General features: G+C 43.3%; 3 protein-coding genes across 7 annotated transcripts; 2 read left to right on the top strand and 1 right to left on the bottom strand.

Annotated features, from left to right (window-relative positions):
- Nucleotides 1-44,566: 44,566 nt before the first annotated feature.
- On the bottom strand, nucleotides 44,567-68,942 carry TTL (tubulin tyrosine ligase). Its single transcript, XM_075596344.1, has 7 exons — nucleotides 68,454-68,942; nucleotides 64,004-64,082; nucleotides 60,314-60,543; nucleotides 56,794-56,929; nucleotides 55,058-55,327; nucleotides 54,425-54,568; nucleotides 44,567-52,160 (listed from the first exon to the last, which is right to left on the bottom strand). The coding sequence occupies exons 1-7, from the start codon at nucleotides 68,608-68,610 to the stop codon at nucleotides 52,046-52,048; spliced, it is 1,131 nt and encodes a 376-aa protein (XP_075452459.1). The 5' UTR covers nucleotides 68,611-68,942; the 3' UTR covers nucleotides 44,567-52,045.
- Nucleotides 68,943-75,903: 6,961 nt separating this feature from the next.
- On the top strand, nucleotides 75,904-97,685 carry POLR1B (RNA polymerase I subunit B). The gene is made up of 15 exons (XM_075596343.1): nucleotides 75,904-76,164; nucleotides 76,965-77,132; nucleotides 78,431-78,577; nucleotides 79,049-79,181; nucleotides 81,031-81,167; nucleotides 83,022-83,245; nucleotides 84,200-84,371; nucleotides 84,474-84,645; nucleotides 87,061-87,342; nucleotides 88,516-88,649; nucleotides 89,496-89,666; nucleotides 92,901-93,057; nucleotides 93,727-93,923; nucleotides 95,652-95,905; nucleotides 96,592-97,685. Exons 1-15 carry the CDS (start codon nucleotides 75,988-75,990, stop codon nucleotides 97,472-97,474), a joined length of 3,408 nt encoding a protein of 1,135 aa, XP_075452458.1. The 5' UTR covers nucleotides 75,904-75,987; the 3' UTR covers nucleotides 97,475-97,685.
- Nucleotides 97,686-103,643: 5,958 nt separating this feature from the next.
- Nucleotides 103,644-117,749, top strand: NANP (N-acetylneuraminic acid phosphatase). 5 transcript variants are annotated; one of them, XM_075596340.1, is made up of 4 exons: nucleotides 103,644-103,782; nucleotides 105,981-106,123; nucleotides 115,056-115,242; nucleotides 116,165-117,749. In XM_075596340.1, exons 3-4 carry the CDS (start codon nucleotides 115,153-115,155, stop codon nucleotides 116,798-116,800), a joined length of 726 nt encoding a protein of 241 aa, XP_075452455.1. In that variant the 5' UTR covers nucleotides 103,644-103,782; nucleotides 105,981-106,123; nucleotides 115,056-115,152; the 3' UTR covers nucleotides 116,801-117,749. The 5 variants fall into 5 exon arrangements, with proteins under 5 accessions (XP_075452455.1, XP_075452454.1, XP_075452453.1 ...); XM_075596339.1 differs by having other exon boundaries at nucleotides 105,592-106,123; XM_075596338.1 differs by lacking the exon at nucleotides 105,981-106,123.
- Nucleotides 117,750-144,179: the final 26,430 nt, after the last annotated feature.

The following is a 144,179-nucleotide window of genomic DNA, read 5'->3' as shown; positions in this document are numbered from 1 at the left end:
GAGTCAGCAGTGCGGAAGCCAGATTGTAGAGGGTCTAGGAGAGAATAGGTGTTGAGAAAATAGAGCAAGCGAGAGAATACAAGACGTTCAAGGAGTTTAGAGGCAAAAGGCAGGAGGGAGACAGGTCGATAGTTAGAAAGACAGTTGGGTCAAGCTTGCTGTTTTTGAGTAATGGTATGACTGTTGCATGTTTGAAGGAGGATGGAAAGGTTCCAGAGCAGAGGGAGGAGTTAAAACTGTGTGTGAGCATAGGGATTGGAAATGCATTTATTTATTTATTTTTTGCAATATGTGCAAGAAAGATGTACAGGGAGGAGTTAATTAAACTGTGATCATGGTGATTTGGGCTGTATTGCAGAGAAACTTCTTGTTTGACTTAATGAATAAATAATGCTGATTCACAAACCAGGTAAGCTGTAAATGTATAATATACATATATATCAGAATGTTTTTACCCAATTAGAAACTCCTACTGCAATGCTATATTAAAGATATCATAAACTATGTGACACAGTAAGAGAAAGTACCCATAACTCCTTCCTATTGTTCAAAACCAGAGTCTCAGTTCTTGAACCATGAGAACCTACGTTTATCCCTTCTTTCATTAAGCAGTGGTTGCTACTGTATGTTTCTCTGTTCCATTTTCAAAGACTTTAATACTTATTGTTTAGTGTAGTACGGTAGCTGGATTGTAACAGCTGCTTTGTGATCTCATTCATCATCACCATAAAGGTATCTGTTTTGATGCATCGAGAAACTATTGCCATTCAGGGGTGGGAAATGTATTAATAATGTTGATTTTATTTTTCATGTATTTGGTGGAATTCCTCTATTTGAAGTTAAGAATTCAATTACCAAAAAAGAGGAGAAAGGCTTCCATATACACACAAATGTCACCGACTATAGGGCTTTCTGTGAAAATTGCAGCTATGGACATTTTCATTATTTCAAAATAAATGGCTGGGATCATTTCACGTTTTATGCCTAATTTTAATCATGGGAAGACGTATGGCCTATAGAACAATGGCATCTCAATTGCACCATGTAGCAAATATAAGACAAGAATGAACTGTGCAACAAAAGCTCAGCAAAATATGCTGCCACACTACTGGTCTGGGATTTCAATTTCCATTTCCATTTTATGCTATGCTTTTTAATCACATTTACTGTAGATATGTCCAACACAACTGTAATGTTGTCTTGGTTATATCCTCAGAACAATACCTGTATTGGTCCTTTCCCATTTAGATACTTTGTCATGTAAGACAGCTGTGTTGCCTTTCTCTTGTGATTTGTACCGCTGCAATGCTCTCACCCTCCCACATCTCCACCTCTTCTGCCAGGGGACACGTAGCCAACCTGCACGTCTGCCCACTCGATTGAAAGTCTTGGTGATATGTGCACTTTATCTGTTGGTTATGAAAAAAGAAAAGGATTTGCAATATTTTACTTAATAGTGAATAATTATCACTGTCAATTTACTTATGAGGTATCAGTAGAGGTGGGCAAAACTGTGAACATGTGAGAGCGAGCGCTTTCTAATTTTATATTTTTGTATATATATCCCCTCCCTCAAGCGTCCCTCCAAATAAATTAGGGAGACATGCCTTTGGTGAAAAAGGAGCACACATAAGCAGTATACTAATGGCTATGCAAAGTATATTTAAATTAGTCCTTTCCCACGCTTCCTAAAAGGGTTTCCATACCAAGTATATAGAGTTGATAATAAGCCTAAGGCACCAACCTAATGACTGGAATCATGTAATATCCAACAGGGCTAGAACCCACAACCACTGCTTCTCTAGGTCACAGCTCTAGCAGTGTGAGCTAAACCTGTTGATAGACAGGTTTACTGTCACGTTCTACTTTTGAACGGCTCACATGTAACTAATCTAGCTATTAGCTTATCTAAGGTGTGCTCCAGAAGGAGCATTAAACTGTCAACCAGGAAGTGGAAGTGGTCTTGATACGGGTCCACACAAGAGGTTAGTGCACAAAATAAAGGAAATTGGACTCAGTAAAAATATTTTCACCTCGATTGAAAATATCTGTATTAAACCTCACCTGCCATCTACCTGCCCAAGGTGCTATTATCTGTCTATTGTATGTGTCTTATGCACAGAACCTTCATGTATGGAGCACTCTCATTGGTTCAGACAATTGTTGGGGATACATACAAAAGTGCAGTCCCAAATAGGACCAAACGGAACAAGTGGCAATTATCTAATGATTAGATGCAGCACAGAAGTGAACAGGAATAATTTATATAGATGGCATTAGACAGTCTGCAAAAATTCTATATTTTAAAATTAAGTCTCAGGATCTGCACCTTTAACTTGGCTCCCTACTCAACTGCTCCTTGAACTCAAAGGGGTTAATAAGCCATAAAACATTCTACCTTAATTTGGAAAGCAGGCTTATCATCATTTGTACATCTCTTGTTTGGTGACAATGGAGATCTGGGTCTAAGTGACCAGTACGGTAGGCCGATCAATGATTAGATGCCGTGCTCCTTGTCACTCAAAAAAGTGTAACAAAAATTGTGTAAAGAAAATCCTCCCACAATTGCCCAGCTAAAAAAGTGAGCCGTTCTTTATCATGCCAAAGGAGAGATTTAATGTGATGCTAGATATGAAGAAAAAGTCAGGAAAATTCTACCTTAAATGGGAAAAGTTTATCTTAAGCTTAGACATGCAGAAAAGAAACATAATCTTGGAGGTCCTTTCGGGGATGGCATGGTATATATACTACAGCAAATTAGAGAAGGGGGGGGGGAGAATTTAGCGGATTAAGAGAACATATGATGCAAGTCAAAGTTTCACTCTTTCATATTTGATATTTTGTTCGGTTTTGTTTCAGCTGTTCATTTTTTATTATGCTTTTTCTTATGATTAATGTTCTTTGTGTTTTGTATACAGGCATACTCCGCATTAACGTACGCAATGGGACCGGAGCATGTATGTAAAGCGAAAATGTACTTAAAGTGAAGCACTACCTTTTTCCCACTTAACAATGCATGTACTGTACTGCAATCACCATATACGTGCATAACTGATGTAAATAACGCATTCGTAACAGGTTCTATAGTCTCCCCGCTTGTGCACGGCTTCGGTACAGGTAGGGAAGCTGGTATTGCTATTCAGGACGTGCTGACAGGCGCATGCGCCAGCTGCCGTTTGCCTATTGGGCAATATGTTCTTACTCGCAAGTGTACTTAAAGTGAGTGTCCTTAAAGCGGGGTATGTCTGTATTGCTTTTATGTAATTTTAGTGTCAATGTTAGAATTACCAATATAGTTGTAATTGCAAAATAGATCTATTGTCTTTTTCTGCCTCAAGTTATAGAGGCAGAAATAATGTTCAGAAGAGTTTTCTTTGTTACGTTATATGTACTATGTTAACTTATATGTATTATGTGGATTCTCTTCTGAAGAACACTTGTTTGTATCTTTAATGCTTTGGAAATGAAAATAATAAAAGATAGATAAAAATGTCTACGTTACAATTTAATGTCAAAACACTACTACTGGACAGTTTGACTAGTACCTGCTGAAATCCGTGACTTCTAATGCAAATCTAATATAATCATTAAGCTACAGGAATCTTATTTATTATAACAAAATATAGACTGATATCTATCAGTTTCAACTGTTTTAGGAAAGGCAAAGAATTTTACCAATGGAGACATATTCTACAAAAATGTTAATAAATGGCAGTATATAAAGGGTCACATGATCTTGCACATTGACTTAAATGCTCTATATTTTTTGTGTGCACAGCTCTCAGGTCTTTGCATAAGTTTACCCCCCAAAACAGCACATTTTGCCTGATTCGTCAATGTAAACAAATTATTTGCACATTTCAAACCCGAAGGTCCGGATGTGCGATATTATTTTAATATTTGAGTACTGTGATATTTCACAGAAAAACTAAAGGAATTCTAATATACGAAATAAATTAAAAACTAAATATTTGATTTTCTGTGTTTTGGGGGAACATTGAGGAACTTCGATTTTTTTTATTCTAAGGAGAAGACATGGCTTAGAAATGAATCAATATTAATGCTTGTTCATTTTCACTAGGTGTGCTGTCCTGGAACAGGATTGTCTAATTCCTGTGCCCCTTTGCAGCTCATAGGATTTGTCTCCCTAGTTTAGATGCCTGTAATTTCCCCTGTTCCAGCAGCTAGCTGCATGTGTAAAAGGCAACATTTTTATACTTATGTTCTTTACATAGCCCTAGTCAGTGTTGGTTGCCTTAGCCAACCTCCTATTCTCCAAAGCTGAGAGTGGGCTATTCCACCCCCCCCCCCTTGTCTTTGTTCTCAGTTAGTCTGATCCTGAGACTATTCCTGTTTCCCAGATTCCCTTACACTTCCTTTCTAACCTAGCTGACTGAGTAAGTACATCTCATGCTATTCACCTCCTGGCAAGGATTACCGTTTTTTACCTTTCCCTACTATCAAGCACCCTCACTATGGAGAAGCTCTCTCTCACTACACTATCATCTACAAGTGCCTTTGTGTGTATGCTTTCCCCAATAAAGTGAAGAAAAGACAAAGAACTTGTGCTTGCAAAAGGAACGAGTTAAGCTATCTGGCCATACTTTTACCCAGCGTATACCCTGTGGCTCCAGAATATGTGCTATTAGTTCCCACGAAATATACAGTACTGATTTAAGTTAGGCCAATATATACATCAAGGATAAAGGCAGAAAAGGAGGTTGTAACAGGGGACTTATCCCTGTTCAAAATGTGCCTCTAATCCAGCAGTGTGGTGGTTAACTGCTGGTAGACAATTAACCAACACGACCTGGCTGATTACAGGTGTCAGAAAAAGCCTGCCTCTGAGACAGGAAAGTAGATTCTTCCTGAGCTCACACGTGAGCTGAGGTGAGCTGAGCTGACCCAGGAAGCAGAAAGAGAGAGTTCCCTAGTCCACAACGGGGCTGACCTGTGGAACAAACCGATGTCTTGAGTTGCACGCTGACAACAAGACAAAAGGGACAAGATTCTAAACCTGGATCCTGACATTACCTTAGCACACAAGGGTGTGGACACCAGGAGAACAGATAAGCCTTCCCCTACAGCTACCAGAGAAACAGATAAGCTTTACTTTCTAAAACTGTTGTATATCTGCACATATCCAAATATATGTTTGGGGCTGGGAAACATGCTATCTAAATGGAGTTCTGGACTGCATATGTTTACCTAGAAATACTCCCAAGTGGAGCAGAAGCTTTGTTTAACCCCTTATTTGCATACGTTTGATGATTTTCATGTGTTTAAGAAACAGGCGCAATAAAAGCCTTATTTTTGTTCACCTTAAAACCAGTCTCTATTGCGTACCTCTGCACACGTCTCTTACAGAGGGTTTACCCAGATTCCGAGTGTATCACTGTACGTTTGTGACAAGTAGAGATGAGCAAACCTATCCCAGTTTTAAGAGTTTTCTGAATTCATGAAATGTTGGAGTGAAGGCTGTTTGTTTATTTATATTTTAAAATAAGAACTTCTCAGTTTATTTCTGTTAATATTTGCAAAATCTACAGATTTATTCTAAAATCAGCAAAAACGTTAGTGTTACGGTGCTCAACGTTTTTTACACATGTCTAAAAGTCTTACTATTTGAGAACTTGCACACAGGTTTTGCCCATCTCTAGGAAGCTTATTCTTAACAACTTATGAAAGCAGAACAAAAAAAACAATGTTTCTTCGCTGAACCCTGGCTGTTATCGTAAAGTTTAAATATGTGAGTCAATGATTTGTGCACGATCACTCTGGACCGTACACTAGGCAGGAGAATATCCACATCATAATGTCATGCTCTTTGTATGTTACTCCCTCTTTGCCTATTCCTATCTCCCAAAAAGAAAAGAAAAACATCACTACACCTGTTGCTGTTCCACATTTGTTTCCTCTTGATAATTTCCTTTAGCGGCTTCTTGCTCTTCCTCACTGGATGCGAATAGGGGTTTCTCACTGGCTGCCTCCTGCAGATTCTCATTAAGGGGTACACGTGTTATCTCATCGGCTGATTTCTGTTGCTCTCCATTGGTTGTCGTCTGTGTTTTCTGATTGGCAGATTCCTGCTGGTCTCCATTGGGAAATACCTGAGATTTCTCACTGGTTGTTTCCTGTTGTTCCCTTGTGGTTTTCGCCTCTACCAGTTTCTCATTGTATGTTTCCTGGTGTTGCTTAGTATCTCCCTTTTGTTGTTCCTTATTGACAGTATTTTTTGATATCCCTAATGTTGCCCTTTGCTCATTTTCTTCCTTCTGTTGTATCCATTTGACTGCCTTTTGATGTTTCTCAATTGATTTCTTTTTCTGATTAGCATTGGCTACATTGTGGTAATTTTCTTCACTTTCCTGCTCAATGTAAGCTGCCTTTTGGTCAATAATTGCATTTTTTTTATCCCCATTAAGGGCTTTTGGATTATCCTCTATGGAGTCTTTTTTCTCATTCTCCATGGCTGCTGGTTGTTTATTTACATTTATATCAATTTCATCTGTTGATTTACTTTTTAGTTTTGAGCAATGTACATTGTCCACTTTTTTGCCTTCCATTGACTGGTCAGTAATTTGAGTGTCTGGTGGTTTACTCATTTGTAAGAACTGTTTGATGAGCTCCAAGCTTGGAACATCTATCTCTGTAACAGACTGAAGGTCTAAAATAAATTGGTAAGATTTTGCTGACCAATTCAGTGACATAGTTTCTAGCATAAAAATCTCCCGCTGGTGCGGATTCTCCAGAAATGTCCTTGCTCTTGTTACAACCTCATCTGCAAGAAGAATCAGATGTTCAGCCAAGAATATGAGGTCAACATGCTCTCTAAAAGGAAGAGCATATTGTAGTGTTTCTCTTGCTAAGTGGATGTTATCAACCAGTAAACTTGCGTCCTTTTCAAAGGTGGTTTTTATAGCGATCTTGTCATTACTACTAGCAGCTGACAATACAAGGTTTACCACGTTTTGCACAGAGCCTTGGTATTCCTTGTAGATATTTTTATGTGGTACACAAGTAGTTTCACCTTCACAGTAAGCTCCCTTTGAAGAAGCACACAGTCCACTGTTAGGTATGATGCAGGTAGAGTCTTGTGTAGGTGATCTCCTACCTTTATTATTGCCTCTGTCAGTAATGCAATCTCTTCCTTCAGCAGTACAATTTTATTCTGCACATTCTCTTCAGTGCAAAGGGGAATGGATAATGCTGCTGCCTCTTGCAGACATAAGGATGTTTCACACAGAGGAGCAAAGCTCTTGCTGTTACAAATGTTTTGCTTTGGAAAGAACATCGATTCAGGAAAAGGCAAGGTATCTATTTCTATGAATTCATCTACAGATCTTAATAGTTGTTGGACACTAATTGACCAGAGAATACAAGTTTCTTCCAAATTTACTTTGTCAGACTGCAAGCTGTGAGAAGAAACTGCTTTGGTAAGCAGATGATGTGCAGTAATGTGGGACTTGGTCAATTTAATATGAATGTTAACGAGTGTCTCTTGCTTTATAGGAAACACTGTAAATTCTTTGTCACCATGAGAAGTATTAGAACCTTCAGTTATAAAGTGAATGATTGCTGATAAACTCTGCATGTCCCTGTTGAAGATATGAGCATTGCTGGCAACATCAGCATGCGTTGCAGCACAGAATAATTGGTAAGAAAAACTATACCAATAATCTCCCAAAGATATAAGACACTTTTTGATTTCTTCTATACGATGAGAAAGAAAAATAGCTGGTTGAATAAGCCGATTCATGCTAAAAGTTGAGTCAATTACTTCTTCCCTACTAAACCGAACAAGACATGAAGCTAACGTCTCCATCGCTTTGTATTTTATAATGGTGTCAGATTTAGCAACTTCTACAAAAGAGAAGGACTCTTTAGCTGCTTCAATACAAGTGTTGGCAATTTCGAGTAAAGAAGAACAGCAGTTGTGAACCTCTTTTGGGTCATGTTTCTTGGTTGCGATTATAAGTTTACTTATCATTGGCTGTAAACCTGCAAAGCATTTGGTCTGTACCGTATGTAAGCTACTGGTTCTTGCATTCCCTGCCCAAGCAAGGGGTTTGCTTAAATACCCATCATATGATAAGTATTTGTTATATTCCAGATGGTTGCTAGCCATCATGCCTTCTTGTATTGGTTCCTCAGATCCATTGAAGTCAATAATAACTGGCTTGTGATCAACTGGATGAGCTTTTTCCCTTAATGGACTCAGTAGGTCTGGATGTTTATAACCATTTATTCCATCTCGAACATTATTTACTGAGTTGGATAAACATTTTATTTTTGCCAAAAGTAATTGCCGGATCAGCACAGATGAAATTGCTTCTCTACAATTAATTATTACCGTTCTCACGTCAATGACTGAGCTTTCCAACTCCCTGACTAAGACCCGAAGCCCATTTCTGAAAATGGGGTCCTTGCTTTGATCTACATATCTATTAACAACCTGAAAAACACGCTCTGCAAGACCACACAGGTCAGCAGCCTGCTGGTGAAAGGTTTCAGATTCCTGAATCGTCAGTGACCATTCACAGTTTTGCCTGTTCTCTTCAATCTCCTTAATAGACAGGTCTAAGAACTCATGTACAGTTACCATGCCATCAAAACTTATCAGTAAGCTTTCTGTAGCCTGAACCCATCGTTGATATATGGACTGTGCATTTTCAAGGATTCTAGTTTTACAATGTGCTTTGCTGGTGTCTACAAGAAGGGCAACCACTGTATCCTGTATCCTGGACAAGCCATCAGTTGAACTCCGTATTTCTTCAATGGTTCTGACTTGGGGACATTTTGCCAAGATGATAGTTGCAACCTTCAACATCTGGTCAGTGTGGTCTTGAAATGTTTGGAGAAGAGGCTGGAGGACTTTTGAAGGAGAAGGATTTTGAGGATAAAAGCCAAGTATTTTGTTAGATTTGAGTGCAGTTTTCAGCAACCTCTTTAAGGGATCATTGGCATAAGTGAAAATATCTAAAATCTTATAAAATATAGCAGAGACCAGAATCTGATTGAGGTTATCCAACTCTACTTTAACGCAGATACACTTCTGCTCGAGTTCACATTGCATTTGTCTCGTGGATGGACATTGATGCATCTCATTTAAATGGTCAAATAGCTTTTTCCGAAGTTCTAAAAGATGGTGACAATGCTTCACCAGCTTCAGCCTTATCTTCGATCTCGAATAATCGGCTACAAAGATGCAGTAGAAAAGTATAGCTCCCACAAGGAAGTCAAAGTCACTACTCTGTAGCTCAACAGGTCTGGGATTCGAGAGTATTGCAAGTAAATGACACATCTGCTGAAAAAATTACCCTCCTCTCTTTAGAGGCTTTTCTTTGACTGTCTCATTGGTCAACAAAGACTTCAGTCCCTGTATGGTTTTTGCTGCCAGGTCAAATATGTACCAGTTTGAAGCACTGATTTGCTCATTCTGTGGATGTTCTATGTTGCTCTGTGCTGCTGTGTATAACATGGGAACACACTTTTTGAGAATTTCCAATGTTTGGGACAAATGTTGTTGGTGTATGGGATCCTTGAGATCATGAATTCGCTTTTCTGTGGATCTATTCACCAAATGTAATGCCTCTGAAAACTCCTGGAAATGTGTTTGCAGACATGACATGTCTGCTGCTGTCTGCAGATACATTAAGCAATCCAGAAGCCAATCCGCAGTTTGCAGGATCTTCTTTACTGCTGCATCATCTTCTAGTCGGAGGATCTATTGAAAACATTATTTAGTAAGGCGTTCTTTTTTATCTTACAAAAGTGAGCTAGAGGGTAGTACAGTACACTTTAGTGTGTTGATACTTAATTATGATAATCCTATCTTATTTTTACTTCTACAAGCCACTATTATGTTGGCCCCTTTCTGATCTCACATTTACCATCAATATGTATTAACTACACTACACAATTTCTCCTAAGCTGGCCTTCTCTTCCTCATATTACTTTCTCCCAACATTTTAGACAGACATTCACATTGCGGTGACCATTCTATTTTGTAGGTGTAAAAGTGTGTACCGAACTTTACGATTCTTAAAGATCTCTGCCCATATGTGTACATATGAATAATAAACTTGTGAATGGTCTGTATATACCCGTTTTGTCCGATTATAAGGAGAGTTTTTTTTTTCAATAAAGTTACGTTGAAAACTATATACTCGCCTTATAATTGGGCCCCACCGACTTTGAGAGCCAATCAGCAGTCGGATGTATGAGGTAGGAAGGTAAAACGGAGGAAGCTCCACCATGGGGGTCTGAAGCAGCCATGTTGCTTGTGGCAGGAAGCTCAATCCAAGAGAGACAGAGACAGTGACAGCGAGAGACAGACAGAGAGATAGATACAGAGAGAGAGACAGAGTGTGTGTGTATCTATATATATATATCTATGTGTCTGTCTGTGTGTGTCTGTGTGTGTCTGTGTGTGTCTGTGTGTCTGTGTGTGTGTAAACTCTTTTCTTTCCAACTACTACTGAAATTAGGGTGTCGCCCTATGATCGGGCAAATACAGTATTAATATATTTATGGAAAACTCTACATTAAAAAGGTGGTTGCCAACAGATAATAGCAGCAATGGTACGGGGGAACAAGAGCTATATGTACTGTGACATAGTCCAAAGATGTTAGGCAGCTTTCTGCCCCATTTTAGAGCAGAAAGTGCAGGAATAGTTACAAATGATCCGTTCCACAGCTTCCCATTACCTCAGGCAGCTGGATGGAAAATCCAGACCACAGATTACAATGGCTCTAGTTCTCCCTCACCTGCTCTTCTAATCACATGCACAGGTATTTAGAGCAGAGAGGTTTTGCATTTCACTCTCTCTCCTTAGAGCCTGGGGGCTGGGGGTGTCGCTATTCTCCTGCATCCAGTATCGAGGTTGACGGCCTCTCCACGTATGACTGTACCAGAGGATTTGCCTGGACCCCACGAACAGATAAGACAAAACAAATGATTACTGCTATTGCTAAAAGACTGTACTGTATCTTGTGACCCTAAATGAGAGAGCATTGTTTTAAGCTGGGGAACCAGTTTAGTTGGCCAGCAGCTGTTAGAGAGACTGATTCTGATGTGTAGTTAGATCCCTGAAAGGGATAGGATTTGCTTATATGATTTTGGTTTTATTTCTTGAAATAACAGTGTGGGAAATATTATAACACTGAAATGTGTGAACTGCTGAATGAAAGTATCTGAGTACCTCTAACCTACACATGTTAAAGCTGCAGTACCTTACTTGGATGAAAATAAAGCAGGCAGAAGCCTGAGTTAAGCAGCATAATACTTTGCATGATCCTGTTTGTTGTATAATTAACCCTAGAAGACTGTGTCGGGAAGAACCCAGACAGACGTCAGCACTACAAAAGAGGGGCGTTTGTCACATATGGTGGAGAATGCGGGCAGACACTAAAAAGTCTGTGGGTTTGCAAATAAATGCGGGGGTTTAAAATGGCCGCCGAGCTGAACTAAAGTACAGATGCTATGAGTGAAGTCTGTCCCAATGTGTATATCAGTTGTGCTTCTAGCATACACAGAGAATGTGCGAAGTGTGGATGCAATAGCACCCTGAACCCAAACAGAAAACCAAAATGGTTCGGTGGAGATAAAAAAAAAAATTTTTTTTGCATCTAGCAAGTGCTGTTTGTAAAGCTAATGCCTTTTTGCTGAAGTGAGTGAATTTGCAGCTAGCAAGTGCTGTATGTAAGTTGCTGAAGTGAGTGAAATTACAGCTAGCAAATTGTCTCTGCCGGGTTTATAAAATGGCCGACATGGAATGTTTGTTTTGCAATGCACGTAATCTTGAAAAACAGTGTCCCTTCAGGCCATACGATGATGATGACGACAACTCGTATGTGGCCACTGGAGGAGAGCCGTACCCACAGATGAATTTAGTATGCTGGGCCTGTCATGAAGTAGGTCACATGGAAGATGTGTGTCCCAAAATTTTCAAAGACAAACAGCTGCAAAAGCAAGCAATGCCCTGTGAGTGCAAGCAAGATGTGGAAGCTGATACCAGTGAGTGTGTGCCCAGTACCACTGAAAAAAGATAAGGTGCAAAACAGCGCTAATAATATTGATTGAAATTAAATAAATGTTCAGGCAGCCAGGTGGATGACTGGTAGTACAACCAGTCAGGGAAGCAAATGAGAAAAAAGGTTAAACCGGCGCCAAAGGGGGGTAAATACCAGACCAGTGGAGGGTGTGACAGTCCAAATACAGTCCTTGGGATGCTGAATAGTGATGATTTTCAACTCAGCAGTGCATATGTGGAAAAAGAAAAGAAAAGAAAAAGATAATGGTGCAGTAAATCAACACAGGGGGGGGGGGGGGGAAATGCACAGATAATTCACAGATAATGACAATCAACAAACTGGACATACAAACATGAAACAATAGCACGGCCTAAATATTAATAAAAAGCAATTTATTTGTGTGGAAAGTGCATGAACCGCATCCGGAGGGGTAAAATTACAACCCTACTCACAGAATGCTGGAAGGGTACAGGCAATGATCTGGTGCGTGCAGCTGGGCTCTCAAGATGGCGACCGGAGCACTTGGGCTGGCGTCTACACGTGACTGGGATGCCAGGCTGGTGACTCAGATGACGGGACCTCTGGGCGGACGTGACGTCACCTCCGTTGTAATTTCTCCACCGGCTCACAGGTCTCCAGTCCGCCAGTCCTCCTCAGCAGCCGCAATGTCGCCGCACCTCGGTTTAAAACACTTTTCAGGGACTGCAGATTTCTCCTTAGGAACTGCAGACTTCTTCCACACAGTGAAACACTCTAAAAAACTTGGAACTTCCCAACGCGTTTCGTACGCATGCGTGACATCCCTTGAAAAAGTACGCGCATGCGTACGAAACGCGTTGGGAAGTTCCAAGTTTTTTAGAGTGTTTCACTGTGTGGAAGAAGTCTGCAGTTCCTAAGGAGAAATCTGCAGTCCCTGAAAAGTGTTTTAAACCGAGGTGCGGCGACATTGCGGCTGCTGAGGAGGACTGGCGGACTGGAGACCTGTGAGCCGGTGGAGAAATTACAACGGAGGTGACGTCACGTCCGCCCAGAGGTCCCGTCATCTGAGTCACCAGCCTGGCATCCCAGTCACGTGTAGACGCCAGCCCAAGTGCTCCGGTCGCCATCTTGAGAGCCCAGCTGCACGCACCAGATCATTGCCTGTACCCTTCCAGCATTCTGTGAGTAGGGTTGTAATTTTACCCCTCCGGATGCGGTTCATGCACTTTCCACACAAATAAATTGCTTTTTATTAATATTTAGGCCGTGCTATTGTTTCATGTTTGTATGTCCAGTTTGTTGATTGTCATTATCTGTGAATTATCTGTGCATTTCCCCCCCCCCCCCCTGTGTTGATTTACTGCACCATTATCTTTTTCTTTTCTTTTCTTTTTCCACATATGCACTGCTGAGTTGAAAATCATCACTATTCAGCATCCCAAGGACTGTATTTGGACTGTCACACCCTCCACTGGTCTGGTATTTACCCCCCTTTGGCGCCGGTTTAACCTTTTTTCTCATTTGCCCAGTACCACTGATATCTCTGGAGCTAATAAAGCAAAAAGAAAGAAGAAGAAAAAGAAAACGGTTCCTCAAGTCACAGGGGAAGTGACCGAGCCACTTGAACCTGCGCTGTCAGCACATGCGTCAGAAAGGCGCCGAGATGTGCTGCATACCGGAGTGACCAGCAGAATTGTCACGGGAACAGTGGCAAAGGAAAAGGAGGAGCAAAGGGAAGCTGAATCCTTGAACCAGGATAAAGAGGCTTTGGTTTCTGCACTCCAAGCTGCCCGCCATGATTATGAAGTCCTGCGGCAGGGATTGATGAAAGAGCGAGAATCGAACGCCGAATTACAGAGGTGTATACTTCCAGCTTTACAGGAGTACGAGGCTTTGAAGAAAACAGAGTCTCTCTTACGGAGTGAGCTGGAAGAGGTGACGACTAGTCTGGAAAAGGCCAACACCGTAATTGCTATCCTAAAACAGAAATACGGGAAGGCTCTACAAGAGGTTCACGCGCTCAGCACAGAGGTGCAAAACTCACGCCTGGAGGGCCACGGTCTGAACACAGAGCTGGGAATGTTGAAGCAAACCCATGAGATTGCCCTGACTGAGTTAGAGACTGTAAAGCAAGAAAACGAGACTCTGAAATTGGAAAATTCAGATTTGACTGACCAAGCAGAAAAAGTAAAGAAACAGTTGACTCAGGAAAAATTAGAAGTGCAGGAAGCACTACAGAATGCATTGATGCACACTCAGAGCCAGCACCAGGAAGAAATGGACGCTCTGAGAACAGAATTGCGACATGTATGCACAAAACAGAATTCTCTCGCGGAGGAACTTAACGTTTTGAAAAAGGAGAAAAGCATTAGAATAATTCAGAAGCACTGCAAAGCTCTTATCCAAGGAAGAAGGGAAAGAGAAAATTATCGGCATAAACGCGCCGCAACTATCATCCTACAGGCTGCCTACAGAGGGATGAAAATTCGTCAGTTTAATCGCCGGAATAAAGCAGCCTGTGTTCTTCAATCATTCTACCGTGCCCGCATGGTACGAAACAGGTTCCTCATTATGAAAGGAGCAACTATAAAAATCCAGTCTCTGACTAGGATGACACAGAACAGGATTCGCTATCAAACCCTGAGAAATGCGTCACTGGTTATCCAGCGGTACTTCCGCCTGAATAAATGTAGACCTCAGGAAAGAGAGGTCCAAGACTACATGCCTGCCGGCTGCAAAGGTAAAATGCCACAGGGTACAGCCAGAGTTAGTGAGAGCCCCATCAAGGTGAAGGTGCTCCAGGTAATCAGTGCTTCATCTTCTAAATACCATATAATTGCCCCAAAGGAAAAATCCCAAATCTCTGTGAGTGATGGTCATGAGAAAATACATGGCAGTAAGAAGTACCATAAAGGTTCAAAGGTCGCAAATCAAAAGCGACGAAGGTCAACGCTGGCCTTGAATTTTTCCGGATCTCGCCACTCTGGGCCACAATATAAAGACAAAGACTATCCGGGCCCAGAGTTCCGTCAGAAGCTAAAGAAACAGTCCAGTCATTTGCAGTTTGCAGCGGCCTATGAAATAAAGTCAGGAAATGTAATGGACTGGAAGTCAAAGAAAAAAAAAAAAAAAGTGTTTGGGGAATTGACCGATATTTTTTTTGTTATTACACGTGTGGACTATGTCACGGACACTTAACTATGCAAATAAGCTATTGTAGTTAAGGTATATTAGGCCTCTAGAATAAGCATTTTGTCAAGGGTACAGTGTTATATTGGTTCTCTGTGTTGAAAATGTAGCTAAACTACAAATTAATATACAGGGTTGATGGCCCTTTCAGTTGGTAAATTATATAATGAAGTTCATATTCGTGTCATGTGAATACTTAATGTTGTACTGAGGAGTTAGCTCGAGTATTTCAGGTAGGACGCTCACCCCAGTGAGGTCCATGGCCGCTCACCCCAGTAGGTGTGAGCTGGGGAGGGGGATATGTGACATAGTCCAAAGATGTTAGGCAGCTTTCTGCCCCATTTTAGAGCAGAAAGTGCAGGAATAGTTACAAATGATCCGTTCCACAGCTTCCCATTACCTCAGGCAGCTGGATGGAAAATCCAGACCACAGATTACAATGGCTCTAGTTCTCCCTCACCTGCTCTTCTAATCACATGCACAGGTATTTAGAGCAGAGAGGTTTTGCATTTCACTCTCTCTCCTTAGAGCCTGGGGGCTGGGGGTGTCGCTACTCTCCTGCATCCAGTATCGAGGTTGACGGCCTCTCCACGTATGACAGTACCAGAGGATTTGCCTGGACCCCACGAACAGATAAGACAAAACAAATGATTACTGCTATTGCTAAAAGACTGTACTGTATCTTGTGACCCTAAATGAGAGAGCATTGTTTTAAGCTGGGGAACCAGTTTAGTTGGCCAGCAGCTGTTAGAGAGACTGATTCTGATGTGTAGTTAGATCCCTGAAAGGGATAGGATTTGCTTATATGATTTTGGTTTTATTTCTTGAAATAACAGTGTGGGAAATATTATAACACTGAAATGTGTGAACTGCTGAATGAAAGTATCTGAGTACCTCTAACCTACACATGTTAAAGCTGCAGTACCTTACTTGGATGAAAATAAAGCAGGCAGAAGCCTGAGTTAAGCAGCATAATACTTTGCATGATCCTGTTTGTTGTATAATTAACCCTAGAAGACTGTGTCGGGAAGAACCCAGACAGACGTCAGCACTACAAAAGAGGGGCGTTTGTCACAGTACATACATACAAATCTCTCTGCTGGTTCCCATAAGACATCCCTCTGCCCTTTTTCCACTGGTTCTTTGTTCCTATAGCCATGATACAAGGCTCATCTTCTTTTGTCTTACTTTCCGTCTAACCTCTAAAAACATTATTACATATTTCTCCACAATTTTGCACCTCCCTTTCTATTGCTGTCACACATCTTTTATACCCATTTTTAAGTTGTAACACCTCAAGAAAATATTCGATCCATTTTCCATAGGCCCTTTTCTCTGCCAGTGATGGATTTAAAACCTACATATTATAACTATTACACTTGCCTCTTCACCAATATCACTTACTATCCTTACTTACAAATATTTGATCATTTATAGTCCCTCTGAAGTGCTGTCACTTTCTTGGATACTGTGCAAACTAAACGTACTCATATTATCCTGTTTAACATGACACTTTACACAGGTTATGTAGGCTCCTCAGGGCATGCAGTCCCATCTTATCCTGTTTGTAATTGTGTCGGAGACCTACGTAACGCATATATTTCATATGTATACATACATTTTGTTTAAATCAGCATGTATATTTTTCAGCACTTTATATCATTAAAATTATTAACATGTCCATAATGCTATCATTCAGGCTTTACTTCACTGTCACACCTTCAGGGTCCCCAGTAAAATGCCCTGTGCTGAACTCATTAACTCTTCCTGGTGCTTCTGAATAATAGGTTGAATGTTCAGTTTCTGGGCAGCTACTAAGATGTTATTCCCAGTTGTAAGAAGAGTCTGTGCTGCTTGGCCCAGTTCTTGTTTCAGAATTTCATCACCGCACTCGGCAGCCAACCTGTGAGAATAAACAACACAGATACAATTCCTGACATCAGCAAACCATACAGCTATAAGGAGCAGAAATTCCTTAACGTGAAAAAAAGATTGAAATGTCTTGGTTTCGTGTACTAATCACTTTTAGTTCCTGGTTTTGGAATATATGCTGACGGTCAGATACATATATAACAACACAGATACAATTCCTGACATCAGCAAACCATACAGCTATAAGGAGCAGAAATTCCTTAACGTGAAAAAAAGATTGAAATGTCTTGGTTTCGTGTACTAATCACTTTTAGTTCCTGGTTTTGGAATATATGCTGACGGTCAGATACACGTCCAAACACCAAGATGCATAAAGGGATGGGGGGGAGGAGGGGTGGAATACTTTATTAGATGTTAGATTGAGATATACTGCATGCCTCTTGGTCAGTTCCTGTATCCTTTTAAAGCAGTGATTTTCAACCCTAGAGGAACCCCAGACACACCCCATTTTAGGAACAACCAATGAGTTGACAAACAGGAGAATGTACGTAATCTAAATAAACTGACAAAAGAACACTGCTTTAAACATTCAGTTGTCTTTAAAGCGACTTTAAAGCTGGATTTTACCTTTTGAGTTTTTCTATAATGAATGTTTCAGCAGGAACACCAGTTTGCCACTTTAGTTATTATTCTATTAGCTCCATATCCTTGTGACCTTAAGCAATTTACTATCTCCCTGTGCTAAGCTCTCTGAGACCCTCACTGTGTCCTGCAAAAATTCTGTGTACATTGTAAATTATATGTAGCCAGGTCCCCTATGGCTCCCCGGTTCTCCTGTTTCCACCCCTTCGCCTCCGCTGCCATGGGGGATGTTGTGGGTGGCGACGGGCTCGCCGGTGGCTCCCTCTGCAGGGCGCTACCATGTTGGTAGTGTGAGCGCATCGCAGAGGTTCGCGCATTCACAGAAAGAGTCACAGCGGCTATTACAGTTCGCGCATGCGCAGTCCCCTAGGCGCATGTGGCGGCTGGTAGGGATAGGCTCCGCGGGGGCTACAAGCCCCATAATGCTAAGGGGCAGAGTCATTTGGTTGAGCACAGCCAATAGGGCTGCGAAGACCTCCTGCTGCAGAGAGAGATACATTTAGCATGCTGGGGATCACAGGGCAGTCAGAGCTGGGACACAGATAGGGTAGGTTGTATGTGCAGGGCGTCTGTGGCCCCTGCACTAGGCCAGAGACCCCCTAATAGGCCCCAGCTAGGCCCCGACTCCCATATTAAGATTGTGGCTGCTACAGGGACAGGCCCTTAGGCAGGGACACTGCCCCATTAGCTGCTTGAGTTCAGGGACACAGCTGCAACGCTGCGCAACCCTGAAGATTGTGGTCTGGGACCAGATCACCCTGCAAGGTATATAGAGACTATCTGTATGTGGGACCCTCCAGCTGGATACCACCCACGCGGAGGAGGACCCATCACAGAGGCAGACGCCATCACTGGATCAGCGGATCCTGTACAGCTACCAAGAAAAAAAGCACAAGTGCGCACCAAGGTAAGAGTATGATAGTATAATATAACAACAATAATGTAAAAACTTACATATGAGTAAAACTTAATTCATGTCCAGGTCTAAGCGATATCTTCATCCTTTAGGCTTCACCATAGATCAGGCAAGGGGGCGATGTCCAATTCTTTTCAGGTAACAGTCCCGTGCACTGGGGCTGTCTCCGTGGCAGTCACTGCAGTAACACCTCCGCGTGTGTCGGCATGGTGTGTAGCGCAAGTGCGCATGCGTGGAAATGAGCCCCCTATAGCCGTCCACAGATGCCAGTTCGTTTGAGGGATCGCGACCGGAATGAATACTTGGTGTATGCCAGCCAGCAGAGTTAAGGTAAGCTGGTTACACAATTCGCGACGCGGAACTGTTACCCGAAAATAATTGGACATTGTCAAGAGAGAGGGGATTTGGCCTGGGATTAAAGGGGTTACACCCCATTTGGCCACCCTCTACTCTCACCTGGGAAGCAAGGGGTTAACTGGACTGGGGTCCAGTAATGTGGTTTTGCCTTGCTTCAGCCATCCAACTGTTTATTCCCCTGTAAAAATGTATTGCTTCTGTTCCAGTGACTGCACCACACAAACACTGGGATCCATCCGGGAGGGCAAAGGTTAATAGTTGAATAGTGATTCTAGCCCTTTGTTTAAGTTACCCTCAAAGATGCCTGCCTACTAAAGAATGCGACCAAATGTTTAGGAAGCTGGAGTGGTTTGTGAGTGTTAAAACTCACACTTACAAACCATAGTATCCTGCCAGACACTCCATTTGGTAGACTGGCCAAACGCCCCTGATTTAGGAGTGGGGCTACAGAATGAGTGACCTTATTAAATATAAGAATATTATGAGATGTCCTCGGCTGAACGTGCTAAAAGCTACATATGTGTATTCGTGGGACTGATTCGCACATAAGGATTACAGACAAATGATGTTTAGCAAGTACTAAAAGCCAGATATTAATATCTCTCTTAATTTTAGTATTACACGGTAGTATTTAGTCTCATTGGGAGCGTCATGCGTGACGGAATATATTAATATGTCTCACGTGCTAGTAAGTACTACTGAACTGAAGTTATGAAGTTATTTAGATAGGAAAAGCAGTTTTTAAACGTCCTTGGGTGGGAGGAGTTTTACTCTGAGGAAAATTGTCAACCTCACCACTGATTTATGAGAGGGGCTGGGATTAGGTTGTGTTAAATGGGGAATAATTGTATAAGAACCAGGCTCAGCCTATGGCTATTGTTCTTCATGGGTCTTCATGTGTCTTCATGTATGATCTTCATGTATTGCTGTGATGTCAACATCTGAAACTGAATTATGGAAGAAATGGCCCATCCTGTATCCTGATGGTTTTCTTGTCCTAACCTTGTTTGTATATCTCGTGTGTTCACCTTTATCAAGGAATAAATTATATTTTATCTTTTCTAAGTCTTGTCCAGTTCAACCCAGTTATATTTGGTGTGTATTATTATAGCCTGTCTCAAAGCTACCGTCACAGACATCGCCCCCTTGCCTGATCTATGGTGAAGCCTAAAGGATGAGGATATCGCTCAGACCTGGACATTAATTAAGTTTTACTCATATGTAAGTTTTTACATTATTGTTGTTATATTATACTATCATACTCTGACCTTGGTGCGCACTTGTGCTTTTTTTCCATAAATGATCTAAAAATCAAAATCCTCAATGGAATGTTTAAAAGCACCCAAGAACGGAAAACATTTGAACTCAGAATGATAAGATTCTTTGACACCAAAACCAAAGGACTTAATGCGGACATGGGTTTTCTCACACCCTATCAAAATTGTTTGTAATTATCCTGCTTGCCTCAATTCTTATCCACACTTTCTCTCCCCCCCAGCATCCCTCCCCCTCCTCACCGTTCTTTGACACTGTCCCCTGGCTTCAAACACTTTTAACACCCTACCTTATCTACAGTAAATATCTGTTTTGTTTTTTTCCCTCTCTCTACACTGTTTTAGCCATTGAATCCTTTGTATATCAGTATTGCCGACCTGAAGAAGAGAGGATAACTCTCGAAAGCTTGCCCTATGACATAAATTGTTAGTCCAATAAAAAAGGTATCACCTAATACTGAAGAACTCATTTATTCTGATATATATATGTTCCTAAGTAAAGGTTATTGTTATGGTATACTGTGTGTGTGTGTATCAGTATTGTCATTCCTGTGAGGGGCTCCTACCACTACGTTGGGATCCCTCCCAGGTGGAGGCGCTGCACCAAGATTGTGTTGTTATATCACCCAGGGCTCCCCGTGGCGGAGGCTTGGGACCTCCGTGAGCCAACAGGTAATTTCAGCATCAGCAGACTTTTTACACTAGGGATAAAGAGGGCTACATACTGTATATATAAAAAGAATGTTAATATAAGTGTAGCCTAGTGCCCCTGGCTACTTATTTCTCTGGATCCAACACTGTAAGTCCTGGTAAGGAGCAGGCTGTGTTGCGGTTAAGTACCTCATAACATGAGTCATCCTGTGTGTTCACCATGAGGTTGTTAATTTGTTACGGTCTGCAGGTGCTAGCTGGGACTGTTGGAGCATGTGGCCCCTCTTACCGGGTCTATGGAATGGGACCCTCCCTTGGGGTATATAACATGGCTTCCTGCTAAATTTAGTTATTTTATGTGGAGTTCCAGATAGTCTCTCCTTAGGGAGTGGGTGAATACCCCTTACCACATCAGGGGGTAAGGGAGCAAAGGATAGGTTCTTCGGGCCTCAAGCTCCTTGGGCTGATTCCAGGGAGGGGTCCCGCAAGCTAGGCTCTGACACAGAAAGATTTATGAACAAAAAAGGAAAATTAAATGACATACTGCGCTCAACTAATAATGGAAAGGGTGGTGATAGTATACCCACACCTAACTGTGATGATTAAATATAAATGTGATAACAATCCCCACCCAATCTCTTGGGACAAGGGGATGGCAGCCTGGAATCGTGAACAACAAGTCTACCCCGTGACTTGCTAAGTGATATAGAACAAGAGAATGATGACCTGGCGCAACAATCACACAATGCAAATATACAGAATTGTACATAAAAATTAGTCCAATGATAGGAATAATACCAATCCTCCTTGGACCATGGGAGAATAGGAGAAAGAGAGTCCAAGGCAGTCCTAGTCTCGTTGACACTTCTTTCCTGTGTGTTTTTTTCTTATTACATCATGCTGGCAAGTTTCTGAAAGCATAGAAGACAGAACACCATTGTGCAGTATCTTCTCAGTATAAGAATTATACCTCCCCCGGCTGCTAACTACTTACAGCAATTAGACCAAAAATGGGTGTTGATTGGTATCTTTAGTCTTCTACTAGGGTTGCTACAGCTGACGCTGAGTCTTTCCTCACTCAGCGTTGTTCCCAGATCTCTCCTTCAACGCTTAGTGTCAATTCACCCAAGGGGTAAGTAGAATAGACATAGTGCCAAATACCAGTTAAACAATTTATTAAAAACAAGAACACAATAAAACACCACACGGTGTTACACTCATATTTGTGTAGTGATGACCATATGGCTTACAACATGCCGTCCGCTGACTGTGTACCGGAAGCTGCACCCATGAGCAGCTGGGGTTGGGTCAACTCCTCCCTCCTATTCGCGGCCGCGACTCAACTTGAGACCTCCCCCTGATGTTACTGCTGTGACGCTCGCTTCCTTCCACAGCCTTGGATCACGTTCACCAATAAGCTCCACCCTAATCATCCATCCATCCATCAATAATCCTACGCGTTTCATAGCACAAGGCTACTTCTTCAGGGATTCTATAGCCTTGTGCTATGAAACGCGTAGGATTATTGATGCACGATTGATCCCCCACTATCCACGGGTATCTGTAGTCAATCTAGTCACCCCTCGAGGCGTAGCGGGCTCCGATTGCCACCACGAGTGGCGCTGCAACAGCTGACGGCCATCACTGCTTGGCGGCTTGCCGCAAAACCTTGTGGAGCAACTGGAATACAAGCGAGACTGTGGCTCTGTACTTCTTCTACATCGAAATCACCTATTATACAAACCAGTCACCAGATGAAAGCCTTGTAACATCAGAGGGAAGCTCCTTGATGACGACCTGAGAGAAGTTATACAAGCACAGTAACTCTACCCCGAGGTTCCAGTCCAATACCATCAGAGGGTGTCGTCTGCGAGACTGTTCCTGATATCCTCGGCGTGCGGTGTCTGGTAACACATGTCACAGCACGTGATATGCCTATTTTGAGTTAATCTGATGTACGCAGATATATTACCTTAATACTATAAATTTTATGTATTGAACTTACTTCACTATATGCGTTTTGCGCTGTTTTTTCTTCTGTTTCACCATTCTATAGGGGTGCTGAGCTACTCCAATACTAGCAGCTGCAGACGCCATATCACCCAAATAGAGGTTGTTGTTATTTATGTTTATCACAGAGGTGTATAATTTCAAGGGTGGCTAATTCTGTCACATTCACAATAGGGGCACACTATAGTAGCGCACTTTAACATTTTTCTTTGTTCTCCCTGGACACTACCTGCTCTTCAGAGGTACCTCTTCCGACTGGCGTGGCTTGCAGTGCGTGTGTATCTTTCTTGTTGCAGGGGATTCTGGCAGCCTCATTGGTTGTTGTGCACCCCGTGATGTCCGTTCCTAAGGCTCATGGGACATGTAGTCCCTGACAAAATGAGCCTTCCCCTATTTGCCTCTGCTTGCCCTTTCCTGCGCATGCGCGAAGCTCCTCTCTGGCCGCCGCACTCAGGGCATATATGCGCATGTGCACACATAGCAAGATGGCAGCCCCCGCTAGCCGGGTGCGCTACGGACCTGCGGCGACCCGGTCGCTTTGCCTGACAGCCTGCAATTCTCTTCATCACTACTGGCGCTCGCCAGGTGCACACGCACTCCTCTGCTGGCAGCCGCCGCCCCCGAAGGTAAGGGGACAAACGGGGACCCAGGGCTACATACATATAATGAGATATATGAAATTCTGTGTCTGACTGTGTCACGTTTTTCCTTTTTATGTGCGTCAAATGTCTGGAGCAAATCAGATTTGGTGTCAACTACTCTGACTAAAGATCTCCATCAAAAGTAAGGTCCCGCTGTTTAAGAAGTTCTTCACATTTGGCACAGACACAGGAAAGACAAACATTTTTTTTTGGGGGGGGGGGGGTTCTGTGCATGGTTATACATTTACATTATTGCTATTGTGACAGAAACCAGGGGATGGTAATAAATTCCGTATATAGGGCTCCCAGGATACTAGACAGTTTCTATCCTGTTTGGCCTGGGAGTGCAGCCTTATAATACATACACTCCATCCCACAGTTTGGCAAGCGCTGGAACTGAGGGATGAGAGATCCAGACCAGAGTTTGTCTGCTGCCTGATTTCTGTCACCTGTCATGCTAATTAGGAATCAGGTATGAAAGACTGATTTCCTGTTTGCTCTGGTCTCCCCACAAGAGCCAGGAGGCTGGAAGGCTGCTGAACTACAGAGGGGAGAAGCCTCTTCCCCAAACAGGTTCAATCTTTCTGTTCATTTGTGTAAGACTGCAAAAGTACCGTGTTTTGATGTTGGAAGTGGAAAAGCCACTTCCAACCCTGAGTCAGGGATATCTAAGTTAAGTTATCGCTCAGGTGAGCAGCTTTTGTTTTGATCTGTTTTCTGTTGTATGCACTGTGGCAGTCTCAGTGCCTGGGACTGAATAAACCAGGCATAGCCTGTTTAAAGGAACAGTACGTGACGCCTCATCATTTAACCTACCCTAAAAGACCGTGTTCTAAACAGTCCCGGACAAACGACGGAGCCCCGGAGTAAGCCGTTTGTCACATATGGTGGAGAATGCGGGCAGAGCACTAGGGGGTCTGCGGGTTGAAGAACTTTGAAAAAAAAAAAAAAAAAAAGTTTTTTTTCATCCTCTGCAAACAAGATGGAAGACGTGGTGGGTGCGCTGGTACGCAATGTCGCTGCCCAGAAAGACGCGAATGAAACCCAGCAACAGCTGTTAATAGCCCAGCAAGAAACTAATGCAAGCCAGCAGCAGACGAATGCAGCCCAGCAACAGCTGCTAATAGCCCAGCAAGAGATTAATGCCAACCAGCAACAGGCGAATGCCAACCAGCAACAGGCGAATGCAAACCAGCAACAGACGAATGAAGCCCTGCAAAACGCGAATGCAAACCAGCAAGAGACAAACCGCTTGCTGAGAGAGGAGCAACAGCGGTTCGCTCAGGGCTTACAGCAGGAACTCGAGATCCTGAGGGGGACTATCAGTAACCTTCCACTGGCAGCGGCAGCCCCAGTACCGAAAATGACCAGGGCAAGCCACTACCTTCAGAAGATGGGACCCTCGGATGATGTGGAAGCCTATCTTCTCACGTTTGAACGCACGGCACAGAGAGAGGGATGGCCAGAAGCTGAGTGGGCTGGTCTAATCGCACCCTTCCTAAGCGGCGAACCCCAGAAGGCTTACTTTGATCTAGAGCCAGCCGAAGCTAACGTCTATGCAAAATTGAAGTTCGAGATCCTCGCCCGCCTCGGCGTAACCACGGCTGTTCGCGCCCAAAGGTTTCACGCATGGTCCTTCACGATGGATAAAGCCACCCGAAGCCAGATGTATGACCTCATCCACCTCGCCCGGAAGTGGCTACAACCCGAGATCAACTCAGCCAGCCACATCGTGGAACGGTTGGTCATGGACCAGTTCTTGAGGAAACTTCCCTCTGCCTTACGCCGTTGGGTCAGTCGGAGTGACCCCCACAATGCGGATGAGCTTGTGGCCCTCGTAGAAAGGTACAATGCAGCAGAAGAGCACCCGCAACCCACAGTCGTGGAGCAACCCCACTACCCGAGGTTCCAGGACTCTTCCAGAGACGGTAAAAGGGTACCGGGGTTAAGGGGCGCTGAAGAGCGGCGACCACCTTCACGCAGCACCAGCAACAGTGGTTCGCACACTAAGGGCAATAGCCAACATGGGGAGCCGGGAAAAGGCTCTAAGTGGGACACAGACTATGTACCTAAATGTGTAAATTGTCATGAGAGGGGCCACACAGCAAAAATCTGCCCACTAAATGATGAGCCCATGCAATGCAACAGCGTGGAACCTTATTCGCTGTTGTCCCAATGTATGGGCCCTAGCCCAGAGGACCCCTTGAATAACCATCTGTGGGCATTTGTAAAGGTTAATGGTAAGAGGGTTCGGGCACTTCTTGACTCTGGGAGCATGGTCACACTAGTGTCCGAATACCTCTTGCCCATTAAGAAGAAACAGGGAAACAGTTCACAAAGAGTGGCAATTTGTTGTATACATGGGGATAATCATGAATATTCCACTGTTGATGTTTTTTTTGAAACAGAGTTTGGTTCTTTAGATTTCAAGGTGGGTATTGTACCCAAACTGGCACATGATGTGTTAATAGGGACCGATTTTCCCCATTTTCTAAAAATGTGGTCCCCCGCTCAGAATAGCGCCCAGAGTTCAATAGCGGACCATAACGAAGTATTAGAAGAAACAAATCCTTTCCCTTTTTCAGAAATGGAGGTTGACGAGGGCCCAAATAAGAAGGGGGAAAAGGAGGAGTGCTGTAAAATTCCCTTCCCCATCACTACTTTGGTAGGGAATACCCCAAATCAAGATGTTGAGCAGACACTTACCACCCCAGAACCGGATAAGACCCTCGCTGACCTAGAGGTCAGTCCTGGGAGTTTTAAGAAGGCCCAGTGGGAGGACCCCACATTAGCGGTAGCAAGGGGAAATATACGGGACCAGAATAGTACTCCTGGCCAACCAGATAGGTCACTTGCTTACCCCTACTTCGAGGTAGAGAACGACCTAGTATATCGGGTTGATAAAAGGAAATCAGTTACAACTAAACAATTGTTGGTACCACGGACATTCCGTAATGTAGTGTTACACCTCGCACATAGTCATCCATTGGGGGGACACCTAGGGGTGGAAAAGACAAAAGAAAAGGTTCTCCGAAGCTTTTATTGGCCTGGGGTTCTGGCAGAAATTACAAACTATTGTTCCTCATGCCCAGAATGTCAGATCACCGCCCCGTTCAAAGCATACCGCAGCCCATTGGTACCCCTTCCCATAATAGAGGTACCATTTGACCGGATTGCTATGGATCTAGTAGGACCCCTAATAAAGTCTGCTAGGGGACATCAGCATATATTGGTAATATTAGATTATGCCACCCGATATCCGGAGGCAGTTCCCCTACATAGCACCTCAGCTAAAAACATAGCAAAAGAGTTAGTAGTTCTGTTTTCCCGGGTCGGGATTCCTAAAGAGATTCTATCTGACCAGGGAACACCATTTATGTCCCAAGTAACGAAAGAGCTATGTAAACTCCTAAAAATCAAGCATCTCAGAACCTCAGTCTATCATCCACAAACAGATGGTTTAGTGGAAAGGTTCAATAAAACCTTAAAGAGCATGTTACGGCGGGCGGTTGATAAAGATGGGAAAAACTGGGATTGTTTGTTACCGTACCTGTTATTTGCCATTAGGGAAGTTCCCCAATCATCCACTGGCTTCTCCCCGTTTGAACTATTGTATGGCCGACACCCAAGGGGCTTACTGGATATAGCCAAAGAGACTTGGGAACACGAGGTTACCCCTTACAGAAGTGTAATAGAGCATGTTGCCCAGATGCAGGACCGCATTGCTGCAGTCCTACCCATAGTGAGGGAACACATGGAGAAAGCTCAAGAAGCACAGAGGAATACATATAATAAGGGTGCTAGGGTCAGAATTTTTTCTCCAGGTGATAGGGTACTAGTTCTGGTTCCCACCGTGGAGAGTAAATTCCTTGCTAAATGGCATGGGCCATATGAGGTCTTGGAAAGAGTGGGAGAAGTAAATTATAAGGTAAGACAGCCAGGTAGGAGGAAACCTGAGCAAATTTACCATATAAACCTACTCAAGCCCTGGAAAGATAGAGAAGTCTTGTTAACCCTAGTACCCCCAGGTCTGTCAGAGAATCAAGAAACTGACCCAGAGGTTAGCATAGCTGAAACCCTGTCTGTTCATCAGAAACGAGAGGTTCAGAATTTAGTGAAAAGAAACAAAGAAATCTTCTCTATACGGCCAGGTAGAACTAGCGTAATTGAACATGACCTAGTCTCTGAACCGGGGGTCCGAGTTAACCTTAAACCGTACCGAATCCCAGAGGCCAAAAGAAAGGCTATAAGTTTAGAGGTTAAAAAAATGCTAAAACTAGGTGTAATTGAGGAATCCCAAAGTGGGTGGAACAGCCCTATAGTCTTAGTCCCAAAGCCAGATGGTACAACAAGGTTTTGTAATGACTACCGGAAACTAAACGCGGTGTCAAAATTTGATACTTATCCTATGCCCAGGGTAGATGAACTTGTAGAGAGACTGGGCAAAGCCCGATATCTCACAACCCTAGACCTAACAAAAGGGTACTGGCAGGTTCCCCTCACAGAAAGGGCAAAAGAAAAGACAGCCTTCTCAACCCCAGACGGCCTCTTTCAGTATAAGGTGTTGCCTTTTGGCTTACATGGAGCTCCCGCCACATTCCAAAGAATGATGGATAAAATTTTAAAACCACATGCTCGGTATGCTGCCGCCTACCTGGATGATGTGGTAATCCATAGTGAAGATTGGCAATCCCACCTTCCAAAGGTCCAAGCTGTGCTTGACGCAGTCCGGTCTGCTGGACTAACTGCTAACCCCGCTAAATGCACTATTGGTCTGGAGGAGGCCAAGTATCTGGGATATTCTATTGGCAGAGGTTTACTCAAACCCCAAACACTCAAAGTGGAGGCGATACAAAATTGGCCAAGGCCAGTTACAAAAAAACAAGTAAGGACCTTTTTGGGCTTAATTGGGTACTATAGAAGGTTTATTCCCAATTTTGCAACTAAGGCAACCCCACTAACTGACCTCACAAAAGCAAGAGGACCGCTAATGGTAAAGTGGTCCCCCGAAACCGAACAGGCCTTTAGAAGCCTGAAAGAAGCTCTCTGTGCCCAACCAGTGTTGGTCACACCTGACTTCTCCAAAGAGTTCGTAGTCCAAACCGACGCATCTGAGGTAGGGCTGGGGGCGGTACTCTCCCAGGAGTCTCAAGGTGAGGAGCACCCCATCCTTTATTTAAGTAGGAAACTAAATCCCCAGGAGAAAAATTACTCCATAGTAGAGAAAGAGTGTCTCGCAATAAAGTGGGCTGTAGAGACGCTCAAATACTACCTGTTGGGGAGAAAATTCCGGTTGGTCACAGATCATGCACCCCTTACCTGGATGTGTCAAAACAGGGAAAAGAATGCTAGAGTGACCAGGTGGTTCCTAAGCCTACAACCCTTTAAATTTTCTGTGGAACACAGGTCAGGGCACAAACATGGCAATGCTGATGGGTTGTCAAGGATGCACTCCCTAATATCCATGGTCGCTCATCCCTCGAGGTCTGAGCTGGGGGGGAGGATATGTGACAGAAACCAGGGGATGGTAATAAATTCCGTATATAGGGCTCCCAGGATACTAGACAGTTTCTATCCTGTTTGGCCTGGGAGTGCAGCCTTATAATACATACACTCCATCCCACAGTTTGGCAAGCGCTGGAACTGAGGGATGAGAGATCCAGACCAGAGTTTGTCTGCTGCCTGATTTCTGTCACCTGTCATGCTAATTAGGAATCAGGTATGAAAGACTGATTTCCTGTTTGCTCTGGTCTCCCCACAAGAGCCAGGAGGCTGGAAGGCTGCTGAACTACAGAGGGGAGAAGCCTCTTCCCCAAACAGGTTCAATCTTTCTGTTCATTTGTGTAAGACTGCAAAAGTACCGTGTTTTGATGTTGGAAGTGGAAAAGCCACTTCCAACCCTGAGTCAGGGATATCTAAGTTAAGTTATCGCTCAGGTGAGCAGCTTTTGTTTTGATCTGTTTTCTGTTGTATGCACTGTGGCAGTCTCAGTGCCTGGGACTGAATAAACCAGGCATAGCCTGTTTAAAGGAACAGTACGTGACGCCTCATCATTTAACCTACCCTAAAAGACCGTGTTCTAAACAGTCCCGGACAAACGACGGAGCCCCGGAGTAAGCCGTTTGTCACACTATATATAGCCCCAATTGCGTCTTCAGATATCCAAATGAACTAATTGGAATGACCTATTGAGATGGTTGTATTAAATCAACTTAAATCAGGTAAGATTCTTTAGTAAGTATTTTTTTTTTTTTTAATAAATGATCAGTTGGAGAATGATTGATTGCAAAATGTAGGATCTTCAGATGAATGATTTATCCCTAATTTTAGGGCCGCCAACAGGGAGGGAGCAGCGGCTCTCAAAGGTCCAGCCAAGTCTATACCGTTGGACCCAACTTCTGTATTCAGCCACCCAGCTGAGCACTCCTGCACTTCCAGACTGGACGCACGGCCTCCCCCACCGCTGAATGCCGCAGGTAATTAGGACCCCACGCCAACAATCATTCAGCACCACGACCCACCAACACGACCTACAACCTGGGGTCCAGGTCAATACTCAAATGTATTGTTTCCCCTACAATCTCTCTGCTGAGCACTGGCACTATTTCCACAAAATTACAATTAAACCCAAAGTTTTAAATACAAAAAATGATACAATTATTAAAAGCAAATGTAAACAAAAACAAACGTTACATTGATGTATTTTTAACAAACGGTACCTGATAGTTGTGTTGGCAAAATGTTCTGTCGCTTTGGGTAAGTCCTCTGCAATCTGCACCAAATCTGTACTTATTCCAGTGTATCTGGCGCCATCACATTCCATGGAGATGATTAAATGACAAAGCTGGACCGCCATGGGTGAAATTATTCTGTCTATTGTTTTGGTTAGAAACACTGAGCTGGTGTCACAATAGGAAAAAGACTCCATTGTATCCTGGGTAACATTGTAGAAAAATAATATATTTTTAACAGGTATTATCAACAATCACAGGTTGGAAACAATAGGAATAGGAAATGGTGTTGACAGGTAAAAACCACTGTACGAATAGTTAAAGAGCTTTTAAAACAGCAATCCATCAATTATTTTCCTTTTTTTTTATCTTTTGCATTATCTGAGGAGATTTCCACATCTTTACCTACTTCACCAACAAAGCCTGTCGTGGCTGGAAACATCGTATGGTGGACCAGGGGAGCTCAATTTCAGTTCTCAAGCACCCCCCAACAGGCCAGGTTTTCAGGATATCCCAGCTTCAGCACAGGTGGCACAATCAGAGGCTCAGTGAAAGACTGAGCCTCTGATTGAGCCAACTGTACTGAAGCAGGGACTGATTGAGCCACCAGTGCTGAAGCAGGGACCGATTGAGCCACTTGTGCTGAAGCAGGGACTGATTGAGCCACCGGTGCTGAAGCAGATACTGACTGAATCTGTAGTCTGAAAACCTGACCTGTTGAGGGGGGGGGGTTGAGGACTGCAGTTGAACTCCCCTGTGGTAGACTACGCGCATGCGTATTTTTGTACGTCTCACTAGGATATCTACATATTAACGTATGGGCAGACATTTTAAATTCCCTAGAAGCTCGAAATGTAAAAACTAAATGGCTTGAAAAATGGGGATCTCCCAGAGGAAAGAACAGGTCTTTATACTTCATGGGAGACCCCTGGAGTTAGGTAACTTGCAAAACAAAATGTTAACAGTTGCCTTGATTTGCCAAAAACATGTAGATGGCATTTCACTAAAATAGATTCACCTGCAAATAAATGTAATTTTCTTATGGACCATTATACTGTAGGTCATTACTTAATGATCAAAAATAAAAATCACTCATTAACATTATTTAAACCCTAGCTTGGATAGATGCTGGGCTGTAATTACGAAGTGCTTCTAAGTTGTAAGGCACCTTCTTTTGAATGGCCAACCAGGTGCATTTCAGCTTAGCAGTGCTTAACAAATATTGCCCATAGTGCATTAATATCACTTCCCATCATCTCACTATAGTAACTGGTGTTCTACTACACTACTAGCTTATGCTCAAGATACAAGCACGTATTGCAAATATTTGGGGTAGATCATCGTAAATGTGTACCCCGAAGAACCAAAACCTACATGTTTGTTCTTAGGAATTCTAGGTACAGAAAAATAACTTTACCTGCCGCGTATTATACAGGTAAGTGTATGCAGGGATAAGTCAAAATGCCTACTAAATCCAAAAACAGAAAATCCCTTTAAGAACTGCACCCTATACCTACAAGTAGATTGATTGATTGATTTTTGTAGGTATAGAGTGCAGTTGTTCTTCCGTTTTTTGCATTTAGCAGACACTGTTTCGGGATACTTGGTCACTTTGACAATTCTTCAATAGTAGGAAGGCAGCAGGAGAAATATGTATGTTCAACAGAGAAACCTTTTCTTCCACGCCACGGGTGCCCGCTGCTGCCTTCCTACTATTGAACTCATTCACACATTGGGATCTAGCACAGGATCGTCACACCCCTGACAGCATGTGATGCATCGTAAAAAAATAAATAAAAAAAACGTTTTTTTTCTAAATTACTACTCTTTAAAAACATGATATTACAAAAGAAAATGGCAGCCAGAACGTTTCAACATCATGTCTAAGCCGGCAAAGGCAGACGAGTCCAGGCTTTCTGCAGGGTGTTTAAAGTGGTACAGTATGCTACTAGGAAACATGGTGGTCTGAAATAAACAGCCAAACATTACATGGCACTGAGACGAATGTTGCACACCGGGGTTATTAAAAAAAAATAGAAGGCCGACTATAATGTACCACGTTAAGACAAATATAAAAATGGGAACAATATGTTCTTACCGTGTTGTTTGCTTGATTCCTTCGTCCAGTTCAGTAAACGTAATTCATTTATAAATTATGCTTACTTGCCTCGCAAATGAACTGAAGCAACCCTCGCAAATGGTTTCATAGCAACTGCCAGTTGCTTCATGAGATGACATTACTGCTGGGTTCTATAACTGGAAAAGCACAATGGTTTATTCATTACCCATCTGAAGCTGCAGTGTCACATTTTATCGAAGCCGCACCACAGTTCATTTACTGCTGAAGGCAGAGTTTCACTAGGCCCCGATAAGGGATATCAGCGTTTGATTCCGAGCATGGCAATTAATGCAGGTTCGAGCGCCAACACTTAGGCTTTGTCCATAGTAGGGCAGCCCGCCCTCCTCGACGCTGACGCTGAGGCTCACCTGCTCAATCAGGAGCGATTTCATGGACTAGCAGGTGAGCCAGCGTGCGTGATCGGGAGGCGGAGCTATGATGTCACGGTGTCAACAGGGGTCAAAGCGCCAACTTCAACGTCACGGCACCGACGTCCAACGTCACGCTTCTTCACCCTGATTGGATGTTGGCAGCCACGTGACGTCCTCAGTGCGCTCTGAAAACATTTTCTCCTGTCGGATGAAAATTCCTCCGCCTCAGCACGCCTGCGGACGCTCACGGAAGCCCCATTTCAAGACATCCTCATTGAGGATGACGGGGGCTCATCGCAGAGCTTTCGCACTGCTCAGCGCTGTCGGTCCTTCTATGGACTCAGCCTTATGGCACCTTAGTAAGTCTGCCCGTAACTACTGAGTTTCGAGAACGTGCACATTTGATTTCACGGTAGATGAGCAGATTTTCATGAAAACTGGAAGAGTTAAAACGTATGTTCCTATTTCGGGTTGTTGGGAAGTAAATGGGCTTCAGGTCATTTAACATTTGGAAGATATTTAACACTAAGGCCAGGATTCGGCATGTTGTGATGCGGGGTATCGCAACCAAATCCTGTCGTAATTGCACGTCAATGTTACTGCCGGATTGGTACCCTGCATCGCGACATGATGATGCTCTTGTTAAAGTGATCGGCACAGTGTTGTGCTCAGTGTTATGGCAGCCATGTTGGGTTTCCTTTAAAGTGATGGGTTTCAGTAATGCATGCGGCTTTTACAATGTTATTGTGCCAATTCCACTTGATTCCTTCTTCCTTTTTTGTGAGTACGTTTACAGGCCATGCACTTCTTAAATCCAGGCTGTGATCAAAACGTCGTGTAATATGGCAAGCATAAGCTTACAGGGATCCATGTTAAAATGAGCAAGAAGCATAGAGTGGCATACTGTGAGTGCTGATTTGCATGTTATTACCCAGAATCCCTGGCTACAATGGAAACATGGTATGCTAAGAGATAATGGGGAAGGGTAAGGTTGTGGACCTGTCTGAGACATGCGAGTGTGCTCACAAGTGGTATTTTTATTTGCTGCTTCCTTTTTTAAAGCAAAATCAACTCCTTTCGCCAGGTCCCCAGTGGTCGCTGCGGCGCGCGCTATGGCGTGCTTGCCGCACACAAGGCATGGCCCTCTATGGGGCAGGCCCCAGTCGGCATGTGTGCATGCACGCACATGCCGCGATGCGCCACCGCCGCGCCCTTGCCATGCTTCCCCCCCACCCCCACATCGGATCGCCTGCTTTCCTCTCCAACCACAGCCGCAGACCACAGGTCGCGGCTGAAACAGGTGCACGCACCACCAGACGCTCCAACGCACGTGCAGACGTGACCACTGGTCCCAGCCCTTACCCTGGTGACAAACATCTTAAAAGATTGGGCTCAAGGGGGGACCACAGTGAGAACATTCTAATTCAATGTATAACAATTGTGCAAAGATATTTTAATCTACTGAGTTCTATGTGCGATATACCAACATGTATTAGCGTTACATTCCAGTAACAATGCTTAGCTGTTTTAACCTCCCATTACATTTCTAATGTTTGTTTCATCATTTAAAGTAGCAATCCCTCCTAAATAACTCACCTTTTTTTTACAGAATTAAACCGGGGAGGGGGGGAATAGGGAGGGCGTAGGAGTGGGGTTAGGGGTGGGGGGGGAAGTAGAGGTGGGGTAAGGGGGAGTAGGGGTGGGGATAGGGGTGGGGTTAAGGGTGTTTCTCCAGAGCTGAACTGTGCTATTATCAAATCCGGGGATCCCATGCTTGGCGAGTACTTACCAGTGACGTTACTGTTATTAGTTCCTGACTTTTAACTGGGTTTTAAATTGCCTTCCAAGAGGAAGTCGCAACTGATAATGTTGCAGCTTCCTATTGGCCTGAGAGTAGGTAGCCATTTTGTTTTCCCTAGAGCGAGATTTAAACCAGCTAGCTTCACCTGTAAGTGTCTCAGTAATCAGGGAATCCCCAGAGCTGCAAATAGTGTTGTTCAGTTCTGAAGGACCATATACTGCTGAAAAAAAAACAAAAAAACAAAGGATAATGGGGATTGCTGCTTCAAAAATTGTAAATTTGTAATGATCGGGTTAGACTTACAAATTAGAAATGAGCAGAGATGGCCTATCACACAAATGTGTGATTAAATAGTCAACAGGAATAGAAAAAGACTCCATTAAATACCTCGGTATTGTTACTCCACATAAACCTCTCAAAACCCTATATGTTTAACTTTTAACCTGTCATTAACCTCCCTTTATTTGACAGGATTGCCTTATTAAAAATGAACTCTTTCCCTAGGTTTAATCTATCCGTTACAGATGCTTCCTCTATTAATAAAGCATAAGCATATCTCTTATTAATAAGATCTTTTCAGACTTCGTTTGGAGAGAAAAAGAAGCACAGGCTCAAGATGGATAACTCTGGGCAGATAAGGACATGGGAGGGACCAGCTTCCCTAATATAGAAGATTTCAATTTCGCCTGTTTAGTTCGATATGTAAGAGATTGAAATATTGAATAACCAATCTCTTCAAATAACAGTCTTGAGTCTGCAATGTCATGGGTGCGCAAACTTGCCCCCCTGCAACCCCCTGCCTGTTCTCCCCCCCTGCTCGTGCCCCCCTCCTTACCTTGTCTTTGGCGTCAAATGCGCCGCGGGGTCACGCCATCCCCTGGCATTTACTTTAAATGCCTAAGGGAAGAGAGCACGGCCTCTGCAATTTTATTTATTTATTTATAAAATATTTAACCAGGAAGTAATACATTGAGAGTTACCTCTCATTTTCACGTATGTCCTGGGCACAGAGTAAAACAAAATAATACATGGTTACAAATACAGTTACATAAATGAACAAGGTATACATTATATACAAGACATTGCATGCACAGTTAAAGAAAATATATATTATGAGCGTATGAAACAGTTACAGACCAGATTAAAGTGTGAGACAGCCTTAGATTTGAAAGAACTTAAGCTGGTGGTGGATATGAGAGTCTCTGGTAGGTTGTTCCAGTTTTGGGGTGCACGGAAGGAGAAGGAGGAACGTCCGGATACTTTGTTGAGTCTTGGGACCAAGAATAGTCTTTTGGAGTCTGATCTCAGGTGATAGGTACTGCATGTGGTAGGGGTGAGGAGCTTGTTCAGGTAGCTGGGTAGCTTGCCCAGAAAGTATTTGAGGGTGAGACAGGAAAGGTGAACTTTGCGCCTAGACTCTAGTGATGACCAATCCAGTTCTTTGAGCATTTCGCAGTGATGTGTGTTGTAGTTGCATTGGAGAACAAAACGACAAATTGAATTGTAGAGGGTGTCAAGTTTGCTAAGGTGGGTTTGAGGTGCCGAGCCATATACTATGTCTCCATAGTCAATAATTGGCATTAGCATCTGCTGTGCAATACGCTTTCTGACCAGGAGACTTAGGGAGGATTTGTTCCTGTAAAGTACCCCTAGTTTGGCATAGGTCTTGGTTGTCAGGGTATCAATGTGCATCCCGAATGTTAAGTGGGAGTCAAACCATAAGCCCAGGTATTTAAAAGTAGTGATAGGTGTTAGGGTGGTGTTAGCGTTGGTTCTAATCAGGAGCTCAGTCACTGGAATCTTTACAAATTTAGTCTTGGTCCCAAATACCATTGTTACCATCTTGTCAGTGTTTAAAAACAGTTTGTTTTGGGAAATCCAGTTTTCGAGTCTCAAAAAGTCAGACTGAAGTATGTGTTGAAGGTCAGAGAGGCTATGGCTGTGTGCATACAGGATTGTGTCATCTGCATACATGTGTATTGAGGCTTCCTTACAAGCTGTGGGAAGATCATTAATGAACACTGAGAAGAGTAGGGGCCCCAGAACAGAGCCTTGCGGGACACCACAGGTGATATCCAGGGGGTTGGAGTTAGAGCCTGAGATGGACACATGTTGGGATCTTCCTGATAGGTAGGACTGAAACCAGTTTAAAGCATGTTTCCCTATTCCAGAGCTCTGGAGTTTGTTAAGCAGGATAACATGATCAACTGTGTCAAAAGCCTTTGCAAAATCTAGGAATACTGCATCAGTGAGTTGTCCCCGTTCCATTCCGCACTGGATTTCATTGCAAACTTTTAGCAGGGTAGTTACGGTGGAGTGTTTGGGACGAAACCCAGACTGGAATTGGCTAGGGAAATTTGTCTTGGTGTAGAAATCGCTTAATTGGGAGTGGACACATTTTTCCATAACTTTGGATAGAATTGGGAGAAGTGAGATTGGCCTGTAGTTTGAGACAGTGTTTTTGTCCCCACTTTTGAAGATTGGGACAACTCTGGCAGTTTTCCAGGTCTTAGGGATATGGCCTGCAGACAGGATAGAGTTGACTATGGACGCAATTGGTTTGGCAATGGCTGGGGCACCAAGTCGTAGGAACCTAGATTGTAGTAAGTCGGGTCCACATTGGCTGCTTAGTTTTAGTTTGAGGAGCGCTTGTGTAATCTCCTCTTCAGATACTGGGCTAAATTGAAAATTGTGGGCAGTGTTGGGAGGGGGTGGGACTATAGGGGTACTCCCAGGATGAGATTCAGGTTTGGGGTTTGTGCTGCGTTTCGCTAATAAGTTAGTGGCACACCCCACAAAGTAATCATTGAATGAATTTGCAATGTCAGTGGGGTTTGTCAGAGTAATATCCCCCTTAGTGATATTACTTGGTTGTTGATGGTTAGGAGGCTGGAATATATTGTTGATAACCTTCCAGAAGTTAGCTGGGTTTGATGTATTTTGGTGGAGATTGTCAGAGTAATATTGTGCTTTTGCATACCATGTTTGCCTTGTGCACACGTTCCGCAGGCATCTGTAGTGATTGAGATCCTTGGTAGTGCCAGTTACTTTGTAGCTTTTCCACAAGGCATCCCTGAACTGGTAGAGTGCTATAAGGTCAGGTGTAACCCATGGAAGGTGGGCCCCCCGTACCCTTATTTTGCGTAGTGGAGCATGGGTATCGCAGAGTTTTAAGAACTCGGATTGGAAATAGTCGAGCGCAGAGTCAGGGTCGGGAATTAAATCGATTCTGTGCCATGGGCAGTTGGTAAGGTCATCCAGAAACTGTTGTGGGTTAAAGTTTTTAAATGTTCTAGTGAGGAGAACTTTAGGGCTTGAATGGGGCGGTTTAATTTTCCTTACACAGTACACTATTGCATGGTCACTGAAAATATCAGGAAGGATGCCAGAGGATTGGATTCTGCTGGGGTTTGAGGAGAGAATCCAGTCTAGCAAGGAATGGTTATGCGACTTCAGGTTTATTCGTGTGGGTTGGGAAATGAGTTGCGATAGGTTAAGTGACTTGAGTTGTATCTGGATTTTGTGGTTTTTAGGGTCAAGCCAATTGAAGTTGAAATCCCCTAGAACTAGCAGCTCACTCTTCTCATTCAGAGAGGAAATTGAGCCAAGAAACTGTGTGATATCAGTCAGAGACTGTAGTGGGGCTTTAGGGGGGCGGTAGATGCCAGCAAGCAAGATGGGCTTAGAAAAGGGGAGGCAGATTTTGCCAACTAGAGTTTCAAAAGAGGGTGGACTTGGTGGGCAATGTAACAGTGTAAATTGTAAGGTGTCTGCAATATAAAATAACACCCCTCCTCCTCTCTTTGACCTATCTCTCCTAGAAATGGAGTATCCCTGAATGGCGATATTTGCATCAGGGGTTTTAGAGGATAGCCATGTTTCTGTAAGAACGATGGCTTTGGGTTTATGCATAAGGCACCATGCCCTTAGTTCATCCAGTTTGGGCAGCAGGCTCCTGATGTTTATATGGGCGACAGATAGCCCTTTTTGGAATTTAAAGGTGGAATTCTCAGGGGCATGGGACAGAGCTGAAATGGGAGGACCTGGGTTAGTTTCAATATCACCTGCTAGAGACAGTAATAGTATGAGTAGAAATTTGGGTAGTTGTTTGCAAGTTGTAAATTTGTGGTGTTTTCCATTAGAGTGAGCAGTGGTTGGTGTGCTGGTTTTTAGAGTTCTCCACCAACATTCAGTAGATAGTGCAAGGCTTTTGAGTAGTCCAGGGTGTATGGTGATGTTGGGTGTGGGCAAGTATGGAGGAGTTTGTAGTGGATAGAGGGAGTAACATCTCCATGAGGCCAGGAGAAAGAAAAAAGTTAGAAGACATAGCAGGTTCATGATGCCAGAGGTAGGTAGTGCTGCAAGGAGCTGTTGTGAGCAGAGTGAGTGTGTGCAGACTAAACAGCAGGGGTGGGCCTGTACCTTTTCAAGTGTTTTGCTGCATTGCAATGCTAGGGTCAATTCAAGGTTTCAGTGTTTTGTGCAGTCAGTTTTGGGAGAGGCTGCAGTGAACGAAGTTGTAAAGGGGTGGGGGGTTAAACTATGCAGGCTAACAAGCATGGGATCATTGTGTGATCTGAATAGCTTACCGTTTGTTGTCTTGAGTAAAAGTGTGTGCAGTAGATGCAGTCCCCAGTCACCTCTAGTCAAACTGTAGTCTAACTGTATCACTTAAAAAGCTCACTTTAAAAGGTCACTTTAAATGCCTCACTGCCCAATGCAGCTAAGGTGTTAGTATTATACAGAAATACAGCAATCGCCGCACGCTCCCCCTGGAAAATCTTGCGCCCCACTCCCCCCCAGTTTGCGCAGCCCTGTGCTATGGCACACCCTATTTCTTTGGCTTATTTGCTTCACTCATCTCTACCATACTTACCTGATAATATAAAAACCAAATATCTTATTCTTGGAATCACACAGGGCTTGCAAGGTGCTTAGGAAAAGATTAGAAATAAGTCTTAATCACTTAATCATTAGGTTTACCTTTCAGAAACAATCCAGATTTCCTGGCTGGAGATATGCATGATGCATATAAATTATGGGAGAAATCTGGGGGAGAGAGAGAGTGGGGGGGAGAGAGAGAGTGGGGGAGAGAGAGAGAGAGTGGGGGAGAGAGAGAGAGTGGGGAGAGAGAGAGAGAGGGGAGGGAGAGAGAGTGAGAGAGGGGAGGGAGAGAGAATGAGAGAGGGGAGGGGGAGGGAGAGGGTGAGAGAGGAGAGAGGGAGAGAGAGTAGGGGGGCAGAGAGAGAGTGGGGGGAGAGAGAGAGTGGGGGGAGAGAGAGAGTGGGGGGAGAGAGAGAGATAGTGGGGGGGGAGAGAGAGAGACAGAGAGAGAGAGTGGGGGAGTGAGAGTAAGAGAGGGGAGGGAGAGAGAGAGAGAGAGGAGGGAGAGAGAGTGCGAGAGTGGAGGGAGAGAGTGAGAGAGGGGAGGGAGAGAGAGAGTGAGAGAGGGGAGAGAGGGGAGAGAGAGAGAGAGAGAGAGAGAGAGAGAGATCCTATCTTTGATGTTCTTTAGAAAAAGGGGGGGAGAGGGAGGGGGAGGGAGGGGGAGAGAGAGAGAGAAAGGGGGAGAGAGAGAGAGAAAGGGGGAGAGAGAGGGAGAGAGAGGGAGAGAGGGGGAGAGAGAGGGGGAGAGAGAGGGGGAGAGAGAGGGGGAGAGAGAGGGGGAGAGAGGGGGAGGGAGAGAGAGATCCTATCTTTGATGTTCTTAAGAAAAAATTCTCACTGTCGAACAAACATTTTTTTTAATGTTCTTGCAATGTAGGTATTATATTTCTCATCTTGTATCTTCTATTCCCAACCTTTTTCAAGAACTCAATTTAGACAATAATTTAGACAATATCTTAGAAGAATGGATTCACCACGGCCTTAGTAACAGATTTACTTAAAGGAGTGAGAGAAAAGGCAGTTTTGAAATGATTTTTTGCGCACTGCAGGCAGATAATGATTTTTCAAACATCAAAGGTACATCAATAGACATTTGGGCCTGTCACTAACTTGTCACTGTGTACCAATGCTATTTGGAGATATGTCTGTGTGGCCAAATACAGTATATTACAATCTAACAAGTTTATTAGATCGGATAGTGTTGATGGCAAAAAAAAGGCCTGTATGATAAATTGGTTAAATATTAAACCTCACACTGTCGGACAATTGAAAACCTTCCATTCTGACTCCTATCTATGGAAAGTATTAGCACTTCTTTGGATAATGACGTTAGGAGCCGCACGTCTTAAGAAATGGAAACTTTTTTATCTGGAATTACCTTTAGAAACGAGTGTCTATATTCTTAAACCATTTGAATATACAAAAGAATTTGCAGAGACTAGACTGAGACATGAAGTTGTTGAGTCAACCTCCCAAACTCCAACCTCACTTTGTTACTCATTAAATATTATCTGCACTTCCTTCCAACACCACATTTTTATTTTATTCTACTTCTACAAAACATTTTTTTTGGTTTTCAGTTGTCATGTGTCCATATTTTTTCGATATATATGATACAGTAGTTGTGATAATTAATAGTTAGTAGTTATTTTGTTTTGTTAGGTCTAGCTTGTTTTCATTTGTACAGGTAGTCCTTGTTATCCAACGTTTCACTTTACAACGAATGGCATATCCAACGCTTTACAATGCAACCCTATGGGCCGTTTTTCGACGCCGGAATGCGTTATCCAACACTCACCGCCACTGAAAAACATGGGACTCACTTTACAACGGTTTCACTATCCAACGCTACTTCCAGAACGGATTCCGTTGGTAGCCCCTGAGGAAGTGGAGTAACATCCACGAAACGCGTAGGGCAGGTGACACAGTCACTTTGAGCTTGGTATTGGACTTTTTGGGACACTTGGTCACATTTGAGCCCCATTGCAGCCGTTAGTTCTTGGCATACAGGACGCTTGTACTGTCCCTTTAAGGGCACGTGCACACTCGCGTGCAGGCAGGCTGAGACAGCCTGTGTAACCGGAGGAGGAAGTGAGGAGAGCAGCCTCACGTGGAGGAGAGCTGTGAGCCCCACAAGCAGGCCTCCAACACTGCCACTGTTCCTGTTAACCCCTGGAGGGAGAGTCAGCACGAGAGTCACGGTGCAGCAGGAATCACATCTCTGCAAAGACATCAGCAGCAGCCGGAAGACTCTTTGCTGCATTGCCTGTATTTGCCTTGCTGCTTGTAAGTAGGGCTCTGATTTTTCACATCTGGATGACCAGCGGTGTTCTCATTTGTCCAAACCATTTTATGGCATAGTTCTTTTTATTTAATAAATAGTTTTTATAGTCACTAGGAGTCTCTATGTTATATGTGCAGTGTGTGTATTAGTGTAGACCTGTTTTAACCCTACAGTGTTGCACTATGATCTGTGTCTGTTTGTGTTTTTTCCCCTATATGGCCTGTCAAGCAAGTGTGCTGATCCCCTGAGGAGTACAGGATTATCCAATGAACTTTTGGCGCCAGGTTTTTCTTTGTTTTCACTTTCACTTTCTCTGTCAGTACTGACAGTATTATTAGGCAGCCTTTATATATATATATATTTTGCAATTGTCACACTGGTGTTTTAGTCTTTAGCGCTTGTGCACATTTTTTCTTTTTCACAACGTTTCACTTTACAACGAATGGCATATCCAACGCTTTACAATGCAACCCTATGGGCCGTTTTTCGACGCCGGAATGCGTTATCCAACACTCACCGCCACTGAAAAACATGGGACTCACTTTACAACGGTTTCACTATCCAACGCTACTTCCAGAACGGATTCCGTTGGATAACCGAGGACTGCCTGTATTCTATTTTCTGATACAGCGGTGCGCAAACTGGGGGGCGCGCCCCCCAGGGTGGGCAGGAGAATTTCTAGGGTGGGAGCGGTAGTTACAGGTGGCCGTGCTCTTCCCCACGGCATTTAAATTAAAAGCCGGGGGAGGCGTGAGGCCTCTGTAACAACCTTACCTGGTGTCGGTCGGGTCTTCAGCGACGCGCGTCACGTGACGTCAAATGACCCGCGACATCATTTAACACCGAGTCCTTGTAGAGAGGGGGCGCAAATGCTGCGGCTCCCTGGCAGGGGGGTGCAGCACAAGTTTGCACACCCCTGTTCTGATATATGCTTTCCTGTATACACAAAAAAATTAGAAAATAAGTGAATGTTCAGGATAAAGCATGAGTATTAAACGAATTCTTATACAAAACTTAAGATAATGGGGTTCTCAGATTTATGAGGCTATTGTATAAATTAAAATGAAGGAAAATATTGCTATTTATGTGTTCTGCGACATGTTTTCCTGCTTATACGTATGTTTTTTTGTTTTGTGCATCAAAAGAAAATCAGTGAATGTGAGAGTTTGTGTATTATTGCCATTTAATGAATAAGCCCCTATGACTGTGCTGGTCCATTACCTCATCTCGTATACCAACAATTAGATTGTAAATTGTCGGCGGAATAGACCAGAAGGTCTAGGAACCAACACACATTGGGGAAAGAGTTCTTTTAATGCACTGCGCCAGCTCCAGATTCTGTCACCTAGCTCACATTTGTAAACGACAAGGTTTACGACACCTCAGACTTTGTGGATTTTTTTTTCTCTCTCCCAAAAAGAAAAAAAAAGGGGAAACGGACGCATGTGAGGAACACCATTGAATACGTTATTACAACGTGTGCATCATGTAACTCCTCCTCCTGCAGCTTCCAAAATCGTAAGCTGGTGCACATGGGCTAAAAAAACAGAGCAAAGTACATTGGCAGAGACGCAAACTAAAAACTAGGCGTCAGTTTGGCTCTAAAATGGTCTCATTGCTTAGACCTCCTTGTCGTAGTAAAGAATGAGACTCATGGAAGGATCCTTAATCGGGTGAGCTGCAGTTCTGAAAAGGGCCAGTATGTTTTTGCTATCTGAGCCTTTCTGTGATTGTATTACTATTGTGTTTTAAGAGGTATCAGTTCCAGGGGAGCGCCGCAGTTTCTTTATAAACTAATAGACTTCCTTGTGCCTGAAAAATGCTATGTACCACATTGTTTTATGTTGCACCGATTACGCACAATTAAATCATTTAAAAAATGCATTGCAGTGGCATGCAGCAATATTAAAGGCGGCCCCCACCAGGTTATTGCCTGCTGTCATTTTTCTTTATCCATTGGAGGATACGCAATGTAGACTTTGTATCTCTGGAACGTCTAGCATCGCTCAGTTGGAATCGGTGTCACATCAGTATTTCATACTAACACTGGTTAATCTGTGGGGTTTGGATTTTTTTGCATTACTTCCATAGGTTACAAGCCAGCTCCATAAATTAGTGTTGCAGAAAAATGTTTGCACCAATGTCATATAAAGCAGTAGTTTATTTAAAATAAATGACGATTTTTTTTTTTATATTCTGAAATTTTGATTTGTATCTGATACATGTGAATGTGCTCACAAGTGATATTTCTATGTGCTGTACAGTGGAGGGTTTTTGTCCCTTTCTTTACCCACCATAACTTATATAATATGTGGTTGAAACCTATTCCAACTTCACATTGCAAAGCCAGTATAACCAACCACACACTGGTGAGACCCCAAAGGTCAAAACAGCTGTCAGAGTACTGTAGGTTTACTCACAACCCAGGCTGCCCTGAAAAGCTGTGTAATACGGCAGGCATAAGCTTATAGGGGGTCCATGTTAAAATGGACATAAAGTAAAAAGGTCAATGTGTGCTCATTTGCATGACATTACCCAGAACCCCTAGCTGCAGTGGAAGCACTGCACGCTAAGAGATAATGGTAAAAAGTAGATTTGCAGACTTGAGACAGGTGAATGTGCTATGACGTGATATTTTTATTTGCAGACATATGAAAATTGATCCATTCTTAGTCAGTTTTCATAATTGACCCTCATGTCTAATTGTATTGCATGTGAAGGCAAAATAAAAAAGGACTTCACCCTGTCAGTGCTTTGGATAATCACCAGAACATTATAACATCTAGTAAAGGACACATCCACAACATTAACATCATTCAGGTTTATTATTATTGGACACAACCTTGGTGTTTAAATAAGATGACACAAAGAGAACAAATAAAATACAGTAAATCAGAGTCTCATTATATGGTTATCATCAGTTTGTCAGGGTTAGTTATATAGAGACCGGACAGATAAGGACCCCCCAGTCAAACACAACTCCATCTAATCCAGGTTAGCGGACGTGGAAATCTCTCCCATGGGAGAACCTTGGTGAATGGAGTTTTCAGTCATTCCATAATGGGATAAACATCGAAAGAGACAGGAACATCTATGCTATCAGAATTTAAAATGCACAGTTAATACATACAACCTTAAAAGCCGCCCACAGGCCACAGAGGATCCACTTAAATACATTTTGGACAAACTATTCTAACATTTATTACAGCACAAGTTCCTTCTGCTCGCTGGGGGAAAAAAAAATCTACATATTTTGTTCTTACTATTTGGTGGGTGCACTCCGAATATATAATAAAAATGAATAAAATTACACACACACAGGCCGCGATTATAGTGATGTCACGTGCGCGAAACATGCTTTGAGGCCCAGGATATCTGGAGGCGTGGCGGAGGCATGGCTGTGACATCACGTGAGCGGTTTGCTCTCATTGGCTGAACCGCACAAGTGACCCGACCGTCGCATGGCAAAGACAAATTCATTTGTCTGGCCGAGAATCGCGCGCTCTATGGCCAGCCTCATAGAGGTGCGCACAGGCACCATCATCGTGGCCTAAGCCAGTAGTTTTCAATCTGTGCTACATGATACACAGCTGGAAGTCGGACGTTTCTATGGGTTTCACAAAATAAACAAAAAAAATGGTAATGGCAGAAATTTCACTATTTTAGACACCATGAATGTTATTTTTATGCTATATTTAATATCTGAAAATATGAATGTTTTATATGTTATATACGTTTTTTGAAGGAGTTATTTTTTTTTTTTTATAAATAAACATTATAGCAATAGTATTTGTAGGCACATATGATATATAGGCAGACGTTCTGTAGTCATTATACATGCTGAAGAGTTTGTACCGAACAAAGAGAGAGTTTGCCATTGTAACCCCTAATGTCATTGAACTAGAAAACAGCGGGGGGGTGGGGGAAGGAAACGGTTCACAGGTCACTCTTACAGAATAGGCAACTACTTTAATTGTTTTTAGGGGTTTCTGCTTTAAAAAGGTGATAAGTCAGTCATAGCGGGGTTTTTTTAATAAGAAATTAAAAACACATTCAACAGAAACGTAGGGGTTATTTATTAAGATGCAATAGTGCAGATCGGGGTGCTATCCATAGAAACTCTTAAATTAAGTTAGAAGGAATTTCCTTGCACTAGTGCCCTGATAGGCACAATCAGTTTAATGATAGTATATATAAAAAAAAAAGTTTTACTTCTAAGATTTTTAAAAATCAAATGACCATCTCATTCCACACAATCAGGCAGTTTTCCTATATACATGGTCAGTGAGTTTAATGGGAAATTATATATATATATATATATATATATATATATATATATATATATATATATATATATATATATATATATATATATATATATATATATTAGTGTCTGTGTGTATAGTGACACTCCACTAAAAGAATCATTAACTGCCAGGGTGCGACATCTTGAGAAAGGCTCCATTGCGAGACAAAACATTGATTTATTTGAATGAAATTTTCTTCAAGACCTAGAGTGCCTACGTTCCCCACATCAGTATGTATAAACACATAGATTGGTGGGGTTTCTCCTGTCAGTTACACAAACACACACACACACCACCTACCTATTTGTCACAAAGTAGGTGGCACTGCTGTTTAGTGGGATCATTTAAAATACAGCTCTCAGCTATAAAAAAAAATATGGTTGTATTTGTAAATAGCTGCAACAAATGACCATGCAAGTTTATTATTAGCATTAGCAAGTTTTAAATTCTGTTTAACATTTGTTCAGGTTTTTCAAAAGCGACACACAAATAACATACAATCATGTTTTTCTTTTTGCCTTCAATAAATAGTTTTGTAGAGCAGAGAGCTTTGCATTTAAGATACATAAATAATCAAATGACTTTGTAGCAAAACTGCAAAACCAGCCAAATATTAATTATTTGCAAAACATTCATATGGATGAGTGGCCCATCCGAAGTGCCATGTTAAAAAAACATTCCCCAAAACAAAGAATGTTTAATGTAGAAAATAGTAAAAAAATTAAAATGGCTTAATGCAAAGTTATTCATTATAATAGTATAAAAAAAAATATTAAAAAACAAAAACAAATGGGATGATCCAGAAGGCGATACCGTTCCTTCTAACTGTTGTAAGGGATCAATCCTGTTCATTGTAATAACACTGTGGAAATAGTGCGAGTGGCATTAAAAAAATGGTATCATTGGCAAACAATACTGCAGTGTTACATAATAGGTAAAGAAGAGTACGTAGACGTGTTGGCCTTTTCTTCCATGTAGTAAGGTAACAAATGAGGGTGGAGTAGGCAATGTGATACCTTCTATTGGACCAGAAGGTGGCAGAAGAAGATACTCTCTATTGTTCTTATAGTGACCTGTCCTAGACAAATCGGGAGACACTGGAGTAAGATCATGTTTGGGAATAGATACAGTTATACACACCCACATACTCTCCATACCCAAACTCGATACAATCGCTGTACAATACTGTACACAACATCTTCTGTTTGTGCACTTCTGCCATACCTGAAGAACCACGTGAGGTTCGAAAGCTTGGAACTTATATCTGTTGTTCCAATAAAAGGCATGCTACCACCTACTCTTCCTCCCTCATTTGTTACTATAAGCTGTTACAAAAAGGCAAAAAACATGTTAAGATGGCCAATTCAAAATAAAAGCAAAACTGGACCAAATTCTACGATAAAGCAGAGAAGGCAGAGAAGCCAGATCTGGTCTACAAAATTGGTTGGTCTAGTTTAATTTAAAGAGCTATACGGAAAACAAATACACATTATTACCACCTTCAGTAATAAAAACGGGGACGCCATGTCTCACTGAAAAGATTAACAATTTTTAAAAACACCTTAACTGTGGAGATGGGACCATAGAATGGTACTGCCACAGGCTTACTACAGGTGCCCAAGTTACATCCCAGCACTGTCGGGATAGAAATGTGGACAATATCGGCAGGCCAATGAATAAGGGAAACCGCAGCATTACCAGAACACTGGAGGCGCACATTTCCTGACTGGTGGCTCGTGGTAAGACAGCTGAAATAAAAGGGACAATCTCCCCTAGCGACCAAAATAAACTAAATTCCAGTAACATGTTTAAGGGGTAATTTATCCTTTTTTTAATTTTTATCTAAATCTGGACACATTTAAGTGTGTTTAAATATAAAAAATATTTTATTTAGACTAGGGAAGGGTGTGATTTCTTCTAGTTACTTTTGTCTGACGTCACTGTGTATTCGGCAAGAGTTCGCACAGCCAGAGTCCCCACCTCCCTTTAACTTTATTGTCCTCTTGCAAGGACAGCGTGGGATAAGGGTAAAGGAAACGTGCAAATGTACAAACACTTCCCCAGAGGCCCCCAAAGTAATGCAACTTGTAATTCATTTCCACAAACACCAACAATAAAAGCGACCAAACCTTTGCTATTAGTATTGTCAGATGTGTTCAGGGAAAGCCAGTTAGATTGTTCCATTGTGTTTGAAGTATGTTTTATGGCCGGCTATGTGAGATTGCCGAATAGGCCGACAACATTGGGGGGAAATTGGGGCAAAACGTGTTGGGGCATTTAACATCTGGCCTGGTCTTTCATATCATTACTGTGGCCCGGTCTGTGCAGGAGGATTATAGCTGAAGGGAAGAAGCAGCACTTACTCAAACTGCGGGACTGAAGCAGTAGCACAGTGGTAATGTCAATGCTTTTTAAGCAATGGAGGTCTTAAAAAAAGCCAACATAGTGAACTCAATATTGGTAAAAAAAAACATTGCTGCATTACGTTTGCAACCACAAAAATAGTCTAATTTTGATAACTTGAAACGCTTGCTTCACCTCCCAGTCATCAGTCTACAAAACACTGAGCCAGCTAATTCACATTGAACCATAAATAAGTTAATCCAAAAGTTATTGAATGAGCACTTGAAGGTTAAAGTGTAGTCCGTAGTCATTCCTCTTGGCAGGGTTTTGGATATTGCTCCTATAACAGCGGCCACGTGACCCTGAAGCCAATGTGTCCACGGCACTTCTTACCACTGGACATTTTTTAGCAGTGAAGGGGTTAAAGTGTGACTATTCATTGGATACTGATCACACACCAGCCATTGTACAATCATCTTGAAGTGGTGTATTGTGCAGTAAGAACATGTACACAGAGTGACTGCAGAGGCCAGCGCCAAGTGGCTCTGAATTGTGGGGCCTGCTTCATAATATCAATCTCCCTACTGTATTACAAGAGCTGCCGTTGAGTTTTATCCCATTGCTGGGCATAGTCCTTAAACCCCACCCTTTCTCTCAAATCCTAACTGGGAAAGTTGTGCCTCAACCACCTCCAATATGAAATAACAGACAAAGTGTAACTGAACAAGTGCTCCTCCAATATACCTTAATAAGCCACAGCGACCCTGCAAAGTCACAATTGCCATCTGAATCAACCCCTTCCCTGCCATAGAAGCCAGCGACACATTGCGTTGCTTGCCCCTCTGGCAGAGAATGGGTGAAAAAGCTTTTCCTTGTAGAAATAGTCCTTGTATTTCATCGTATTCACTTGAACTGCTTCTTGCAAATTTTAGTTACAGAAAAAAATTAAAATAAAAAATAAAAAAAAAAAGGATGTAAAGTCATTGTTAAATATGGGCAACATTCTGAATGTTATAATAAGTTCCTTGCAACCCAGGCTAATCCCCTTGATTTTGGAATATTGGTTTGCCATTATTCATGCACCCGTTTCCTGAGAACAGTAGGCGTTGTATATGTTATGTCATTTTCTCTGGCTTTTTACAGTACAATGTATGGGCATCACTTTCAAAATCTAGTAAACAGGTCTTAAAGTTGTGGAGCAAACTTCACAAAGGCCTATTCATTAAACTGCTCATTTGTAGCTCACAAACTGGTGATCAATATGTACAGGCAAATGTAAAAAAGCAGAAATGTCTCATTTTCAATAAGATTTTCCAGTACGTAAACATTGTGTCCAAAAAATAAAATTAAAAAAAAACAACCTCATTTACATACACTGTGTATGGCAAAAGAGGAAGGATTTTAATATGTAACATTCAGGGCTAAGATCTCTTTGAGAGTTGCAAGCTCAACAAATTACTAATGACTGTATGTTGACATTTTTCTTTTTAAACTACATGATGGTTGAAAAAAAAAAAAAACGAAAGAAAGAAAATATCAGCGTCATTATTTTAACATTATTTTTTTTTACAGATTGACGTGTAAAAACTATTACAGCAGCCCATGTGTGTGTGTGTGTGTGTGTGTGTGTGTGTGTGTGTGTGTGTGTGTGTGTGTGTGTGTGTATATGTATATGTGTATATATATATATATATATATATATATATATATATATATATATATATATATATATATCTTAAAAAAATGTAAAATCAATGGGACTGCACCTTTAGTTCCTTCTGTGCAATATCCTTCCATTATATACAAGCAAAGTATCAAATCTCGCCTACCTAAGGTAGCCAAGAGAGAGCTGCAAGATTTTACCCTTCAATTCCTATATTATGAGATACTTAAAGAGGCAATCCAACCCCTTTTTTAATACAGGGTTGAAGCACGGGGTCTCCAGAGCTGAACCCCATTAATTTCAGCTTCGAAGACCCCCTGCTTCTGGAGATACAGACCTCCATTGTTGGTGCCGGTAGCCGCTCCAGAGTTCACATTATGGCTGATTTTCAAAGCTCCCGGGTCCTGCGGGCCAATAGGAAGCCGTGACGTCATCCAGTGCAGCTTCCTATTGGCCCATGTGACCGGGGGCTTTAAACTGCAGAGCGATACCAGCACCCCCATCAGAGGTAAGTATCTTTGGAAGAAGGTAGTCCCCGGAGCTGAAATGAATGGGGTTCAGCTCTGGCGACCCCCTGCTTCAATCCTGCATTAAAAAATAACGAAGAAAAAATGGCTTACATTGCTCCTTTAATGTTGCAAGATTTAGTACATAAATGTACACATTGCATGAGATAGACAAGCCAAAACAAAGTCGCTAACAAAAATGGAGACTTGTCACATGGTGTTGACATGCAAGAAGTGTTGAATGAAGGAGAGATGTCTTTCCAAGCGATATCACCCTATACCGCTCGAAAAGTAAATTCTCGCACCTTAATGAATAGGCCCCATAGTGTTGCACGGCTGAGTGCTTCTATTGCGAATCGAATGGGTTACGGTGTGAGACTGCAGCACAGTGCAGGCCCCATCGGGTCTGTGGGGGATAAATGACTCATATTCTAAAGTAAGGGCACGCTACATGTCCTGTTTCAAAGGCCCACCTTTCAATATACTTCGTCAAGTCATATTACCCGGGGCCATGCTGGAAAGGAGTTCAGTTCCATTCACATGAATGGAAATAAAATCTTCTCTTGCAAGAAGCATAATGAAAATGAGCCATAGTTCATAGGTGAGAGGTGAGCAACTCCAGTCCTCAGGCCCACCAACTGTTCAGGTTTCCAGGATATCCCTGCCTCAGCACAGGTGGCTCAATCAGTGGCTCAGTCAAAGACTAAGCCACCAGTGCTGAAGCAGGGATATCCTGAAAACCAGAACTGCTGGCGGCCCTTGAGGACTGGAGTTGCCCACCACCTGCCATAGGTGCGTCGGATCTGTGACTCCGCTGTTTTGGCCTTTTGTGTGTCTGAGACGTCACAAACGCCATGCAAAGCATGCTGGTCCACTCCACTCATACATGCCTGCTAGCTAGGAGCTTGGCTAGAGAAACCATGATGCATGTCATCAAAGCGCAGAAACTGGGAGAAAAACGACAAGAGGAACCAAAGTAGGTCATTCAGAGGAGAAGCGCTAAGGCACTACAAATATGCAGCAAGGGAAGACCAAGTCTTCCGCACATTCCCTTTGTATAGAGATGAAAGTCACAAGCTTTGATACACCTTGCTTGTGCTCTTTACTTAAACTTGCTAGTAAAACTGTGTTCATTTACAGAAAGTGCAGAGCTCTCCCGTCCTTCCAAAATTGTTGAGCTGTATCATAATTTCCTTTTGTTCATCTACCCTTAAATGAAGAAAAAAAAAAAAAATAATAATACTTGAAAGAAAATGTTTGGCATGGAAAAGCAAAGCACCGTCCGATTCACTTTGGTTCATCCTGGAGTCCTTAGATATTCCATTGCTTTTCATTCTTTCGGCGTGTCCATTGTCCTTGCATGTGGCATGATACTGCGTAGATTAGTAGTGATTTGTGTCTCTGACAATAAATAAGTTGCAGCCGTGCTCGAGGATGCGTGTGTGTCTGCAGATAAGGCATTGTCCCTAGAGCTTGATGAATACAGTCTCCTGGCTCTGCTTCTGCGCTGTGTCGCTGAGCGGAAAGACACTGGAAATGGCTAAATCCACAATGCCTTGGCAAAGCTCTGCGTAAAGTTTCCTACAAAAAAAGAATGCACCATGTTAATAATAAATGTTTTCGCCCCTATACTGCTATAGGGGCCTGCAACAAATTGCAATGTGAGAAGTTCAGCAGTACATGATTATATGGGGAAACCTTTCTCCTTGTTCTCTGCACGTTTGTTTATTTGCTGCAGCCCTGAATTAATACGGTGGAATTTCTACAGCATTTTATGATACCCTAAGTCAGGGGAGCGCAATCTTTTTCTCCTGCAGGCTGTCCCCCTTGCCCCCTTACCTTGGTTCCGGCGTTCTAGGCATCATGATGTCACGTTGCTATAGCAACGTGACATCACATGACCCCGCGGCGTCTGAAGCCGCCTGAACCAAGGTAATGGAAGTTTACAGAGGCCTTTGCCGCTTCCCCGGCACTTAATTTAAGTGCCTTCGGGAAGCGTGTGGGGTCTCTGTAAACCCCGCACACCCCCGCAGATAATCTCGCGCACACCTGCCCTAAGTAACCGCTAAAAAAAAGCCATATATATGCAGTAGTAAATTTCCCATTAGGCCCACCGGTCCTAGGGTGGCAAAAGTTTTGTTTTTACCCCTCATATATAGAGATCCCGCTCTCTCACAGATTGCCGGAGGAGAGCTTGGGGCCTCTGTAAAGGTCTCTTACCTCCTCCTTCTATAGCATCGCGGCGTCAAATGGTGACACATTGCCATGTCAACGTGACGTCACATGGTGTTGCGTTGTCATGGAAATGCATCGTCATATGACGTTGCAGCGTCATATGATGCTGCAACGCTGCAGGCGGAGGGGGCCCGGGATAAGTGCCTCTGGGCATCACCCTTTTAAACCCGCCACTGAGTATATATTACTCATCCGGAGATGTATAGAATTGTATATTTCTCCAATTATCCTTTGTGAGGTTACATTTGCAAACCGAATTAACATTTATAAAACAATAAATTATGAATCACCCAATAACATGCATTAAGCACTATATAAAAAAATATTTAGCAACAAGTTATTTTAAACATACTGTACGTCTCTCTTTGGGAAGCGAGTTTCTTACATTTAAAGTAGTCTATATTGGCTGCCCTAGTAAATACTTGACTTGACCAGCCACAATTTAAAGAAACTAAATAAATTTGTGCCACTATTTCCATTTTTGATCACAACAGATTAGATGTTCCTCCATAGCAGCTAAATGCTACTTCTTGCTTTCTCAATAAAAGCTCCTTATCTCAGGTCCATGTGATAAACAAACGGTTTATTAAAGTGATGGATAAACATTCTGTCATTCTCCTCATCACTCATCTACTCCTGTAATCTGGATATACTGCCATATAAAAAAGTAATTTATTCTTAATATGCAGCCATTTGCAGTTGCAATACAAAATGGCTTTAGGCTACTCAGGAGTGAAACATTTCCCACTGGGTAATTGATTTAGTTGCAATACGGAAGAATAAATTGTGAGTGCCTCATATTTCTTTGGCTTCATCTTTCTGCCAAATGTATCTGTTTTAACCATTGATTCGGCTTAAATGACCCCTAGTATTCATAGAAATAATTAAGCGCTGTTCTAGATTAAAAAAAAACCTGTAAAGCTAACACAATAGTTTAAGAGAAACATGGCCACTGTCAAATTAATATCAATGCTTGAAAGGACAATCCCTTCCATGACTAAATTGTACTATTCGGGACGGGTGTAAGGAGGAGGAATCCAGGCGATTGATTCCTCTGTTTTGTTTTTACCAAAATCTGACACCTGTATGTATGTTTAATGATTAAAGTTTGTTTGTAAACATGGGGAGAGGAGACATTTGGCGGCTTCGATTTCCTCTGGTTTGATCTCCATTTGTGTTAAAGAGTTTTAACAGCCAGAGCCGCTTATCATTATTGGTTCTCTGTTAAGGGTAGTCTAGGGGTAAAGAAAACACTTGATTGACAAAGATGCCCCGTCCCATTCAGGAACCCCTAAAAAAAAAATAATCAAATACGCAATTCATTTCTAGAAAAATACCATCATCCAAATATGTGCTTTAGTATGGTTACATTTGTGTAAGGAAGGCACTTCACTTGTTAAATGGTTTACATAAAGGTTGCTTTTTAGCTGGCTTTGTAAGATTGCCCTTCACATGACCTTTTAGATTTACTTTTTGTGCTCTCCAACACAATTTCAAGCAGACATGACAATTATAAGTCCATCAACAGGGGCCATGTCCCCGAGACATTTGCAGACATAGAAGAAAAATAAAAACCAAATGACTAAATGAATACAGAAGAAGTGCCTTACTGAGCACAGGCAGGCGCTCCATTGACTTCAATCAGCCAGACTTTCAGATCCTTGTCCACCATGAAGTCAAAACCAAAGAGCTGGAAACTCTGGTAGGGCAGATGTTTAGTGCCGATTGCAGGCTCTATGCAGCTCAGACAGATCCTGATGAAGGAAGAACAATAGTTCTCATATTGTACAGCTGGACAGACTGAATTAAGTTGGATCTAACATTCCACTCCAGAATCCCCATGTTTAGCATGTTACTGCAGGAATAATGCATTACACACAAAACTATGCGTGGAGGCTCACACCATGTATTAACGGTACATTATTTAATACGGTAAATCCAGTGGGTCAAACTCTATTTTACAAACACAAACAGCTGGTCAACCACATAATATTGTAACATAATCCCAAATCTAGGAAGCAAGATTTTTTTTCTGGGTCATAACGTGGTGAAAAGCCGTCCAGAGACTGTCTTATTTATTCTTGTAACAACCCAGACTCTGGGAACATGTCAACCCTGTTCTCTTCCCTCCTCCATGATTACCATCAAGTGCAGAAGTGAAGCATATAAAACTGCTGCTGTTCTTAAACAAACAAATGACATCCCTCTCAAAAAGCAAAAAAATTATAGTATCCACGAGGTACCTTATTACTTGCTTTATCTGCAATAAGATGCTACTTTCAAGGCTCACATTCAGTGAAGTCACAAGATACCGATTAAACTCTTCAAAGAACATTTCGTTCCCGTCCTCGTACCGCCCATAGTTTTTGGAATGCTCCTTTTGAATGCAGTGGTTGGTCAAATGGCAGGTCATGTCCTGGAAGTCAGAGTCGTTATAAGGTTCAGAAGAGGTCCGCAAGACACCCTCTTGATAGAGGTAGATGTTGTACTGATTGTCTACAAGGACCCAGCTTCTGGAAAACACCAAAGAAAGAATTGTAAATATAGGAAGCGAGAAGAGTCTGCCATCCTCTTTTTTTTTTCCCTCACCGTCTTCACTGCTTTTTCTTCTCAAAAACCTGTAAATATACTTAGAAATAGGTTAGAACAAAGTCGCCCTTGCACACTCTGCAAAGGAGAGTGATGTACAACCGTTCCAGTAACGTGTAGTCTCCCTCGAGCAGTATCAGAGACCCGCAGCTCGAATGAAAGTTTCTAAGTATATTTACAAGTGTGGCTACTGTTTTTTTATAGGAGTAGTTACAAGTGGCATAAATTTACCCAGTTATTTAAAGTTCTAGTCCATTCATGAATATGGGCTCTGGGTTAGTCTGCCAAATACACTATTCTAGAGACAGGTAGTACTATTGAGCTACAAATCAGGATAAGTGTCTCCAATATTAGTAGATAACCGCATACAGCAACCTGCCTATATCATAGACTAATATCACAGTTGTTATCAGTAGCTGTTACACTGGTCACAGACTGCTAATCAGCCTAACAACAGATTGAGCTGTGGATTAGTTCCATACAGGGAATACACTATATGTTTTGAGTCTCTGGCTTGTTATCCACTATTGTGCTGTGGACTTCTTTAGCTGTAGGCATTGGCATACTCACTGACTAAAAGCAATTAAAAGCTCTAGCCCATTTATAATATGGACGCTGGGTCAGTCTGTGAAGCATACTATTCTAGAGACAGCTAGTATTGTTGAGCTACAAATGAGGATAAGTGTCTCCAATTTCAGCCAATGCATTATTGTTCCAAGAAGCTGCTACACATGTTGCAAGCTGCTCATTAGCTGATTTACAGACAGAACTGTGGATCAGTTCCACATAGGCACTACACTATATGTATCCAGCCTCAGGCTCATTACCTACAATTGAGTTGTGGATAACTTTAGGCTCTGAAACACTCATTGCCTCAAAAGCACATAACACAATCATTCACATTTGGGCTACATCCTATGAACAAGCTGCCTGTTCATCTATATACTGGTTATTACATTTACACTTTATTTTTGCCTTTCTGCATTCTCTACTAAGGTATCATTACATCAACTATCCCCTTAGTGTTAATTGATCCAATCAATCTCAATTCACTTTTTTAAACTATTGATCCAGGGTACTATACTATACCCGACATAGTATCAGTAGTTTGAGTCCTTTATATATCTATTTTTAACCACCTTTATGTTAACATTTATGATTATTAAAGATCAAGTTTTAATATTGACATTAATCATTTGAATCAGGAGTGTGAGTGCTACATGCTGGATTCTGTTTCTCTTAGAGTATCATTTGTACTTCCCCGTTCAGCTTCCTCTCCCCTATCAATCTACTACTTTACACTACAGCTGAAGCGGGGCATTCTCATTGTGTTCTGCGCACAAGAAATAGCCAGGCTCTCCACGTATGTGAAATAAGCAAAATATGTCACCTGATATCAAACTTGCGGTGACCTGGTTCTAGTAACAAAGGGTTTTCAAGGTATTTCTGAATTACGTGCACTTGGCCTTGATTGTCTATAAAGTCGAGAAGTTCAGTGGCTTCTGAGGATATAAGAATCCCTTCTCCTAAAATACAAAAACAGGGGGGGGGGGGGAGGGGAGAACAAAAGGTAAGAATAATCTTTCCATCACCCATCCTCTAGGTCCACTAGGAATGTGATATTCTGAGCCCGATTCACAAGCGACAACCCCACAATTTCCCAAATTACAATATCAGAAGTAAAAGGAATGGCAAACACTAGCACGTTTGATACATATAGCGCAACACAAATGTGATTTGGTGCGGGAGCCATGGAGATATTTTCATGTAGGAACTAAGTTTGGGAACAAACGCTAAGGGAGTGATTCTATATGCTGCAACCCGTCCGTTCTGCCACTTTGGAGCATATAGAATTATCCGCTCAGGTTTCAGCCTCACGGTGTATTTCAAAAGTGAAAACTCTGCTGGCCGCTCCCCTTCTTGCAATTCGATTCCTTACCTCCTTAAGTTTTGTATTCTGTCCCCTGCTCATTAGACTGGACAGCCCAGTTGTCCCTGTGATCTGCTTCCTTTCTATTCTATAGAGCTAGGATTTTGTCAATTTATATTTAAGCCTACAGTACATTTGTCGCTTTTCCATTCCTTCCCACCCCTAACCTTCTTTTCTTTCTACTGTAGCCCATTACCGAAAAAAAACATGTCATTTACTATTTTACAAAAAGAGACTACTTTTTTTTTTAATATAAATGTGTGTATATACGATTATACACACATTTTTTTCTCTAATGTGGGAACTTAAAAACTTAGTAGATGGCATCACTGTTAACCCCTTTAAGCCAGGTAAGGATTGGGGTAGCAATGCGGTTAAAACAGAAGTACCACCTACTCAGTCATGTTTAGAAAAGTAGCCAAGTAGGAAGCCCCTGTGGAAACATAACACAGTATATGTTGCAATTCTGTATACTGTACGTCCTGTAGATATAAGATACATAAAGGGGCACTAAGAATTTAAGAACCACCAGTAATAATGTCATTAGGGTCGTCAAGTGTAAAAAGCAAGATACCAATACGTGCAATGTTAAAGAACTAATTTGATCTTGCAACAATAGAAGTACATTGCTGTATAACTTGCCGATTCACCTTGTACTGATCTGTCAAATGTAACAGCTCTGAAAAGAAACCCGATACAATATACATTCATTCTGAGTATCACTAGAAGGATGTCTCCAAGTTTAAAACGTCATTTATGAAGACAAACCCGGGACAGCATGTCACTTCCTCCCAAAGAAAAAAAAACCCACATCTGCTGTCCTCCCCACCCCTGGAAATGTTAGTTATGCAGGGCACAGTCATTGTAACTCTTTTGCTGCCTGGGAGGCCTGCTATGCAAAGTATTTGTATGCTCTGGCAGCAAAGCTGTAACGGAGATTCAGGACACCATCGCCACAATGCTGTTTTATAAAAGGTCTTTTCCTCACACACAGAGGATTTATTAACTTTAAAAAATGTTTTCTACTGTAAGTTTAATAAAAGATCAAAAACACACTGTAAAAACAGCAGAAATACCCTCCAGAAGCCTACAGGAGTTTAACCCACATACGGTTAGTATATCGTCCCCGAGAATGTAGGTTTTTTTGTGTTATAAAATTATTATTATTTTTTTTTTACTGCACGAAGCTCTGGGGAGATCTCTATTTTATTCTTCTCCGGACACTTCAGATTTCAAATGCTTATATCTCCAGAACGGAGCATCTGATTGTAAAAATAAAGCATCATTAAAAACAGTGTTGCAAAGGGCAAGAAAAGATCTCTTAGAGCAAGTATATAAAAAAAAAAAATTACAGGTTGGTACATAATACCTTCCAAATTAGCATTTTATATCCTTTTTTGAAAGGGACTATCCATAATACATCAGAAAACGTATACATATTTAAACAGCTTTTCCCCCTGCTGCTTCAGATCATTTTTTATCTTCAGGGGAACTACATACAATGAAAAGAGATTCAGAGAAACTACAAACAAAGAGGCCCCAATGCACGACCAATAGGACAAAATTATTTAGGACATTACTTTTTTCTATATTTTTTTTTCTTCTGTAAGTATGGGTCATTTAAGTGCAATCTTTTGGCCAACACCTTTCAAGTCTGTGACTACATCTAGATAACCCTATCAGCAGGTTCCTACACTACACTACTATGTCATGTCTTTTTCCCACTTCATTCAGTTGATTAAAAAAAAAACAACAACAACAGGTCTTATCTTGCGTTACCATGAGAATTGTATTGCTTTAGTAAAGACATTTACTCTGGAAAGATTTTCTGAATTTGTACTATTCACAGACTTCTGGTTCAGTTTCAGTATTCAGACAGCCCTTTGAATTCAATAACACGACAGCACATTAACGATGGTCCTACTATAGTGAAGAAAATGTTGGCTGTAGTATCACAATACGTTACTATAGATATTAATTTGAATACTTTAGGTGTTACTGCCTTCTTTAACAGAAACTTGCAGTTACATACTACACATCGAGCCTTCTTCTTCTTTTTTTTTTTTTTTAATTAATATGCTTAAGGGACCAAAGAGCAGGGATGTCAGAGAAAAGTACTTTCACTACATCTTCAATAATGAACCTAGTAACTAATTAGCAATCCAAGCCATTTTTTTCCTTTTCTTTCGTTTTTTTTTTTTAAATACAAGATTGTAGCAGGGGGTCTCTGGAGCTGAACCCCATTCATTTCAGCTCTGGGGACCTCCAACTTCCAGAGACACTTACCTCCGAAGACGGTGCCAGCATCGCCTGCAGTTGTCAGCTCCCTCGTCACATGGGCCAATAGGAAGCCGCACCAGATGACATCACGGCTTCCTATTGGCCCGCGGGTTTTGAAAAGCAGCCATATAGTGAACCCTGGAGTGACTACCGGCACCCACTATGGAGGCGAGTACCTCCCAGAAGCAGGGGGTCCCCAGAGCTTAAATTAATGGAGTTCAGCTCCGAGGACCCCCTGCTACAATCCTGTATTTAAAAAAAAAGTCTGGGATTTCTTCTTTGATGCACGAGCCTTCATTCCCCCTCTCTTTTCTTTCTTTCTAAATATTACTTGAGCCAAGGGAATGGCAGAAAGTGGTGGTGGGGGGGGGGGGGGGAGGGGGTGTTACCCAAAGGCAATCTATGGTCCCTTAACCTATGTGAACCTCCTCACTTCCACAGATAGAAGTCATTATTCCACTAGGCAAGAGGCAGCAGATTGTAACTTTCTATTAGTGATTCTACAGCCATGTTTGTAGTTTCTTTGTATCACACACTAGCACCAGAAAACACCTCAGAAACTAGGGGTCCCTGGAGGTCTCAGCAGCTCCCACTTTATGTACACACACACTTATTTTAATCACTTCATATTCTGTTTGTTGAAGACCATTATTACAAAAATAAAAAGTACAGAAATTGGCTGTTGACTAGGGGGTCTAACCTTTGGCACCTGACGAGGATTTGGCTATCCACACATTTCCTTCCCCGCTGTCCTTTTTGTTGTATGATGCCAGGAACTCTTCTCGCTCATCTGTCCGGGAGCTGTAAATGAGGTCATGGAGACCATTCCTTGCCTGTGTCACCGGAGTCTTTTGATAGGTTGGGTAAATCACGTAGGATTCTGGGAACCACATGTAGGATTCTGAGAGCTCCGGGCTGGTCTTGATTAATCTGGTGAAAGAGTTGGCAAGACTATTTCTGACATCATAGCCTTATAGCAAATATTTGAAGGTGCAGTCCTACATAGAACAAAAGTCAGCTCATGCTAGGGGTAGGTTGAATGGGTTACATCTGTGTGTTTTGTGGGGGGGGGGGGGGGGGTGGGGAGGGGGAGTAAGACAAACAAAAGACAGAAGATTTGATTTAAACTCTTTGGAGCCGGGAATCCTTTTCCTAATGTCCACTTTTATGTTGAAGTGCATATTCCTATTACATTTTACGTGTATTACTGCTGTAAAGCGCTATGTACATGGATGGCACTATATAAATAAAGATATACATACAAGATAAAGGGACTAAAAAATACCATGCCTTATTTTGTTTTCAAGAGATATCAAGCACCCAAATTAACCCATTAAACAAATCCATGCATATATTTGATTTATTCCTATGTGGGACTCTAACATATTAAATACATACATACATTCATTCCCCCAGTCGATTATAAAAACACATCTTTTGTTAATGTGTCCTTTTAATAACCTTTTTTTCCACCCTTCGGTGAGCAAAGCAACACCCATCAGATGCCACACAACACCTATGTGTCTATGAAGCCAATAACCGTTCAAGCACTATTATGTTCGTCTCCAAGAACAGTCTTTGTTACAAGCTGTTCTCTAGGGCAGTACTTAAAAGCGATTGATTACATCACATCTTGGCTGAGGACAATCAGCACATCCTCTCTGCCAACAGAAAGGCCACGTGACCAGCAAGACCCGGTGCAGTCATTAACTGTCTGGCAAACATTGTCTCTGTCTGCTGCTATCACCAATTTGCAACCAGAGTCAGAACGGTAATTACATTTGCGAGTAACATCAAATGCAACATTATTGACTTTATAGAAATGGAAAAGAATCACGGGCACAGGCAAGTTTATTGTGCAGGAGATACTCAAGAATGCTAACTTTTGGGACATCTCATGCTTGGGTAAGGCACTTAACCCTTTGAATGCCCTGGGAAGTAGCTACTATGCCATGGGGTCTGGAATTCTGTCTGTCCCATGACGTATCAGCTACTCCCTTCCCCCCCTCACCCCCCCCCCCCCCCAAATGCTACTTTCCTTAGGGGAGACCGCGTAATTGTATTGTATTGTATGTCTTTATTTATATAGCGCCATTAATGTACATAGCGCTTCACAGTAGTAATACACATGGTAATCAAATAAATAACAGATCATGGGAATAAGTGCTTTAGACATAAAAGTAACATTAAGGAAGAGGAGTCCCTGCCCCGAGGAGCTTACAGTCTAATTGACTGTAATGCGCTGCTATGGAGCTCAGAACATGATCTGTACTGATGGCGGAAAGAGAGAGGGGCGTGACTCCTCCCTAGCCATCATCAGTGATGGCACGATCACGAGTTCCGGAATGACCGCAGCACTCTGGCCCTGCCGCCCCTCCAGCACTCAAAAGGGTTAAACCCATGTAGTGAATGGAATATGATCACTTCCGGTCCTGCCCATTTTTAGCCATGTAGGATATGCCTGTTTTGGTTACTTTTTTAATTTGTTGTTAACACATTATTTTACAGGTAAATAGAAGGCGGGGAAAAAATGTTGCGAAAGCAATCGGATGCTTTTAGATTTGCGGGGTTTTATTAATTCAACTGTGCTAGTGCCGGCTGGGGCATTATCACATGCAAACTTCCATTAATAAAGTAACCACCGAAGAATTACTCGCTCCCTTTTTAGATGAATTAAAAAGTGAAGTCCCAAATAGCTCGCAAGAAAGAAATATTGTTGTATAGAAGTGAGGCCACTCTCTTCCTTAAACAAATGTAGTCATCCTTAAAGCAAACCATGTCACTTTCGGTTTCTTTGACGATGAAGAGAGCTTTGCATGGACACAGCAAGTCGTGATTACATGAGCCAGATGTCACAGTGGTGATATCTTGAATGGAAGGGAGGGACTTGCTCTTCCGTTCAGATTTCGTTCCCCGCGAACGCCATCTCCAGTACTAAATGAGCATTTAAATAAAATAAAATAGGCGTAAAATAGCTATGACGGCGTGGGGTTCCGTGGTGTAGCTACATCAGGGGCCCTGACCTCCAGTCCTCAAACTCAACCTACCCCATCAACAGGTCAGCTTTTCAGGATATCCCTGCTTCAGCACAGGTGGCTCAATCAGAGGCTCAGTGGAAGTGGGATATCCTGAAAACCTGACCTGTTGGGGGAGGGGGCTTTGAGGACTGGTGTTGAGCCCACCTGAGCTACATTATAGGGTACCCTCTGGGTTAAGAAGGAAAAAGCCACAGCAGGAGATAGCTCTCCTGTGGCTTTCCCCTTTTGAAAATCGATACTCCTGAGTCAGTGCTCTTAAACTAAATTTCCCACGTCTGACGGATCAGGAAAAAATCTGCAGAAGTCCCCAGAATAGGATTTTAGTTAAATATAACCCAAAATATACCAATGTTATTATATTAATTACTTGGAAAACAAATAAACTAGTGAACAGTGTGAAGATTTTTTTTTTAAGTTGTATCACACATTTTTACTAAAAGTATTTAATGACCTATTAGCACAAAAACAACAAGTAATGTAAATAATATTTTAACGCCTGCAAATTTCCTTTGTTTTGTGTTACTGTGTGACTCTGAAATGGGGGTTAACAGTTTTTCTAGTTTTCTCCACCCCAATGTTAAGGTCATTGTACACATCCATCAGACACAAGGCAGTAATAAGGGCATTACAGAAGGTTTCTAAAAAACCACTGTACTGTAATGATAAACTTTCAAAAATAATGCAAAGTATAGATTGTAAGCTCATCCGGGCAGAGACAGTGTCTTTAAAAATTCCTACGTACCATCCTACATACCGCGCACTATACTATAATTGTGAAGCGTTTTGAGTCCCATTGGGAGAAAAGCGCTGTGTGAAATAAAGTTATTATCTATAGTGGTCTAAATTTTACCAAATAGTAGTTGTTGCCTATTAAACATATTGCTGACATTTTCGTGTCTTAGGTGGGACTGAACTTTATAGAGTACCTGTGTAAATTATTTTATTTAGCTACAATCAAAAATGGGAGCAGAACCAGTCGATCTACAGACCAATGGAGGCTCTTTGCAGGCGTGACCTGTGGACTATGGGGTGTGCGCAAACTGGGCAAGGCGGGATTTTTTTGGGGGGGGGAGGGTGCAGGCGGTTGCAGAGGCCCCGCGCGGTTCCCCAAGGCATTTAAATTAAATGCCGGGGGATCGCGCGAGGCCTCTGTAACCTACTTGCCGGGTTTCAGAAGCATTGTTGTGCCGCGTTGCCAAGTAACATCAAATAACGCTGGTAAAAAACAGAAGGGGGGGGGGGGTGAGCACTTGGGGGAGCAGGCAGGGGGGCGCAGCTCCAAAAGTTTGCGCTCCGCTGCTCTAGGAGGTGAATATTGAAGAAAAGCAACAGAGAAAAATACAAATACTTACTTTACCAAGGAAGCCTTACGACAAAGCTTATCAGCACCGCGGTAGTAATTTACCAGCTGCACAAGTCCAGGCTCATGACCTGTGGGCACAAGAACAGATCAGAAACTCATTACAGCAGGGGGTGGCCAACTCCAGTCCTCAAGGGCCACTGACAGATGATATTCCTGTTTCAGCACAGGTGGCTCAATCAGTGGCTCAGAAAACCTGACCTGTTGGTGGCCCTTGAGGACTGGCGTTGGCCACCTCTGCATTACAACAAAGAAAAATCGGTAGCAATATGTAATGCTGTATACATATATACATGGCCTCCAAGCAATTAAAATAAGCTTGTGACAACTAAAAAAGTATCCACTCTCCAAAACATCACAAAGTAAGCCATTTAATTCATGGATGTCCTTCTGTAAGAGAGTGAGTTAGTTGTATTTATGCATCAGGAATCACGTGATTATCAATTAAAAAGGGATCTTTCAGAAGATCAAACTTATGAGCAAGCTCATGCGTTGTAAGATCTTTAGAAGCATATCTTTTGTGACTAGCACACACACACAAAATAACTGAAGCTACAGTACGGTGCTACCGAGATTATTTTGGCCTCCCCAATTCTATTACAGTACAAGCTTACATGCCTGTTGGTAATAAAACAATAAGTTAGGCATTTATACAAGATGTATTACAGTCAATAGATTAGCAAACGTGATCTGATGGTTCTGAATCAATAGGACCTTAAACATTTTAACCTACATTTAAGTCAATGGCTATTCTTCCATGGCCACTGTTTTTGTAACAAACTCTGCTTTAGTTTTTTGCATCGAGATGCTGGGTGGCAACAAAAACTGACAAGCTTTACATAGGGCAGCATTTTTGGGAGCAGATTGTTAAAAACGATGAGGGCAAAATGCTACATTGCACTGCAGCCAACTGTACGCAGCTCTACAAAGCAGGACAAGCAGCTTCAGTGTGCACATATTGTTGCTTGTCAAGGAGGTGGATACTTTATAGCTAAATTATATTAATAGCAGAGAAATAGAACATCTTATTTAAGGTGGTCTTATTGTCCCTTGAGCCTATCTATACCTCACAGCTATAATTTCATATCTGGCTATAGGCACAAGTAAAGCAGTAAAGGAGTTAGTGCTCGGTGGGGTTCAACCTTTTGTTGGTTAAGGCAGGGGTGCGCAAACTATTCGCGCTGCGCCCCCCCTGCCTGATCCCTTGGTGCTCGCGCCCCCCCACCATGCTTCCCGGCATGCGGAGGTCATTTGATGCCGCGTTGCCATGGCGACGAGTCATGTGACGTCACGTCATAACGTTGCATTGCCATGGCGACGCGTCACAAGGCCGGCTGAATCAAGGTAAGGTCGCGCATATAGTGCCCGCGGCGTCACCCGTCGCTGCTACCGAAAGTTGTATTTTGCTTTGCGGCGGCGTCGCGGGCGACCAGGCCATTGATTGGTTCGCGGGCTGTCACATGAGGCGACAGCCAATGAAAAATCAAATATTCCCGGCTTCCAAAAATCGCGTCGCCACCGTGCTTACTATATGCGCACGCGGCGGCGACAATGCATTTGTTTTTGGCCAACGTCGCGTCGCCGGCACTATAAGCGCGGCCTAAGTGATGTGTTGCAGAGGCCTCACGCGATCCCTCGGCATTAAATGCCTCGGGGAAGAGCGCGGGGCCTCTGCAACCGTCCGCGCCACCCCAGACAAATCTCGCAACCCCCAGTTTGCGCAACGCTGGGTTAAGGAACCCTATAATTATATTGTGAAATTCTACAGCGCCCCAACTCTCTCTAAGGCTACGTCCCAGTGGCCACGGCGACACGCATTGGCTTCATGTGTTTTGAATTTGGCTTTCACTATGGGCGTACCCCAATAGTGCGTCTGAGATCAGATGCATTGTAAGGAACCCCAACCCTCTCTAATAGTGCGTCTGAGATCAGGTGCACTGTAAGAAACCCCCAATGCTCCCTAATAGCGCATCAGAGATCAGATACATTGCAAATTTCTCTGTATTTAGTACATTTTTCAAATGGCTTAAAAATTGCACAGAACCCTTTAGGGATGTCCGGGGAACCCCTGGTTGAAAAACACAGAGTTAGTCTAACTACAGATTACCTATGTCTTCTGATGGTTCATCTCATTATCAGTGCAGAATTACATGGAAATCTGCCTTTCACTTGGAAACCGAATTTTAAGCAATATTGGGTCCTACATGAATGGCCGCACAAAGGGCAACTTAATTCAGCAAATCTACAATGGTTTGTTCACATGCATCATCTCCAAAAGATGTGGCATATATTTGTATGACGTGGTCAATTCGCTCCCCTACAAATCCCTAAATGTGAAATGCTGTCTGTAAAATGTTAGACTCGGTAACAAAACACAAAAATAATCACTCAAATAAGATAGTAGTAGTAATAATTGCATCAACCTAAAATGTAAAGGGCACGGTTTTCCACTTCTCACAGGTACCCATCCTCAGATATTCTTCTTTACACCAAATCATGCTACAAATTGCTACTTTATCAGTATAGTCAAAACATCTAATCCGAAATGTCATTTCAGATCCTTTTGTGCAGATGTTCCTGGCCTGACTCATCAAGACCTTCATTTCTTTGTAGGCACACAAAAAAGTAGCAGAATCTTAATTTTTCATAAAATATAAATTGCTGTAAACCCAAACCAATCTATTTTTAACCATGGACAAAAAAAGTTGCCATGCTTTTTGGAACAAAGGCCAACATTTTAAACCTTTGTAGGGTGTTTTTTCCCCACCCACCATAACCTATAGTGCCTGGCTTGGACCACTGTTTATCAGCTTCCCAATGCAGAACAAGTGACCAAGCTCAAAACTGATTAGACCAACAGGACGAAACGAGTCTTTAAGTTAGTCCACTTCTGCACCTTCCTTGTCCCAGACTTCGCTATATAATTGATTTAATGCAGCAGGCAATAGCTCCAGGGGAGTCAATGTAATTAAGTGTATAGGAAGCGAAAAGTGACACATCCAGTATTTTGTTTTTATTTATAAAATGTTTTACCAGGAAGAAATACATTGAGAGTTACCTCTCGTTTTCAAGCATGTCCTGGGCACAGAGTTATGATTACAAATAATACATTGTTACAAATTCATAGTTACATATGTGAACAGGGTATACATTATATACAAGACATTGCATGTACAGTTAGAGATAATATATATTAAAAGGTGTAGATAACAGTTACAGAACAAATTAAAATGTGAGACAGTAGGCGCTCATTTGCATGTCACTACTTAAAATTGTTGCTTGAAGCTTAACCACTGCATAGCATGTGGTAATGGAGGGAATGTAGCAGGAAGACATGCAAATACTGTCCTGGGTATTCTGTCTTTGCTACTCTTGGTGAAGTGGTGTCACTTTTTTACCCACCTTAACCTAGTTGTTGCTAGGGCATTCCTTAACCATTAGTCTGCCCTTATGACGTAATAGTGCCTAATTATTATTTTTTACTGCACCACACTGCAAATTGGCTTTTGCTGGTATCTTTCTTCTCAATTCCTCCCCTCACAGAAAATGAATATTGCAGAATGATTCGACGGGGCCATTCTATATACCAAGGGTCACACAAAACAGTTGCTTTAAATATTATTGTAGCTGTTATCAGAACCAATACATATGGCAAAATGTTAACCCAGTAATGTGTGACTTAATTGTGGATGGCATTTTCTACTCTTAATAAATTACTCAAGGGGAAAAACAAACAAAAGAGCAAGCGCCTCACCTATAAGTTAATAATGTAACCATTGTTAATCAAGTATATAATGTGACAGAATAGTACAATAAAAATGTGACAAGTCTTGTTGTGAACCTTACGAAGTATAATTAATTATTTGTGAAATACACACACAACTCTGATAGACCATATAGAGATGGTCCATAATAATTCCTGTGTGTAAAAGGATATGACCTTTTCCCAACTTAGATTGTAAGCTCCGCAGGACAGCGATTTCCTTTCCTATTGTCTTACTTTGTTGCACTTATTTATTATAAAATTCCCTGTGCTGGTTTTTGTATCTTTTGTAAAGTGCAGAGTACACCGTGGCCGCTATATAAATACATCACAATAATGATTGTATGCAGCGGAAAGATCAGAATGCTAAAAAGTAGCGAGTACCCCTACAGACCAAAAATAGAGATGCAGTTGAACTGAAATAGACATCCCTCCCTTGGTGCAGTAGGGAGGCAACACCCAAATCTGCACCATGCAGCTCCCGTCACTGTCATATACAGTATGTATCACGTCTTGCAATATCTGTAACAGTGCTAACACTATACACCTGCCTGGGCTCCCTACAAATGCTTGGGACACAGCTGAGCAAGCAAGCCAGTGGGTAGCATTTGCACTGGACACAATAGCAAGGCAATGCACCAACACAAAGAAATTACTTTGCTCATGTTAATAGTCTTACCCAGTCTCCCAAATGGCAGCCGGTTCCTCTCCCCCAGCATCAGGTTGAATCGGGGGTTGTCTCTTTTCAGTCTCTTCCACTGCCCAGTTGCAAGGAGGATTTTCGACACTTCGGCATAGACGGTGCTGTTTTCATCTCTCACCACGAAAGTGTACATGTTTGCCACCGGCTCAATGCAAGCTTCCCACAATCTAAAGGCACCAGGGCTATATATCTATAGCCTGTTATTGTGTGAATGATTGCTCCCATACAGCATCCCATGCAAAGCTTCCCCCACCATGCTATAGTTTCGACATTAGCTCCCTGTACAGTGTATCCCATCCACTATGCACATGGTATGACCCCCCCAGCTTGCCTGCTCCTGGATAACTGTCTCATGTCTAATTTGATGCTGTGGGTTTGCAGTTATTGATCTTATATGGGAACCAAGAGAAGAGAAGCAGCTGCAGCCTTCCAGCTTCTATTATCCAGGCAGCGGCTTCTCTTTGGTTCAACTCCTCCCAGTAACTGGAGGCTGAGCTACAGGGTCAGGGAGCAGTGGGAGGGGAGAGAGGCAGCATGCCAAGGATAGGATAGACCAGTAATTATACTCCCAATAAAATACTGCTTATAATAAACTTATAGGCATGGGGGCTGGAACTAGGGGTACTGCAGCCCCCTCCCCAGGTTTATTCATTTTATATTATGGTAATTTGGGGATGTTACTACAGTAATTTCATATATACAGCACCTTCAACCCAAAAATAGTTCCTGCACTCCTGCTTATACAGTACGTCATTGTGAGAAGTGGATTCATTGTAGCCTGTGATGTCTGTGACAAGCAACCCAAAGTTTTCATAAGATTTTGTTCGAATATACATATTCTAAAGTCTTATGAAATCATATTATAAAGTCTCATATTTTATGAAAATAAATATCTTAAAAAAAAAAAATGTAACGGCCCTCCAAAAATAAATGAACAACAAAATGTGTGCAAAAAAGGGGTTATTTAATCACAATATAATCAATACAAAAAGATAATGACTCAAACAAGGGCTAGAATGACACAATGTCCAAAGTATAAAAAATCATAGCAATGTCAAAGGTAATCATAGCTAAATCATTCTATGATGAACTTTTTGCATACATTAAATTGTATGTATATCTTCATTTATATAGCCCCATTAATGTACATGGCACTTCACAGCAGTTATACATGTGACAATAATATAAAATAACACATAATGGGAATAAGCACTTCAGACATACAAGTAACATTAGGAAAAGCAGTCCCTTCCCTGAATAGTTTACCATCTATGTGGTAAGTAGGAAGATTGTACAGAGACCGTAGTAAGGTGTTCTGGTAAATCCGTCTGCAAGGGGCCTGGGTCGGTGTATGAAGTGTATAGTATCAGCCACCGAGTTACCCATATGCTTAGTTCAGGAGGTGGGTTTTAAGATAGGTCTTAAAAGGTGGATAGAGAGGGTGCGAGTCGGGTATTGAGGGGTAGGGCATTCCAGAGGTGTGGGGCAGTGAATGAGAAAAGGTTTAAGGCAGGAGAGGGATTTAGATACAAAAGGGGTAGAGAGAAGACATCCTTGAGCAGAACGGAAGAGTCGGGATGGGGTATAGCGAGAAATTAGGGCCGAGAAGTAAGGAGGAGCAGAAGAGTTCGTTTATTTTTTGAGTGCCCAGTCCATTACATTGTCAGTGATTTTTTTGCACCCAACGGTGGGTGTGCAGGACCTGAGCACCTACTGAAAATATAACCTTTCAAAATCAGGTGGGTGCATGGTCCAAATTGGAAATGAGGTCATTTTATAGTGGAGAGAAAAAAAATTATTCTTTGGGTTTAAGTGGGGGCACCATGTAATAATAATGGGGATGTGTTTGCTTACAGCTGAATGGCAGCAGGCATTGTGTATCGACTAGTTATCAAACCCCTCGCCTAATTTCATAAGCATTATACATTTAAAAAAAAAAAAATCTGAACATAAATTAACTCCATACGTCCCACTCACCTCCACGCCCAAACGTTTAGTTTGTATTAAATATAGTTAGATTTTTTGATCGTTACAGAAGGAAGAGGAGATATGCCTGCTGCTGTCATACTTCTAGGGCTGAGCTCAGGCAGCCTACTTCACTACATTGCGCCGGCACGCCTCTGTCTGCTGGGCGATGTGAGCTCATCCCCAGCAGACTGAATGACGCGACTTGGAGGCGGGATTAACGTCATCCATTTAATAAAAAAAAGAAACAAAAAGTGTGTGTGTAATGTAATTGGCTGGCGAAATACACGTGACGCGGGTGACGCTTGAAATGACAACTTCAGTTGACTCCAAGAGCAGCGGCGTCAACGCTGTACTTCGCCGCCAGCAGTCATTTCTTGTTTGACAACTCACACTGTCAAACCTACAAGAGTGCCGAACGTGGCGCGCACGTAAGCGTGCGCAACTCGCGTAGCAGCCTGTCTGAGCGGGGCCTACAGCAGTCTTGTACTGCAACATTATCTCATGTATTAAAATAGGCAGGACAACCAGATACAATGAGCAGAATTAATATTTAAAGTTCCCTTAGATCAAGGGTGTGCGCAAACTGGGGGGCGCACGACTTTATTGGGGGGGCGCAGCGGTTACAGAGGCCCCGTGCTGAGAGCGCGAGGCCTCGGTAACTCACTAACCTGGCTTCAGTTGACACGTCGCCATGGCAACACAGCGTCATAGGTTACGTGACGTCATTTGATGCCACATTAGAGGAGCGTGACACAAGGGGACAGCAGGCGGGGGGGCAGCACTGGAAGTTTGCGCACTCCTGGCTCAGATAATATTTAACTGCACTGTTCTGTGCATTTAAATACTTCTGCCTGATCTTGGAGTGTTTTAAATGGGGAAAGGAAAATAGTAATTTTTTGGTTCCAATTATTACCAGCCCAGAACGTCAAAGTGCTACCCAATAATTATTGTCATAATGCTGCACATTCATAATTATCTGGGCCACAATGGTGAGATAAAACAAAAATAGGTGCGATTCTGTCTAGGTCAATCTATACCCAAATGGTAAAAAAAAAAAAAAATAATAATAATATGAATGAATGAGGGGGATAATTAATTTTAATTATTTGTGAAGCGCTTTGAGACTCATGGGAGAAAAGCGCTATATAAAATAAAATAATTATTAGGTTCGTATTAATACCACATTACATAACTATTTGCAGTCAAAGGCAGCCTAAATTACATCAAAATCTGAAATGGCTCCAACACTTATGCCCATATCCACAAAAGGGCGCTTAGACGGGTGACATTGAAAAAACTGTAACAGGATTTAGCCCTAAAATCTTTTACGTCTGTCACGTAAGGCACAACTGTGAGCACAAGACCTGTATATGGGACAAGGGTTAATACACACAGCTCTCTAGCTGAGTCACTTTTCTCCACGCATGGTCCCTCAAATCAATAATATCTCCCTTGAATCCCTCCCAATATATCATCTGTCACGAATAGCACACTTGAGAGCACGTGACTTATATATGCACCCAGCGTTCTCGCTGCCCCGTCTTTCTCCTTCACAAGGTATTTCATATGAGTTCCTATTTACCCTTACTCCATTACAATATATATAATTATCCGCAGCCACCACCAAAGGTATTATTAAAAGAAGTACGTACAGAGCCTCTGTTTATTAAGAAAAACTATGCACTTAAAACACATAAATCTGTTGTAGCAAAATGTGTCCAAAAATGTAATTTACTTTACAAATCGTGCAACAGTTCAAACAGAGCCCAAAGTGTTACTTATTAAAGGTTAGCTTTCATATACAAAAGTACAGTGCTTAGGTTACAGAAAAAGATTACAAGAACATACCGTTATAATAAATGCAGACTATTTCATCAAAATAGGAAGGATAAACAAAGAATGTAACTTACGTTATCATCTAACATTGATCAAATCTTTTCCCAAAGGGTCTTGAGTGGAAATTGAGATTTCACGTGTTCCAGCCTGGACACGCCCCAGTTGAAATCTAATTTTTCAAGTATTTATGCCAAAAGCCTTCCATTGAAAATAACATAAGCCCGCCCCTGTCTTCACTCAGCTCTGGCTGAGATTTTTACGACAAAGAGGCAGTCCAAGCGGCACTTTATATATAAAAAAAAATATCCTTTTTTTGTTTTAATATATGTAGCCTTTGACAACCTTTATTTAAAACTAATTTCCAAAGCTGCCGATCGATTCGTTCTCCCGTGATTGATCAGCAAAATCCAGCTTCCCTTGGTTCACTAAAAGACCGCCTTTCAGTTTCAATTAATCCACCAGTCAGTGTAAATCAGCAGCTACAATGTATCCTTTTATTACCAATGTAACATTATCTATTGTTACAGTTTGCAGCTCAAACTGCTGGGAAACCTTTTTTCTATTCACACATGCAAGTTTTTATGCCAAAAGCCATCCATAGAAAACAACATAAGCCCACGCCTGTCGTAAATCAGCTCTAGCTGAGATTTGTATGACTCAAACGAAAAAAATGTCTATTTGGACTTGAAAGTTTGGTTCAATGTATAAAAAACTTCATATCTTTGTTTCTATAGTACTTAGACACACGCCGTCTTCACTGTTGCGCCTGTGTACTTCATATTCACACCAGCATATCAAATATGACCATATAAATTCTATTTTGCCTGAGAAACAGATATCTGTCCTTGGCACCTCCTAATCATGAAATGTTTGGCATCATTTATTCATCTGCTTGCAACAGTTCCAAATATCTATTTGTTGTTCTTGAAAATTGCGATCAGGCCCATGAGATCTTCATATTTAATAAATGTACTCTTTTTGGAATATCTTCTTAGCCACGTCCCATGGTATTTGCAGATCCCCCAAATAATGCCTCTCATGGTACGTTTAAAAAGGGCCCAAGTTTATTCTATATTACACTGGCAAAAACAGATGCCCTTCTCTCTAGATGCCATCAGTCCTATAAAACCAGAGAAAGGGAGACCAAAAAGCGCACCAGCAAAAACGGAGCAGGAAGGACCCAAAATGAAAAAATGATTAAAAGGGCACTTTAATGTGACAAGAGACCCATCCAACGCGTTTCGAACGTCACAGCGTTCTTTTTCAAGGATAAAACACAATGTAATAACATCCACATTGCTATAAAACCAGAGGCCTGATGTGGTTTGACAGGCCATAAAAACAATTCTTGTATGTTTAAAAACAATTTGCAATCAACGTTAACCTTTCGTGTGCCAGATCGATTAAAATACTTAATTTCTGCTATATCCATGACGTCATTATTTAATGAGAAAAGAGGTGTTTCAGCACAAAAAATAATAATTTCTAGTGCAAGTGATAAAAGTAACTTGATATTCAGTGATCAAATATAAGGGTACAGAAAAATACACCCAGTTTGTTAAATGCGAGGTGCTGCTCCAAAAAAATCCTTTGGTCAAAAACACAGAATAAAGAGCAAAATAGGAGCTCAGCTCTCGTGGAATATTTGGAAAGAAGAAAAACCACAAAATAGTTTAACACAGTATAACAAAGTGCATTGGAGGATCAATTAAATAGCGTCAAATGTACTCACACAATCCAAATTCTTTTCAGCATTAGGAAACAATGGTGGAATACAAGATGATGTCTGTGGATAGGCAAGGGTCAAGATGTAGCTCCAGGGTAACTCAGATATGAAAAAGATAGAATGTCAACATAGCATAATTCTATAAAGCAGCTTTATAGACGCAGCTTTTTATTCCAATGTACAGTGTGTGAGTACACACTGTTCATTGGAATAAAGCATTCTGAGCTCACAGGCTCCACCAGCAGCAAATGCACAATTAATTTCCCTATTCAGCAGCCTCCAACGAAGAATCAGACAGGCACTGGAACAACTCTTAGGGGATGTGGATTAAGGCTGGATGGGGTCATCTCAGGCTCAGAAGCACAAAACACCCGCCCTATGCGTTTCACCGGGTACCCAGCTTCCTCAGGGGCTCAATACTCAAATACCCGTTTTTGCACTTCTGGGCCTGCCTGCTCGATTCTGTGCTGGAGGCTGCTCAGGGGGGAGATTATTTGTGCATTTGCTGTTGGTTCAGCCTTTATTCCAATGTACAGTGTGAGTACATTGATTTTATTAATTCTGTCTATTAAGCTGCATTATAGAATTATGCTATGTTGGCAGCCTATCTTTTTCATACCGGAGTTATCCTTGCCTATACACAGACATCATCTTGTATTCCTAATGCTGAAAAGAATTGAGTGTGTGTGTGCATTTGATCCTACAATACACTTTGTTATACTGTGCTCCTGTTTTGTTCGTCATTATTTAATGGTAACCATGCAGACAGAGCAGAAACACTGCTGCTCTTTTGGGAGAGGGGTTCATTTTCACTGTCTCCTATATGCAACTTTTATTCTTGGTTAAGTATATCTTGTACATAGCGCTTCACAGCAGTAATACACGTGACATAATAATATAGCACATAATTGGAATAAGCACTTAAGACATTAAAGTAACACTAGGAAAATGAGTTCCTGCCCCGAAGAGCTTACAATCTAAGTATATCCCTGTGTACTGTAAACAGTTCCCTGAACTTGTTATATGCTTTTGTAGTAAAGCTCTGCATACATTGTTGCCACTTTAATAGTAATTAACATTGCAATAACACTACATTAAAAGAGTTTTTGGCACATTGTTTTCAAATCTCAAAACTGAAATTTTAACCTAATTCACAAGAAAAACAAACCTAAAAGTAAAAAAAAAAAGGAACAACTTTGTTTTAATGGCCTGAGACACTACAGAGATTTTATTACCATCAAATAACCACAACCAGAAACCCTGAAAACAATTGCAGTACCCAAAGTACTTAAAAAATACAAACAATACTGGATAACATGCAAATGTAGCCTCAGACTGTAGCGCAGTTATAAACCCTAATAATTAGTCATACTTTCTTTCGGGTAAAAAAAAAACCAGAAAAGACTAACCAGTATCCCCCCACTTCAGACTTTTTTCCCCATATTTATGCAACACAAAAAAAACAAAACCTAGCAGATATACCACACAGTCAAAGCCCACAAAGCAGCCGGAGACAATGTCACGTTTTTAAAGCACCAATAAAAGTCATTTTTGAAAGATAAATATTCTGTAAAACACCCAAAATTCCAAGTGCTTAATTCAACATTTAAAAAAAAATGTATACAGTAGCATATACACAGTTAATTTATATATGGGAAATATAAAGGGGGGGGGGGTGAGCACCCCTGCTCTATCACACATAGCTGCCTGCACTAATGTGCTGGCAAACTAGTGTTACAAACCAGCTCACAGGGAGTTTTGAGAGGGGTTTCAAACACCTTCACAAAGAGCTAAAATAAAAGTTATATTTAATAATGAACAGCAAGTAGCAGCCACTGCACAGCTCCTGGGAGCTCTTGCACAGGCGGAAGCAGATCATCCTGTAGCCATGTGTGAGCTGCCCTCCCCTTCCTCCAGCACGTGTGCTGTGTACAGCAGCGCTGCACGGGGCTCCTGTAACTTCCCGAGCCGCCTTGCAAGATGGACACAGCCAAGAAGTGGCAGAGCCTGCCCACTCAGCCCAGTCTGAAGAAGCTGACACAGCCGGGCTATGGGAGGCCCGGGAAGAGGCAGCACCCGGCCCTGCAGGAGCTCACCCGGGCTCACACTGACTCCTTCAACCAGGCCATGTCAGAGGGGCTGAACCGGGCAGTGCAGGTGAGAAGTAGGGGCACACGTGGAGGAGAGCCATGTCTGTGTGCTGGGGAGGTTAGCAAGGACTTTGTTTTGGGAGGGGGGGGGAGGTATGATACTCTCTTGCAACTTTTGGAGGCTGTTTTGATGAGGTCGCAGTGCAGTATGTACAGATGGTATATCACAGTTTACAGTGGCTAAAGTGGGAATGTAATTGCACAGAGACTTAAAAGGCATTTCTTTGGCAATGCATAAGATCTTTAGTGTAAGTGATAATGCCATTGCACTGGGGCAGGGGTTGTAGTGGTCATGTGATTGCACCAGGGTCCTTAGTGGCCACCCCCTGGCACACAAAGTGGGCATGTTGCTGTATGGGCTCATTGTTCCCACTGAGCATGCTGTTGGGTGGGCACAGCTTCCTGGGTGGAAATGTCAGTGCACAGGTCCTGGGCATTTAGTGGACTTGTCATTCTTCAGGATTTCTAGTAGGGCATTACACTGGTACAGAGTCTAAAAACATGTCATTGCACTGGCACAGTGTGGGCATGACCTGTCCCAAGCGTATACTTGACTATCCAGGACCTGCTAAAATAAAGGGCACGTCTGCCCCTAGGCAACATGTGTTATTCTGCCTGATCGGACCTTCCCAGCCAATCAAAACAGCCAGAGAACCTGGGGGTGGGCAGTGTGTGGACTTGGAGGGTCACTTTGCTCTTCAGGTGATCCCTCTGGCCTACCCATTTTTCATGCACAACTGCAGCTTTGTTGTTTTGTACCATGTGTTTTGACTGTCATTTGGTTGTGTGTTTTGGGTTGTTTTTCAGGCTATGAGACCACTGGAGTTTGCCTTTAAAAATGACCGGGTAACATTTGCAATTGTGGATGCAGGGATTAGTCCTCCGATGGTGCCCAAGGGTAGCATCTGCAGGGAGCCAAAGATTTACCCAGCAGAATGTAGAGGACGCAGAAGCACCTACCGGGGGAGGCTGACTGTAAGTAACCAACTAGCTCATAAATAAGGTTTTGTAGAGGCTTTTGAGGAGACATTTTTGCCTGAGTCTCCTGGAACACATGGCACTGAAGGAGTTCAGTTCATTTTGGGTGACCACGCATGTTCCCACTAATCCCATTGCTGGAAATGTAATCTGAATACAGTACTCTAATTTATTTGGGAACACTCAGTACTTTTATAGTCCATAGATCAGTGTTGTTCCCCGGGGCGTCCCTAAAGGGTTCTGTGCATTTTCAGGTCATTTGAAATTTGTATCAAATACAGAAGAATTTACAATGCATCTGATCGCAGATACGCTATTAGAGAGGGTTGGGGTTCCTTACAATGCATCTGATCTCAGACGCGCTATTAGAGAGGGTTGGGGTTCCTTACAATGCATCTGATCTCAGACGCACTATTAGGCCGCGATTTGTAGTGCGTGCGCAAACAAAATGCAGCAGCTCTATTGGGCCGGGCCATAGTGCGCGCACACAATGAAGAGCAACCACACGGCAGAATTTTGAGCTGACAAATAATTTCGTTTTTACGCTTCGCACCCCCCTTACCTCTGTTCCCGGCGTCAAATCATGCCGCTAGGTCATGTGACGTCATGTATGATGCCATGACCCCGCGGCGTCATTTGCTGCCTCATTGCCATGGCGACGTGTCAACACAGCCATCTGAATCACGGTAAGTTGGAGTTGCAGAGGCCTCACGCGATCCCCCGGCCTTTAAATTAAAGGCCGCGGGGAAGAGCGTGTGGCCTCTGCAACCGCCGCGTTCCCTAGAAAATTGAGTGCCCCCCAGTTTGCGCACCCCTGCCTTAGAGAGCTTTGGGGTTTCTTACAATGCATCTGATCTCAGACACGATATTAGAGAGGGTTGGGGTTCCGTACAATGCATCTGATCTCAGACACGATATTAGAGAGGGTTGGGGTTACTTACAATGCATTGATCTCAGATGCGCTATTAGATAGGGTTGGGGTTACTTACAATGCATTGATCTCAGATGCGCTATTAGATAGGGTTGGGGTTCCTTACAATGCATCTGATCTCAGACACGATATTAGAGAGGGTTGGGGTTACTTACAATGCATTGATCTCAGACACGTTATTAGAGATGGTTGGGGTTTCGCAGAATTTCACAATATAATTTGTAGGGTTCCTTAACTAAAAAAAAAAAAAAGTTGCAAACCACTGCCCTAGATGTTGCTCCAGAATAGGTTATGTCAAGGCAGTGACCAAGATGACAGCATCGAATGTATTCACAATTACATCTAATGTATTATTTTACTTCAGGTTGATGTATGCTGGTCTTTAAATGGTATCCAGAAAGGTATCATCAAACAGTCCCTGGGTTATATTCCTATTATGGTGAAATCTAAACTTTGCAACCTGTATGATCTTTCTCCAAAAGAACTTATTGAACATCATGAGGAGGAACAGGTACAATACAGGACTTTTTTTTTTTTTTTTTCATTCCACACCTCCACGTTGTGTAAAATTTATATTGACACTAAGTTTTATGGATGAATACAAAGTGTTTTATTTTTTTTTGTAACGTCGAGTGCATTATTTTTTTAGTAGTGACTGATGTTAAAAACATAGCTTTTTGGGCTTTATTTTTAAAAGCATCACTATATTTGTTGTGTAAAAAATAGGTATTTTTCATATACTGTATGTAGTAGAAATCACTTTGCAAAGATATATTATATTTCAATATTTGGCTCCTTATAACACATTCTGACCTTTATATATTTTTTGTAGTCATTTCACACTAATTTAACAGGTCCATCTAAAATCTATTTTTTTATAAATAAAATCTTTACATTAGTTAACACTGCCATGCATACTATTTAACATAAATTTCTGCTTTCCAGTTAATAACACAATTGTAATTTTTTGTTTTCTTTCAAGGAAATGGGAGGTTATTTCATAATAAATGGAATAGAGAAAGTTATCAGAATGTTAATTATGCCTAGAAGGAATATCCCTGTCGCTATGGTTCGCCCCAAGTGGAAAGGCCGAGGGCCCGGATACACGGAATTTGGTACTGTCTCTTTGTTTTCATTACTTTTTAATGTAACGGTTGTTTTTAAGGTTATGTTTCTACAATTCGATGAAACAAGACATAAAGCCCCTCTTCACTGCTACATCCAATATGACTAATTACATAGTTAAATACTTATCTGTTTTTATTTTCATAAGTGAGGGTTATTTAGTAAAAATTTTTGGCCAAGGTATCCCCTCTTTTTTGCAAGTTCTAAGGCTGCGTCCCTGCTAGCACTGAGCGGGTGGCGCTTGCCATGGTTACTTACATATATAGATATATGTAAGTCCCAACTCATGCGCGGGCACACCGCTCACCAGCGCTTATGTAAACAAAAAAAATCTAACTTTACAGCGCGCTCAATGCCCCCGTCCCACCCGCGCGCGTAAATGAAATGACACCCGGCGCTCATGCTTTGAGCGCTCTTCAAGCATGAGCGTGCTCAGCGCCAGCGGGGACTCAGCCTAACACTACTGCACCCACAAAATGCTCTCCTAACCTCTAATGGAGGGTGAACTGTCTTAAGACTGGTCATTCACAGGTGCTCAACCAGAACTGCCATTTAAAAGATGGGATGAGTGATCTTCAAACCAGGGAGGAGGTGTCACTAACCTCCAAATAATTGTTTACCAATACGATTACGAGTTCAGAACCCAAACCCACCACACTATATATATTTGTGTCAAAAGGAGTGCTACAGGGATTGTGACCTAATGCAGCGGTGCGCAAAGTGGGGGGCGCGACCCCCAGGGGGGGCGGGAGATTGTGCTGGGGGGGCGCGGGCAGTTGCAGAGGCCCCGCGCTCTTCCCCCAGGCATTTAAATTAAATGCCGGGGGATCGCGTGAGGCCCCTGCAACTGTTTACTTACCGGGATTCAGCCGTCTGTGTTGCGTCGCCATGGCAACGCGGCGTCAATAGACGCCGCGGCACCATGTGACTTGACGCTGCGTGGGCGTGTGACGTCATCTGACGCGAATGAAGGTAGGCAGGGGGGCGCGAGAGCCGGGGGCAGAGTGACAGGGGGGCGCAGCACAAAAAGTTTGCGCTCCCCTGACCTAATGTATACAACAAAAGAGAAAAAGCCCCAGTGCTACATCCAAATGACAAATTATACAAATACTTATGTTTTTCACTCCTTTTGACAGAAATATATATGGTGGGGTTGTGTGTGTGTGTATGTGTGTGTATGTGTACAATTTGGATGAACAAGACTTGAGTCTGGTCGTGTATGCTTCATGTTGCAATAGCTTGTACGTCTGTAGTAACCTAAATGTTTAAATTTGTCTTTTTGACATTTCCCCATCTCTGTTGGTTTGGCATGCCAATCATAAAGAGATTATGATTATTATCAAGGGTTTTGTTTTATTTCATTTTTTTTTTAACAGTGTTTTAGATTTAGTCCCAAAAGTGTAAACAACAAATGTTACACAGTATTTTGTACACCTTGTTCTTATCAGAATCCACCCATGTTCCTAAAGGAGTTAAAAATGCTATTGTGACTCAAGATTGGAGTAGTCCAAGTTTTATAGCAGTAAATAGAACATTTACAGTGGTGGCCATTTGTACGAGCCATAGAAAAATATAAGTTTTTTTAGTATTTCCCAAGAGTAACAGTGAAATATTTTCCCTGGCTGAAAAAATAAATAAATGACACAGTAAATAAAAATTGATCCAAAAATAATCAGGTAGTATTTGATTTTTCATTTATTCCAAATGATGAAGTTTTACATTGCTTTGTACACACTAGTGAGCTTTATCCCATTAACAGATGTCTTGTGTAATAACATTCCACTTGTAAATGACCCTATATATAAATATGATCGTGTCGTGTTCTCTCCTTGACACTAGGTATCACCGTGCGTTGTGTTAGAGATGAACATACAGCCATCAACATGAACCTGCACTATTTGGAAAATGGCTCAGTCATGTTGAACTTCATCTATCAGAAAGAACTCTTCTTCATTCCGTTGGGTTTCGCACTGAAGGTCTGTCTGAAATGCTGGCACTGACGAACATATGTGACATATGCAGCTTACTTGTGTTCATATGTCAGAGACATCTCGGTGTATTGTATGTCTTTATTTATATAGCGCCATTAATGTACATAGCGCTTCACAGTAGTAATACATGTGGTAATCAAATAAATAACAGGTCATGGGAATAAGTGCTTCAGACATAAAAGTAACATTAAGGAAGAGGAGTCCCTGCTCCGAGGAGCTTACAATCTAATTGTTAGGTAGGGAGAACGTACAGAGACAGTAGGAGGGAATTCTGGTAAGTGCGTCTGCAGGGGGCCAAGCTTTATGTATCATGTGTCCAGTATAATCCACAGTGCTATTCATATGCTTCTTTAAGCAAGTGTGTCTTAAGGTGGGTCTTAAAGGTGGATAGAGCGGATGCTAGTCGGGTATTGAGGGGAAGGGCATTCCAGCGGTGTGGGGCAGTCAGTGAAAAAGGTTTAAGGTGGGAGAGGGCTTTAGATACAAAGGGGGTAGAAAGAAGACATCTTTGAGAAGAACGCAAGAGTTGGGATGGTGCATAGCGATAAATTAGGGCTGAGATGTAAGGCGGGGCAGAAGAGTGTAAAACTTTAAAAGTGAGGAGAAGAATGGAGTGTGAGATGTGGGATTTGATCGGAAGCCAGGAGAGGGATTTCAGGAGGGGAGACGTGGAGACAGATTAGGAAAGAGTAGAGTGTTTCTGGCAGCAGCATTTAGGATAGATTGTAGGGGAGACAGGTGAGAGGCAGGAGGTTACAGTAAGCAAGATGGGAGAGAATGAGGGCCTGAGTAAGAGTTTTAGCAGTCGAGCAACAGAGAAACGGGCGTATCTTTGTTATATTGCGGAGGAAAAAGCGTTAAGTTTTAGAAAAGTTCTGAATGTGAGAGAGGAGTCGAGTTTGACCCCCTCGGTGAATTATATCAGCAAGGACAAATATTTTTAGCATGGATTTTAACCTCTTCCCTGCTAGCAATGCATTGTAGAGCAATAACCTCCTTCCCCCCCGCCCCCCCGCCTAGTGCCAGAACCGGACGTCTTCTAATCCCACTGCACAAAGTCGCTAACACACTGATACACAAAGTACACTCACATTAGCTCATTGATAAATGCACGGATACACAAAGGGCCTTGCATTCAATCCCAGCCAGGTCAATGTGATCATCCGAAAACTGCTATTCAAGTCTAGATACAGACATACTAGTATAAACAGATTTTGAATACTTACGTTTAAAGGAACTCGCATACACACAGAATGATCTGCTGCTGATATTGCAAGCCTGTGCATATTCGCTTATACTGGTAGTTTAGGGCAGTAGTTCGTAATAAATATATATACACACACACACACAGTCAAACACACACGAATTTGTATAAAAAGTTGGAACGTTTAAAGTAAAACTACAACATATATAAAATAGCTGTCATAGAAACTGGTGTTGAATAATAGTGTCACCTGTACTGTATTTAAAAAAAATCAATTAAGAGTGTCATGCAAAAACACGGTTTTAAACTACTGAATTAGTGCATTCACACTTGGAGAAGGCAGTACACAGAAGTTGAATGCAAAGGGACAGGCTGAGATTTTATACAAGACAACTGTAGTGTGCAAACAGCCAGTGCACAACTCCAATTTCTTCAACTGCTCAGTATTATAAAAACATAATTGTTTATTGAAGTATATCAAAAGCATAATGTGGGCAAAAAAGCAACAACAGCAAAAAGTTAGTATGGGATTTACCCAAGCTGCCTTTTTACGGGAGGTTCAGGGGAGGAAGGTAAAGGGTTTTTTTTCTGGAGGGGCTGCAGCTTTATCATTTGTGTTTCTTCTTCTTTTTCAGGCTTTAGTTGACTTCTCAGATTATCAAATTTTCACGGAGTTGATCAAAGGCAAAGAAGACAATTCCTTCTATAGGGACTGTGTCACCCAAATGTTGAGGGTAGTGATGGAGGAGGAGTGCCACAGCCAAAAACAGGTCCTCAAGTATCTGGGGGAGCGTTTCCGCGTCAAGTTTTACCTTCCCGACTGGTATTCAGATGAGCAAGCAGCAGAGTTCCTAATAAAGTACGTATTGCTGTTCACTGCCCATCGGGCTCTCGATGCATCTGGACACCTTAATTCTACTTTACCAGCTCTAAAAGCAGTGGGAAAATAACGCATCGCCATAGTGGCTGTTGATAATTAGTGTGCAGCCCCTTTTATTTTCTGTTCAAGGAGCAGATTATTTTCTCTTATCACCTGAATTTGAATGTCTGTTCTTTAAAGAGCTGTACACGTGCTTTACTGAACAGACTTATACACATACACATCCCATAGAAACCGAATGTCCATGTTATCCTTGGGGTTAATAAAGGAGTTGGAGCCCGCTAACTAACACGTGACTTCCACTGCATCATACGGCTTTAGCACACTGGTACTCAACCATGACATTTTAAATGGTATATGTCAACGAATTGCACGTTAGTGGACCTGCTTAATCAGGGTTCTGGATTTTGTAGTTCTGTTCTTCGAAACAGGAAATTCATATCCCATGCCAGGACTGAGCCACACGATCTAGAAACTTTTTGTCGCAGGTATGCCGGGCCTGGCAAACCAGCATTTATGGGAATAGAGTGGAATATTGGCTCCAAAAATATGACCTGGCTCGGGGACTCTAAAATAGCATCTAAAGTTCTTCGATTTTAAGGACCCTTTTTGTCTTTCTTGGAGAATTTTAGAGAGAGACACTTGAGCAATCTTACAGTTGCTAGTAAACCAACGTGTTCAGTATAGCTGTGTTATCGCAGCAGCTTCACCAGTTTAGCTGAGGAACGCCCAAGCATAGAACCACTTTTTGTATTGTTTTCACATTACGGGGCTGATTCTATATGTGCCGAATGGGCTGTTTGCGGCACATACTTTATATAGAATTTGATTATTCTAACAAACCTGCAAGGAATCGGTGATCTTACATTATTGTTTTTCGTAAATTAAATGGTAATCATTGTTGCCATTTTTTCCCCCTCGCCCTCTTTGCAGTCAGTGCATCTGCATACACCTTAAAAGCAACACTGAGAAGTTCTACATGCTTTGTTTCATGACGAGGAAGCTATTTACTTTTGCCAAGGAAGAATGTATGGAGGAGAATCCTGACAGCTTAATGAATCAGGAAGTCCTAACCCCAGGACAGCTCTTCCTAATGTTCTTAAAGGTTAGTCTAGCCTATTTGGGCTATTTTTCAGGTTTTTTTTTTTTTTTTTTTTGCTCTATCTTTTTTTTGACTGACCGTGTGTATTTTTTTTCTCTCCTGTAGGAGAAGATGGAAGCTTGGCTCTTCTCAACCAAGATAAACCTTGACAAGAAATCCCAGAAAAAGACACTTGTCCTGAATACAGAATCCATCATGAAAATATTGGGTTCCACAGCAGATCTCACTAAACCTTGTGAATATCTAATGGCCACTGGCAACCTGCGCTCCAAAACGGGTGAGTTCCACAGGAAATAAGATCATCCCACCCACGTGACCAAGACTTTTTAAATTAATTCCGTTGAACTTGAAACGATGAAAGGTGGTTTGATATTTTCCTTGAGTTACAATGTTTCATGTCATGGCAGCGTATGTTGAGCAGATCCTGCCACCACTTCCCCAGTCACTGGCTCCTACAAAGTACCCACCCCTCTTTCCCCGACTCGTGACAGGTAGAAGTGGGCAAGATGACTATGAAACACTTTATTGGCACGCATCCCTTTCAATATATATATATATATATATATATATATATATATATATATATACACACACACTATACACACACACACACACACACACACACACACACACACACACACACACGTAGAGGTATCAGTATATATATGACTCTGGCCATAAGATGAACGATCTGAGGGTTGCCATACTCAAAGGTAATCTTAAAACCCCGAAAGAGAGACGGTTGCATGAATACAAATTTATGCAACTGTTCTGGACACTTAGCAGTGGCCTAAACAGAGATCGAAATTTTATGAGTCATTACTGACACTAGTGAACTCTCGTCCCATGAGCGCTAAAGGCCATGTCTGTACATACTGTGCTATATGTATGCACACACAGCTGTCTCTCACACATACTAATACTCCTTGTTTTTCCATCCCTATACACCAATAGGGACCACTAAGTATCCACACACACTTTTAGTTGTGCTACAAACTCTCACATTTCCACACCCACCCACACCATTTATATCCACTACCACTCCACACACACCTTGTGTAAAGCACTGTATATACTGTGGGCTCTCCATTCATTTTTATTCACACTGATACACATACACACTCTTTCTTCACTTGCTTTCAGTAACCTTTTGACACCTCTAGCCATAAAACACATCCACACCGGGGGAAGGAACAGCACAGATAACATTCCTAGAGACACTGTTTTTAAGTATACCTTTTGCTTTATTCATTGTAACCTCGCCGGAAGAAGAGATCAGTGTATCTCGAAAGCTCGCACAAATAAAAGCATTTCGTTAGCCACAGAACGGTATCATCTATTTATATATGACACACACACAGATATATACAGATCAAATTATTGCATTTGTTTGAGGAACGTGGGGTAGTCCCTTTTTTTTAAGGACAATGAAGTACCGGTATTTGGTACTTTTTAAAATATAAACAGGTAGCTTGCACGCAATGCACCTCAGAAGAGTCTGCATGGCTGAAGGAGTGTCTCGGTGAATAAAGACACTGACTATAAACGGTAGCACCGAGATTGAAGCAGGAGAGCCTGGTTGAAATCCCGGTGCCGGCTCTTTGTGACTGCAAGTCATTGTGCGTCAGGCACCAAAACATACATTTTAAGCTCATTTAAGCAAGGGCGGTGACTATAAAAATGCTGTGTACAATTTATTTATTTATAAAATATTTTACCAGGAAGTAATACATTGAGAGTTACCTCTCGTTTTCAAGTATGTCCTGGGAACAGAGTTAGGACAAATAATACATGGTTACAAATACAGTTATATAAATGAACAGGGTATACTGTACATTATATACAAGACATTGCATGCACAGTTAAAGAAAATATATATTATGGGCGAATGAAACAGTTACAGACCAGATTAAAATGTGAGACAGCCTTAGATTTGAAAGAACTTAAACTGGTGGTGAATGTGAGAGTCTCTGGTAGGTTGTTACAGTTTTGGGGTGCACGGTAAGAGAAGGAGGAGCGGCCGGATACTTTGTTGAGCCGTGGGACCATGAACAGTCTTTTGGAGTCTGATCTCAGATGATAAGTGCTGCATGTGGTAGGGGTGAGGAGCTTGTTCAAATAGCTGGGTAGCTTGCCCATAAAGAATTTAAAGGCAAGACAGGAAAGATGAACTTTGCGCCTAGACTCTAGTGATGACCAATATAGTTCTTTGAGCATTTCGCAGTGATGTGTATTGTAGTTGCATTGGAGAACAAAACGACAAATTGAATTGTAGAGGGTGTCAAGTTTACTACGGTGGGTTTGAGGTGCAGTGCCATATACTATATCTCCATAGTCAATAATTGGCATTAGCATCTGCTGTGCGATACGCTTTCTGACCAGGAGACTTAGGGAGGATTTGTTCCTGTAAAGTACCCCTAGTTTGGCATAGGTCTTGGTTGTCAGGGTATCAATGTGCATCCCGAATGTTAAGTGGGAGTCAAACCATAAGCCCAGGTATTTAAAACTAGTGACAGGGGTTAGGGTGGTGTTAGCGTTGGTGCTTACCGCGCACTATACTATAACTGTGTAGCGTGTTGAGTCCAGAAAAGCGCTAAATGAAATAGTTATTTTCATGGCGAAGGTAAATAATTGTGTATTTATTTTTACGGTAACCTAAATTGATTGATTTTTTTTTTTTAATCCCTACCAGGCCTGGGCATGCTGCAGGATTCTGGCCTGGTCGTAGTTGCAGACAAACTGAACTTCATCCGGTATCTCTCCCACTTCCGCTGTGTGCATAGAGGTGCTGCATTCGCCAAGATGAGAACCACCATGGTACGTCGCCTCCTGCCAGAGTCCTGGGGTTTCCTGTGCCCCGTGCACACACCGGACGGCGAGCCCTGCGGTCTCATGAATCACATGACAGCGGTGTGTGAGATTGTGACGCAACCTTCCTCCAACTCCTCCCTGCTGCTCTTACTCTGCTCATTAGGTACTGCTGGGTTCTACAAGCCATATTCGGAGTGCTGGAAAACATTAGAACTTTCTTTTGCAGGTTGTTAAACTATTTTGGTGGCTGTCCTGAGTACTCTGACAGTATATGCTGCACTAAGTTTAGTCAATGAGGGGGTTTGGGAACATTTTGAATAATTTGTAGACTACTGAGAACTTCAATATTTTGGGAACAGTCTACCTAATACATTTCTCTCAAGATGTTTAGTGGATTGTGTGCAGTGCAGTATAATAAATACCACTTGTGAATAACTTGCAGTGCATATACTGCACTTATTCCCTCACCTGCTGTCTCTGTTTGTTTCCCATTATACAACTTAGATTGTAAACTCTCCAGGGTAGGGATTTCCTTTCCTATTGTCTATTCTTATTTTAATATAAATCCCTGTATTGTATTGTCTCTCTTGTAAAGCGCTAAGTACAGCTGTAGGCGCTATATAGATACATACTGCAGCTTGGTAACTAAACTCATCCACATTCGAGGTCTCTTTCCTTTCTGGAGCCTTTGACTATCCCTCTGGATCATTTTATTCCTCTTTTTCATTTTTTCACTTGTACATACTTTCACTTGTTTCGGCGTGCACATAATTGTTTATTAAAGTTTTGTTATTTTCTGTTTTTAACAGACTGCATGTCTGTCACTACTGTTAGCCCCTCTGGGAGGAGGTGATTTACTGCATTTATCAGTGGATATTATATCCTTGTACTATGTATTAGTGCACCATGAGTGCATGCTAATAGGGATCTAGGTGACTCTGTTCACCATTTGTGTTTGGCCTTTTGAAAAAGTCCATACCCTGGACGAAACGCGTCAGAGTGGTTGCCTGATGTTTGCTGCTAGCGATCAATAAAGTTTTTTTAGACATCCATGCGTTGGCTGCTGAAGTTGCTGTGATCCGCGGACCACCTTACTTTTTTCTAAATAAAAGTAGCACAATTAAACCATGCCTCAGACAGCTTCCTTTTTCTTTTCTTTTAGTACTTGAACAGTGGGAGAGCAGTGCTTTAGCCATTGTTCTATGTCTGTTTCCCTAGAATAAATGAATGATGCATTTACCAAAAAGCCGCAGTTGGTTAACTCACCCAATATAAAGTGCTTTTACACTTCACGATTACACTGCATCTCTAACCTGTTTTCTGTTGCCTGCTGCAGGTATCACCCCATTTGATGGAACTCCAGGGAAATCCTACGTAGACTGCTACCCGGTGGTGTTGGATGGTGCTATGGTTGGCTGGGTAGAGAGAGAATTGGCTCCTAATCTTGTGAAAGCTCTTCGAAATTTTAAGGTGATGTTTCGTCTTTTTTCTGTGTTCTGATGAGAGCAAGTGAGCACAAGTCCATTTTTCTTTTAGATCTACATTTAATGCACCAGCTTACCATGCTCTGTTAGATAATATTAACATTCTTGTTATTGCTGTTTATATCTGTTACTACGTGATTTAAAGATATTTAAAAAAATGCCATTGCTATTATGGGATTGTCTGTGGAAGTGGAGAGCAAATTCTACTTCTACACAAAGTGCCTTGACCATGTCCGGCTCGGTCCTGTGACGACGACATGCAGTGTAGCCAGATTGGTCCAGGGTGAAGAAAAAAGTAAATGGAAAGTTATAAGCAAAACACAAATAAAAATGACAGTCTAATGTCTGCCTTATTAACAATAATATTATCCAATTATATTTTCAGGTAAGTCGGAGCAAATTTTTGAAGACCAGCTTTCCATCCTCCATAGGGCGTATATATGTGTATATGCATATAGGTGGTACTGCCATAAATCATCTTATGGCAAGTTAAAATGAATCAATTAACTAGAGCCTATAGTTTTTATACATTTTAAATCATCATATGAAAAGATCAGCTCATTCAATTCTATGTAGTTATTGACCCTTCCTCAGGAAGATAATCTGTACATGAGTTGTCGATATTTTGCTAGTCTCTTCTTCTCTCCGAGCATGTTGGAAGAAGACTTGGTAGGTGCCTAAAGTTCATGTTCAAAATACAGCTCTGTAGAGTCCACCTTTAAGTTGACCAATGAGAATCTCCACCTGCAAGACTGTAGAGCAAAATGAAATGAACATTTAAGCCCTGGCTGTGATGTCTTAACCCCTATTATATGATTTTGTGATAACATAGGTAACGCAAGCTAAGCAAGTCCCGCCCTGGATGGAGATAGTCCTCATTCCAATGACTGGGAAGGCAAGTCTGTATCCTGGGCTTTTTGTTTTCACCACACCCTGCAGGATGATACGCCCCGTCAGGAACTTGGCCTTGGGGAAAGAAGAGCTGATTGGCACTTTGGAACAGGTACGTGTGGCACATAAGTGGATATTATCAGTCCCTTGTCCTGAGAAGTTAGATATGCATTAATAAGATCCACATGATGGTATGTGAACATTAGGAGCCGTGGTGCCTACATATCAAGCTCCACACATGTGTGCACTAATGCAAAACATTAAATGCACCATCTACACTGTTATTAATATATCCTGGTGCTTTGCAACATATTGAGTAGTTTGAGCTTCATTTTTATTCGCAAATGGCATGGAAAGTGGTTTTGGGGAGTAACGGTATAGTAAAGCGGCTTGGTGGCACATATAATGGTATATATCAATTTCCCTCTTCCTTTCCCCATCAATTTGATTTCTCTTTCACCATCTGCATAAGGACGTTTCATCCATGTTAAAATGGACAAGTAAAAGGTGACAAGTGTGCTCATTTGCATGTCATTACCCAGAATCCCTGGCTGCAGTGGAAGCACTGTATGCTAAGAGATCATGGGGAAACACAGGGTTGCTGACCTGTCTGAGACATGCATGCTCCACAAGTGGTATTTTTATTTACTGCACACTGTACGGTGGAGGGTTTTTGGGACTTTTTTTTCACCCACCATAACTTATTTAATGTGTGATATTAAATGATCTAGCAAAACGATGCTATTTTTAGCTCTTGGGGCCGGACCCCCTGGTTTTCTAGATATTGGTGAAGTAACCAGTGTTTTTGCCAGGCATTTAAATGACTATCCCCCCAAGTGATCGCGTCCCTCCCATGTGATCCCTGCCAGGTTATAGCCCATCTGCCAGAATGCTTCATGGATTGTACACAGCGCTGCTGTGATGGTGAATGATTTGCACATTAAGATATTCAGTGTCTTTTTTTTTTTTTTTCCGAAACCATTCAATGTGCAAGTGTTTTTAAATAAATGCATGCTAAATAATAATTCCTAATTGAGCAGGATTCTGTTTATCCCATTTGTTAACAGAGGGACCAGCAACAAATTGCAAAGGAGTGCAGTGTTTAAAAACAAATAATTTAAAATGTAACGTACATATGTATTATTTTCAGTAGCAAATATGCTTCTAGACGTAGGGCCCTTTCACACCATTCCGTAGAGGGATACCCTAAAGAAAAGGCAGTTGCAACAGGGGTATATAAAGGGTAGCAATAATGTACTCGATAGTTGTAAAATTTATATATATATATATATTATATATATATATATATATGTATGCAAATATAGCTGTATGCTCATCTGCATGTCTTAGGCAGGTCTGCAACCCCGCCTTTCCCCATTATCACCCAGCATACAGCACTTCCACTGCAGCAAGGGATTCTGGGAAATGACATGCAAATGAGCACACAGTGTCACTTTTTGCCTCAATAACCATTTTTAACATGGTTCCCTATAGGCTTAAGCTTGCTGCATGGTCACAGCTTTGAGCACAGCCAGGGTTAAGGTGCATACCCAGAAAACCACCCACAGACAGCTGTTTCGACCTTGATGGGTCTCATCAGTGTGGGGTTGATTTTACTGGGAATGCAAGAGAGGCTATGGGATAGGCTAAACCATAATGCTGAGTTAAGTTATGGTGAGTAAAAAAAGTGACAAAAACCCTCCACAGGAAAGCAGTATTATGGTTTAGCCTATCCCATAGCCTCTCTTGCATTCCCAGTAAAATCAACCCCACACTGATGAGACCCATCAAGGCCGAAACAGCTGTCTGTGGGTGGTTTTCTGGGTATGCACCTTAACCCTGGCTGTGCTCAAAGCTGTGACCATGCAGCAAGCTTAAGCCTATAGGGAACCATGTTAAAAATGGTTATTGAGGCAAAAAGTGACACTGTGTGCTCATTTGCATGTCATTTCCCAGAATCCCTTGCTGCAGTGGAAGTGCTGTATGCTGGGTGATAATGGGGAAAGGCGGGGTTGCAGACCTGCCTAAGACATGCAGATGAGCATACAGCTATATTTGCATATTTGCTTTCCTGTGGAGGGTTTTTGTCACTTTTTTTACTCACCATAACTTAACTCAGTATATATATGTATATATATATATATATATGTATATATATATGAAACATAAAAAGAAAAAAGAAGGGTCAAAAAGGTGCACTCAAACAATATCTAATGAAAAATGGAAAAATGTACTTTATTAGCAATGAGAAATAAAAAAACACACAAGACAGACCCAAACAACTACCACATAATAAATTGCTGTGCGTAAATGCGGTTATAAATATAGCACCAAGTCACATGGATTATGCACCAAAACACATGAAAGTCTGTTGAAAACCAATACATAAAGGTTCAAGTATGGCATACCAAAACCAGGGGAAAGAATAATTCCCCCGGTAATGAAACTAAGATCGGCCGATCTAAAAAAGGTGTTGAACAAACCAGACCACATGAAGGATAGTAATACCTCAAATGCCTGCTAGTCAAGCAGCAAGGATGAGAAATATACTCAGAATATTGCATGAAGTAACATAAACATGAAAGGCACGGTTATTGGGTATAATAATAAGCATGATAAAACACACAGCATGAATACCTAACTGGCTAGGAAAAAGATCCTAAATAATGTAAACAAAGCCACTCAGATATATGTACAAATGACCCTGCAAGATGCTACAAATGAGATAAAAAACTGATGCCAGCTGGGTGCTGCACCTATGGATTGAACAGCCAAGGGAAGGAGTCCAAATAGTGCACTGGTAGCACTCAAGATTAGTCCTCAATGGTGAGATAATACTGCAGATAAGCAGGGGTCAGGATATAGCAACCCAGGGGCAAAGCACACTGCAGATGAAGAATAAGCAGGGCAGTAGGGGAATCCCAATACAGACCAGCGTCCCTTGCTCGGGCATCAGTAGTAGAACAAAGAAAAACCTGGAGGATAACAATGCAGTTCATGGAAGAAGCCTTTTCAAGCGAAACGGCCGTCGAGCAGAGCTGTGACAGCACCCCTACCTCTTCCTGACCCGTGTGCTGCATTGTTATCCTCCAGATTTTTCTTTGTTCTACTACTGCATTAAATATTATATATATATATATTTATACTGCATAAAATTATATATATAATTATATATAAAAAAAAATTTTTTTTTACGGGATTCAATCATTTAATTATGGGGCCGTGATGGAAAAATAAATCGGCAAATAACCTTCCGTGTGGACGCTTGTTTTAAAATAAGAATGTTATCAAGACATCTAAAAAAAATATATATATATTTTCTGTCTCCTGCCTTGCCCTATTCCAGGTCTTCTTGAACGTGGCGATCTATGAGGCTGACATTGTACCTGGAGTAGCTACTCACCAAGAGCTTTTCCCTCACAGTATGATGAGTGTGGTAGCGAACTTCATTCCTTTCTCTGACCACAACCAGAGCCCCAGGAATATGTACCAGTGCCAGATGGGTATAGCCATTCATCTTTGTGATTTATTTTTTAGTTGTTTCTTTGTTAATGTACAATTAGAAAATGTCTTGCATTAAATCAAACAAAACACAGTGGCCCATATTTACAAAGCGGTGCTTTTCGATAAGACATCCTCCGCTGCCAGAAGACCCCTTACAGTTTATTCAAGTGAATGGGCCATGAGGTGTCTTCTGGCATCAGAAGGTGTTTTATGGAAAAGCACCACTTATGGCCGGTGTCCTGGCTATATACCAAGTCCCTGCAGAAGTTTCCTGTCCTACCTTATCTGAGGGAGGAGCTTATCCAATTAGCACCCACTGCCATTAGTGGAGTACGGTAAGCGGAATAAATGTTCATGTAGCACACACCATGTAGCACTTTTGCTGTACACAACATTTTAGCACACAATGTCTTCCTGTTCATGGACTGCTTCGAATATTTAGAGCCCCTGGCACTACAATGGCAAAATAAATTGACCAAGGTTACAAGTGGCTAGCACTGCTGTTTAGCAAACCATTACCTCAGGGCCACTCCTACTTTCCAACATGAACATTAGATACTGCCGCCATACCTGTTCAATGACAGATATAAAAGATCATAATCTAGTACAAATTGAGCTACTATAAAATGTCTCTTCAATGTGTATTTTGTCCAATTTTTTTCCCCCAGGTAAGCAAACGATGGGCTTTCCACTTATGACTTATCAGGACCGTTCAGATAACAAACTTTACCGCCTGCAAACTCCCCAGAGTCCATTAGTTCGTCCTTCCATGTATGATTATTATGAGATGGACAACTATCCTGTTGGCACAAATGCAATTGTAGCAGTCATCTCGTACACTGGTTACGATATGGAGGATGCTATGGTAAGCTTGTGTGCATTACAAAAACATTCCCCTCCTTCCAATCGACATATTTCCACGGCAAATTGTTACACAGCTAAACCCTTATCTGTCCGCATTTTATTTTGGCCGTCTTCCTATATTTGGGACAGAAAATTCTACGTAAATAAAAGGGCTCAGGAGTTTTTAATGTCCTGTTCCATGTGTTATGGATGGATGTATTTATAATTTATTTATTTTTTATTGGGAATGCTGTGTCCAAAAAAGCCAAAGACACAACATCAACAGACACCCAAACTCCCTAAAACTCAACAGTTCATCATTAGTAGCCTTTTCTAATTACTCATAACATGCTGCATAAAAGCCTCCCCATCTGTAATTCTTTCTAATACTTAATTTAATTTTAGGTTTTACTTATATAATTTGGCTAAAGTATGCTCAGTTTGCCCACCATGCCAAGTCATAACTTCTGATCAAATCATTTTTTACCTTGTCCTCCAAGCTGACTTCCCCCTGCTTCACTTTTTAGTTGTAATGGAGGAACTACCTGGCTTGCAAACTTGAAATGTATTTCATACCTTGACGTTAGCAGTGCTCGTATCTCCTATGCATTTAAATGTCTCGCGTCATGTGACCATGGGAATAAAATGCATAGGAGATACAGGCCCCGTTATGGGGTGCCAGTATCTCGGGAAGCAGGGGATCCTTAGACCTGAAATCAATGTGGTTCTGCTCCGGAGACCCCCTGCTCACGTACACTAGTATTAATATTAAAACGCATCGATCGCTGGCGAGATTTGCGCAGGGAGAGGCGGCTCTCTCTGCAGCTACAGCAAATTGCCGGATTTGGCCTTCTCAGAAAGGCGATCATCACGTCGCCGGCTACTCGCCAGTTTTGGGAATTTTGCTATCACAGGTAATCGAGGCTTTCTGAATACCGTGATAGCAACGTTAACAAAATTGGCAAATGAAACTGGCCGGCGTTTTTTTTTTCATGAACGCTTATAGAATAGGCCCCTATATGTTTTATCTATCTTCGTGAACAATTTGAGCCGTGACCTTCTAATTTTAACATTTCTTTTAACGTTGAGGTGGTTAGCGGTTTGTTTCCGTGCACCCAATCTTCTTGGACTTTCATTGTGTTACTGCGAGTGGTGTTCCTGTCTTTTGAACTTTTGGAAATTTTAAAATAATACTAAAGTCCTATGAATATTACAGTGTAGAACAGTGATTTCCAACCTTTTTTGTTTGGAGGAACCCTTGAAGTATTTTGAAAAATCTCGGGGAACCCCTATCTGGCTGACACATATTAGGTTCGACAGGGATCAGTCACAACATTTCACACCTCACGAGCCACCTCCTATTTCCCACCCTCTACCCATGTATTTCTCTCCTCTCTGTCTCACTCACTCTTCCCCCTCCTGCCTTGCATGTATTTATCCCTTGCATCTCAATCTTACTCCCTCTTTTCCTCACTCGCTCCCTTCTGCCCACCTCTCTCCTCTCACTGGTCCCTACCTTCTGTCAATTACCCCACTCTCTCTCAATCCACCCTACAAAATACATACCAAAAAACCCCACCCCCAGGGTGTGGGGGAGGTCTGTGGTCCATAGAGGAACCCCTGAGACTGCTTCAAGGAGCCCCAGGGTTCCACGGAACTCTGGTTGGGAATCACTGGTGTAGAACTACAAATGGCCACATGTTTCATAATCGTCGTGCAGATTTAAGACCATGACAATTGTGTTTTTCAGATATTAAACAAGTCCTCATGGGAGAGAGGTTTTGCTCACGGAAGTGTTTACAAGACAGATTTCATAGACCTGACTAAAAAAATTAAAGAAGGAGAAGACAACTTGGTGTTTGGGGTCAAAGCGGAAGATGAAAGGGTCAAGGGGAAACTGGATGTTGATGGCCTACCTCCTGTTGGCTCTGTGCTACAGTTTGGAGACCCATACTATGGTTATCTGAACCTCAACACTGGAGAGAACTTTGTCATATTTTACAAGTAAGTATGCATTTCAGGGCTTTCCCAGGAATACTCTCCTTGTGCTGTTAAATAACACTAACCACTAACCTCCTCTTATACTTGCAGATATTTTTTGTTCTTGAAGTTTGCAGGCCAATTCTTTAAAATCTCACAGTAGATGATCTTTTGAGACGGCTATATATTTTTTTTTTGTCTTGCCCATACATAAATATATCAAATGGTAATTAAGGTCACTTTACAGTGACTTCCTCCGGATCAAAATATTATAAATACAAATATAGGTTGTCAGCGCTGCACAATCTTTCTTGCTTGCGCCCTCCCCCTCCTGCTTCCCTCCCTGCTCCGGCGTCAAATGACGTTGCGGGGTCACATGACGTCACGTTGCCATGCCATTTGACGCCGTGTTGCCATGGTGACGCTAGAAGAGAAGGCAAGTGAAGTTACAGGGGCCTCACGCGATCCCCCGGCATTAATTGAAATGCCTTGGGGGAAGAGCGCAGGGCCACTGCAACCACCGAACACCCCTTGAATAATCTTGGCCCCCCAGTTTGCGCTCCACTGGGTTAGGTGTCTGTTGTCTAACTTTTGCATAGGTTGAACTTGATAAATATAGGCCCTTTTTTTTCCCAACCTCCTCTACTATGTAACTGATCTGTCCTTTTAGCTTTGCTGACTATCAACACGTGCCATGTTATGCATTTCAGGAGTAAAGAAAACTGTGTGGTTGATAACATCAAACTGTGCAGCAATGATCTTGGCATCGGAAAGTTTAAGTCCATCTGCATCACCATGAGAATCCCCCGTAATCCAACCATTGGTGATAAATTTGCCAGCCGGCACGGGCAGAAGGGCATTCTGAGTAGACTCTGGCCTGCTGAGGACATGCCTTTCACAGAAAGTGGGATGATGCCGGACATTCTCTTCAATCCCCACGGCTTCCCGTCTAGGATGACAATCGGGATGCTGATCGAGAGCATGGCTGGCAAATCGGCAGCGCTGCATGGCCTGTGCCACGATGCCACCCCCTTTACCTTCTCTGAAGAGAACTCCGCCCTGGAATACTTTGGCGAGATGCTTAAGGCAGGCGGCTACAACTTCTACGGCACGGAGAAGCTTTACAGTGGCATCAGCGGGCTGGAATTGGAGGCGGACATTTTCATCGGCGTGGTCTACTACCAGCGCCTGCGCCACATGGTCTCGGACAAGTTCCAGGTCAGGACAACAGGAGCCAGGGATAAGGTGACCAACCAGCCAGTGGGTGGCAGAAACATCCAAGGAGGCATACGTTTCGGGGAGATGGAGCGGGATGCCCTGCTGGCCCACGGCACCTCTTTCCTGCTGCACGACCGACTCTTCAACTGCTCCGATAGGTCGGAGGCGTACGTGTGCATGGAATGCGGCAGCCTACTCTCTCCTTTTCTGGAGAAGCCCCCGCCCTCCTGGTCAGCCATGCGCAACCGGAAACACCACTGCACTGTCTGCAATCGTACGGATACCATCGACACCGTGTCTGTGCCTTACGTGTTCCGCTATTTCGTGGCCGAATTGGCAGCTATGAATATCAATGTGAAACTGAGTGTGAGCTAGTGGTGAAGTTTAAAAACAAAGGTGCCCAGTGGGCTTGCACTAATGGCGTACAAATTGGTGACTAATAGTTGCTTATTTAGCAGCATTATTGGCATAAGACTGATATGGATTGCAACACTCTGCAAGCAGCCTTTGCTTCGTTTTTCATGCAGACCTCAGAATTTTGAAAGCATATTCGGAACGGGGTTAATTAAAGGATTTTTTCTTTTCACCCCTCATGCATAATTGACTCCAGTTTTGCTAGGAAGGGTCTGTAACTGTGTTGGTCCTTTCTACTATGTAGTAGCAAAGGGGGGTCAGGGAGTAGGTGCTATGGTACCTTTCTATTGGACCACAATTGCAGATACTGCAGAATTAGAACTTTATTATAAATTAAAGTACATTTAAATATTGGATTAAAGGCTATAGCTTTCTTGCGGTCTATAATTGCTTCATGCTGTGTTAACTGCAACAAAATGGACATTTGGTCTCATTGCTATATATTTTAGGGAATTAAATGTAATATATTTTTAAATCACCTGCCAGTCATGACAGGCTAATTTTTATTATCTCTCAATAGCCTAGACTCTTAACAGCATTAATTTGGGAGATCCAAGTATCGGTTCTGAATTGGTACAAATAACACAAGAATGATCAATAAGGAAACGTTTACATTAAGTTGGCTCTGAAATAAGTTATCCGCAAATAATTTGGGAATTAAAACAATCTGTTGAACCGAAAATAAAACACACACGTGAGATATACAAACACCCACGCGTGAGATATACAAACACCCACGCGTGAGATATACAAACACCCACGCGTGAGATATACAAACACCCACGCGTGAGATATACAAACACCCACGCGTGAGATATACAAACACCCACGCGTGAGATATACAAACACCCACGCGTGAGATATACAAACACCCACGCGTGAGATATACAAACACCCACGCGTGAGATATACAAACACCCACGCGTGAGATATACAAACACCCACGCGTGAGATATACAAACACCCACGCGTGAGATATACAGACACACACACCTTAGATATACAAACATACACGCGTGAGATATACAAACACCCACATGTGAGATATACAAACACCCACATGTGAGATATACAAACACCCACACGTTTTATTGCTCTGCACTGTGATTACCAGCCGCAGGTTGTCAGTCACTCCCGCTGCAGCTCTTAAGGCTCAGGTTTGCTAAGCTCTGTTGAATCATAGGAAATAACGTGAGAAAGGGGTTACATCGCTTTTATTTTCTGGGGGAAAAGATGCACTCCTAATGCCAAATATGAAGAAAAGAAATATGTAGATTGTGAAATACAAAAAATGTGGAGAAATAAAGCACTGATAATATCCAGAGACAATACAAAGGATGCTAAATAGCAATGAATGGAAAGAAAAACAGCACAATAATGGAACTCTTGCGTGTGACCAAAATACTAAATAAAAGTAGTAGCACAGATATAGAAGACCATAATAAATCTCCGCATATATTAATGAACAAATAGCACCAAGAGAACAAAGTGAGTATCACAAAAGCCGTCGGCATATGTTGTAAGATGTGTAGCAGCAAGTCCACCTAATGTCCTCAATGAGAAAATAGCCGTAAAAACGTTTTATTAAGTCAAACCTAACTCTGGCGTTCCTCCCATCCAGATGCTCTAGTTCAGCGGTGCGCAAACTGGGGGGCGCAAGATTATGTAGGGGGGGCACAGGCTGCGTGCGGGGAAACCTGGGGGCGGGCAGAGCTGTGCACGGGCGGCCAGAAGCTCTGTGCTGAGGCTGCTTCCAGTTCCCTGCTCTGTCTGCCTGCAGAGGGGGCGGGGCCTTGCTGCGGGGCCTTCCCTGCACACAGACAAGCCCTCCTTCTCCTGTCTGTTACCCGTCTGTTTTCAGCAGCACATGGGGGGACCTGAGCAGGCTTAGTTACTCCCTCCCCCCTCCCACCAGGTGTGTGTGTGTGTGTGTGTGTGTGTGTGTGTGTGTGTGTGTGTGTGTGTGTGTGTGTGTGTGTGTGTGTGTGTGTGTGTGTGTGTGTGTGTGTGTGTGTATGTATGTATATATATATATATATATATATATATATATATATACACACAATGTATATTTGTGTGTGTATATATATGTGTGTGTGTGTGTGTGTGTGTGTGTGTGTGTGTGTGTATGTATGTATGTGTATGTATATGTATGTGTATATATATATATATATATTACAGTGTTCGACAAACCTATACATTTGCTCGCCCCGGGCGAGTGGATTTAACCCCCGGGCGAGTAAATATTGGCCCAAGCAGCACACGTTTGGTACTAGGTGGCGAGTAGATTTTTTTGTGTGGATATATATATATATATATATATATATATATATATATATATATATATATATATATATATATATATATATAATGGCCTAAAAAGGTCAAGTTGTGCGCCTTGCACTACACCAATGGAGATATGGGGAACCAATAAATTGTGAATGTGTGGTGACGGAACAAAAACTGCAATAAGAGTGCGGAGGTGGTGCTGGCAGGGATGGGGTTAATGATAAGCAAAGAAAAGAAAGAAAGCTCCCTAATAGCCGCACAAGAGAACACCTATACCTATGTTAAAAATTACTATTTATTAATAAATGATTAAAATATATTTATTGCAGCAAAAAACTAATGTGAACCAAAGTGCGCTTATAGTAAGCGTGACATGGTGACGCAATTTTTTGAAGCCGGCAATATTTGATTTTTCAGGGGCTGTCGCCTCATGTGACAGCCCCTGAACCAATCAATGGCCTGGTCGCCCACGCCGCCGCCGCAAAGCGAAATACAACTTTCGCTAGCGTCGCGGGCACTATATGCGCGGCCTTAGACATATTTGTATTTACATTGTATACCGTTTAATAAAGGTTTTTTTTTTTAATGTGATTTTGATTACATCAGGCAGGGGGGGGCCCGAGAAATTTCATGGATAAAAAGGGGGGCTCGGCATAAAAAGTTTGCTCACCCCTGCGTTCTAGTTCATACTGCGTTGTGATTAGCAGGCATTAACTTGGGTAAACGGCACATTAAACTAAGCTTGGTGAATCATGCTTTAATAATAATAGAGCGTACGATTACAGTTTGCGTGGCAGAGTGCTGTAGGCAGGGGTTGCCTGGGCAGGTGGGGGAGGTGGCTTGGGTATATGGCTGGCAAGGCAGAGATAGAAGGCAGCCATTGTCTGGAGACCGACTTATTGTGCAGCCTGCGTTTCCAGCACACACAAGGTTAAGGAAATGCTTACAAAAGTCCTTTGGATATGACGTACGCTTATTTAAGACGAGCACACCACGTGAGCATGGCTGTCGGCCAATTAAAAGGAGATTTTTTCTGAACAGGACTCTCCAATAGCCTTAATATTGAGTTCTACCTCATCCCATTTCAATCGTAGTATCGTTGGGCTGTCCTTTCGGAAGGCCAGAAAAAAAGAAGAGAGCCAAGTGGGAACAGCGAGCAATAACTTTTTGACGTGTAGGAAAAATAACAAGAAATGCAAAGTAGTCGTCAAAAGATGGCTGAAAAGTCATCCTATGGATCCATCTCGCTGAAACTGAAGTAAACAGCCTAACTCTCCGAGTGTGAATTACTGCATGTGAACACTTGAGCGAGTAGCTTTTTACAATAAAAAGCATTTATATAAACAAACATACCTGTAAATATTACTGTATGCTCATTTGCATGCAAATATATATATATATGATAAAGATCAACATTGGTTATTATTTATAGTACTAAGAAACCAGGACTTGGGTATTCATACCTATGACACCATTTTTCCATGTGTTTTCAAAAGGTTTTGTTTTGATTGTATTCCATTCATCAAATGACTTGCCTATCCTTTTTATACTGTATGCTTCTTTGAATGCAACACATAACTTTCTCTTCATTGTTGGGTAAACACTGCTGGCCAACCAACTACTTTTCTTAATTGTTCTATTTCTTTATAAAACATGCAAACACAAATTAAATGTAACGTTATGTAATTTAGTCTTTTTATATATGCACCTTTTGAATACGTTTATTATTTTTATAAAAAATGCATAATATACAACATACATAATTTATATATATATATATATATATATATATATATATATATAGTGACTTTTGGACCTCCTAGGTCCTATGTCAAACTTATGCAATAGAAATGCGTAGGGCATCATGATGCTATGATGTCATAACCCAGGGAATGATTTGTAGCTCAGGCAGAGGCAGTGTGAGATTGCTGTGTCGCTAGGACAAGGGATAATTTAGCAACAGGATTTACTGTATACTCTGTACTCCGCTCACAATGTATATTACTCATATGGCAACAGTAGCTATTAGAGACAGGGACTATTAATACTAGTATACATTGTTACACTCCCAGTGTGCGAGGCAGTGAATGCACCACGCTCTGATTCAGTGTTTAACTTGGTCAGAGGCTGTTTGTCCGCATCTGCTATACTTAATCAGGCTACCATGTACCCCTGCTTTTGCTTCTAGCCTATTCACCTGACACACAGGTTACACAGTTGTACCCTTCTCTATTTTACCACACATTTAGATGGAAGTTGTCTTAAGCCTATTAATATTAATTATACCGATGCCTCTGCCCCTCTTGATATATTTCGCACTTTGGGTATTTACCCTACTGACTATTAGTTGACTCATTTCGATTCACTAGCCCAGTGTTTCCCAACTCCAGTCCTCAGGGAACCCCAACAGGCCAGCTCTTAAGGATATCCCTGCTCCAGCACAGGTGGGTCAATCAGCGGCTCAGTCATTTTGACTGAGCCACCAGTGCTGGAGCAGGGATATCCTTAAGACCTGGCCTGTTGGGGTTCCCTGAGGACTGGAGTTGGGAATCAAGCAATATCCTACATGTTTTTTTTTGTTTGTTTTTTTAAATACAGTTCTGTACTATGAGAAAATACTTGTAGCATTTAACACAAAAAAATAAAAATGTTTTAAAGACATTTTTAATGTTTCTAATGTAGGAAGCATTTCCAAAGTGACAGCCCCCTTCCCCTTCTGATAGGCTCTGGCTCTTGAGCCCCGCCCTCTCTCTAGCAGTGCACCAATTGTATCTAGTAACTGCCCAGTCACGCATATTCCAGGACTACATTGCCCAAAATGCTGTGCAAGAACTGAATTAAATAGCCCTGAGCAAGTGATCAATTACAGGAGAACGGATCGATCTGCAGCTTAGCTACTCACTTGTCAGTTTGCAGATTGTACTGATGCACATATTGAATGGGAATATATATATTTTTTTAAACCAGCAGCTTGAACTGCAGATTTAAGCTACAATAGGTTAATAATTGAGCTCATTGCTCTATCCTGGTCTTTTAAACTTATATTGACACTTTTATTAAAGTTCACTGCACATGTGTTACACTGCACCTGTTTATTTGACAATTTTCATCTTATTTTAATTTTACTTATTAAAAGTTATGTTTAATTTGCCTAGGTGTGCACCTATAACGCAATTCTTTATGGTTGGTTTGTGACTGTCATAGACCTCCCTTTCAGTGCCAAATATAATATATATATAAATATATAAATATATATATATATATATATATATATAAAGCTGTGTACAATAGAAAGACGCACATAGTTAACCATTGACTAAAACCTTACATACTATTCTTTTTGCCTTCACTCCCCTCCTTCTAGACTTGTAAGCTCATTGGGGCAGGCACCTCCTTCCTACTATCTGTTTTGTCCTAACATACCGTATATGTACTGTATATTATTGTCCTCCCTTTCACATTATACTGCGCTGCAGAACATGTTGGCCCATACAAATAAAATATGATGATAATAATAATGGTTGGGTGTATAGGGTCCGACAAAAAGATCAGACAGTGGGGTGTGTATAGGGTCAGATAAACAGATCAGACAATTAGGGTCATCCTTACAGATCATATAGTCTGTGTGTGTGTGTATAGGGCCAGACATACAGAGGGGTCAGGTATAGGGTAAGGTGCCTGACCTAAACAGAACCTGAAATGAAAATAAATGATTTGATGTCTACAAAGATCTTTCTCTGTTTCCACTCTCCTGGCAGACAGTTGCATGTCTCTTCCCCTCTGTCTCTCCTGCTGCACAGCTCCTCCCCTGCACACACCCAGCAGCGAGATGAGTAATCACCAGTGCAGACAGGACATAACCCTGCGTGCATGCACTATGTGGAGCTGGGAGGAAGTGGGGGTGAAGGGTAGGTTTCACTTTCATCATTTCCTCCAACACATTGACAATCAACACACGCTCTGCTTCTGCTATTAATAAGGTATGGTATTTTTCTGCTGATATCTTAGTATATATTATATTACAAAGAAACAAGACATGTTTCAGGGTGGTTGAATTGCGCATTTAACAGGCCTGGATAGTTCACGAACTGGCAAAGCAGACACATAAAGCAGTCTCTTTTTAAACGGTGGGTTCCTTAGCTTTATATTAAAGATATTTAAGATATATTTGTATGGTAAAAGAAAGTGATGGCAAGTTTTTTTTTAAAACGGATCCTAATTTTTGAGTGCAGTAAGGGACAAGTGCAAATAAATTACTTGTTAAACAAATATATCGGACCTAACAATACAAGATCCTAAATGATATAAATTGTGATATATATATATATATTATATATAAAAACATATACACGTATATATATATATATACACACACACGCATGCGCGGCGGTCGGGCAGCCAGGCGGGAGGTGGGGAAGCGCCTGGGCAGCAGCCGCGGGACCCCCCCAGCCTACCTCCCGCCCCGGGCGGGGATCGGGGGCAGGGGGGGTTGGGGCTGACCCAGAGCTGCCAGCCGGCCCTCTTCCCCGCGTCATACCAATCAGGGAGGGAAATTATTTATTTAAAAAAAAAAAAAACATTGGCGCGAACAGGGGAATTCGTAGAGCCGCAGCACAGCTCGCCAGCTGCCTAAATCCACTCGCCACGGGCGTGTGGTTATAACTATTTGTCCAACGCTGTGTGTGTATATATATATATATATATATATATATATATATATATATATATATATATATATATATATATATATATATATATATGAAAAAAAGAGAAGAAAAAAAAAAGCGCCGATTCCTAGTGCATTACTGTGCAATAAAATATTTAATTTACCAAAAAAGGCTCATAAAATGAACTCACAAACATAGGTAAAAAGCATGTTATGAGATAATACTCATGCTCCAAAGGATCAGCAACCGCCGCTTCACTGCTACACTGCTCCGTGGCTTCACCGTGTCCAAACTTGTCCTCGTGGTTCACCGTCAAACAGGAAGAAGTCAGTCAATCTGATGAAACGCGTAGGGACAGTTGTGCAGTTGATCCTCCAACGCTGCTGGCAGACCTGTTGGTAAATCCTAGCCCGTTTGCCCTTTAAATTCGATCGGGTGACGTCATTTGCAGTCCCGCCACATCTATCGTCCCCGGAGGGAACCAAAGTTCATCTGTTGGTGTGTGACCGGGGAGAGGAGTTGCGGTGAGCCCGATTTCGTGAGTTCCTGTTTGACGGTGAACCACGAGGACAAGATTGGACACGGTGAAGCCACGGAGCAGTGTAGCAGTGAAGCGGCGGTTGCTGATCCTTTGGAGCATGAGTATTATCTCATAACATGCTTTTTACCTATCTATGTTTGTGAGTTCATTTTATGAGCCTTTTTTGGGAAATTAAATATTTTATTGCACAGTTATGCACTAGGAATCGGCGCTTTTTTTTCTTCTCTTTTTTTCTATGCAGGTGGTGAGGGAGGTCGTTGCACCCTCGTTGAAGCTGCCTGTTTCCTGATAGTGCTTTATTTTTTTTTATTTTTTATTGTCCTTCATTGGACATTGCTTTTGGACTCAAAAGGACAGTTTGTATTGTGCACCTATAGGAGGTTCAACAGCACTGTACATGTTCATTTATTTATATATATATATATATATATTATATATTTTTTATATATATTTTTTATTTGATATGGCTAGACATCTATTTGTCAGGTTTTAATAATGTTATGGGTTAATACATTTATGTAATCAATACTTACAATTTTATATATATTCAATCCACCTTACTCTCTGACATCTCCACACAGGCGCAGATCTACATTGTATATAATTATATATATATATGCCACATGACGTCATGCCGCCAGGACGTCGTAAGCAAGGGGGGCGCAAGGAGAAGGGGACAGACGGAAGGGGGGCGCAGGGAAAAAAGATTGTGCTCCACTGGGTTAGAGTAAGTGTTTCTGGGAGAGAGTTCGGTGCTCACCTCCCTGCGTGGAGGAAGCACCAATATAGCCTCTCCTGGAAAGGAGGGGGCAGAGACTTTGCCCTGTTAGGGGGTAAGGTGTGCTAAAGAGGGGTGCTTAGGGCCTCAAGCCCTGGGTACTGCCTTCAGGGACTGGAGCCTGTGATATCTATGGTGTACTCAAATAAATACCCAGTTGTATTATCTCTGGTGTGTTCCATGAAAACTAAGTTGCCTGTGAGGACCATCCTGGCTGCCATAGGATCCTCATAGGATGGAGGTGCTGCGCTGACAGAAGAACCATCACAGAGAGCCTGTCCTTCTGCCTCCCCATACCATCGCGAAGCTCTCAGGCCTTCTGTTCCACCAAACAGGTATGCATCGCACCAGAATACATCAGGTAGCAACATAATCTCCCTTAGGTTGGGGGTAGATGGGCTGCATTTCGAGGCACTGCTGAGATTAACATCAAGACAGGCTTTTGCTGCAAGAGAAGGAGGTGCTCTCCTATTACGTGTAATCAGAGGGCCCATGGGTGTAGTGTGCATAGGTTGGGCTGCCCGTTAAATGGAGCTATGACATGGACCCCTCCTCTCCAAGCTACATATACACATGGTCAGTGTATGTAGCCTTTATGTACTAAGAAGAGGTGCAGTGGCAGTTTACCAGAGCCTTCACCAAAGGCTGCGCCATGCAACTTTCTGTGAAATGAATACTGTATATGCAGGTAGTATCTGAGGAGGAGCTCTTGACCCTCAAGAAGCCAGGACCTACGTTTGAGGATCTGTAGCTATACTATGGCAATCCCCACCCAGGGGGCTGCCGTGGGGAAATTCTATTGCTAAGAAGTGGTGCGTGGGTAGTGTACCAGGGGATGCATGGGACCTGAAAGGGCCAGACCCGAAACTGCAGCCTGCACCGTGCGGTTCTGCTACTATAAAGTGGTGCGGGGGTAGTGTCTCAGAGGCCTCACGAAGGGAACTACAGCCTGCACCGGTCATGTCATTTACTAAGAAGTGGTGTGGGGCTAGTTTCCCAGGGGCCCGACCACAGGGAACTGCGGTCTGCACCATGCCATCCTATTCTGAGACAAGTACTGTGTGTGCGAGCAGGTATCCGAGGAGGAGCGCCTGACCTTCAAGAAGCCAGGACCTCCGTTTGAAGAGCTGCAGTCATACTTGTTAGGAATGTGAGCACACAGCGCCACAGGCGAAGCTCACGGCTCTCTCCTTACACTGCTCAGACCCTTCCGCTACAATCACGCAAGCCCCCTTCAGCTGCATCACTTACCCCTTGGCATGGTGGGACGCTCCACGAGGTACTTGCTCTACGCCGCAGCCGTCGGCGCGGAATCACCGCTCCGCGCGCACCCCACGTTGCTTCCTCTCATGCGCACGTCGGACTTACAGCACACACACAACAGCCCCTGAACTTATCACCGCTCAGGCTCCGGCCCCAAACACCGCAGGTTACAATCTGGCTCTTGCTGAGTATCAAAAACTAACAATAGCGCTCTAACACACCCTAAATGTGACAATATACAATTCAACCACATATGTGTAAATAATAAAGCAATGTGATAATAATAACAATCAAGTGATCTAAAGAAAAAATTAAGAAACTTAGAAACAAACTGCAACCCTTGATAAAGACTGTTCCACTCGTCTTGCACCAGGTGATCCTCCAACAAATCAGGGAGCTCGTCTCGTAGTTATGAAATAAAGAAACACTACATAGTGTAATACTGTTGTGAATAAATTTGTGCAAACAAAGCTCAAAACTGACTACTCACAATAAAGCAGTCAAATTCAGGCAGTCATCCAACTTAAGGCGTGGATGTTCCCTGTGTATGCAGCAGCCACCAGCCCCCAACCTCCAAGGAGAAAAAAAGAAGAAAAGAGACCATATAGTGCAGATGGTATTTAGTATTAAAAGGGATTCAAAAAATGCAGGCTTATACTTCATATGATCGAGGTAGGCAGTATGATATTATAGGTAGTGGGTGCTCATCTGGTCGCGATCCTTTTGAGTTCCTCACTATCCTCTGCTCCACCGCAATACTCTCGCGTCCACGCCAGGCACTCCCTTTGGGTCACTTCCGGTTGTTAAGCGAACTTCCGGATCTGATGACAGGGGTGGACCTCAGTTGTTCTTCCTCTTTGGTATGGGCTGAAACACTCTACATGTTTCGCCGTTGTTACGGCTTCATCAGGAGTGAAGTGATGTGGGGCTAGTTTCCCAGGGGCCCCACCACAGGGAACTGCGGTCTGCACCATGCCATCCTATTCTGAGACAAGTACTGTGTGTGCGAGCAGGTATCCGAGGAGGAGCTCCTGACCTTCAAGAAGCCAGGACCTCCGTTTGAAGAGCTGCAGTCATACTTGTTAGGAATGTGAGCACACAGCGCCACAGGCGAAGCTCACGGCTCTCTCCTTACACTGCTCAGACCCTTCCGCTACAACCACGCAAGCCCCCTTCAGCTGCATCACTTACCCCTTGGCATGGTGGGACGCTCCACGAGGTACTTGCTCTACGCCGCAGCCGTCGGCGCAGAATCACCGCTCCGCGCGCACCCCACGTTGCTTCCTCTCATGCGCACGTCGGACTTACAGCGCACACACAACAGCCCCTGAACTTATCACCGCTCAGGCTCCGGCCCCAAACACCACACGGTTACAATCTGGCTCTTGCTGAGTGTCACCTGGGCTCTAAGAACAGCAGCCAATGCGCTGAAGCTCCCTGGGCTCCTCCAGGCACGCCCCCTTTCCTGGTTGGCTGTTCCAGCTTTATATACCTTCTCTGTCTTGTGCTTCCTCGCTCGTCATAGTTTTTGTATGGGTGTTTCACAGTGCTTGTTCTTTAATTCTCTCGGTTTTGACGCGGCTTGGCAGACTTCCCCCTTTGGCTTTCAACTTCGGATTGTTCCTGTTTACGTACCTCCTGGCTCCCTTCGACCACGGCTCTCACCTCAATCCTTCCATAATTCTTCTACACCTGATCTCGGCAACGGCAATGACCATTCTTTTGGAAAAACGGTACTGGCAAGTACTCACGCAATTCTCCCCATCTGGCCTGGCACCATCTAATACCACAACCCGGACACGTCCCTCGCTCTGTCGGTGTGTGTATTCATACCTGCCACCTCAGTTCTAGGGACAGGTCTGGTCTGCGGGCTACTCCGGCGTAACAATACTAGAGTGGTCCCCGCCAAAGGGAACCGCATCCTGCTCTCTTCAATTGTAAAAATGTCGGTTCCCACCAAAAACGGGAGACCGCATGGCAACTTGTACAAAAGTTACAAGAATCTGTCTGCAAATGTCTGGGCTTGGCGCGAAGTCTAGCCGCGCCCTTTTTGCAGAATTATCCGGGTTTGGCACGAAAGCTAAGCCGCACCCTGTTCTCTACAGCTGTTCTGCTGAATTACCAGAGGGAGGAGCTGAGGGCGTGTCTATCTACTGCCGCGCAGCGGATATGGGGACTTAGCCACAGTCACTCGTGGTAGTATTGCTGAACAGACGTACGCCTAACCGCTCCCTCTCAACTAGCTGCCGACGATGAATGTGAAGCAAGGCACTCACTTTTGCCCTCCCAGGAGGTCTGCTACTACTTCCCAATGATGGGGTGAACTCTGTCCACTTGGTCTGCCAGTTGTGCGATCGGGTGGGACCTACACTGGGATCTGCTTCCCGGTGCTCGGATTACAATGCACCATACCTCTGCCTCAGGGACCTTGAGCGGAGACTGCCAAGACCCAGCTGCACACTGGGGGACTGCCCAATATCACCAGGTTCCTCCAAGTGCTGATGAATATGGCTCTACAGCCATCCGAAACCTACCGGCCAGACTACTGGACCCTGTTTCACAACCTGGTCGGTTCTGAAATACTGCATGAGAGCCACAGCTCAAAAAGTATGGACTCTGGAGTGGGCTCTCAGGGAGCTATGGGAACTGATATAAGTGGCCTCTCAAGCCCTGCGGAGAGAATACTATCAGCGGACATACTTGAGTCCACACCAGCCGGTGTGCCACGGAGTGAGTCCCCTTCTGCTCTCCAGTGAGTTCCTGCTCCGATCTGCGCCTTAGAGGAGGCGAACCGTTGCCTGGACAGGCACGGTCGAGTGATGCCTGCCACGCCCTTCGTGCCCCGCGCCCCGCAGGAGATATCTTTCACCGCTGGATCCGCAAGCTACCGGCAGGACAGTGAGGATGCGTCTGTCGATGAGGTGTCAGACGAGGCCTCCAACGATCCCGAGGTAAATACCTATTTGTCCATCTCGAGCCCCGACATCTACCATGGGGTGTCGATTCGGGACGTCGATCACCGCTGGGCCGTTGTCCCTGGAGGAATGTCCCAGCTATGGTTGCAGAGTAAAGCCATTTGTAAGGCCCGAGATCGAGCCATGGCCTATATGGCTGCTGCCTACGCCGAGCGCCTGGACGAGATCAACGCATTGGAATCTTCGCTAACGGTACCGGCTGGTACTGCTTCTCTTCCAGATCCTGCAACCGCCACTGCTGCACTAGTGAGTTCCTCTACGGAGAACCTTTTCTTACTGCAGTGCAGGGTGCGTAAGCAGGAGCATGACAAGAAGGTTAGGCCCTCTGCCACCCGGCACATGGGGGGTCTTACCAAGCCTTCGGCTGCTACTTTTCCTGCTCCAGGGCGAGGACAGTTGAAGGCCCTAATGCGGACGACCTTTCCGGCTGCCGATAAAGCTTGGATGCAGGACACTAAATGCCCGGCGGAACGAGACTTTGAGGTGCAGGACTCGCCCCATTGCCCCGTTCTGACCATTCCTCCAGCCCTGACCTCAGTCCCCGAGGAGCTGACTGTGACAACCGATACAGGCCCTGGTCCCCAGGTGATGGTTTCCCCCAGTGAAAGCTAAAGTGTCTGAAGGGAGGGACCCATTACCGTGGTGGGATCCATTATATAGAGGGCATGTGCCGCATCTGCAATGGACCGGGTTCGTGCTTGAGAGAGGTTCCCACACAGATCACTGGTGGGAGGATGGCCGGTTCACTCCTGAGCAGGAAGCTGAAATCATGCGGGAGCGTTGTGCTAAAATGGATGCAGGCCTTTTCTCTTCTCCAGGGGGAGAGCAACCAGTTAGTGAGTCTCTGTGGGATGGACCAATATACTGGGTATTGCCAGGTCAAGCATACGGGCATAATTTAACCAAAAGTAGCCGCGTGATAGGGTCCTGGTCCAGAAATTTCGTAATCATATCCTTCCTGAGTCTCTAATGTCAGCAGAGATTTACCGGGATGAGTGGGTGCACGCAAGCCATGTTAGATTATATGAAGGTAAGGCCCAGCAGCAGCATGCATTACTGGTAAGATAGGGCTTGCTATCTCCATGAAGGTGTGTCAGGTAGCCCGCAACATTCACCTAGACCGGGTGGAGTCTGGACGCAAGCGCTGCTATTCGATCACTGTACCGGATAGTGAAGGGAACCTTGTGCGCAAGCCAGATCCAGCTCACTATTACTGACCGGTCACAGTACTGTTAACTAGGGTAAAGGTTACTCCATCAAGGGTGGTCAGTTATGCCAATGTTATAATGTTGATTGCCATTGTATTTTTATTGTATAAAAATGTGGTGGGATGTTATGCCCTCATGCGGGCTTGTAAGGGATTTAAAAAACCAGAGGGAGGGTGTAGCCAAGTTCCCCATGGCCACTAATTCTCTGACCCCTCCAGCACTGTAAGTCCCAGTAAAGAGTGGCCAGTATTGGGAGCAAATCCTGCAGGGCCTGGTTATGTAATTATATGTATGTTAGCTAATACAGTTCAGGATTAGCCTGGTATTACAAGGGTTATGTTTGATAGGAGCCTGGTTTACAAGCCACTCCCCTGGGAAGGAGGAGGTTTTCCTCTAGAGGTTAAAGTAAGTGTTTCTGGGAGTGAGTTCGGTGCTCACCTCCCTGCGTGGAGGAAGCACCAATATAGCCTCTCCTGGAAAGGAGGGGGCAGAGACTTTGCCCTGTTAGGGGGTAAGGTGTGCTAAGGAGGGGTGCTTAGGGCCTCAAGCCCTGGGTACTGCCTTCAGGGAATGGAGCCTGTGATATCAATGCTGTACACAAATAAATACCGAGTTGTATAATCTCTGGTGTGTTCCTTGAAAACTGAGTTGCCTGTGTGGACCATCCTGGCTGCCCTAGGATCCTCATAGGATGGAGGCCCCGCGCTAACAGAAGAACCATCATGGAGAGCCTGTCCTGATGCCTCCCCATACCATCGCGGAGCTCTCAGGCCTTCTGTTCCACCAAACTATAGGTTCAACTCCAAATATATAAGGAAAAAGGAAGAAACAAAAATAGTGCAAAACGATTTATGTAACAGGAAAAGTAGTACAGGCGGTCCTCGGTTATCCAACAGAATTCGTTCTGGAAAGTAGCGGTGGATAGTGAAAGTGTTGGAAAGTGAGTCCCATGTTAATCAGTGGCAGTGAGCGTCGAATAAAGCATTCAGGCGTCGGAAAACCGTCCCATTGGATTGCATTGTGACGCGTCGGATATGCCGTTCATTTTAAAGTGAAATGACAGCGAGGACCACCTGTAATGCACTTACAAGAAGACTGAGTCAAACACAGATTGACTATGCAGAGTCGCAGGGGGAAGAACGCCGAATTGTGGTACTCCTCTCCGTCTGCCAAGCTGATTGTCGCAGGGCCGCCCAGTTCAATGATGTCACATTCATTGAGGTACACAGGGCTACACAGCTGCTGCTAACTCATATACAGGTCAAGTCTTTGCAGTAATCCAAAACCCTAAGCGTTTCACTCATTGAAGAGCTCCATCAGGTGACTATTCTCAAGTGGATGAAATCACTCTTATAGTTAATGTGATGACATCACGACACAGACATATCCAATCGGAGAAATGCAAAAAAAAAAAAAACGCTGACGACTAATCTATTTCTTGCGGAACTACATACATTTTTGTAGAACAAGGGGGTTCCCAGCGCTCGCTGCCGCAAAATGATAACAAATATGGGATTATGCCAAATCCAAAATTTAATAACAAGTACAAGATTACTAAAATTGAAACATGTCATACGTGGGAACCCCCTTGTTCTATGATATTGTTTGGGGGTATTAGGGACCTCCCTGTTCCCAGTAGCACCCTGCAGCTGTTTTCTATAGTACAACCAGCTTGAGTGCTGTCTAGCTCTTTTTTGTTTTGTACATAAATTTTTGATACAAGGCAAAGATTTGGGTATTTTAAGTGAAAATGAATTCAAATTTGTATTTAACCTTTTCCCTAAACTACGCATGTTTTTTTTTTTTTTAATTCAAGACCCACACACACCTATCATAGCAGGGATAGATTCTAGTACTTCTAATCTCTCTATGTTTATAGACCATTTCGTCCAAGAATGTTAGTGTACTCCCCTCCTACTTGAAAGACACCACTCAGGGGATTAATATCATGAATGGCCTAACTTGAAAGGATTCTATTTGGTCAACGTGATGTAAGGTCCCTTTATACCGTAATAGACAACGCACAAGGCTATGAGTCAATAAAAAAGATCCTCACAAAAGCTGATCTTTTGAAGTCTGACCAGACTAAATTTCTGGTGGTCAGGATTAATGACATTTTAAAACATAACTTCTTTTGGTTTGAGGGTCATTTGTATTTACAGATCAGGGACACTGCTATGGGTACCAGGTTTGCGCCAAGCTGTGCTAAGCTATTTATGGGAGCATGGGAAAAGGATTATATCCTCAACAATAATCCACCTGGCGCAAACTTGGTCCTATGGCGGCGCTATATTGATTATGTAATTTTCATCTGGAAAGACAAAGATGATATATTGGGAGAATCTTATCTGTATCTTAATAATAATCCGTTTAATCATCAGTTTACATCAAAACACAGTAAATCTAGTGTGGAATTCTTGGACCTCATTCTATATGTAGACAAACAGGTAGTTAACACTAAGACCTTCTTTTAAGAAGTTGATACTAACAACTATGTGCTTAAAACAAGCTGCCATCATAAAAATTGGACGTCCCACATTCTATATAGCCAATTTAGAAGGATCAGAAGAAACTACAGATTTGACTACCTTTTTACAACAATCCTCAATTTTGGAGAAAAAAATCCTCAAAAGACATTATGTAAGTGACGATATCTAAGTGACGAGGTTAAATCGGCACTCTTGAAAGTAAGTAATTTGGATCGATCTGAAATTCTGAAATAACAAAATGGAGACAAAAATAGAAAAGGAATACGCATATTCCTAACACAATATAGTGAAGATGCCATGCAAATTAGTAACATTGTTAGTAAACACTGGCATATTTTGAAACGGGAGTCCGTTTTGAGAGATTTCCTGCCTGAAAGACCACAGATGTTGATCTTTAAGGCAGGGGTGCGCAAACTGGGGGGCTGGAGATTTTTCTGTGGGGGGGGGGGGGGCGGGGGAGAGGGCCCGCGATCTTCCCCAAGGCATTTCAATTAAATACCGGGGTATCGCGTGAGGCCTCTGCGACAGAAAACCTTTTTTCTTCTTGTAAGTGCGTTACTTCTTTTTCTTTCTGTTGCTTAAACCATTTTGCACTATTCTTTTTTTTTTTTTTTTTTTTTTTTTTTTTTTTTCTCCCTCATATATTTAGAGTTTTTTGCACCGAGCTTACTTGGATCAAGGATCATTTGACCTAGAGATTTATCTCTACTTACATTCCATGATCTTCTAAACATGTGAGTGAGAGATATTTTTTTCACTCCTCTGTTACTACTTTTCCCCCCCCAATTTGTGATCTTTTGCACTATTTTATTATATATCCCCTAGTGATCTTGCGCTTTGTTATCAGTGCTAGAGCCTAATTTTTGCAAAAAATAAAAAGAGGGTTGGGGTTCCTTACAATGCATTTGATCTCAAACTCGCTATTAGAGAGGGTTGGGGTTCCTTACAATGCATCTGATCTCAGATGCGCTATTAGAGAGGGTTGGGGTTCCTTACAATGCATCTGATCTCAGACGCGCTATTAGAGAGGGTTGGGGTTCCTTACAATGCATCTGATCTCAGACGCGCTATTAGAGAGGGTTGGGGTTCCTTACAATGCATCTGATCTCAGACGCTCTATTAGAGAGGGTTCCACAGAATTTAACAATATAATTATAGTGTTCCTTACATATATTAACTTCAGTCAAGCGTCTACGGAAGAGACTTTTCTTATGAGCCACAGCCACATAAATGTGATGTCACCATGTTCGTATTAATGTAATGTAATGCTATGTTCTTGCAAGGAAATGATTTTTTAACACATTAATTTTATTTAATTAACCTTTTTCCTAGAGTGACAGAAATTCAGAGGTTGCATAAGACAACAGTTGTATTTCTACAACACCCCGCTGCTCTGCAGGTCTTGTGCACCGCGTCTTTGCTCTCAGAAATGTTGCTGCATGGTATTAAAGCTGTATTTTTTGACTTGGACAATACATTGATTGATACATCTGGAGCTAACAAGAAAGCAATAGATGAGGTAATGTCAATTATTTGCCCTTATCTTAGTTTTTATGCAGCATTATGAGATATTCTATTTAAGAAAACGTTTTTTTTTTTTTTTATATTGATATCCCCTTTTAAAAAGCAATTGTTGTTTTTTTTTTACCGTGATTCACATTTTTGGTTGTTAAAATCGCAGTTCCAATTACTGAAAAATGAATATTGGTTGCAGACATTTTATTCAGTACCGGTTACAAAAAAAAAAAATACATTTTAAAACGTAACATATTTAAATTTTTACATTTAGATTGAACAGTTATTTCAAACAGTAAGAATTTTTTTTCCTGTCTCCCCGAGAAGATTTTTTTTTGTGAAGGAGATACAAACATTGTTTTACTTTACCTTTCCATACATTTTTAACACAAGGGGTATTTGCTATTCCATGCTTTTACCATGTGACATTGTGAGATGCTGTTTCTAACATAGTAACCACACCGAATATACTTTCTCAACAAAATATTGTCCCTTTTACAGTCGTGTCCTTAAGAATTATCTTCATCAGGATCTCATTTGTTAGATACGTATGAGTGAGTTCACAGGCTATATATTAAACATGTTTTTAAGTGTTTAATCTTTGTGGCGTGCAAAAAAGGTGTTATTTTGGCTTTAAATTCCAAAGTGAGTTTCAGGTTAAATATTATTAACATCCCAGCCAAAAGATATTAACTCATTATCTGTAATACACACACTGGTCCAAATGTCACAAATATCTGTTGTGCATTACCAACCACTTATACTAATCTCAACTGTGTAAGAGTTGCCCTGGATTGTAGAATGGAATTTGCATCTTGCATTAGGCCCTGCTCCACTGTCCTGTATATAGTTACTAAGACTTTCATCAGCTACTTTTGCATTATTACTATTTAGTGTTTTTTTGTTTTTTTTTACATTTTTTTCAGGTGATGAAACTACTGATAGATAAAAATGGGTACAAGAAAGAACAAGCTCGTATCATTTGTGACAAGTTCCAAGCAAAGCTCCTTCACGAGGCTCTTGATCCTTCTAAGATGACCATTGATGATCTCCGGGTTTTGCACTGGGAGGAAGCCATGCAAGAAATCAGGCCAGGAGAATACAAGGATGTGGCCAGAGAGTGTTACACACTGTGGAAATCTAGGCGCCTGCATCTCATGACACTATCAGAAAGCACCAAAGACATGCTCATTGAACTCCGAAAATCGGTACTCTTGCTCCTCTTAACTAATGGAGATAGGCAGGTCCAGAGGGAGAAAATTGAGGCTTGTGGTGCCACGCCTTTCTTTGATGCCATTGTGGTGGGAGGAGAGCACACTGAGGAGAAGCCGGCATCTTCTATCTTCCTCCACTGCTGTAACCTCCTTGGGGTGAAACCTGAGGACTGTGTAATGGTCGGGGACAATCTGGATACTGATATCCAAGGCGGAGTCAATGCAGGCTTAAAAGCAACCATTTGGATAAATAAAAGTGCCTTTTTACCGAGTAACCCCTGCCCAGTACCTCACTGCATTATACATTCTGTGTTAGAACTGCCTGGTGTTCTAAAGGATTTGCAATAGAGAGGTAGCTCTATATCTGGACCCCAGCACACTAAGTCCTGAAACACTGTAAGGGAATTTAGAGCCTTGAAATGTCAGTTCTTTGATGCTCTACATTTCACACCCGATTCTTAACACACTGTGATATTATTTTATCAAATACAAGTCTGTGTTTACATGAGAGGTTTGAAATACTAGTGTATAGACCCTAGCAGTGAAAGTTCAGAGGTAATGAAATGATCACAACTGTTTATGATTGCCCATATACAAGGAATAAAAATGCCTCTTAAGTTGTTTAAAGGTACAATATTTTAAAATTTTTAGAATAGTACATTGAAAAGGCAATCCATGCGTTTTTTTAATTATTTTTTTAATTTCGTTCATTTAAAAAAAAAAAAAAAATACAGGCTTGAAGCAGGGGGTCTCCAGCGCTGGACTTTATTAATTTCAGCCCCGGGGGCCCCCTGCTTCTGGAGATACAGACCTCCGTATCGGGTGCCGGGTGCCACCCTAGGGTTCACATTATGGCTGATTTTCAAAGCTCCCAGGCCCGGTGAGTCAATAGGAAGTTGTGACGTCATCCAGTGCAGCTTCCTATTGGCCAAGGTGACGTGGGAGCTTTAAACTGCAGGAGATACCGGCACCCCCATCAGAGGTAAGTATCTCTGGAAGCAGGAGTCCCCGGAGCTGAAATTAATGGGGTTTAGTTCCGTGGAAACTCCGTTCAATCCTGTATAAAAACGTGAACAAAAATTAAGAAAAGAAAAACGGCCTGGATTGCTCCATTAAAGTGTGTGTGTGTATGTATGTATGTGTATATACACACAAAATTGCTGCACTCACTGGGTAATTGTGGTGCTTGGTAGAAACAATAAACAGTAGGGATCACCCCTGAAGGAAGTCCCCCTGGGGAATGAAACATTGGGCGAACAAGTGCCAGTTTAGATTAATAAAAGCTTTTTTCTCTATACTTTCTGTGCAGCGCTGGTTATTTTGACCACTTTCCGTGATGACGTGTGTGTATCTGTATGTATGTGTATGTGTGTGTATATATATATTATATATATATATATATATATACACACATCTGTACCGTGTTGAATAATAAAAAACAAATAGACGATACCGTTCTGTGGCTAACTAAATGCTTTTATTTGTGCGAGCTTTCGGGATACACTGATCTCTTTTTCCGCCGGTGTTACAATGGATAAAGCAAGAATACAAATTTATGCAACTGTTCGGGACACTTAGCGGTGGCCTAAACCGAGACCGCAGTTTCATGAGTCACTACTGACACGAGAACTCTATTCCCATGAGTGCTAAAGGCCATGTCTATACATACTACTCTATATGAATGAACACAGCTGTCTCTTACACATACAAATACACAATGTAATTCCATCCCTATATACTAATAGGGACCACATAGTATCTACAGACACTAATAGTAATGCAACACCCTCTTAAATTTCTACACCTACCCACACCATTGGTATACACTCCCACTCCACACACACCTTTTGTAAAACGCTGTATGCACTGTGGGCGCTTTATAAATGTATATTTATGTACATACACACACACATACTGTTACATCACTTACATTCAAGGACCATTTAACACCTTAAGTCATACATCGCATACTGCACAGGGGGAGGGATAGGCTTCAGTCACATATACATTCCAAGATGCACTGTTTTTAAGTCAAACCCTTTCTTGCTTTATCCATTGTAACACCACCGGAAGAAGAGATGAGTGTATCTTGAAAGCTCACACAGATAAAAGCATTTACTTAGCCACAGAACAGTATCGTCTATTAGTTTTTGAGATATATATATATATATTATATATACAGTGTTCGACAATCATATACATTTACACGCCCGGGGCGAGTGGATTTAACCTCCGGGCGAGTAAATATTGGCCCAAGCAGCACACGTGTTTGTTTTTTTAAATTTCCCTGCTCGCGCTGAAATTTTCCCTGCTCACGCTGAAAAGAAAAAAAAATCCCCCTACCTGACAGCTGATTGGCGCGCACTCCCAGACTTTGTGGGCACGCGGCCAGGCTCTATATGAGCCCGCCCCCAACGAGCGGCCATTCTTTCTGCCTGGAGCTCTGTTGGAGAGTGTAACAGGGGACTTATCCCTGTTCACAAATGTGCCTCTAATCCAGCAGTGGGGTGGTTAACTGCTGGTAGCAAATTAACTAACACCACCTGCCTGATTACAGGTGGTAGAAAAAGCCTGCCTTTGAGACAGGAAGTGACTCCTTAGCTCTGACTGAGAGCTGAACTTTGAAGACAGAGCAGTGTTCTTGAGTCTCCCAGGAGAGACTGACCAAGAGAACACACATCTCTGGAGCTGACCGGTCTTGAGCTCTGCCCAGCATAGCTGATTGCAAGACACCAAATAAGACTTCTAAACCTGGATGCTGATTTTCTGTGCACGCACGGGTGCGGTTCCAGGAGAGCAGAGAAGCTTACTCTACAGCAGCTAACAGATACGACTTTCATTATTAAGAGACTGCTTATTTCATGCTATATGTTTTGGGGCTGCGAGACATGCTTTATTAAGGGAGATGTGAATTAATTGCATAGGATTTCACTAGAAATACTCCCAAGTGAATAGAAGCTTTGTCCCCCCCCTGTGTTTGGATGATTTCCTGATGAAAAGGAAAAGGCACAATAAAGCCTATTATAATTTCACCTTATAAAGTCTCCAATTGTGTACCTCTGTGAACGTCCGTCTACAGAGAGTAAGTACTCTCCAATCTCTCCATGCTGCGGCCCCTCTGCTCCTTCCCTGCCTCCTGGTCCCCACATGGCTCCCTACTCCCCACCGCGGCCCTCTGCTCCTGCCCTCAGCGCCTCCACCTTTGCGTTAGCTCTCCTGTCCCCTTCCCCTCCTCCTGTCCCCTTCCCCTCCTGTCCCCTTCCCCTCCTCCTGTCCCTCGATCCACCGATCGCTGCCCGGGGCGGGAGGTCCCCACTGCTGCAGCCCGGTTGGCGTACGCGGGGGGGACCTCACCACGTGCCTCCCACCCACCCTGCCTCCCCAAAGCTTAAAATATGCCCGCCAGCTATCTTCATGATGGCGCAGCCGCCGCATGAGGTGGGGGGGGGAGGGGACAGGAGTGCCGCCGTGGGGTGGGGGGAAGAAGCAGCCTGCAAACCTGTTTGGCCGCGCACTGCGGGACATGCCGGCGAGGGGAGCAGGGCAAAGCAGGGGCCGCTATTCCGGGATGCTGCAGTGGGCCGGGCCCGAGCAGGTACCGGGGGAAGGAGGGGGGGACACACACTACCCACTGCAGAGCCGGAGCAGGAGGCTACGGTGGACCGAACCCGGTGCCACCAGCGCCATGTCGGGCTGTCGGGTCCCAGATTTATTCCCCCCTGCAGCAGGCGCCTCGCTCAGCTCTTGCTGCGGCCTCCCGTTTAGGCCCCGCGGGGCGGTCAACGTGCAGGAGAGGTGATGCAAAGGGGGAGTGAATGGAGGTAAGGGGGGGTGGTGAACAGAGATAAAGGGGGAGGGGTGAACGGAGGTAAGGGGGGGGTGAACGGAGGTAAGGGGGGGAGGTGAACGGAGGTAAGGGGGGGAGGTGAACAGAGGTAGGGGAGAGACAGGCTCCCCCCTCTGTCCCTCTCTGTCTCACTCCCCTCTCTGTGTCTCTCTCTCTGTGTCTCGCTCTCTGTCTCTCACCCACCCTCTCTGTCTCTCACCCACCCTCTCTCTCTGTCTCTCACCCACCCTCTCTCTCTGTCTCTCACCCACCCTCTCTCTCTGTCTCTCACCCTCTCTCTCTGTCTCTCACCCACCCTCTCTCTGTCTCTCACCCACCCTCTCTCTGTCTCACATTCTGCATCTGGATATCTTATTTACCCTATATATATATATCTCAACTGCCCTATACCTACACCGAAACAACCTATACTGCTTTCTTCCAGATCTGACTCAAGCTTCACATGGGAGACATCAGAATCCCCCCTAACCCAGAAAACAGGTAAGGAACACCTCCCCTCCAATGTATATCATTGCGGGAATGAGGGTACCTGGACATTGAGGGACTGCGGATCAGGTAAGATCCCAGGCAGGATTGCTGCTTTAAATATTGTGAAGTGAGGCGTCCAGTCACTGGTTAAAGGGTGCAGGAACATTTACACACACACACACACACACACACACACACACACACACACACACACACACACACACACACACACACACACACACACACACGTAACAAGGACTAATTGTAGTATAATGTAATACAATATATACATTTATGTCAAAAACGAATGTTGTTCTGACTAGGAATTTATTAAATGTATTTTATTTATATATTTTATTTTAAAGCGGGGTTGGGGGCGGGACTAGGGTTGGGGGCGTGACTAGGGGCGGGGTTGGGGGCGGGACTAGGTGGCGAGTAGATTTTTTGGTTGGGCGTGTAGATTTTTGGGTGATTTGTCGAACACTGTATATATATATATATATACAGTGTTCGACAAACCTATACATTTGCTCGCCCCGGGCGAGTGGATTTAACCCCCGGGCGAGTAAATATTGGCCCAAGCAGCACACGTTTGGTACTAGGTGGCGAGTAGATTTTTTTGTGTGGTGAGTAGATTTTTTGGTGATTTGTCAACCACTGTGTGTATATATATATATATATATATATATATATATATATATATATATATATATATATATATATATATATATATATATATATATATATATATACTTGAAGCCAAATCTTAAAAGATCTTCAAGGCAATTTTTTCCTTCATCCCTTGATCCGTCACCAAATTGCTTGTTACCGCTTGCTCCTTTTATTGCTAAATGCTGATATCTAAATTACTCAATCACCCTAAGACTTAAAATCAGGGGTACATGCCCCTTTATCAGGTTGATAATAAACTTAAATCAGCTAAGCGCTCATGCCAAATGTGGGTAAAAAAAAGGTAACACAATTATAAGTACAGATTGTAATACCCAAATTCACGTATATAACCCACAGATCATATATACATATCTTGGTAATGTCCATCACACAAAACTCCATGCACAAGGATGCAGCTCTCTTCTGAGGATCCAACCCACAGTTCCAATAAATGCTAGAAGAAATGAAAAGAAGAAGAGAGCACAAGAGAGCACAAAGCTCATAGTAAAGACTGTTTTTTAATAAGACAAGAAAAATGGTTAAAAACACTCACAGACATTAGTAGTAATTAGGCACACAATAGTGTAAGGTGAATAGCTGTAGGAGTCCAATCGGATCTACGCGATCTGCAGAGTTTACTCCTGTCTCCTGGTTCTCCCACCCTCAGCACGCGCGGTCGTCCTCTTTCCTGGTCACGTGATCGCGTGACGTCGGCATGGTATGCAATCCTCGCGTTATCCTGGGGCGGGTCTTAGACTGGCAGCGATTCTGCTCTCACAGGCATCCGTGTGAGCCGGGGACAGTCCCAGAGTTACTCCCAGATAACAGGCCATACAGAGACAGAGCCCTATGTGTTTCAAGGATCTAGTCCTCTTCGTCAGGGACTCTCTGTCTCTCTGGCCTCAGACCATGATATATACACATGGTGTGTGTTTTGCTCACTAATTAAGTTTGACCAATAATATGCTTGGGCTCACTATATATGCATCATCATGTGCTGTACCAGATACTCTTTGACAAAGTCCCAGGCAGGGACGAAACGCGTCAGAGTTCGCTCTGTAGCATATTTTTCCAGTGTATATGCACGAATAAAACTACAATCTTTTATTGATTTCTACTGCGTGTGGATCTCCTATCTTCCATAACCTGACGGTGGCAGTGCACCGCCGCTTTGTTCTATTTTTGATATATACACAGTTCGGTCTCTATTGGCAACCAAGTACACATCAGTACAATAGATCATGGCCACAAAAAATGCTGTTCCATTGGAAAGATGCATGCATATTAACAAATGCATAATTCTCTACTATTAAAAGTACTAGATGGGTAGTAATTGGTATGTAATGAATTTATAAAATATTTTGGAGGAAAATCTCACCATTTCTAATACTCCATATATGTATATATCATACATATCAGAAAACATATATAAGATGAGAAAAGGGGAGAGATAACTTGGCTGTGAGCAACATCAAAGTGTAACATTTAATTGTGTGGAGTTAATCTTGAGTTGAAATTGGAGGTGAAGATTTGAGGAAGATCTGGACTCTGAAAAACAACTTTACAACTGTGAGAACGTTACTTTCTAAAAGCTGTGATTATTTGTACTCTTCCTATCCTCCAATAACTGGGATCTCTCCTCCTGTATCTCACTATGCCCTCCTTATTGCATTTTCCGTTTACTGTTTCCTCACTCCTTGGTGAATGTCCTGCTCTCTCCAACTTCCCCACTCCCCACTGCACCATTATTTATACACCTCCCAACAACCCTCAATAAAAATCACCCCCACAAATCGTCTATTCACACCCTCTATCTACTCCTTCCTGCTGCTGGGGATCTCCCCTAAGCCTGAAGCCAGACATACACACCTGATCTCACCCACGCCTCCCTGCCACCTCTTCCCCTGTAAATGGTGTTAACCTTTTCATTTAACACTGACTAATCTGAAAACTCACTCCACAAGTTAAGCATCCCAACAGCCTGCACTCATGGCTATTGTCCCACAGTCACTTAAATCACCCATTGTGGCGAAGCACACCCATCTACAGCACTTATTCCCTCACCTGCTGTCTCTGTAAGTTTCCCCTCAAACCTCTTAGATTGTAAACTCTTCGGGGCAGGGATTTCCTTTCCCATTGTCTGATTTTGCTGCACTTATTGTATTTTTAAAATTCCCTGTTCTGTATTCTTTGTGAAACGCTGAGTACACTTTTGGCGCTATATAAATAAAGACATACAATATAATACAATATAACACAATGGTGAATTAACATAAAACTCACCATTCTTTCTACTATAATAATTAGTGATGTTCCAATCGAATAAATATAAATGTGTATATATATATATATTTGTATAATTACATTAAAAGTTAAATATAAATTCATAAAATGACATTTTCTTATTGCTCATTGGCATTCACCAATAAATTATCCGATTGGACTATGATAACATTCATAAAAGCACATATGCACATGTAAAAACACGTGTACACATACTAAAAAAGGAAAGTTTCTTAGAATGCTCAAATACCCATCTGTAGAATGATTAATCAATCGCAAAACACAGGTAGGTGTATAACATGAATGTGAGTTAGTCCATAAAGCAGAATAAAGCCATGAATCCCTGAAAACTTAAAGTGTGTGAGAAACTCACCACAATCAATTTCATTGGGGGCAATAATATAGCATAAAGGCAAATAAACTCACGGACACCTCCTTGTTTGGATGACGTGCTGCTGCTGGTAAATCCAAGGTAGATGCGAGAAAAGTAGAGCACCATCAAAGACTGGAGTCAGGAGGGGATCCAAATGATCAAAAAAATCTTTATTGGAGTAAAATAAGCACAGGAAAACACCTCCTACGCGTTTCGAACAGTAGTTCTTTGTCATGGAGTGAATAACTACTGCAGATACACTCCTTTAAATACCCAGCTGATCTGCCTCCGTTTCGTGCCAGATCGCGTCGTGACGTCATCACGTAACCTCCCGGTGCATGCGCATCATAAAGAGGGATACTGAGAGTCTCTTAGAGTTCCTGGGCGAAGCAGCTACGGATCGCTATAAGGGACATAGAGTAAGTGAGTCACAGACCTGGCGCGAAACGGAGGTGGATCAGCTGGGTATTTAAAGGAGTGTATCTGCAGAAGTTATTCACTCCTTGACAAAGAACTACTGTTCGAAACGCGTAGGAGGTGTTTTCCTGTGCTTATTTTACTCCAATAAAGATTTTTTTGATCATTTGGATCCCCTCCTGACTCCAGTCTTTGATGGTGCTCTACTTTTCTCGCATCTACCTTGGACATACTAAAAAAGGACCTAAGTGATAAAAAGTACTCGAGCAACAGTTTAAAAATGGTCAAGACCTGAGCAGTATACATGAAATGATAAAACATGGCCATAGTCAGTGGAATAGTTTTAATAGGACACATGTATGATCTACAAATTATTTCTTATAAAAAGGAGGCCAGATCAATGTCCTCATTTAATGTCCTCATTTAACCCTCCTGGTGCCAATGTTCCCAGTTTGAGTATCCAATAAGTTTCCCTACTACTGAGGTCCAGGAATCTGTCACCCCCCCCTTATCATCAACCTTAATGTGTTCAATTCCTGTCACACGGAGTCCACAGGGATCCATGCCCTGTTTCAATTTGAAATGTCTCGATACTTCGTGTGTCATGATAACTCCCTTAATGATATTTCCTCTGTGTTCCAGAAATCTCTGTTTTAGACTACGTTTGGTACGTCCAACATATTGTACACCACATTTGCATTCCAACAAATAAACAAAAAATGTGGTGTTGCAGTTAATAAAACTTGTTATCGAATACAGTATACTGCGGTAGCATGTTTAGATTTTGTTACGCCGGTGCTGCCCGCAGACCAGACCGGTCCCTTATACTGAGGAGGGGATGTATATGTGCACGCACCCGCAGCAAAAGGAGCGTGTCCGGAGTGTGGTGTTTTAGGCGTTGCCAGGCCAGGTGGTGTTAGCTTTAGCAATACTTGCCGGTTCCGGTAAAGAAGAGCCGTAGTCGTTGCCGTTAGCCAAGGTCAGGGATTGGAGAATTCCGGAAGGTCGGTGTCCAAGCAGGGGTCGAGAGCCAGAGGTTGACGTCCGCCAAGCCAAGTTGTGACCTGAGTGAATGAAGAGAGAAAGTGCAAGAGTAGACATCTGCAAGTGGAGACTATGTCGAGCGATGTGGGAATGGCAGGACAGGCATTATATAGTGCAGCTGGCGAATAGGAAGAGGGGGCAGACCTGGAGGAGTGTATGGAGCTGTCCTGGATAGGCTGCCTAAAGAAAAATGCAGGTGAGCAGTTTTAGAGCCTATTGTAGGCTGTGTGTGTGTTGGGGGCGGGGTCTTACTGCAGGAGCAGTGAATAAATGAACAAGATCCGGCGCACGCTCTGTAACAAGGGAGGGCGTGCGCCCACGCGAAGCAGCAGCCGCCATAGCCGCCTGCGGATCCGCGACCGCCCGCCGGGGACGGGAGGAAGTCCCCAAACCACGGAGACCGGACGGAGCCGGCGAGGGGGGCGCCCCGCAGTAGCGGACGCGCCATGAGGGGAGGGGAGGTCACGCCGCGGCCGTTGTGACCCCCGAATCCTCACAGATTTACACGATTTGACCCCATTTAAAATAAATTTACACATGATGCATCTACCACAGCACTGAAAATTCCCCATAATATGTTCTATTGTTGACTGATCGATCCCAAGAGGGCAAGCAACTTTCCTTAGCCTAGATGGTGCTATAGTGTTTTTCAATGTGGTAGCTCTTCTATACACAACCTTAGGTCTATCTGATAGAATCTTATTTAAAATAGGGGCACACTGAAGGACATCCCTATGTTTACTTATGATTTCATTTATACTTCTGACGCTGCATTGTATTTGGTAATAAATAATATCTCATCCTTACAGTCCTTTTTTGTGACTTTCCCTGTAAGTGCTACCGCTCTGTCTATGGCAAAAGCTCTGTCATAGGCTTTATTAATATTATTTAACGGATGACCTTTGCTCAAGAACTTGTCTTTCAGTGTGTTCGACTGGCTTATAAAATCCTCATCTTTGGTACAGTTTCTTCTCAATCTTTGGAATTGACTGTATGGGATGTTAGAAATCCATCTATGATGATGATTGCTTTTCACATCTAAGTATTTATTACAATCAACCTCCTTATAATGAGGTTTAGTAATAATGTTATTTTGTTCATTGCTGGAAATTACTAAGTCCAGGAACGGGATACTAATATAACTAAAAACATACATAAACTTAAGGTTAAAAGGATTCAAATTTAGATAGTCAAGAAAGTCTTTCAATTCCTTTTCCTTTCCTTTCCATACTATTAAAATATCGTCGATACATCTTTTATAAAAACTCAAATGATTAATATGTGGGTTATTATGCCAGACAAACAAATGCTCCCAGTAGCCCATAATCAGCGTTAAGTATGGACCTAAGGGGTAAAGTAAAGTACAGTATGGGACTAAAATGAATTACAGTACCTCTCTTCAACTGGTCCGCAGTGGGGGCCTTCGATCGGTCAGCGAGGGGGTTTTCAACCATCCCATGGGGGGAGCCTTCAACCGGCCCACGGGGGGCCTTCAATCGGCCTGCGCTTCAACCGGCCTGCGCTTCAACCGGCCTGAGCTTCAACCGGCCTGCGCTTCAACCGCCCAGGGGGAGGGGGGGGGCTTCAATTGGCAGGCGGTGGGGCTGGTTTCAGAGGGGAGATTGAAGGCACGTGGGTGGGTGGGTGACAGACTGACTGCCTGGGTGGGTGACTGACTGCCTGGGTGGATGACTGACTGCCTGGGTGACTGACTGCCGGACTGGGTGGGTGACTGACTGCCGGCCTGGGTGGGTGACTGACTGCCTGCCTGTGTGGGTGACTGACTGACTGCCTGGGTGACTGACTGACAGCCTGGGTGGGTGACTGACGGCCGGCCTGGGTGGGTGACTGACTGCCGGCCTGTGTGGGTGACTGACTGACTGCCTGGGTGGGTGATGGACTGCCTGCCTGGGTGGGTGACTGCCTGCCTGGGTGGGTGAGTGACTGACTGACTGCCTGGGTGGGTGACGGACTACCTGCCTTGACTGACTGCCTGCCTGCCTGCATGGGTGACTGCCTAGGTGGGTGACGGACTGCCAGCCTGGGTGGGTGACTGACTGTCTGGGTGGGTGACTGACTGACTGACTGCCTTGGTGGGTGACTGCGTGCCTGGGTGGGTGACTGCCTTGGGTGACTGCCTGGTTGGGTGACTGACTGACTGCCTGGGTGACTGCCTGCCTTGAATGCCTGTGTGGGTGACTGCTTGGGTAGGTGGGTGACTGCCTGGGTGGGTGACTGACTGCCTGGGTGGGTGACTGACTGCCTGGGTGGGTGACTGACTGCCTTTGACTGACTGGGAGAGTGGGTAGGTGACTGACTGCCTTGGTGGGTGACTGACTGCCTTGACTGACTGACTGCTTGGGTTTGGGTGACTGACTGGGAGGGTTGGTAGGTGACTGCCTGCCTGGGTGGGTGTGGGACTGACTGCCTGGGTGGGTGACTGCCTGGGTTGGTGGGTGACTGTCTAGTTGGGTGACTGCCTGGGTGGGTGGGTGACTGTCTGGGTGGATGGGTGACTGTCTGGGTGGATGACTGCCTGGGTGGATGAGTGGGTAACTGCCTTTTTATCACAGGTTAAAGTGACATTTTAATCATCCTATTTATTTATTTATTTAATTTCTTTACTTCTCAGAAATGATGCTGGTAGGTGGGCTGTCTTTCAGCGTGGATGGGCCATCAGAGCAGGTGGGAAGGCAGCAGCGTGATGGGCAAGGTGGGAGGTCTGAGCCGGCAGTTTATTGAAGAAAAAAAAAATCCTTTTAGATGGGCAAGCCTTTCTTTCTTTATTTTTCAGCCGATTTCACCCAGTGATTGCCGCTCCTTGTGACATGCGTTTGCTGGCACTTTATTAAAAATGGTTTAAACTGTTAACCATGCACCTCATTTTATACCTTAGGCGGCATCCAAGCTGTTGTGTCCAAGCTGTGCACGCGCGGGCACCTTAGCGTGCATAGGCGTGATGCTTGGCGAGACAAATATTTTTGTATTTGTCGCGCTTGCCCTGGTCACGTGCGCGGTTCAGCCAATGAGGGTGAACCGCTCACAAAGACATCATGGGCACGCCCCCGCACGCAACTAGCTGGTCAGGAATTGCCCAGCACCTGACGTCCCAGCTCTCGAGCACACTCCTACCCTGGATGAGGCCTTAGGAACACACAGGTGGCCGTGCGCTGACCACTGGCCACCCACGAGGACCAATCATTATGTGGCTCCCACTTGCCCCTCAACCTATCAGCAGCCGCCAAGTGGCACTGGCAGCCAATCCAACTCTTCCTCTGGCCTGTGTCCTCCTGGACATTTCTAAACCACAGTACCATATGAAAAGTAGGAATTCTTCTCGAGATAATGTATAACAATGCATCATTTTAATCTTTCGCTAATAAAAAATGTCCCCATTTGTTAAGGTCCATTTTTCTCTGGGACTGCAAGATTATTTTGCTCACCAAACATTCATTATCAGAGCAAAATATCTAGGGTAAATAAACATCACTTGCATGAAAACAATGACACTGAGTTTCAATCAGGGGAACCTGGTTCAATTGCTGGTGTCGGCTCCTTGTGACCTTGGGTAAGTCACTTCTCCCTGTAACTCAGGCACCAAAAACATAGATTGTAAGCTCTACGGGGCAGGGACTGTGTCTGTAGCAATACCACGTACTATACTGTAATTATGAAATAAAGTTATTATATAAAAGATATTAAAGGAAGATAAATGGTTATTTGACACTGTCATCGTCAGTAATAGATTCAGATTCCTATGGTTCAGCAGTCCTGACAAATGATTGTGTTTTGATTGTATAAACAAATAGAAATATCACTTGTGAGCAGATTCATATGTCTCAGATAGGTCTGCAACACTGTCTTTCCCTGATGCTTACACTGCAACCAGGGATTCTGGGAAATGACATGCAAATGAGCACACAGTGTCAACTTTAACTCCGTGCATTTTGACATTGACCCCTATAAGCTTATGCCTGCCGTATTACACCACTTTTCTGCACAGCCTATGTTAAAGAAGTGCATAGCCAGTAAACCTACTCACAGATTTCAACCTTTTGAGTCTCCTCAGTGTAAGGCTGGTTATACTGGCTTTGCAATGGGAAGCCAAATCATTCTATTGCACATCAAATATTGTGTAAAGTGGGGGGTAGACTTGAAAGGTACTTAGACCGCGCAAGAGTAGCCAATAACAGGACAAAACGGTAACAAAGCAAACCTACTGTAACTACTAAGGGTACCACAGAACAGATCCATGCAACACGAGAATCATAGAATTTCAGCACGAATATTACTATTTCTAGTATTATTTTGTTAATATTATTTTATTATTTAGGCTATGTTCATTTTTGTACATCACTATTATTGTCATTGCTTGTATTAATAAATGTAACCGAAATAAGGCATTATCACAATACAAGTTTGAAATTAAAATAATGTAAGCATGAAACGTGAAAGATAGGCAGTTACTAGTTGTTTATTGAAACACAAATTATATATGTACAAGAAATACTGTATGACAACTGAATGTAAATACAATGAAAATGAAAATAAAGAATTTACAAAAAAAAGTGTATAGAATGTAGAATCTATACATGGTCCACGAGGCCTGTTCCTTGTATTACATCATGTACATATTACTTTAATGATTACAGTACCTCTTTAAAATCTCATTTATGAAAATGAGTGGCATGCTTATACTCTGTGTAACTGCTTTATTCTACTGTGGCTCAAAATGGGTTTCTATTCTACACATCTGTATGTGTTTCTTGCCTAGACATCTGTATGTGTTTGCCACCTACACATCTTTATGTGTTTCCCGCCTATACACCTGTATGTGTTTCTCGTAGAATGTATTCCTAAATCAAATAATTATTTGATGGGCGTCACACTTGGTATTGAATGAGAAAAGAGTCCTCATACCTACCCTGTGCTTACCTGAATGTAAACCTGTTTGTAGAATGTGTAACTTTAAGTTTTATTTTAATTATGTAATATTATGTAAGGTGACTAAGATCTTTATTTTTTTTACTTTCCTAAATTTTGGTTTGCAAACAAATTTAAATTTGAGAAAAAAGTTTCATATTTTAATAGCTATAACTTCTACAAAGAAATCTCCAAAGCCCAATGCAATATGAAAAATCACTTAACTTCACAGATGCATATTCACTAGAGCACCACTAGAGGTAGCCTTTACTTCAAAAATATTTACTAGCAGGAGGACCAGAAGAATATTGTAATGTTTGATATACAGCCGATACGGCAGTGCCGAGAAAGGGGCCGCCATGTCACCGCCATGTCACCGCCATGTCTGCGCATGCGCAGAATGGGCCGTCCAGGGAATGGAGGGGTTTCCTTCTGTCACGCATGCGCAGAACGGCGCATTGCCGGTCTGCGCATGCGCACCTAACGAAAATTGCCAGTTCCACTTTCCGGCGATTTTCGCTTTACGGTGGGTCATCAGAACGGAACCCGCCGTATTAGTAGGGCCCTCCTGTATGTTAGAAGAACAAATAAAAAAAGTTATTTAATGAAAGAATAACAGTGTGAACATGGTACAAACCTTTGAAGGGAAGAAATAGCACCCCTAACCTATATAAATGTGAGGTGAACTTAGAGGAGTATATGTAAGGACAATATTAAAGTGAATAGTGTGTATATACATACAGTATATATAGTAGTGTGAATGCTAATGCTGAAAATGTGAATAAAGTGTATCACTAAATAAACTTAAAGTAAACAACCAAACAGGAATTTGAAAATAAAAAATAGAAAACCAATCCCAGAGTGGTAAAGTAGATCGCAGGTGTCAAGTGATAGGAAGTCCAGGTCAATCGTCGCGAGCGCTGACTGCACATGTGTGACATTTGTCCCGGTTTTTGCCAGGACAAATATGATCACCCTAGATAAATGGAGACTTCAATGCAGCTTCAAAAGTGATGAACCAGATCACAAGAGACAACCTGAAAAGAGAAAAGCAAGAAGCGCCAGCTCCCTAGCGTAACTCAGTACGGCCCTTAGGCACTTGCCTGCTGCAGTCACCTCCTTGCTGCCGCCCCCCTCCTTCCGAATTGCATCTCAGCGTCAAATTACACCAATGTGATGTCACACCGCGTCACATTGCCATGACAACGTCACGTCATGACATCATTTGACATTGCAACGTTACATTGCCATGGCATCGAGACGCCGTGTGACGTCACATTGGTGATGTCTGCGGCATTATTTTACGCTGCGATTCTGAAGGAGGAGGGCGGCAGCAAGGAGGCGGAGGTACGTGCCTTCCCATCAGACCCGATAGGCCCACGAACGCGGCATTTGTATTTGCATTTTGCCAGCCTGGGCATATCGGGCCTAATGGAACATCTGCCACTGATTGCCTACATAAACCCCCTTCCATTGCAATTCTGAAGCTGCCCGACTCGACCTCTTTCTTACAGACACTTTCCATGGATGTGGGCCTGTGACAAGGTGGTTTCCCCGTCTGATAGTTTTGCAGGGAAAACATGTGTCTATATTACTGAGTGCAGCAGGGAGCTGGTTAATCACAGTCCGAGGCAATTAGCCAGCTTCCACCTGGCTCATTAGCAGGGTTTTAAAGTCTGGATGACAGCAGTCTCGGGGATCTCTGGTATGCTCACTCTGGACCGCTATAGAGACCACGCTACACTGGGCCTCTTTCCCCAGCCAGGAGGAACACAGGGCCCCAAAGGCAATCTTTCCTTACACTGACTTTGTGTGTTGTCGTTGGTAAGACAGGGACTAAGCACCGATCTCCTTTTATTCAGGTGGGTTTCTTGCAGCATAATTATACCTTCCACTAATCTTTAGACTTCTGACAGAGCTATTTGTCTTTTATAGGGCAAATTCAGGCCCTTGGTGTTTTGAAAGTTTATGTTACTTGGCATGGTCATATTTCAATGATATATGCTGTGAGTGAACAGAGTGATAGTATATACATATGCAATCCCTCTATGGTACCCCACCCGACATGAGATTGGGGGGTACACTCCTTCTGGTCACTCTGAGTGGTCTGGGTGCTGTGACCTGCTGGTAAACAGGAGGGCTGAGTGCTCCGCGGTGTTGTGGGGAGAACCCAGGACAGGGACAGGAGGTGTGGTGTGGGACAGGTTACCTTGTTCTCTCAGGGTGCACAGCGCCTCCAGCCAGTAGGGATCCCCTGGGGTCTCCAGAGGAGAGACCCCCACTGACACTCCATTCTCCATACACAGGAACAGGGACACACACAGCAGCTTTTCTGTGGATCTTTATTCAGCATAGGTGTGCAGACAGCATACAGCATGATATCACAGGCATGGAGTAATCTCTGCCTCTCTGCTCATGGCAGTTTGAATTCCCCCCCCCCTCCTTGCCCAGGTGGGGCAAGAGGGGGAGACCTTTTCTTGGCTTCTTATCTCTCTCAGCTCTCTCTCTAGACTAACTCACACTAACTGAATTTGGGAATATGTCTCAATTTGAATATCCTCAGGGAGTGCCGCTAGCTTTGAATCATTACAACTCAAAGCTGGATACCGATTGGCTCACACACACATCAGGGGGTGTTCCAGCCCATATCCACCCTTTGGATTAACACATTCAAATGTTGCTTAGGCCTGCCCCTGAATATTGCTACATATTCAGAGCTGAAATGCAAAACAAGCCAACTGAAGGAATTAACCTTTCCACTGCCTGTTCTAACAGGACTGACAGAGGAAAGGCCCAGAAGAATACATAGCTACCGAAGGCCAGGCTATACATATAAAAAAAATGATACATCAAACTTTATAAACGTGTAACATGTATTCCCTCCACCCCAATCACAGATATAGTGTGAGTGTGTGGGAACCTATGTGTTACCAGGTGTGGTGTATATACCTGTAGGTTCACAAGAGACCTAAGCCTCCGCTTGGTGGGAACCTGGGGTGAGACCTTCAGCTCGATCAGGTTCACATCGCCTCCACCTGTGTAGGGTTCTAAGAATGTAGAAGGTTGCCTACACAGGACCCACATATACAATAAACACATACACAGGAATGTATATAACCACTTTACTGTAATGCAGAATAATCGCACACCTTGATAATAGTAATACTTCCCCTAGAGGGTAACTCCACAAATATAACTCAGTCCAAAGTGTCTTTCACTCCACTAGGAGTGTACCTACCCACCACCGTGTATCCCCACACCATGTCCACAGCCTAACCCCTTTGTCCCGTGGTCAGCGCTGCCACTATGTGTAATGAATATATATATATATATATACGTTGGTGCACTTAGGAAGGTACCTGCCTAGCGCTCCTGCACTCGGGCCAGCAATCAACTTCAAAAAGGATCTGCCGCTTGGTGATCCCATCTGTCATTCAATGCTTCCTCACACGAGGGTCCGCCAGGAGCGATCCCACCCTGGAGATAGTCTCTGTCTCTTTAGCACAGACTTGAGCCCAAGTCTTTTCTCGGGGAGCGCAGCGTCCGCTGTGTCCCTATCTAACACTAGTACTACTGTGACAGGGTCCCTAGCCTAGGGCCTGTCCCTATAGCACCACAAGCTGGGGAGTTCAGAACCTATCTGGGGCCTAGGGGGTTACTGGCCTAATGCAGTGGATCAGTGACCCCTGCACTCACCTCCTTCCCCTAGCTCTTCCTGGTCTTGACTCCTTGTCTCCCGCGCGCGCGAAATGTATCTAATCTCGGCAAGCAGGGAGCTCCTGCAACCCTATTGGCTCCCTGGCGTCATGGGGCCGCTCACAAGGCTCATGGGACTTGTAGTCCCGTTTAAGAGCCTTCCCTGGTAGGCTAGGGTTCGCGCGCTCCTTCCTGCGCATGCGCAACTCTGCCAGGCCGCCGAGACTTACTGCGCATGCGCGATCTAACGCAAGATGACGGCGCCCTGCTCGGGACCCGCCGGGGACCGCCGGAACGCTTAAACGCTCCCTGCACTGGCCCCCACCCTCCAGAAGTGCTGGCGGGTCCATCGAGTGACCCGCGGCAGCGGAGGAAACGAGGGGGGGGATCGCGGGGCAGCAGGCACGCAGAGGGGACCTGGCTACAAACATTTTAGTGCAAAGAAGTTTATACCACTCAGTGCACAGTGATAACAAATGTTTGGGGGATTTTGTGTGGGGAAAGGGTAGACAGAGGGAGGTGTGCAGAGGACCTCGGTTTCCAAAGTTTGTTTGGGGGGACCAACCTAGGTGGATCCTGCAGCGCGAAACAGTCGCACTGACGAGGTAAATGAGTGGGGAGCAACGTTCCAACAGCAAAGTTCGCAATACTAATTTGAGTGGGGGCAAGACCTTTAAGATGGACAAACAAAAAAAGTACACTGAAAAGTGTTGGGTAATTTATGCGAATAGTCATATGCATCAGAATGGGGGGTGGGGTGGACATCTAAAGAACATTAATATCAGTCACCATCAGTGAGCAGTCACCCTTGCAGCAGGAGAGGAGTAGTGCTTGAGATTATGTGTGACCTATACCCTGTGGTTTGATTCTACACCTGTTATTCTCATTAGTGCTATATCAGATTCTAGCATTTATTGCTTTAAGTTTTTTCATGTACTTTGGTTGTTAGGGGTGCTGTCTTGTGTTATTGGGGCAAGGGAAGTACCTCGGTGTCCCCTTTAGGGGACTTGAGGGAACGAACCTCAGGAAGGCGTTTGTCCCCGAAACGTTGTCCCCTGCTTATTCCCATTTTTTGCCCCCCCCCCCCTGTTTTTTCCTTATTTTGCTTTTTCATTTCCTTTACATCGTTTTTTGTACTACCTATGTTTTCATTGTGTATTTTAGATTATCGTGTATGGGTCACATCACTCCGTGTATTTAACTTGTGTAGATATTAAATACATTTTCGATTTGGCATTTACCTTCTCAGATTTATTTTCATCAGTCAGTGAGTGCTGGAACTATTATTACTGTTTTGTAATTATTTAGGAGGAATTGGGTCCTTCTTTTTGTTCCTTTAGTTTGCACCCTGCAATTTGCGCTTGTTTAGCAGTATATTATTTGAGTGCTGTCTATCATTAGTGTTTTTTTAAAGATCATTAATGATTTACATCACCTGTGCAACTTTTTCAACTTATTCAAACATCGGATAATTCAAGCAGACCGTCAATCTCTAGGTATCCCAAAACAAATATTCAATCTGTGGGAGAAATATGCTTGAAGCATAACGTTTAGTATCTAGTACCTGATAAATAGTGCAAGATCAGTACCGTGACTTTGGAGAATATCTCCGGAATGGATAAGAGATTATCGACCTGCAACCCATGTCCAGAACGCAACAACAACAAACAAAAGAAGGTCATCCTGGCATGCTGTCGTGGGCTCAGTCATAAAATGTGATCAGCCCTGGCTTCTCAGGTAGGTTAAATCTTCGCTTGCCTTGGAGTTCAAACCTTCACACATGGTGGGTGCTGCGGTCTAGGTCAGGGGAGCGCAAACTTTTACTGCTGCGCCCCCCTGTTTCGCCTGCTTCGATGCCCCCCCCCCCCATCTTGGAGCTGCATCAAAGGACGCTGTGGGGTCATGCGACTTCAAAGAGCGTCTGAATCATGGTAAACAGAGAGTTGCGGAGGCCTCATGCGATCCCCCGGCATTTAATTTAAATGCCTTGTGGAAGAGTGCGGTGCCTCTGCCACCGCTGCCCCTCCCAGCAAAATCTCCCGCCCCCCAGTTTGCGCACCCCTCAATCACGTCTCTGGGTTTTGCCGGATGAAGATTTTTAGGTATAGGAAGCCTGTGTGCTCTGTTCGTCTGGATTCTGTCTCCTGCTATTTCTGGTAAGAGGGATGTAAAAAGGTAGGTAAGATACGCATCAAGTTGGAGGTTGTCCACATCTTCTGGTTTTCCTCTAACTTGCGGGTTATTATGCCTTGATCGGTTCTCTGTGTCCTCTAGTTTTTTTGAAGATTATTTTGACCAGAGTTTTTAGTTCATGTATTTCTTGGGTCTGGGACTTCTGGGCAAGAGTGGTGGTGTCCAATTTTTTCTCCAAGTCCGCAACGTGGTCCCCTACATAAGCGATCTCATCCTTGAGGGTACGATGTATGCTCTGTATTTCAGAGTTTAACTTTTAATGTCCTGAACGAATATGAACATTTCTTTACGGGTGAGTGGGGTGTCTACTTCCTCCTCTGAGCTAGATTCTGGTTCCGCATCTTCCCCATGCGTAGATACTTCTTGATCCTAAATCCCCAAGGTGTTTTTTTTTTTTTCAAGAAGAGGGAGGGGTGCTGCGAGGCTGTAGTTTATTTTACTACTTGGGTGGCATGAGTGTTTGTGATCAGCAAGTTTTTATAAAGAATAAGAGCTGAATTTTCCCAGGTGATGTATGTATTAAGTTGAATTAAGCCCCACCCCCGTTCCTGAGGCATCTCGCTCACTCGCCCATTTGGTTGGGATGTGTGTGTGTACAGCTTTATTATTATTTGCAGTTATTTGCTTAACTTCATCATTTTAAAAAGTTGTGTCTTTCCCCCCCTCTTTTTTTTTACCTTAATACTGTGGGAGGGAGCTTTTGGCTCAGTAATGCCCCCAAACCTCTTCTTCTCCCCAGGCCCGTCTCAGGGAAAGTGTGAAGCTCAGTTTTGGGGCCTCCTTTTTTCTATCTGGAGGGTTTGTGTCATGGAACAAGAACCGCATTTCTGTTTCACCCCCCCTTTTCCTTTGCAGCTTTTGCTTGGCACGTTCTCATTCCAGCGGCATGTATTTTGCTCTGTACACTCACAGTGCCTGTGTGTAGACACAGTGTTGCGATCCCTGTCTCTGCATTATGCCAGTGAGTTGCTACAGCAACCTCAGCTTTTCTATCAGAATGGGCTAGTCTGCCTTCTCCCCCTCTGCCTTGCTGACAGATGGTCTGTCCCCAGGCTATCTTGCTACCCAGAATACACTGGCACTTCCTTTTCCACTTTCAACACTGGCTGAGTGAGTACCCTCCTGTAATTTGCTCTACTGGCAAGGACTTATCCTTTTTCACCTTTCCCCACTATCAAGCGCACACACCATAGAGACATTCTCTCCCAACACCATCATCCACAAGTGCCTTTGTAAATCCATGCTTTTTTCTCAATAAAGTGAAGAAAGACAAAGAACTTGTTGTGCTTGTAAAAGGAACGAGTTGAACCTATCTGGGCTAATCAAACTACACATGACCCTGGCCTCCAGAATAGTGAAAAGGGACTACTGTGTGCCTTACAGACACATTCAGAAGCTGCTACTCAAAGACTTTATGCTAACACAGAACAGTCTCTGCAGACTGACAAGCAGCAGCCTTACTAACAGCAACCAACTTGCACTGCACACAGCCTGCAACCAACACTCAAGGCTCCAGCACTGCAGTCAAAACAGTGCACCATACACAGAACTTTGATTGTCTTTTCTCTGTTTGAGTCACGCTCTGCACAGCCCCATAGTGAGGAGCTTACATCTCACCTACCCCTGCGCACGTCCCCACGGCCAGCGCCACCAAGGGCAACGCCAGCACACACCCGCCAGGACACGGGTCAGAGCCACCAGACACCTGTGAGTACACCAACCCCTACACTGAATGCTGCAGGACACCGCTCTGCATCATCTGAGACAGTCACCCGTCGCTGACACAGGTAAAAGTCCACACGCCACACGCACTGGCTAAAGGCCTACACACACCTACAGCATGGCAGAACTCAGAGCCTCAACAGATGACACGCAGGAGAGTGACCACTCAGACATAGAGACCGCTGCGCAACTGCAACAGGCGCAGGCAGACGCAAGGCCTAACCGGACAGTCACACTGACACAAAAGGCCCGCGAAAAATATGAGACTGACATTGAAGCGCACCGCGCTAAATTAGAGTTGGCCTGGGAAACAACCACACTTGGGATATGCAATGTCGCCAGTGCTGGTAACTATGTACAACAACTCAAACAGGCAATAACTCAATTGAAGATAGATCACTTGCGCTACCAAGCACTGTCACAGGCATATTTCACCTATCTAACAAGAACTAACATGGAAGATAGCCTGCGAGAACGCGACCTGCAAAAGGCGATCGACCTAGAACGTGATGGCATCGTGTAGACCGCCATCACGGACGCCCAAAGCGAGAGAAAACAGCTCCTCCTGGAAACCGCATCACAGCGCTCATGCACATCCAGGCATTCATCAAGGTCAGCAAGATCAGCGCAATCTCACGTGTCTAGCGCAAGCACAAACGCCACCAAGGCGCGAACCACCGCAGAGGCCGCACGTGCCAGGGCCGCATACGCTCAGAAAATGGCAGCCATGAAACTAGAAAGGGCCCTCATAGAAGAGGAGGAGCAGACAGCCGCCGCCAATGCCGCTGCAGCCACTGCCACCGTTGCTGCCACCGCCGCTGCAGCCACTGCCACCGCTGCACGGAAAAAGACAGAGGTGGACGTTAACCTAGAGGCCCTAAATCAAGAAAGGGAAGCTGCTGCCGCCATAGCCCAAGCTGAAGTCCTAGAAGCAGCCGCGCAACAGGACGGTGGAGAGCAACCATACAGACGGATAGCCTCAGAGAATCCAATCCAACGCACTGAAGACTACGTAAGGAGCCTCTTCAGTGTAAACACCAGCGCACCATCTCAACATGGATGGAGTGACTCCACAGACACCGAAGACTTGCTAGGCCCACGAGGAGAAGATGCTGTTCCTTCAATGGTACATGCTGCCTGGGATAGCCACAGCCGCAACAGTGATCCACACGCCAGCGCGCACACGGATGCACCACAACAGGCTCGCAATCCAGGTACACCCACGCGGGAGCAAACAGCCCCTCACACTGGCCAGCAGCCATCACGCGTCCACGCCAAGGAAGAGGCGACCGCACAGACCCTCCCAGCAACTACCTCAGAACGGGACAAACACGCCGATGCCTCAGGCCTGACAGACATAGTCAAGTACATGATCCGGCGTGACCTGGTGCAAGCAGGACTCACAAGCTTCGACGACCGCCCTGAGAACTACCGGACGTGGAAGTTCATGTTCAAAGACGCAATCAACAGCTTGGACTTCTCAGCAAGGGAAGAGCTCAACCTGCTATTCAAGTTCCTGGGGAACAAATCCAGGAAGCACGCGAAGAGACTTCGGGCGGCCAACGCGCACCAACCCCAAGTAGGTCTTGACCTAGTGTGGGAAAGGCTAGAAGAGTCCTACGGTAGCCCCGAAGCAGTCGAGGATTCGCTCTTCAAAAGAGTCGACAGCTTCCCCAAGATCACAACCAAAGACTACTCGAAGTTACGAGAGCTCGGGGACCTGCTGCAAGAACTGGAGTTCGCAAGGAAAGACCATTCCTTAATAGGTCTCAACGTCCTAGACTCAGCTCGTGGAGTGAGACCCATCCTGGAGAAGCTACCCTTCAACCTCCAAGAAAGGTGGATTTCACAAGGTTCCAAGTACAAAAGGGAGAAGCAAGTCGCCTTCCCCCCATTCTCATTCTTCTTGAGCTTCATCCGCGAAGCGGCAAGGACAAGGAACGATCCCAGTTTCATCTTGGGTGTGCAAACCACACACAGTGCAAGCAGCCTGAGGAATGGGAGACCAGTGGCGAGATACGGTAACAATCAAACACCCATCTCGGTCCACAGGACGGACGTGCCTCCCACGACCCAAACTACTCCCAATCAGTCGGTCGCCGGAGACGAGGAACCAAGGGACCCAAACAGGGAATGTCCCATACACAAGAAGCCACACCCACTTAACAAGTGCTTTGGGTTCAGGATGAAGTCCCTAGAGGAATGCAAGAGGTTACTTGGAGAATTCAGAGTTTGCTTCAGGTGTTGCGGTTCCACGACTCACCTGGCCAGAGACTGTAAAGAAGAAATCAAATGTACAGTGTGCAAAAGTGACAAGCACGTAACATCTTTATATCCAGAGGCGCTTACACTCCACCAACTCAACAACCCATCCTCCGTAGCGGAGCATGGCGGGGAGGAAGGAGGAGAGCCAACATCCGTCACGTCTCAGCGCACCGAGGTTTGCGAAAAAGAAAGTGACAAAATGTCCTGCTCCAAAATATACCTTGTCGCAGTGCACCCCCAGGGACGACCTGAGAAGGCTATTCGGATGTATGCAATCCTCGACGACCAAAGCAACAGATCATTGGCGAAGACGGAGTTCTTCAACTTATTCAACTTACAAGACAATGCCTCACCCTACACCCTCAGAACCTGTGCAGGGTCAACTGAGACAACAGGGAGAAGAATAAGCGGTTACGTCATATGTTTAGTGGATAACAGAGCTCTCCCCACACTCATCGAGTGCAACCACATGGCCACAAGCAGGGACGAGATTCCCACACCAGACGTGGCACGCCATCACCCGCACCTCAGAGGAATAGCCAACTACATCCCGCCGGTAGAACAAGGCGCCAAGATCTTGCTGCTGCTCGGTAGGGACATCTTGAGGGTACATAAAGTCCGTAAACAGCATAACGGACCCTACAACGCACCATACGCCCAAAGACTTGACCTAGGATGGGTGATAGTGAGCAACGCGTGCACTGACAAAGAGCACGGACAAGATTATGTTGACGCCCGCAGAACGGTAATAGCAGAATGTGGACACACATCCCTCTCTGAACCATGTCTTGGCCATCTCCAAGTGACAGAAGGGCCAAGTGAAGAGAAGAGACAAGGTCATACCTCTGAGATCGGCAAGAACATCCTCACATCAGGGGGATGTGGCAACGGCCTAGGATGATTAGTGGTTAAGACATCCAAGGATAACGAGTCGACTCCACCGAAGGAAGAAAGTAACCTCCCGAAGGTGACCGACAAAAAGATCTCCCAAAGGAAAAGAAATAATCAGACAGTTCCCCTGAGAGCAACGACACAGTTGAGATGCACAGCCATTCCTCTCCACAGAATGTCAAGCGACAAAGCAGCCAGCTGCCACGGCTGGAATAGCCGCAAAGGATTGTACCCTGCAGGTGAAACCACAGGGATAAAAAGACTGTTCTTTCACACACGTAAGAGGAGACAGTTGCAGAGACATTTCCCAAAAGGATTTACAAGGACAAAAGAGACTGTTTCTCATCATGTCCAGGGAGAGAACAACCTCCTGAGGGCAGTCAACAAAGAGAAAACAAAGGCGTATCACCAAAATACGTGGGGACGTTCTCTTGCAAGAGGAATGCACCAATGACTTAGGGTGCACAGCGTTCCAGACTACAAAGGACGACGACAAGCAAACACCCTTCATGGGAGATAGAGAATTCCTGATGTTAACGGTCAAGGAGCTCATCAAAAACGGACCTGGCAGTTGCGTGAACTCGCTACCATTCCATTCACCAAGAAGGCGCCTCCCAAATAATGGAGAACATGCCATCTCTAGGTTCACTTTGCACCTCTGCGACCTACAAAGGGAACCAGAGACCAAAAACAACCTTGTGGCCTTCATCCAGAAGATATTCCTTACTGGCCACGCAAAGCCAGCACCTCTAATAAAGAAAGGTGAAGAATGCTGGTACCTCCAATCATCTGGGGTCTACCACCCTCAGGAACCCGATCAAATCCGTGTAGTGTTCAGCCCCCAGTGCTCAGCCCCGAACGATGCCCTCTTTACTGGACTAGATTCAACAAATGATCTTCCAGGAGTGTCGATCCACTTCCGCAAGGAGCCAAAAGCCATCTCCTTCTGCCAAACGCCAGGTGTTAGAGTGACAGGCGCCACAGCTGGCATACCTACAAGGGGACGCACTCTGTAGGTAAAACCACAGAGACAAAAGGACTGTTCTTCCATAAGTTTAAAAAGGAACAGTGCCAGAGACTTTCACAGAGAGACATTGTGGTGAACCCAGCTAACCTGGACCGGTGCATCCACCCAACATCCTTTGCTAAAGACTTTGCCAAAGGATTTCAATGCCAGTGGTACCGGCTGGTATCGCCTCGTTATGTGGACATGGACTTTGCATTATTATGTTATGTTTGTTTGCATTGCACATATGTACCACATATTCAAGTTATATAGTGGTATCTCCAGATACCAGACGGGGAGTGTCATGGAACAAGAACCACATTTCTGTTTCACCCCCCCTTTCCTTTGCAGCTTTTGCTTGTCACGTTCTCATTCCAGCTGCATGTATTTTGCTCTGTACACTGCCTGTGTGTTAAACACAGTGTTGCGATCCCTGTCTCTGCATTATACCAGTGAGTTGCTACAGCAACCTCAGCTTTTCTATCAGAATGGGCTAGTCTGCCTTCTCCCCCTCTGCCTTGCTGACAGATGGTCTGTCCCCAGGCTATCTTGCTACCCAGAATACACTGGCACTTCCTTTTCCACTTTCAACACTGGCTGAGTGAGTACCCTCCTGTAATTTGCTCTACTGGCAAGGACTTATCCTTTTTCACCTTTCCCCACTATCAAGCGCACTCACCATAGAGACATTCTCTCCCAACACCATCATCCACAAGTGCCTTTGTAAATCCATGCTTTTTCTCAATAAAGTGAAGAAAGACAAATAACTTGTTGTGCTTGTAAAAGGAACGAGTTGAACCTATCTGGGCTAATCATACTACACATGACCCTGGCCTCCACAATAGTTTGTATTTGCCAAGCAAACAGGGGGGCTTAATAGGCCTCGTTTTACTCCCCTTATTCTACAGGAATTAGTGACTGGCGGGTGTTGGGACCTGAGGCAAGGTATAGTTTCTGGGTGGTTCCTTTTGTGGTCAGACTTCCTCCTCACCCTTTTGTGAGAGGAGGAGTGCTATCCTACCCCTCTGGGCACACCTGGCCCTCCGGTCGCTCTCTTGTCACTGCAGCCTGCCCGCAGTCCGTCTGCAGCCCATTCCTCAATAGACCTCATAGTTGTCCATTTTTTGCCTGCAAAGCTCACTCTGCCTCTGGGAGTGTACAAGCTTACTGGTCCTCACTGCTTCCTCTCACCAGCCCTCGTTGTCTCCTCTTTGCCACACCGTTCTTCGACGTTTGGGCCTGATGTTTCAAGTGCGGGTTGGTGCCATTTTGTTTTGCCACGTGTGGTCCTGGCATTCAGCGTCATGCAGGGAAGTTATGGGGATTGAGGTAAATTTGCAGAGTCTTTAGCAGAAGGGGTAATCTGCGGTCATTGGACTAGGTTATCCCTGTATTTTGATGTATGTTTCACTGCTTTCAAAAAGGGTGAATGGTCCAAATTGATTTGTTCTGTCCCAGAGCTCAGTAGCCTTGTGTCCAGTCAGTTCAGCCGCTGGCCACACCCACAGGATTTTTTTTTCAATTAGAAGCTTTTAAGGGGGGACAATACATTTATACATTTTTTTTAAATGTATATTTTTGTTGCCATTTATATAAAAATGCAACATTTGGGAATAACCGTTTTTCTTTAGTGGCAATGCAGTGAAACAAAGGCCTTTGTAGCTAAATTGAGTCTCTATAGAAATACTTCAATGTGTCAGAATGTTTAGCATTAAAACAACATAAAGGCCCATGTTTATTACTCAGTGCTAGTCCATAAGACTCATTATGGACTTTTGAATTGAATGGACTATGCGGTTTCCTCAAGCACCGAAAGATGTCAGTAACACCGCTTAGTAAAAATGGCCTAAAATGTCAGCTTCTACCTCAGTTTGTGTCTGATGCTCAACCAACATACAGTACTTGCTTGTACTGTTTTTCTAAAATA

The sequence above is a fragment of the Ascaphus truei genome, chromosome 4, assembly GCF_040206685.1.
Source record: "Ascaphus truei isolate aAscTru1 chromosome 4, aAscTru1.hap1, whole genome shotgun sequence".
Classification (NCBI taxonomy): domain Eukaryota; kingdom Metazoa; phylum Chordata; class Amphibia; order Anura; family Ascaphidae; genus Ascaphus; species Ascaphus truei.
Note: the sequence above shows the minus strand (reverse complement) of the source record. Positions and strands in the feature narration are given on the sequence as shown.

Bases quoted from the DNA above. Each gene is read 5' to 3' on its own strand.
- TTL (XM_075596344.1), bottom strand. From the start codon at position 68,610: ATGTACACTTTCGTGGTGAGAGATGAAAACAGCACCGTCTATGCCGAA. The intron at 60,544-64,003 runs GTAAGTATTTGT...CTCTTTCACCAG, and splicing joins CGTAAGGCTTCCTTGGTAAA to ATTAATCAAGACCAGCCCGG. The intron at 56,930-60,313 runs GTTAGACCCCCT...TTTGTATTTTAG, and splicing joins ATCCTCGTCAGGTGCCAAAG to GAGAAGGGATTCTTATATCC.
- POLR1B (XM_075596343.1), top strand. From the start codon at position 75,988: ATGGACACAGCCAAGAAGTGGCAGAGCCTGCCCACTCAGCCCAGTCTG. The intron at 79,182-81,030 runs GTACTGTCTCTT...CCTTGACACTAG, and splicing joins GCCCGGATACACGGAATTTG to GTATCACCGTGCGTTGTGTT. The intron at 88,650-89,495 runs GTGATGTTTCGT...GTGATAACATAG, and splicing joins AAGCTCTTCGAAATTTTAAG to GTAACGCAAGCTAAGCAAGT.
- NANP (XM_075596338.1), top strand. From the start codon at position 115,153: ATGTTGCTGCATGGTATTAAAGCTGTATTTTTTGACTTGGACAATACA. The intron at 115,243-116,164 runs GTAATGTCAATT...CATTTTTTTCAG, and splicing joins ACAAGAAAGCAATAGATGAG to GTGATGAAACTACTGATAGA.